The sequence below is a fragment of the Ischnura elegans genome, chromosome 2 (assembly GCF_921293095.1).
Source record: "Ischnura elegans chromosome 2, ioIscEleg1.1, whole genome shotgun sequence".
Lineage (NCBI taxonomy): Eukaryota > Metazoa > Arthropoda > Insecta > Odonata > Coenagrionidae > Ischnura > Ischnura elegans.
Genome location: NC_060247.1, coordinates 109,807,411 through 109,951,589, shown reverse-complemented (window position 1 = coordinate 109,951,589; position 144,179 = coordinate 109,807,411). Strand labels below are relative to the sequence as shown.

Below are 144,179 nucleotides of genomic sequence, written 5' to 3'. Positions count from 1 at the left end.
CATTCCCCAGGGGAGGACCAAGGGACATGTACCTAGGACAGATCAAAAAGGATTTGGGGAAGAATAGCCTCGTTGAGATTGAGAAATCTAGTTATGGATCGGAAAAGAATGCATGGCTTCAGTGTGCCAATTCTATGATTGTAATAGCAATGAAAAAATCAAAATAATATAATAAATTTACAAGTGTATTCCTTAAATTCCATAAAATAGTATTAGTAAAATTCAACCCAATTTCGTTTAATCACGGCCATACTGCTTCATGAGTAAATATAGTACTGACACTTAAACTTGTGGGACGGGCACTCAGAGAAGATATACTTTAATAAAAATATTTAACCGACTTAATAATTTAAACTTTTTAATTTCATTTGAGCCAATTATTATCAGCTCAACCTAATTTTTTATAACGCAATGGGTGATTATTATCTTTGATAAGCTGTTATAAAGACTTTACACTTTAATGTTACGGATACAATAAACTTTCTTCGCGGAAATGAATTGAAAAGGTATTGCTGTGATGTCGTTGAAGAAAAAATTACGTATACTACTTCATCCCTTGATAAAACAAAATGGGGTATCCTTAGCTTCACCAGTGAACGGTAGTTGGAATTACTAATGCCTTCATCAGAAACATCTATGGTGACAGCAGTGCTGCTATTTCATTGACCCGTATTCAAAATCAAATTTTTCGTAGACATTGAAATGTAAATAACAGTGACATGCCCTACTATATCATATAGGATAAATATTTTTTTTTTCAGGAAATACCTAGACTTCTTGACGTGCGCAGAGAAGGATACCGAAAAGTGCTCGCTGGAAATGAAAACCTCAGCCCAAATACTCATTAACAAATGGAGGAACACTGAACAATGCTCAAAGTATCTGTTGCAACTCGAGGAAAGCAGTTTTAATTTAACTTTAGCTTTAAATTATAGTGAACGTACACTCTGATGCATGTATGATAGCTTCAATTAATCTGAATTACTTTTGAAAATTTTATGTGTTGATGTAGTACTCATTTGAATATTAAAGTTTTACGATACTATTGTTCTTGTGTATGTGTGTTCATTTTATCTATAAATATTAATTTATTTACATTGCAAAGCAGTATTTTAAACTCCAATATGCATGTGACGGAAATGTCTCTGCTGATATAACCTGATTGATTTAACACTGATGGAACCAGTCGCAAAGAAATATCATTCGGAGACTCATCGAATGATACCCGTCCGCAAAGGGCGGGTGTCGTTCTCGGCAGCTAGGTGGGCATGGTCCACGAGGTGGTCAAATGCGAAACCCTTGCACAGAGTCATCAGCAGCAACAGCGTCCAAGAAATAGGAAGATAAGACCAAGGAGATGCTGTGAAAGTTTAGATGAATACATGAAGGTATTTTGGTGCAACAGTACGTGAGGAGGTTCAAGGTAATAAATACATGGCAGTGTCACTCAAATACGGCGATGAAGAAAGACCTAGCGACAGCGACAGCTTAGAAAAAGCGAATGTCCTTAACTCCATCTTTCAAGACGTCTTCATATCCTTACCTCTGAAAAAATACCGCTAACCCTCATATTTTGTATGCTAATCGAATGCAGTGTATTTATATTTCTTGTCTCGGGATAGAAAATTACCTTTAATCGACCCCAAAAAATCCCCTGGTACCGTTCGAAGTCCCACCGGAGTTCATGAATACCTAGGAACTGAAATAGCACCGTTCTTTATATAAATATTTTTAAAATATCTCGCGGAGTATCTAATCCCTCAATATTGTAAAATAGCGCAAGTTACCCTTATTTTTAATATTAAGTAATACAGAAGATCCTAGTAACTATGGACTAACTCCCTCATATCCATCTCATGCAAATACTAGAACACGGAGTCGTCAGCTTAAGAAGTAAATACATATATAGATAGCTAAAACATGTTAAGTCAAAATCTGCATGCCATGAAGTTGCCAGAAATGGAATGTGCAGAGAACCGCGCGAGAATAGATAGGGAATTGGCGATAAACCACCAAAAATTAACTAAGCCAGCCCATATCCGCAAACGCTAAGTAAAAGTAATTTTTATGTCCGCATATATTGCTGTAAAGTCGACTCGACTCGGAAAATTCTCATTTATAAAACTAAACACATGTTATTTGAAGTAACTAGAGAAAATAATAATGCGTGCGGGGTAGGTGAAAACTTTTGAGTTACTACTAGACTTCGCTTTCTCGCCTCGTTGAAAATATCAATCGTCTTTCAGATTTTATACGTTTCAACCTAGTCATGTATTCTCCGCGAGTCGTTCTCCTGAGACCTTGAGATCATGACGTCAATGGATGTAAGCCATTGCAAAACGTGCATTAAGGATAATTTTTAGAGTCTGAAGACGAGTAGTATTTATAACAAGTGATAGAGACAAATGTAACAGCAAATTTATGGAGCCCAAATAACCTTTCTGATACTTAAAAGATAAAATGTATTTTATAAACAATACGCAGCCATTCAGGTGAATAAATTCAAAAAGGCATTTCATCATTTTTGGAGAGAATACTATAAAACTAATTCTATATTTCTGCTTCTTTTGTGACCTCGAATGAAAATTTATTTGGGATTTTACGTTGATAAATTTAAAAATATTACCAAAACATATTTCCATCGAGTTAAAGAATACCGGTACGAGATGGCACGAGGTAATTCTGGATTAAACAGAAGGTACAGAAGCCCAACCCTAGTACCTACACACCAAAATACGAGGTAAACAATAGGCGGCATCCCAGATGAAAGGGCGCTGGACTAGTGCTATTGATTATAAATATAAATATTCATTAATAATTCATGTACTTACGAAGAATTTCACGTGTACAAGGATTAAAAGAATGATCTTGTTTACCATTTTATTACAATTATCGATTATGATAAAGTTATACAATAAAGAGACCGATATATTCTCCATTTTTGATTCGTCGCCTTTCTCCGGAGTTATTCGCGGCCAAAAATTAACCGGCCTTGACTCTTGCAGAAATAAGTGAATGACGTCAAGATTTCTTGCCGACCAGTTCACGGCTTATAATAAACAGCCACTCCTGACCTCGCACATGGGCCTCACATGGTTTTCATATTGTTCACGCTTTTGTGAGGGATTTCTTTCTTCAATGAAGGCAACTGCTGAAAATTCGCGAATTTTCAGGGGTAGACGTTCCTTTAAATTATAAATTTGGTAAATGAGAGAAGTAATGGCTAATCAATTGTGATGTGCGCAATTATTATTCTCCGTGACTGTCTTATGTACCAAAGCATAAAATACAAGTAAACATGATCGGAGACGGCTTGCCTACGTATGTGAACGTTTGTCCCGGCCTTTAAAAGACATTTCACGGGCGAGGATCATGTTCGTCACAAATCTTGGCTAATGAACTAATGTGAACGAGTAAATAATCTAGAACTGCAGTGGCACCATTTACTCGCGAAAAATGAGCAAAGACCTTTGCAAATTGTAGAGGTAAAAGTGACGACAAAATGGCTGATTGAAGAAAACTAATTTCGTCGTCACCTTTGTCTCCCTTCTATATATGTACACAATTCTTTCAAAGTATTGCGTTTTCAGCCAGAGTGAACGACCGCGTACTGAGATTTCATCACTTCCCTTGTGATTAATTTCATCGATGGTTAAGGACTCTCCCAGCCCAAGGACATGTATACTAGATGATTTGATCATCTAAGCTTAGTTGCCTACATCTCTTATTAGACCATTTGAAGCCCATTAAGTCATAATTTTCTCCTCACACGAGCAAATAAAATTTTTTTTAATCTTCTCAACGAAGGTTAGACCGCGATCGTTTTGATCAAAGTCATAGAAACCCATGCTATAATTATCTGGAGCTGATACCAAGACGGCAATCAAGAGTAGCCACTTGAATGACGCCTCATCAAGCGCAACCCGAACGTTGGTGTAATCGCAAGCCATAATTTTTCCCCGAGATTTCTAAATAATGTTTTATCTAGCGCTTCAATCAATTCAAACTCCATGAGCTTATGTAGCTGGCTAGCGTCTGAAATAATGCTGTCCTTTTCATTCAGCGTCAAGAGTCGTTTACCTCAAGTATTCTGTGTCTTCATCAGTTTACCATAAATAACTTTGCGCAATGATATAATGCCTAAATATGTGTAATTAATTACTTCTTAAGGAAATCTAATTATAAAGGGCTAATTCGATCACACGAGCAATGATTTCATGGCATCTGCAGCGCCAATCTTGATGTAAATGATGTCCGCTCTGTTTGCAGATACTTCAAGACTTGAAAAATCAAAGATAATATCACACTAGGAAGTTTAAGGCATGGTGGACAAGACTGTAGATAGTTTCCGAGAAGCAATGTACCCAAGATACGGTACCTATAAAAAGCAAGTGATTTATTTAGAAGCATTTTTTTACACCAATCAACCCCATTTTTACGGCACATGGAGAATATACCATCTTGCTGGCAAGATGATTATCCTGTTCATATTGGCTGTTGACGCGTTAGAGCTGATTAACTGATTTTAAATGTCTATTGGACGCTGTTTAACGGAAGTTAAATTCTATCAATAAATTAATTTCCACTCAAGTTAATCAGAAGGAACCTTTGCATAGTTTAAAGATAACTCATTATAGAAGTACCACGATACCTTTTTAAAATTTAAAATTTCCGCAGTAATATTTAAATTGGGGTTCCCAATTTAGTTCTAAATTTACTGTTACTATACAGCCACTCAAAGAGGCCTTTTTTACACTTCATCTAAGGTTTGAGCATTAATATCTCAAGTTCTTAGAAATTAAATGTGTAGCTAACCACGCGAGAACAGGAAAGACAATGGCAACAACATTAATACCTAAGAAATGAGAGAAGTCAGCACATCTCTTCACGTATCCGAAGAAGCTGTGAGAAGTTTTTTTCTACGTAGGTATATATAGTGTTAAGTAGTGAAAAACTGTCAGCTCGAAAATTTCCCACATCGTTTGTGAAGTAAATAGAAAAAAAATCATTCTTCTCTATAGATTAGATATTGTGAAAACTTTGATGTTATTACTGGACTTTGCTTCCTTGGCGAGTTGCTAATATCGACAGACTTAAGGATTTCAGTATTTTCAAAGCGAGGGCATGCATTCTTGGTGAGTCGTTAGCCAGACGCATTGAGATCATGACCTCAGAGGATGCGAGATATTGGATACACTTTCATTGAGGATCATTCCTAGCGAAAGCCTTGCAGCGGGAAGTACTTATAACGAGTTACAGCAAACCAGTCCAAATAGCGATTTATTTACTTAAAACATCAAGATATATTTTTTAAAAGGACCATAAGAAGTCATCCAGGAGGACGATGTCGAATAGACATTTCATCATTTTCGGTGAGATTACACCGACTTCTTCACATAATTTTAGATTTTTCTATGAATTAGGTCTCCTCAAGTGCCAATTTATTTGAAAAATCGTATTGATATATTAAAAAACTAATAAATATGTTCAATCATATGACAACAATGATTTATCAGTATGAAAAATTCTAATATTTGCCTTCGTTAAAGTTTATCTTTACATAATGCATGACCCAAAAAATAATAATTGCCGAAGCTGCTGTTTTATTAAAGGAATATGACATAACAAAGAGCTCCGCTTCACAGGATTTTTATGCCTCAGGCTAGAGACTCCGGATAAATTTGACAGCGTTACATGGCTTGATCAATTGAGAGCAGGCATTTTTCACTCAAAGAGCATCATTTTTAAAATGCACTTCATTAGTAGGTCCTACAGTAGCGATAGCATAAGAAAGGTATTTTTCCGGAAGGTTCGTTACAGGAATATTTCCATTCCACCTCTAACAATTTGTTAGGATGAAAGCCTATGCCTACTCAAAACTCTCACGTCGCGCTAATATACTTCTCGAGCAGATTAATTACTAATTTCTTAACATCTTCTGCCTCATTCTTGATGAGGTAATTGGCTACGTAGTCTAAGGATTCAGGTGAAATTATGGATATTTTCAGTTGATATAATGGTTAGATAGTGTGTGGGTACATGAATTACGGAAAGAATTATTACACCCGCACTCATCAAAGCGCACATGACATGGAATTTGCTCCATATTTAATCAGATTTTGACTTTATTTTCCTTTTAAAATTACATTTGGCTAGAGAAGCTTTAAAACCTGGAATGTATTTACTAATAAATTCTGGTTTGCTTTTATTCGTTAATTCTAAGTTACGTACATTACAGAATCATGGTGAGACAAGACACAGTACTATTCCACAAACTTTTATTTTAACAGTCTACTATTTTCAACGCTTACACCGTCATTATCAAGACTAACAAGAGTTATCAAGACGAACCAATGTTAGTCTTGATAATGACGGTGTAAACGTTGAAACTAGTAGACTGTTAAAATAAAAGTTTGTGGAATAGTACTGTGTTTGGTCTCACCATGATAATTTCATCGTTCCACCAAGTAACGCCGAAATCAGTTGATTTTATTTTAATAGAAATTCCATATCTTCTCATGTCATAAATTCATTCTTTGTTTCTTAAATTCTCCTCTATTTTTATATTCTGAACTGATTAGCATCCGTTTCTAATTATTATCCGAGAAATTTTAGTCATCTTTTGCTAATCTGAATGCCTTCGTTCAGGGGGGGATCCAGGATTTTTTTCTGGGGAGCCACAAGATTCTGACAGATCTACTCATATTCGAGATTAAAAATAACACACACCAATTACTGTAGAAACGTTCCCTTTAATTTGATGTGACAGTTCTTCTTCGTGGCGTCGCAGCGTAGTGTGGGCCTTGGCCTTCTGCACTACTGCTCCTCATTCTTTTCCATTGGCAGTTTTTTCCCGCAAACATTTCACTCCCTTCTTGTTCAGGTCACACGGTACTTGGTCCATACATCTGATCGTGGGTCCTCCCTGTCTTCTTCCTTAAATAGCCTCCCTTTGACCATCCGTTTTGTTATCTCATCTCCTGACATTCTCTTAACATGTTCCATCCATCATTTTCTCTGTGCCTTGATGAACATTACTCCGTTCTTTCCTAGTAGTTTCCTATTTCCTCATTATATCATACCCTCCAATCCCCTGGTCGTATACTGGGCCATACATCTACATCTACATAATACCCTGCGAGCCACCTCTAGGGTGTTTGGCAAGGGGTGATCAATCACCAGCATGCAGCATGCAATTGGACTCCCAGATGCACACCACACCGTCCAGAAAACGTCCTGTATACTAACAAATTATACTACTATATGCTGTTAGAAATAATAATTGAATTAAGAAACATGCATTAAGTTTTAAATAGATAAGTAGGCTACACTACAAGTCATGAAATCTATTTACAAGGTATATCGCTGCCCTTACAACCTCTTAGTGATCGTGGAAAAAAAGACATTCTGAATCTGTTTGCTCTACAATATATCTCTCTTATTTGATTGATATGATCTGATCTTCAGTAGTATGTTGGCGTCCTTAAGACATGGTTAACTTCGTTAGAAAAGACACTGCTCTTGAATTTATCTAAAAGGGTTAGTCTATTTTTCAATCTACGGTCCGACAGAGATTCCCATCCAAGTTTATCTAAGAGGTCAGTTACACTAACAAGATCATCGTAACGACCTTTCACATACCTGGCAGCTCTTATTTGCACACGTTCAAACTCTGTTATTAAGCCTTTTTCATGAGGTTCCCAAACACTGGTAGCGTATTCCAAATGTGGCCTAACGAGGGAAAAGTAGATAATTTCTCTCACTTTGTCGTCGCACTTTCCTAATATTCTTTTAACAAAACCCATTTTACGATTAGCTTGACCGGTTATTTCTCGAATATGTTTATTCCACGATAGATCATAATTGAGTCTTACTCCTAGATATTTCACGGATTCAACAGTCTCTAATTAGGTACCCCGAATTAAATAGCTACATTGTAGGGAGTTATTCTTCTTCCAGAAATTCATTATGACGCATTTTTTTTCAAATTGTCAAGCATAGCACCACGCTTGGATATCAGCAAGGTCATTCGTTAGTTCATCTATATCTTTGCTGGAACGGATTTCTTTGTAAACTACAGCGTCGTCAGCAAATAATCGTAACTTTCTGTGCACTACTTCGCAAACGTCGTTTAAATAAAGAAGGAATAGGAGTGGGCCTATGACACTACCATGAGGAACGCCAGAAGTGACTATAACCTCATTGGAGACTGCACCGTCTAATACTACTCTTTGGACGCGGTCGATCAAAAATTCTCTTATCCAGGAAATGACATCTTCGTCTAGGTCATAAGACTTCAGTTATATTATTAACTTTCCGTGGGGTACTTTATCAAATACCTTCTTGAAATCAAGAAAAATCGCGTCTACCGGAATGTTGTCTTCTCCGGAGCCTAAAATATCGAGGGCGAAAAGCGCTATTTGGGTTTCGAACGATCTGCTTTTCCTGAATTCATGTTGAGTTCCCATTGATAAGTTTTGTGCGTCTAGGTGTTTCATTACGGAGCTGACTACGATGTGTTCAAGGACCTTGCATGAGATGGACATTAAAGATATCAGCCTGTAATTAGGTGGCTGTTCCTTGTCTCTACTTTTGAATATTGGCGTTACATTAGCGATTTTCCAGCCATTAGGTATTTCGGGCCATATATTCAACGAAGGATATGTCTTTCGACGGTTATGAGTCTTTCTTCATCCGACGCTGTCATTGCCCAGGTCTTTATCAATATGCCGCCACTGGCCATACTAATGTCATAACGTTATGTTATTTTCTTTTTCAGATATCTACTCATTAATATGCTCCAAAATAAATTTAAATATGGCAGTTGTTAATTTTAATTAAATGGCTGAGGCTCCGTAATACACTAAATAAGTCGAACGTAATGATAACCGTATCAAAAATCTTGGCTATTTTTTAAACGTCAGGTGGCTAACGTGCCCCTGTATCCCACCATAAATCCGTCGATGTCTCCGTAAATTTTGCTTACATGGTACTTCTTTTCACCCAAATTATTCTTCGCCACATCTTCTGCACAAAGCTCCTATATCAAATGTGCAAACGCATTTCCAGTTTGAAATTTTATGTAATCTATTGGTACAAATGTATGCGTAAATGGTAGTTTAATCTAAGCATGAATCACAAATCAAGTGATGCATACTGAATTGGGAGATCTTGAAACAAATGAGATTTGGTCAGGAATGCATTACACATTGATATACAAATCTATTCAAATGCCATGTTTTTTACTGTCTATTAATAGTGAGGGCTCCAGGGGGTATACACAAGTATTCTGCAGGATATGCACATAACAGGAGGGGAGATGCAAGGCTTCTTCGCTGATTCCTTTCTATCAATTTTGCAGGAATTCTTACAGCATTATTAGCTGTAGCTTCCACTGATGAATCAACAGCTTCCGAGGATGAATTGCCGACTCATGCTGATCAGGACCCTGTGTTTGAGGAATGCAGAAAAATTGCTATGGTAATAGTCCGAACTTGAAATATCCATAGCTTACATACCGTCAACTGCTTTGAAGTACTTGAAATTATGCATGAACACAGTTGGCATTGAGGCAGCTGACACTTGACATGAAAACTTAATTGCGGCCTGTTAAGAAGCTGAGGAGCTCCGATATTTCCTTGATCAATCAATAATCCATTTTTCGTAAATTGTTCTTCTTTGCCGCGCATGAAGTCCTTATGACATCTTTAAGTAAAAATGAAATCTATGGGTAACAACAGTAGCTCTTCGATATGATTCTTATTCTCTGAATTATCAGCATTCTTGACATTCATTCTTGAAAAACTGTTGCCTACTGCAAAAGACTTAATAGCACTTATTTCATCACAAAACTCTTTGCCCGATAGAGGGATGATGATACCTCTGTGGAACGCTGCCAACTCTTTGTGTGGGGGAATGTTTTGAGAGGTTATGAATCAAGTGATCAGTACATATTGGCTTTCCGTAAATATCCGTGCTTCCCATTTTTAATTGATATTTTCCGGCTCTGAACTATGATAGGGTCCGTTGGATGGGGGCGGATAATGACTTTCGCAAACTAGAGTGATGATATTCAAAAACATTTAACAAGTATTCCAGGTTATATATGTGTGATTTTCCTTCCAGAACCATGTGGAAACCGTCAATTCGTGTGTTGAAAATTTGTTTTCTGATGAGAGCTTGAACGAGACGAGACGATTGCGCAGCGACACGACATGCCTCAAATGTTCGCACATGTGCAGGTGAGTAGTCTCTCTAGAATCACGCGAAATAAATCTATTTGGGGCACAATATGATACACTTCCATATCCTAAGGCCTTCCACTTCTTTTCTTACAAATAAGGCACTCGAAAACGGCCTAAAATCTTGAATGCAATGTTTTATATTTTACATATACTTTTTTATATCTTACATAAACATATGATTTTGATTAAGTATTACCATTGATGTAGAAAAGAGGTGATTGAAACACGTGTTTTCTCTCATTTTTTCCACAGGAAACAGGAAGAGATTAAGGACTGCTTGATGCAAAGTGAAAAGTACCTTGTGCCTCTTTCAAACAGGTCAAAAATAATGGTTCCTATAGTTCGGCAGTTTATGGAAGAAGGACTCACTTCACTGTGTGAAATAGAACCTTCCCTGAGTCATGGTAACGTATTTATGCGTAAACATGGCCCATCAGCCAATCATTCCCTAAATTATAACCCTTTCCTGGTTTTCGAATAGGTTTACCTAGGCAATTTTGAGAACTAATATTCTTGTGACATTTCAGTTATTGAACACAAGAACGACAGCGTCTGCTTAAGGCAAAATAAAAAATGCGCGTCCTTTATGCGCATTGTGAATGACGCTGAATACGTTGCCCTATGTGATTCATCCAATCCAAATTACAATTATACAGATGCCAGTGTCTTATGCCGGTAAGTTTCACACACATCTTTCGGGGTATTTTCCAGGATAACAAAACTATATTTTCTTACAATGGAACAAATAGTTTCTTTTTAATTCAAGTGCAACTTCATACAGTCATATTTGTTTCAACTGATTGTCTTGCTGATGTTACAATACTGGGGAAAGAATTTTTTAAATCACGCCTGAGGTGATATTTTAAAAATACTACCTACATTTCCATTTCATAATTCGAGTGTCTTCTTCTTGGGGCCTCCCAATTCTGTGCCAATGAAGTTATTTCATTCATTATGCCAATGACATAAGAACTCTTTTTCAAAAGCGTTCTTCATTAGCATCATTATCATTTTCTTCATTATAATGCTAGCTTATTGTTGGTAATTAAATGCATAGATTTATGAGAGAAGAATATAGTTTCTTGCTATGTAAAGTTATATTTAGTATCAAAGCCATTTCATCTATTTTCAATGCTTGGGGGAATAAAAAATCATTTGTGATACTCGAAGGCAGTATTATCTTGAATTTATTCTTTATGTTTATGGGCATAGCTTTTATATGTAAGGGGAGTTCAATAATTAATGCAAAATATTTTTTTTCTGAAACAGGGGTTGTTTTACACAGCATTCAAATACACCATGATATTCCCCAATCTTGGAGCTACATAGCACTATTTTTCAAGATAATATCCATTCAATGCTGCGGCCTGACGCCATCTTAAAGGGAAGGCTTGCATGCCTACATCGTACCATAGCAATGGTCAAACTTTAAGTATACCGGGACTAGCCACAGTGCTAACTTTTACAGGACTCACCCGCAATCCAAAAATTGTGCGAAAAATCCACAGAGAAAAAAAATCATTCGCCATGACCAGGTTTGGGGCCTCGGGAGCTTAATTGGCTAGAGCACTCGACCAGAAATCGCGGGATCCGGGTTCGTATCCCGGCCGAAGCGAATGATTTTTTTTTCTCTGCATTGGTCAATGTCGGAAACAACGTCGGACTGCTTCAATAACTACTTCATCATCCCCAGAAGCGATGACGAATCACGCATAGCCCAACGACTCACAGTGCTTTCGTCCACTTCTAGATCACTGTAGACTTTCTACAAGCGCCTATGATTATATGAGACACCTTGGTTTTCCGCAGTGATGTAATGGTGCAGGAACGCGCCGGAACGCTTTTCCTGAACTGGTCAACAAAAGATATCATCATCACCTGGTGTTCTGCCCATCGGCAGGTGATCCCTCCTGCCGACGCCGCGCCGTCTCCTTCCCCTCCTGTTGCCGGCCATCTCTTTGAACACTCTATCCTTTCCCATCTTTAAATTATCAATCAAGTTAAGCCTCTCCTTCCCCTTCTACTTATCCCATCCACCGTTCCCTCCAAGGCTACCTTAATATCCCATTACCTCTCATCACAAGTCCCATCCATTTACTCTTCCATTAATTTATTTTAGCCATCTATGTCCTTTCCTCATCTACCCTGTTCAACACTCGATCCGTCCACCGTATTCCCTCCTTCTTCCAGCAAACTCTCATCTCGAAAACCCCTATCCTGTCCCAGTCTCTCCTCCCTATCGTACAGTCTCAGATCCATACGTAAACACACTCCACACACGACACTTGACCAATCTCATCCTCAATTTAAGTCTTATCTCGTGTTACACAAATAACGTTTATTTTCATTCCATATTTTTCCATTCCTTCCTCCAACCCTGTCATCAATATCTATAGTGACTCTGTGTCATCGGCTCAAACCACCATATCATCAGCAAATCTGATGCATCTCATTTTTACTCCACCAATACTTATTCTATTTCTATCATCTAATGTCTCAATTATCATTTCTTCAACATACATATTGAGCAGAGTTGGTGACAGACAAAATCCTTGCCTAACCCCTCTACATAGCTCCACCCATTCAGCCATATTTTCATTCACATCCACTGCTGTCTATGGTCCCAAATACAATTCACTTATTAGTCTTTTTTCCTTCCAGTCTACTTTCTTTATCTTTATAATTTCCATCACTTTCTTCCAATTTACCCTGTCAAAAACCTCTTCTAAGTCTAAAAAACACACACTTATTCCTTCTCTTCTTTCCATTTATCTCTCTCCAACCATCCTCAGTAGTCCTATGGGGTCTCTCGTTCCTCTTTCTTGCCTGAAACCAAACTGCTCCTCACCAAAATTTTCTTCCAGTATACTTTTTAACCTTACATTTAACACTATTAACAGAATTTAAGCATAAGTGCATTCGAACTGATCGTTCTATAAACAGTAATTTTTTCCAATCTTTTTTGAAATTGGTATCTTCACAATCTTTAAGAAGTCTTCCGATCATTTCCCAGTATTATATATTTTGGTGCACAAATGCACTATTACATTCACTATCTTTTTTGTTAAACATTTGAAAAACTCTAATGGAAGCTCATCCACTCCAGTTGCCATCTAATATTTATTTTCCTTTATTGCATTCTGCACCTCACTCGTCTGTATTGACGATCCTTTAGTCCCATCCTCTCATTCCCATTCATTTTCCACATCCAATGCTTTAGATTTTCAACAGTTGCTTATATCTCCCCTGCATATTTTATCCATCTTGCTCCTACTTCCCTTTGTTCATATATTGTTTTAACTTCCTTATCTTCAAGCTTTCTAGTTCTTGCTCTTCCTCTCTTTGCAAAATCCTTCACCTTCCTCAACATGAAATCATGTTGGCCTATTCTCCCTAATTCCTCCAAAACTTCACATTCGATCCATAAAAAATTCTCCTTCGTCTTCTGTGTTTCCATTCTCAGCTCATTGTTTGATTTACTGTACATTGCCCAAGTACATTCTTCTGTCTTATTCTTATGTGTCCTCCTCTCTTTCCTCTGTTTCTAACATTCCTTCTAGCAAAAACAACAATATAGAGAAATAACGCTTTTATCAATTATGTTTACCCACAATACCTAATATATATTTATTCCAAATCAAAACAAAATATTTTGATATAACATGTAAATCATAATTTGTAATTTATAGAAAAACCTACAGAGTAATACTTCAGTTCTAAAAAAATGTTGAAGAAAGCACGTTCCAGCACTACTACATTTGCCATGACAACACTTGTTTTCTGCCGAAAGAAACTTAACCACTGCCGTTGTTTGGACACACCTCGTTTACAGACGTCAGTTTAACCGCTCCGTATACCGCGGTAACCTATCGGAAGTCAATGCATCGGTAAGAGACGAAGCGGGAATATTTGTAAATGTTCTGCAAGATATATCAAGTTATTTTTAACCAAAACTGGCCATGAAAAAAATGTGTTACGTTAACCTTGAACTCCCCAATCATATTATGAATTATGAGCGCCTAAATAAATAGACAGGATTTTGAAAACGGTTATCATCATTTGAGCTTTATTTTTTGCATTACTGAGCCTCAACCATTTAATTTGATATCAACAACTTTCATATCAAAATAAAAAGAATATTTCCTTAAGAAATTGCCGTAGTTTGTTTTTAATGTATCTAGAAGACATATCAGACCCATGTTCTAAAATTACCCCTCCAAGAAAAAAATCCTGGATCCGCCCCTGAGCAGCATAATTATTTTTTGCTTTGTTTATTACAATAGCCATTGTGAATGGGTAATTTCACTAATATACTTCCTCATTATAACCTTAGGGCCTTTAATGGATTCCTGGAATGTATTGAGAACAGCGCCGGAGACTGCTCCCAGGATGGAAAGAGTGCTGTAGCAAGTATAAAATCACAATTGAGAAACATGCCGTCCTGCTCCGAGTTTCTATCAAGCTCGGAAACATAGATCACCACCGTCAATTTTCAACAGCATTACATTATTAACATCATTCTTCAATAATTACTAATAAGCCTTCGAAAATGCTATCTTCTATCGAAACTTAAAACTTTGTAAATCATAAATAAAATATTTTATTGTGAATGGGAGTAATTTCATTTACACAGAAATATTATTGTTACATTATTGAATTAAATTTTAATGCAATAATAAAAATTGCATACCTATTCAAATAACCATATTACACAAATAAAATGGATTTAACCAATTAATTGGGAGAATATTTGCGAATTCAACCGCAATGTGCCGTTATATTATTGCATCTCAAGTACAGCTTTTTAGATTTAGTGAGAGTTTCTCCTCAGTCAAATACTCATTCAAAAATTAACATTACCATATTTTAATAATTTATCGACTTTCCTAGTTCATATTTTATCGGGATATTAGTAAGGGATGTACACCAAGACATCAGGAATTCGTGAAGTTTGGCTGAGTCAAATTAGTAAGGTAGGCATCACAATCCGTTGCAACCATTACTCATAGCTCACGATATAAATTGAGTTGTAATTTAAAAATTAGATGTGTAGCAAGTAATGATTTGGGATGAATAGATGGCCCCGATTTCAATTACCAATAAAGGAGTCACGAATTTTACTAAAAAGGATCCTCAAGTCTGCCTCTTAATGCGTTTTCACCTATCACGCAATTAAATGGGTTTACAAAAGTCGAACTCGTGTCCCTAACGAGCAAATTAATCCGAGTTTCACGGAGAAATGAGATATAATTAGGGGTTTTGGCCCAAATTTATGCACATAATAATGACATCTATCAAGTTTATTACTTTTCAATGCTATCCCTCGAAATTACAAACATCATAATGCAAAATATGGGAAAAAACTAAATCGCATCGCACTCGTCACCACGCCGCGGATATTTTTGAAAACTGATTTAAATGCGGCCAAAATGGCAACATTAATCAGCCTAATGTACTCTGCATTAGACGCTCGATTACATTTGCTCTTTCCTCTGGAGGAATTATCTCCATACCTAAAAAGTGGAGAGCCACCAAACGAGCCGAAGGGAACCACCGACTGTAAAAATAATCGAAGCATCATAATTGGCATGTGCAAATGTCATCTTCACGCCAATTTTCACAAGATAAAAAACTTTCTTAAATCAACTTCGAAACAACGTGCTTGTTCCCCACCAGTACCTAATGTCTCTATCGCCACATTTTATAATTATCGATTACTGCAAAACGTATTAATGCTTTCCACCCTCTTTGAAAAAGCGTTCCTTATAATTTTTCAAGTAAAAATTCCTCAATCGCTTTGTTGCTGCTGAATTAAAACTTTACCATATACCGAGCAACCGATATCGAAAAGCATTGTGGCGGGCGTGGAAGAGCTTAAGACGTGCTCAAGCACTCAGATAGGCTGTCGAAATTTTTCGTTAGTGCTATCGTGAAAATATCGCTAAGAATGCATAGAGAAAACCAATTGTCGTAAGCTAATATTATCGATAAGCTAACGACGTAGCAACGTCGATAAGATTTTTTATCGAGTTAAAGAAATCCCCTGTGTCATCCTATTTCATATCTCTTTCTTTGATCACATAACTGCAGTGGTGACTTTGTTACTTCATTGAAAGCTCAGGCTACTGCTTGCGTGTAAGTTGCTATATTGAAAATATTTCCTCCTTAGCGAATGAACATGAATGAACTCCAAGAGTATGTACGGATCAAATTCAGATAAGATCAATAATTGTAGTGCAATTCAGACAAGGTAGGTGGTTATGTTGTACTCACATATTGCCACACAATTAAATCGATGTAGTCTTTTGCTGTAAAGATAGTTTTTGGTATATCAAATGCCCTAACACATGCTGTTTCATCATTACTTGCGTGGTTTCGAGCATTCATACTTCGCTAGATAGCGAGTAAGCGAATGTGCTTCCTGCTATCTGTAAACATCCCAACTAAGATGTTTTCTGTGTGAACAAAATGTCCAATCTTTGGCAAGCATTTGTTAAAAACATTTTTGCAATCTATGTTAACATTTTGTGCACTTACATTCTACCATAAAATTAAATCGATGTAGTGTTTTACTAAAAAGTAAATTTTCAGTACATGAAATGCCCTCTCAGAAGCTCTTTCACTATTGTTTTCGGGTATTCATCATTCGCCAGATAGTGAGCAGGTGAATGTATTTCCTGCTGCCCGTTAACATCCCAACTAAGCTTTTTCTGGGTTATCAAAATATCCAATATCTTGTAAGATTTGTTAATAACATTTTTTTGCTCATCTTTCATGTAACTTGTGAACTGAATACTTTTCCACGAGTTTTTGACTCCTCTTTGCAGTTTTGGGTTCCATTTTATTGAGTACCAACTTCTCGCATACACATTTACAAGATTTTTAGCCCATTCCTCCAAAACCATTCAAGGTAAATTTGAAGCAATTTAGAGTCGTTAAATGCGGTTAGCAGTAGGAACCCATCTAGCATGATTTAGCGTTCCTGGATTTCTGTCTCCAAATCAAGGAGGCCACTTAACAGTTGAAAGCACTCAACAAATATCAAAGTTGATGCGAAAGAGTTTCATCATTTCTCATCATTACAGCTACATTTCTTGAGCGTGAAAAACATTTGAAGAAAGGAAGAATATTTTATTTCGCGACATAATTTATGATCATACAGAGGTTTTACGCCTTGAAGACCTACAGAGCTTATAATCACTCGTTCAAGATCAGGAAATTTTATTTATTTTTAGTAAAAATTTCTTCATTTTATCCAAACAGCATAAGCTGATAAAAATAATTATATCGCTATAATTTATGAGTCAAACATGCAATCTCGTGTGTGATGTCAATACTACTAATGGTCGCAAAACGCACGATATTCATCAAGAAAAGCAATGGACGGAACAGCTGGCCAGGAATGGGACGATGAGGAAAGATTGACGGGAGAGGCTGTCTTTAACATGGTTCCATAGATAACATTGGCCTAGATAATTGTAATTACGAACGGTAGTCGTTGACAGGGGGTCGGCTAGCAGAGAGTTGAGTTGACAGGGGGTTAGGCTACCAGGGGTTGGGTTTGAAGAAGGTGGGGGAGGATATGGACACGGCGCAGGGTTATTTATTTGTTGGAATGAGTCGATTCCACCTTTTTACGATTCCGAATCCAATAGCGATTCTTTGAAATCGATTTCCGATTATCGACTCCGATTCCATCGATTTTTATTAATACCAACACCTGGAAAATTGAGTTGAACGTGGAGTTGCTGTAATTCTTTTTTGAGTATTGAATGGAATATAAATACAAAGACAGCAAAGTGGCAAAAAATCTATATTTATTATAAATAGAAAATTAATATTACAATAACGTGCCCTCAGTTTTAGTAAAAAAATCAACTTTTTACCTATTTCGGTGATAAATTGTTCACTTACTAACGTACAGCACACAATGACTGCGGGGTGTGGCGGTCTTTATGCCACAAGCTTATCGTGAATTTTCAAAACATTTATGTTCTTGGAATCGACGGAATCGCAAATCATCATTTGAAATCGGCCTATCATCATCATTGGATGCCATCTATTCCGCATGGATACTACTTTTTTCATTATTAGTTCGAGCTCAAACTCAAAAGGTCACAACTTAGATAATAACGGGGCGACTTTTCCTCAAAGAGAATCAGTTTTATGAGTTAATGAGACGCGCAGGAAGTGCAATTGAGTCAGTTTGTAGAACACCGGAGTACGTCGCATAAATTTTCTTCTACCAATTATTCCATCACCCTTTCTTCTACATTGGATTGAGATTTGTCGACCGAAATGGCGTCTTCGATTCATCTGATCTTTATTGGTGAGTACTTACTTTTAAAATAATACCACGAACCGTAAATACAGATATCGAACGATAGAAGTTGAATACACTTGACGGATTTGCCTTAACGAAACTTGGAGCGATGAAAAATATCATAAGTGTTTTTCTGCTCTGTTTTATCGAAACTATCCAAGGAATATAACACCGAGAGGAAGTCTTATGCTCACCACGCACATATGACTTCACACAGCTTCCTGGTCCCTTTAGGAGAGGATTTAAACAAACTTTCTTGGTACTTAACGTTATAAGGTCTTTTATACACAATAAATGTAGCACTATAATAAAGTTTTTGTATTTAAAATTATTCATGCTCACCTATTCCGAAAATTGGTTACACGCATCTTTCAACTCAAATCTCCCATTAGAAAATCTTTTAATATCAACGTTAAGCTTCAGTTTTGAGTCTGCCGTCATCGGCTGAATTTATCGAGGCGTTATTGTGTTTCCTTACCTTTCCCTTGTCCTTCAAATAGTGAATTCATAAGATCATCATATCAGATGACGTCAACGATCCAGCACTCCCATCTAGGTTTCAAAATATTTCTCATCCCGCCTACTATCTTTGAGACTTAAATATTACTACACAGGGTACGTGGACGACTAAGGCGTAACATATCTGTATCGAATAGCAATATATATAAATAATTACGAAATATAAAGAGTAAGAGTTTTATAAAGAATTATACCCAGTGATATTTTAACTCTCAATTTTCTCAGCATATTTAAACGCTACTTATTTCAACCATTAACTTTCCACAGTAGTTCGCCGTAGCTATTTGTAAACAATTAAACACTAATTACTTATCTTCTAAGTCCTCGCAATAGTTCACCCTATCTATTTCTCAATGAACTGTTATCGACCATTGAAGAATAATAAACTAACTACCAGCACTCAAGCCTCTTCACTTTTGATAGAACAATAATGAATGTTATTCGCAAAGCAGAATTTATCCCCATTCGACGAATAAATATACGAATATTATATTTTCAAATGACTAGCTAAAGTGGACAAAACTTTGCTTTTTAATGCTCTGTTCGCCAAGTTTTCTGACTTAAGGAGGTGTAAAAATGATCGACTCTACCTATTTTGGTGATGATCACTATCTTATAATTGACATATTCACAAATGTACCAATATTGTACGTTCCACAAATGTTTTAATGGCCTGGCCTACCTATCTACACTATACGCCGTCTCCTTCGACACAGGTTTCAACACTTCATACAGTGTCATTCTACTTTGAGAATTATAAAGCGCACAGTGTCGCCTATTAGTGTACCAGTGATGATGTTTCGTGATGCAAAGAGTTTCAAATTTTAGCGATCTATCTAAAACAAAGAGAAATCGAGCAAGAGATATGCATCCCCAAGCTTTTCATAAATTTCATTTTTAACTTGTTCACATCTAATTGACTAAATTGACAATTCTTGCATTTACATCACCACAGGCACTATTTTAGTGATTCCAACTCTTATTATTGCAACCACAACTGAAGAACCGGACTTCGTGGATGCCGCATTCCAGCAATTAATAGAATGCGGCATAAGGTATAATGTAAGTTATTTTACAGCCATAATCATTTTTATATGTAAAGAGGACGAGGTTTTTGGCTGAGGGAGCGTTCAAGTATTACGTGAGTAAATTTTTGAACCCATCCCTCACTCTTATAAGCAAAAAATTAAGATTTGAGAAACCCCTCCACCACTCCCAATTGCTTGATATTTTCCGAATAATTATACATATTTAATATTTTGAACAACATACCATATTTTAAACTACTTTGGAAGATTCTTTTATCATTCTCACATGATACCATATAATTATTGGCATTAAATATTATGTATAGGTATATCACATAAATGAAAGATTTTGTTGAATCAATCACAATTAAACTACAATAAATTCCTTCTCTCTCCTAATTTTTTTCACAACTTTGTTCTACATAAAAATGATATTGAGAGCTTTGTCGTCCTCATTCAAATTTTTTTAAATGACTTTTACACTTGTATTGTAAGTGGGTATATAAAGCATTTATTTACTTAAACCCCCCACTGTGATGCATTGCATGAGTAATAAACAAGAACATAATGAAAACTTGTCTAAAATTTTATATCCATATTCAAAGTTAATACAGGGTTACTAAGAATAAATGTGTATTAAAAAAGACTATCACTGCTGAAAATAATGCAAATATGTTTTATCATAGGAAGAGGAAGAACTTTTTTATCAATGCACTTCAAAAGAATTCACAGAGGAAATGATCAATGCGACGATGGCACTTCATAACGAAACTAATTACATGAAATCCAAGCACATATGCAGGTAAGTAACATTGCATGATCAATTCAGCATTCATCTACTCATTACTAACGCCGTCATTTCCACTCACTGGGGTCAATGTATATTTAAGGTATTCTTTGAATCTGGTATACATTTTTGATGAATTGATGAATGAAACGTCCTTTTTATTTTTTGCTGTCCCTACGAAACCTGTTTCTTCTCCCTCACCTGTCTCCGAGTCGTCACTCACCCTATTTCAACTAAGGAACTCCTCACCACGAGATTAACTGTATTCATTTTAATGAAATAAATCTTTTAGTAAATCGTCCTCGGTGACAACTAATCAGGAGTGTGATTTATCTCTAATGGGTGGTCATTGCGGTCTTCATCCGGTCGACCCGCGGTGAATCATTGCATAATGGCGCCCAACGCGTGGCTTGTTTTATCAAGTTTGAGTCTCAGCGCCACCTAGCACCCATTCCCCTCCCTCTGCTTTCTCTTCCATTTTCCGATAACATTCCCATTAACTTTGCCCAGTTGGTATACCTTTGTGCGCCCTTTGTGCGATGTGAAGGCCGATTTGGGGTCTTCCAGTTCCAATACTGCCTTTTCTCGCAACTTCTCCGTTCACAGTTAAATTGCCAACGAATAACCTTTCCTTTTAACCGTGCATTGCCGACAAATCATCTTTCCTGATACGTTCTTTCATATTTCCCCATTGAAACGCCAACGTAACCATGAAATCCAAGTTCTAAGTTTCCCCCTCTCTGGGTACCAAACCTCCCAAGCAACGCCGGGAGGCCGGTTAGTGTGAAATAAATGCTCTACTTAGTAATCTTTAGAGTACCCGGCTCAGCTACGAGGAAGTTTATTCGAACAAATGGAAAGAACAAACTATGTATTCACCCACCAATGTCAACATCAGTTACCAAGAAACATATACGTCCTTACGAATCATCAGAACGTTGTGATTGAGAGAGGAATAAGGTAGGTGGAAGGAGTGGCAGGGTAAATCTCAAGGAGATGATATGGCGTTTTGATGCCTCGTTCACATTACGATTGTCCAAGCGAACGTCCTAACGATAGTTGGCCGAACTATCCGTGTGTATTACACACGGATAGTTCGGCCAACTGTGTATGCATGTCCTGACAATGGTTCACGTAGTTCCGAACATTGCCACTTCACGATGGTTGGGCGCTGGGAAATCGGGAACGGAGCGACAAGAGAAAGACGAAAACTTCGTGAAGCTGTCTTCACTCTATATTTTTTTCATGGATTTGTCCTAGGAAGGAAGAATTTGGGCGGAAGAAAAATTTATTCGATAAATTCACGTTGAAAACGGTAATATCTTGACCCTGCATACCTCAACAGCTTTGCTAACCGCAAAATTTCTCGTTCGCTTTAGATGTCAGCAGTAGAGGGCAGCAAAGGTTTTAACCATCGTCGTGTGAATGCACGATTGCTCCGACGGTTGCTGGAACTATCGTAATCTAAACGAGGCATGAGCGGGTGGTGAGAGTTGTAGAGGGCGGGGTGTGGAAGACCGTTGGCTGGGAGTTTCGGAGAGTTGTCGGTGACTATTGTTATGACGGGGGTGTCCGTAAGAGAAGGGGGAGGGGGAAGTTTTATGGGTTGCTGGTTTTTCCGTGAGAGTCAGAAAGGATTTTAGGAAGGGGAAATGTTTTCAAATAGATTGTCATTAAGTCGAGGACGTTTCTTGATGAGTTTTATAACCTCCAACTCTTCTTTCTTGTTCCTTCTTCTACCTTTTTCTACCTACTACCTTTCTATTTTAACTCGTTCTTAGTAAAGACATTCCCTCGGAGGAAGGCTAAAATTGAAGCTGGTAATTGGATGAAAGCACAGTTTTGTGGGTGACTTTGGTCAGGGGGCATCTATCAAATGCATGTCACGTGAAGGGGGGGAGGCAAGCCGATTCTCACCCTATATCAGATGAGAGAGAGTCGTGGCAAGTATCCCGTAATTTCTTCCGCAAGAAAGATTGCTAAAGTGGGATTTCAGTAATCTGAAATACATGTATTAATAAAACTTAAATAAAAATAATTTTAAAATTTGTTTTTTTTTAATAATCCAATGCAATAAAGCATACTAATATTTCCTATTTACTTTGAAAATCCATATTTTGAACAATTTCACGTGATATTAAACGGTCGGGGTCAATCCAAATCTCACGATATGTATCTAATGAGGGAGGAAAGTTTCCAAAAATTGCCAAAATCACCTAAAGTACTGGATACGTGTCGTTTTAACGCATAAGACAGAAAAATGAATTTTCTATCTTATTCCAGGAAACAGGAAGAGATCTTCCAATGCATTGGAAAAACTGTCAACGAATTTAAGTCAGTCTCCAATAAGTCTGGGACCATGGCCCCTTTCTTGGGTGGATTGGTGGAGGAGAGTATCCGTGCATTGTGTGATAACGACGCCGAATTACTGAGCTGTATGTACATGCATGTTCCTCGAATTGTGATTCATAACATAAAGTAAAGAAACAATTCATCAGATACCACTTATCTAGCATTTTTATCTATGGGTGCGATGTTTAAATGCTGACAGCAGCAAATATGTCAAGAGTGAAAGCATTTGAAATGTACAGCTACCTAAGAATGATGAAAGTAAGATGAAACGACTGAGCAAGTAATGAGATTGGGATAAAATAGAGGCCTTCTTACCTCTCGGGTAACCTCCATGGGCTAAAACGTTCATATTTATTAATGTCGTACGATCTATTGTTTTGGGATAGCAAAATGGCCAATGTAAGAAACTTGGTTTTCATAATATTTTCTACGGTCTGAATAGTACTACAAAGGTTTAACCTCGTTCCTAACTCCTGGGATTTATTCCGTATTTCTGGATTCGAGCTCAAATTTGGATAGATTTACATATTATGCCACGTATGGGCACCCTTCCTAAGTTCAATGAGCAAGCGCGTGATTTATAGACTACTTTAGTGGACTCATTTCTATGAAAGCGGTTCACTTATATCATATCATCGTGGTTGCCTCGAGCTTCACTTCACCATTTGAAAGATTCATTTTATTATGCAGCAGGTCTCCAAATTTACTAATTTTCACTTGTAAATACGGAATAACGTCCCATATTTCTGTTCCTTAAGTCTTATACATGTGTCTAAATCTTGACTCACTCTAATACATAGGAAGGAACGATCATAAATTAAAAATTAAGTTCAAAAAACAGAAAAAAGGTATTTTGAAAAAATTCTTCCTAATCGTAATACCTGAGGATTTAAAAAAAATGTTCATAAAAGTGAAGATACCAAAATCTTTAGGGATAATAGTTCATAGGTTCTTGGTTGATTACATTTTGGTTTATGATGCAGAGTTTGAAATTGGGTTATTTGGGTAAATCTTCATTTGCTGGCTGTATGATATTAGATTCAATGTATTTGTGGCGACACCGACTGATGTTATCATGTAATTGCTGTAAAGGAACGTTTATTACCACTTCATTTTACAAACTGATTTCGAAGTCGAGATGGCTTGGTTGAATATTGGCGGCGAAATCTCTCAAACGCCGCACCGGAAATTCCTCGAACATTCAAAAACTTTTCTGGAAAAGAAAAATAGGAAACTTTCCGGCCGGGATTTGAACGCGGGCCGTCCGATTGAAAGTTGAACACCTATCCATGTTATGGCGCCACACATTGTATATTTATTTTTGATGTATTGTCGGCTTCGTTGCTTTGTTATGATATGAGTTATATTTGTCATTAATGTATTTAAATCTAATTCTGCACCAGGAAATAACCTACTTGCAGTGGTACGTAATAGCTAAATAAATACCTATTCGTTTCTAGTGTTCATGAACGAAGGTCAGAACACCTGCTTCTCCAACGTGACGAGTGAATGTCGATCCCGATTGGATAGAGCGGATCACATACCCCTGATAGCCATCTGCGACTTCCCGATCCCAGAGATGGATGTCTTGGACCAAAACTACTTTTGCCAGTGAGTTAACGTGCAATCAGTGCATATTGGCCTCCTTTTAGTGAGGGACCGTTCAAGTGTAGCCCAAACACATTTTTGATCCCTCCTCCTCCCTCGCAAGCAAAATATGATATTTCTGAATCTCTCCTTTCCCTTACTCATTTGAGTACGATTTTATTATTATTTTTGGTTTAATCCGTCAAAAAAGGTAAGTATTTCATATAAAAAATTCCGGTATCATTGGAAAATGAAAATTCACAAGTGGGTCCAAAATTATGTACACACAGTAAGTGAAATTGGTTTTGATGGAATCTTATCGTTTCAGGAAGTACCTCGATTTCATGGAGTGCTCAGAAGAAAAGTTTGACAAGTGTTCAGAGGAGATGAAAAAAGCTATGACCAGGATCATATCGAAATGGAAACAAGAAACCTCTTGTTCCAAGTATCTCGAAAATATTCCCAAAAACTAGTATTTCAATGGACACGATGAATTGAGTGTCTAATGTGATTAATTGTAAAGCATACAATATAATTTTTACGAATTTATTCTTTATCAAGCGTTCTATATTTGCTTTAAAAATTGTCAACTTAATTTTTTATGACACAAAGCTGTAGTTTTTTGACACATTTAATTTAAATAAATAAGGTTAAACTGAATTTCAAATTCTTCACATTTATTGGTCTTACATAATTTCTGGAGCATCTGAGTCAATTTTCGCCAAAATGTATTTTTTAGCCAGCGTATTTCATATGTTTGAGCGGGAAATACGAAACAAATCGACAGTTTACGAGCTTGAATTACTTTTCTTATTGGGTTTTTATATTATGGGTTTTCCAAAAATGAAAAATTATGCAATAGGGTAGTTTCCTTCATCAAAGAAAACGAAAGGCATTGATTGCGATTCGTTACCCACCATTACTGTATTCATAATATACAAATTATTTCGTTTTAGAAATACCGGTTTAGACGAATGGCAATGGTCCATTTTTATCCTCATTTGAAAAGGGCCAGATTGGCTCCGATGCGATGCCACTCCACGTGACGTCACAGGGACCTAGTTTCTATACGAGTAGATAGGAGTTATACATCGTCTGAGGTTACCAATGCATGCATGAGGCACAGAGCTGAGGGAAACATGTCTTAATAATCACTTATTAAAACTGGCTAAGGTCGGAAAGTTTTCTTCATTTGATAAGGTATTAATAATCCTTATTTAAGCCAAGCGCTACCAGCCAGCAGGGTACTCAGCTACCCGCTAGCATCCTGCGTCGTATCAGCGCTCAACTCGCCTCAAGGTCACCTCACAGGGCGGCAGCTTGAACCAGAAATACGTCACACGGACAGATTTCCCGGCATTCATACTTACGCGTCGCGTTTTCGCGCGCTTGAAAATTTTCACATTTCATTTAATCGTTTTCATTTAATAGATATCGTCATTTAAAAATCTAAAAGCGTGAAATACGTACTCCAGGAGTAATAATCTTTCGATTTAGGCAATAAAAAATAATAGGAAAACACCCTATTGTGTAGGTAACTCAGACCGGAAATAAAAATGCCTTACAACTTCTTTCGATGGAAGATAAAGGAAAGAGAAATTGGAAGGGAACTAACCGTATACATCCGAGTTGTTTTAACTCCATAAGTTAACTATAGACTCTTACTTAGTTTTACATGTTAATCAATTTATTTATATGTATAATTCGATCGATTGAAATTGAAATCTTCCTATGGAGGTCTAAAAGTGCGTACAAACAGTGAATTAAATGGGTGTTGATTGAAACTTATCATTTCAGGAGTTACCTCGATTTCATGGAATAATCAGAGGCAAATTGAATTCCTATTGAATTCAAAAACTTCAGCGTTAATTGTGAGACGGATCTTCCAACTTCGACGGAACGGCCAACTTACGACAGAAATTAAAAGGTCGTTCTGGACGTGGATTTATTATCTAGCATTAGCTGCACAATTTATGTGGCATTAAGCATTGCGAATAACCCGGAAAGATTTCCCTTTAATGATGCTGTCATAAAAATACTGAGGGAGGTGGGGATGTTGTTCAAATTTCCCTCCCACTGGTACAATAGAAAATAACAAAACTCAAATTTCCAAACTGCGGCGAAAGTGGCGCCGGTACATTTGTTGCAATACTTTTGAATCCGACTATACCTACATTGCATATGGCAATGCACTACCTCAAAACGACGATTTTCGTCCTTGTGGTTTATTTTAAGTAAGAGGATAAATGTAAATATTTTCCTACATGAAAAGTTTAGAAAAAATTTATACACATATTGCATACGAAATTTTAATACTCGTTTTTTTTCTACACCTCGGATATTGAAATCAACATTTCACCCATTTTCAAAATCAAATAATGGATAAAATTTTATTTTAAAAAGCCATTTGCAATGCGAATATGTCGCTATCTCTATAAAAAATACATTGAAATATACCAATTAAATATTTTTCCCATGACGAGATGAAGGAAATGACCGTTTCGCCGTTCTAATTGTTTATCGTGTGTACTTTTTCACTCTTACTACCATAGAAGCTAAAATTTTACGTTTCACCAATGTATAATGATTAATTGATGTAAGCGTATAAACAATGAGTAAAATAACATACGATACGACCCTTTGGAGCTTCAGTATGATTTTACACAAATGCTTAACTTTCAGAGTTCTACCTTTTATTCGCCCATAATAGATGCTTTGTTAATATTTTAATATATCCTTAGTGTCACTGAGATTAGGGTTTCTAATATTTGTCTCAATTTTTTATTGCTACGCAGACACCAGAAGAGCTCTTCTGTGCCCTCGATCTTAAGTTTGAGCATGAATATACCATGTTCTAAGAAATTAAATGTGCAGAGAACCGTGCGAGAACAGAAAGGACTACGGCGATATATCACCGAAAAGTGAACCACGTCAGTATATTTCTTCGCAGTGGCGTAGCTAAAAATATGCTTAGGGAGGGATGAGATGGTCTGGGTGACTTGGGTCCGGGAAAATTTTTGAAAAATGGCATGCCTGGAAATACATTTTACATAATTTAGGCAGAAAAAAAATTAGCATTAATCCTTTAAGGTCCTTAAGGATTGCAACCATTAAATTGCATAAAAATTACGTTTTTATGCTAATATTGATTCGTAGATTCCAAAAACATTCAAATAAGAGTGATAGTTCTAATATTTTCTGAGATATAATCTGGGACAAATATGTTCTTATGGACGGTAAGGGTAAAATTCATTCAGAATAAGAAAATCATATGTGCTAATTATGGTTTGTTTTATTACTATCTACTGGGCCCATGAATACTTCCTAAGGGTGTATTTTAAATATTATATAAAATCTTAAAATTCAATGAATATGCTAACGTATGGCATGTCCATAAATTAATAAAAATAATAATTAAAGAAATATAACAGAAAAATTTTAAATTTTTTCAGAGCATCCATCAACGTCGGTAATATTAAAATTTACGGTACATTGTTCCAATTACAATTATTAAGAAACATACTTTATCCATAAACAATTAATAATAAACAATTATCTCAAAAATTCAAAATACAACATAAAGAACTTTTCGTGTAACTGAAATCCTACGAACGGTGATAACAGTGTGTACTCTTGGGAAACACAGATAAACCTGGTATGTTCCACACATATTAGTTGTTCAGTTTTCAATTTCATATTTTGCACATTCAACGCGTCTCTTTCATCCAGGCATTTTCAGTAACTTCTTTTCAGGCTATAGTGCTAGCATGCTATTCCTAATACTACGGACAGGATCAGCTAAAACATCTCTCTTCATATTGAAATAGTTTCCGATAAGGAACCTTGCTAAGATTTACTTGTATTGAAGAAGCGATAAGCCTTATGCTAAGAATTCACGTATTCATATAGCTTTGTACATAGATAGCACTATTTACAGCAATACCCAACATACCAAAAAAATTTGCAATTAGTAGCTATCTTTGCCTTATCAAATTTATATGAGATTTTTTTGGACTATTAGATTGACCCTACCCGTAAATTTTTTATAGCTATTATTATCTCTAGACAATGAATTTGGATCTTTTCTGCATTTTTTTTGTTTCCTCCTGAAAACAGGGTTCCACTGAAATCAGAGGCAGAACTTGGAAAGCTTGATCATAATCGAACAGACTTCTGGGAAGCTTTCTTTTATTATTTTCAAATCGCAAAGCGTTCCTGACGATTACAAAATACCTTCCAGTGATTATATTTTCAATTGTTGGCAATAATAGGCAATTGCTTGAAAGAATTAGAAGAACAATAGTTCCTAAAAATGAAAATCAAATGTGTTGATAACTCCTCACAAAATACTACTCGCAAAAATGCGTTCTATCATCGGCATTCTTCATAGTTGGCTGACCATTGAAACGAAGCAGCTGACAAGCGTGTTAGCACCAACACTCATTCTACCGCTTCTCATGAACTACATTTGAAATAAAGGGAATTCACTCATCTCGCTGCTCAAAGTACCAAACCACAGTTAAAAAAAGAGAATCTCTCAACCAGCAGAGGCAATTGCGTCGCATGGAGGTCTGCGCAGGAGTGAGTCAAAATACAACAAGGGGATGAATAAGAGTCGAGGACCCTGACCACCTCACACAAGTGGAAGGAGAGTTTTTATCACGGAAGGAAGGGATGGTCGGCGCCGTTAAAGCGATATGTTGTGCCTTTTCTTCATACCAAACCTATTTCGTTGTTTGAACATACGCATCTTTGCCGAAATACAGCACATCAAAGGTGAGTAAGAAGCATGTCATTCATAGCCTGCCTTCTATATGGAGACCATAGCCACAACCTTAAGGGTCTCTACCCCCCTAAACTCAGAAAATTTATTCAGGGATGTTTTTAGAAAAGCCTGCAGTTTGATGAACTGGTCACTCTTATCGTTCAACAATGTGAACATACACGAAAAAAATACAAAAAAATCTTTCCAAGCTACTGCCGAAGAGATTAGCATGTTTTTGGGGATAAATTTAGTGATGATTTATCATGTGGTTCCGAGTTTTAGGGACTGTTGATCCTGACATGCAAGTACTGTATATTGCCTATAATTGATAGTATAATATTTCTAAGGAGTTTTGAGATCATCAGGATCGCTATGCGTTTTGAAAATAATAAAGAAATACTTGTAGGGCTGTAGTGTTACGGAAGGATTGTACCACGGATAATAGTTGGGGTCAGCGGCGTCCAGGCAGTTTAGCTTATGTAAATTTTCCCCAGGGGCAGTGTCTAGTAAATCTATCTATACCAAGAGATAACACACGGCATACAAAACTTAAAGGAATTTTCCCTTATGCCAGGGAGCATGATGCCGAGAGCAGATTATAATACTTCATGCAAGCGTATGCCGATATACTGGAAACAATACCTCTTAGTTGGGACACAGCATGCAATATATTACTTCCAACCTTCCGTTTCCAGAACAGTCTTAAAGCAAAAATTGAAGCCCATCTCCATGAGGAGTAGGTATTGCTTTCAACCTCAGTTACCGTTTATGCGGTGCTAATATCGGTTGCCATTCAATTACGAGTCAATTTACGGGAAAGAATACCAATTATCGCTCCCTTATGGTCCACAGGGACATATTTGTCCCATAGCATAAAAACACTAATTTTGTCAAAATTGAAGCTTAACAGCGAAGATTTTTGTACAAAATCCATCGGCTAGATACAAATAAGGGACATCGAGTCTTGTTATAATTGACCTTCTCGTTGATTTGTTATAAAATATCAAATTCTCGCTTCGTAAACAGCATTTTAAGTGAAAGTTCTTAGCAATGTGTAATCAGCAATATCAAAAGGATAACGAAAAATAATTAAAAACAGGAAGCCAATAAGCCTATTCTTCAATAGAACCAATTCTTACAGTCATAGAACCTCTCATTCAATTTTGAGAAATTTACAAAAATTTTGGACATATATGTCCCTTGGAGTTAAGCAGTTGCAATTATTAAATGTCAAAACTAGACAATAGCTTTTAATATTTTTTATTTCTCTGTGGCTTTGGGGGAAGGATCTATCCCCTAACCGCCCATAGTTACGCCACTGATTCTTCGTGTATTCAAAGAATTTACGTGAACTTATTTTGACATTGCTATATACAGATATAAAGTAGACCAGTGGAGAATTTTCAGCTCCAAAATTTCCCACGTGGTTTACGAAGTAGGTAACTAGAAAAAAGAGCTTTTCAGCCAGATAGTACATATTGTAAAATCTTCTATGCTATCACTCGACTTTGCCTCCTCGGCGAGTTGCTTATATGGACCGACTTTAGGATTTTATATTTTTCAACCGAGGGCATGCATATTTGGCCAGCCGTTAGCCGGACGCCTTGAGATCATGACCTCAACGGTCGCGAGATATGGGAGAAATTTTCATCGAGGATCATTCCTAGTGAGTGTCTTGCAGCGGGAAGTTCTTATAACAAGTTACAGCGAAGGAGTTCACATAACGATTTCTTTACTTAACATATCGAGATATATTTTTGAAAAACACAATAAGAAGCCATCCTGGATGACGATGTTGAACAGACATTTCATCATTATCGGTGAGATTACACCGACTTCTTCTCATAATTATAGCTTTTTCTTTGGATTACGTCTCCAAAAATGACCATTTATCTGAAAAATCGATTTCATGCATTAAAAAACTGAGAGATATGTTCAATCATATGACAATAATCATTCATCAATATGGAAAATTGAAATATTTTGCCTCCGTTGAAGTTAATATTTTTATACTGCGTGACCCAAAAAAAAATTGCTGAAGATGCTGTTTCATTGTAGGAACTTGATGTAACAGAGAGCTGCACTTCACAGCATTTGAATGCCTTAGGCTAGAGACTCGGAGAAACATGACAGCGTAAGATGGGTTGAGCAATAAAGAACAGGTATTCCTCATAGGAACACATTATTACGTCTTACGGTTGTGATAGTGTAAGACAGGTGTTTTTCCGAACGATTCGTTGTAGAAATTCGTTTATTCCACTGGTAAAAAGGATTTACAAATATAAAAGGAAATAAAAACAACGCGCTTCTTATTATATTACATTACATTACATTACATTACATTACATTACATTACATTATATTACATTATATTACATTATATTATATTATATTATATTATATTATATTATATTATATTATATTATATTATATTATATTATATTATATTATATTATATTATATTATATTATATTATATTATATTATATTATATTATATTATATTATATTATATTATATTATATTATATTATATTATATTATATTATATTATATTATATTATATTATATTATATTATATTATATTATATTATATTATATTATATTATATAGGAAATAGAAAAAACTCGCGCTTATTTTCGAGGAGATAAATGACTTATTTCATAACATTTTCTACCTAATGCTCGATGAGGTAGCTGGCGACGTACTCCGAGGATTTTGGTGACATTATGGAAATTTTTATTCAATTTCATGGTTGCACAGAATGTGGGGACATGAATTGCGTGGTTCGTCAAAAACAGCTGCGGCCGTACAGACAGCGTTACGAAGATGTTAAACGAGTTAGGCCGGGAGCCGCTGGAAACTTGGAGGCTGCGCGCTAGGCTTACATTGTTTGAACTTTGAACAATTGAGAATGGATATCTTTAAGAGCTACGGAGAAAATAATACTACAGCTCCACTATATTTAGAGGTCCGACAGAAGCAATAAATTAAGAGAGATATTTTGCCGAAAGGATAGATATGCGAATTCCTTTTTCCCCCGAACATTAAAGGACTTTAATAAATGCCGGTCGTAATTTCGTTTGGGCGTCTCATTTTTATGTGCAAATGGCTACGGTGCTAACTCCCACTGCCACACGACTTTTAGGTAACGAACGAATGTATGCCTACATGGTGATTTTATCGGTAGCTGATTCATAAATCCAAAGATACATACCGATACTTCCACTAAATAAACGCTCAACAATCGCGTACCGAATCAAATCCGCTCATCTAGTACTACAAGGACTATCTTTATGAGCGGATTTGATTCGGTGAGCGATTGTTAAGCGATTATGCAGTGTAGGTATCAACACTGAAGTTGGAGATCTTGAAATATATGAGAATCGTTCAGGAATTCAATACAAATTTATAAACCAACCTTTTCAAATGTAATGAATGTAGTTTACTGTCTGGTGACAGCTCCAAGTGGCGAACACAAGCAGGGGCGGACCCAGGATTTCTTTATGGGGGGCGCAAGCAAGGCCGTATCCAAGATCTTCTTCTGGAGGGCACAACGATACCCCGTAATACATAACGAACGCAATGATAACGGGAACGTATTGAAAACATTGCATATTTTTTAAGGGTCTTGGGGGGGGGGGGTGCACGTGCCTCCTACCCTCCCACCCCTAGATCCGCCTATGAACATAAGTATTCTAGAGGATATGTATATAAAAAGATGGAGAGGTTGGAAGTATTCCATAACTCCTTTCTATCAATGTTGCAGGAATTTTTTCAGCATTATTTGCTGTCGCTGCCACTGATACATCTCCAACTCATGTCACTCAGGACCCTGCGTATAAGGAATGCAAACGAAATGCTAAGGTAATTTTCCGCGCTTAAAAAATCGTATACATATATACCCTCTACTGACTTAACGTGGTTTAAATTATGCATTAAGTAAATATTTATTTTAATGATTTTTATTATTATTTAATTTTTAGATAAATAAATTCATCTATAAGTAAAGCCATTAAATTCGATTAATAACCATAGGATAGCTTAACACAGTTGACAGTTAATATGAAATTTCAATTTTGCCATGTTAAGAACCTGTGGAGCTCCAATATTTGCTTGATCAATGAATTATTCATTGGTCGAATAGATTTGTTTCCGAGCATGAAGTCTTTATGAAATCTTCATTTAGAGAATCAAAACGATGGGTACCAATTGTAGCATTTATTCGCAAAATTATCAACAATGGTCACTGAAAAATCATTGGCTTTTGCTTACGCTGATTTCATCATAAAACTCTTCGCTCGAAAGAGGAATGCTGATTCCTCTGTGGAACGATGCTAACTCTCTACTGGGCGAATGTTTTGAGAAGGTATGAATCATATGATCAGTATATGTTGGCTTTCGGTAAATGCCAAACATGTGTTTCCCAATTTTAATTGATATTTTCCGACCCAGGAGATTTAAATTGTCATTATCTTGAAGCTCTACAGTTAATTCAATTTTTTCTCCAATAAATTCAGGAGTGTCAAAAACTGTTTTACTTTCATTTCAGCTCCAAAGTTGTCTCCACCTCCTCCTGCCTCCAATTCCAGTCCAAGGCCTCTACTATGGTTTCCTTGTAAATTCTTTTTAACCTCTTTGTGTCTGTCACCTTCAGCCTTCTTCTCCCTCTTCTCTTTTTCCACTTCCATTGTTCCTATGACTGCGGTATTAAAAATCCCCTCCTCTCTTAAAATATGCCCAATCCAATTCCCCTTTCCCTTAATCATAGTTATCAATAATATTCTTTACTCCCCAACTATTTTCAGAATCCTCACTTTATTCACTTCACTCTCTCCAGCCTTCTGCAAACCCACATCTCAAAAACGTTGATCCTATCCCAATCTCTTCTTCCCAAGGTCCACGTTCCGCATCCATGCAACGCAACACTCCATAGCGCTTCACCAGTCTCTTCCTCAGCTCTAGGTCCATACTGCAGCACAATTCCGTTATCATCTTATTAATAGCTTCCTTTTCAATAGCTATGCTTGTCTTGATCTCTGTCTCACTTCTTCACAACATTTATTTTCATTCCATAGACAATAATGCACCTTTTCCAGAAGTGGATTCTTGCCTCGAAATAATTTTCATTTTATTTAATTAATCCAGGCCAAAAACAGCACGAGGCCAATTACAGAGGACTCATATTAACAAATATCCTTTTCCTATATCTTCTATAAACATCTAGTTGATTAAAGGTGAACGTGGTGACCCTATGGCTGATCCACACTTTTGCTAATAGTACTTGCTTTAAAACTCGAAATAGTGCTGATAATCGCAGAGCTTAACGAGATTTATAAGTTCTGTCACAATATTAAGGAGGTTTTGGCTTTTTTTTACACTTCCTCAGCAATTTCCACTGATTTTCCTTTTGCAACGCCAAAATAAAGGCTCAATATGTCAAATAAAACTAACACACATTTCTTAGGGGTTTTCACCTTCTCTAATTGTGTGGCTGGCTCTATGGAGTTCTTCACACTGTAAGGACTAGTAACACAACACATTAGTTTAATGCTTGCTCAATTAATATTAATAAACAATTCTTTATTGATGCAACAAAATCATAATAGCATGAATTAACATTAGATTCTGTTAAAAAAGGCAGTTCTTTGTCATTTTATTCATTTTCTCATAGAGGTAAGTACTGCCTATATTCAAATCAATGGTTCCATATAATATCAGTACTGCACCTAAATTATATATCTACGTTAAACATCACATTTTCATTTCCACCTTGGTATTGTTATTGGCTAGATACTCTGAGATAACAAAATACTGCAAGCGATCTAAAAAAATGGCCTGTTAATTTTAAGTATACAAGCAGCAAAAAAAACCTCAATCTTACATCTACTATCTACCTGCTTACGTAATAGCTGGACCTACCAATGTGTTGCTCCAATAGCCATTACAAGCAATTAAGGCAACAACTTTGCGCACTTGTTCTCATTAATAGGTCTGTCTCTCGCTTAAATTTTCACTCATGCATATATACAGGATACTTCGGATAGATATGGAGCACATTGGCCGTATCCGAATTACCAGAATCTATTGTATTTCCTTTGCTATGTATAAGCTCGAAGCCACTTTTTCCTTCAGTATATAAATGCGATATCTAATAGATGCTGATTTTCGGAAAAAATCATGATCAAACTATGATACATGTTGGATAGGGGCGAATAATGGCTGTCGGAAACTATACTTGTGGTATTCAAAAACATTTAACAAGTTTTCCAGGTTATCTATATGTCATTTTTCCTTTCAGAATCATCTGGAAGCCGTCTATGTGTGTATGGACAATGTGTTTCTAAGCTTGAACGAGACCAGACGATTGCGCAACGACACGATATGTGTCAAATGTGCCCACACGTGCAGGTGAGTAGTGTCTCTAGATTCACGCAAATATAAGTCCTAAGGTCTCCGATTTCTTTTCTAACAAACAACTCTGTCGAAAATTATAAAACAATTGTTACTTCTCGATGCATTCTCCCTACAGACGCACACATTTTTATAACATTGTCGCCATGATTCTATGGCCGCGGCGATGCAATCTTTAGGAGTCAGTTTTGACCCCTTGGAAAATTGTTGAAGCAATGGCAGCACGGCTGATGAATGTTCGGTCACGGAGAGTCTTTCATTGTTGGGAACAGCAAAAGTCACAAGGATAACTCCATGAACACATGTCTCCTTCATCTGCCGATGAATTTCAATTGGTGTCACTCCCCGCAAAGGCAGAAAACGAACGATTGGGCGCTTTTCGTGCATGGAGAACGTCGTCATTTCAAGTGTCTAAAAAAGTTCTCATTCTCGATGTTACCGAATGAGTTCTATAAATCATACAGTGAAGCAATTTCTGTCACGTTTGACAAAGAGTGCACTTTAATTTGAAGACATTAGCCATGTTTCTATTTCCTTTTAATCTGGAGAAAGAAAATCCGAGGCCTTAAAACATAATTTTTGTGTTCTATCCTGTACATTTTAAAGACTTCTTAACTTATGATTTTGATGAAGACCTACCATTGATGCAGAAAAAGTTGACTCAAACAATTACTTTACAATTTTTTTTATCATTTTTTCCGCAGGAAACAGGATGAAATTAAGGACTGCATGATCCAAGGCGAAAAAAATCTTGTGCCTCTTTCAAACAGGTCAAAAATAGTGATTCCTATAATTAGACAGTTTTTGGAAGAAGGACTCACTGCACTGTGTGAAATAGAATCTTCCCTGAGCCATGGTAACGTATTTATACGTAAATATGGCCCAACAGCCAAATTTCTCTGTAACACCACCTTTTTCTAGTTTTCCAATAGTTTTACCTAGCCCATTCTGTGAACTATTATTTTTGTGACTTTTCAGTTTTTAGACACCAGAACGACAGCGTCTGCTTAAGGCAAAATAACCGATGCCTATCTCTTATGCGCATTGTAGATGACGATGAACACATCGTCCTATGTGATTCATCAAATCCGAAGTACAATTATACTGATACCAGTGTCCTATGCAGGTAAGTTTCATTCAGATCGTTCGGGGTATTTTCCAGGATAACAATACTGTATTTTCTGACGATGGAACCAAATAGTTTCTACTGAATCCGAATACAAATTGCCACAGACATATTTGTTTCACTTTATCACCTTGCGGGTATTATAATGCTAGGAAAACTATTTCTTAAAAATCACGCCAGAGGTGTTTTCTTTTAATACCTCCTAAATTTCCATTTCACGAATAGCAGTATCATTGTTATTTCTTCTATTTGCTATTCATGGGGGAAAAGGAAATAATTTGTGATTCCCGAAGGCAGAAATATCTTGAAATTTTCGTTTACGTTCATTGGGTATAGCTTTTATATACACGGGGAGTTCAACTATTAATGCAACACATTTTATTTCGGGAACAGTCGGTTTTTTTCGGGTTGTTTTATACAGCATTCAAATATACCATGATATTCCCCTATCTTTGATCTTGACAGGACTATTTTTCAACGTAATCTCCATCCAACAATGTGGTTTGACGCCACCTTTAGGAAGGGCCTGGATGCCTACACGGTACTAATGCAATGGTCAATGTCAGAAACAAGTTCGCACTGCTTCAATGACGTCTTTATGACCACCGAAGTGGCGAGGATGAAACATGCATTGTCTAACAACACAGCGTGCTTTCGTGCACTGCCAGATTACTGAAGACATTCTGCAAGCGCCTATGAATATGAGAGATACCGTAGTTTTCCGCAGTGGTATCATGGTGCCGGAACGCGCCGGATCGCTGTTTAACTAACAGCACTGGTTAACAGACGACATGATAGTGAAATAACACTTTTATCAATTTTGTAGACTCAAAATTTCGGATATTTACATTCGAAACCAAAACAAAACATTTTGTTATAAAATATAAAGCATAATTTGAAATAAAAAACATACAGAGTAATACTTCACTTCTAAAAAAATGTTGAAGAAAGTGCGTTCCGGCGATGCTAATTTTGCCATGACGCCACAGGTTTTCTGCCGAAAGAATTTCAAATCACTGCTCGTTGTTTGAAACGCACCTCCGTTACAGAAGTCATTTTAAAAGCACAGTATAGCGCGGTCACCAACCGGAATTCAACTGTACCTACGAGACAAAGCATGAATGTTTGAAAATGTTCCATAAGGAATACCAATTTTTTTTAACCAAAACTGGCCGTGAACAAAAATGTGTTGCGTTACTTTTGAACTCCCTATTATATTATGAGAAACATCATAGGTGACCTCCCAGGCGCTTTAAAAGAAGAAAAAAATTTAATACTGTTATCATCATGTCTGTTTAATTTGGTCATTACTAAGCCTCAATCATTTCATTTGTTATCAATACCTTTTATATCAAAATAATGAGAATATTTTCTACAGTAATTTTTGTAGTTAGTTTTTAATCTTAAATGTGAGGAGACCTATCTGACCCTTGTAGGTACTAAAAAAAAACACTCCCAGATAAAAATCCTGGATCCCCCCCTGAGTAGCATAATTATTTATTGCTATGTTTACTACAATTATCATTATGAATGGGTAATTTCATTAAAATACCTCCTCATTAATCGTAGGGGCTTTAATAGATTCCTGGAATGTGTTGAGAACAGCGCCGAAGACTGCTCCACGGATGGAAAGAGGGCTGTAGCAAGTATAAAATCACAATTGAGAAACATGCCATCCTGCTCTGAGTTTCTATCAAGAACGGATACATAGATCATCTCCGTCAATTTTCAGCAGCATTATATTACTACCATGATTCTTCAATATCTGCCAATAAGTCTTCGAAAATACAACCGACTATCGCAGCTTAAAACTTTGTAAATCATAAATAAAATATTTTCTTATTATTGGGGAGTAATTTCATTTACACCAGAAATTTTATTGTTGCATGATTGAATTAAATTTTATTGCAATACTAAAAATCGCATAACTATTTAACTAACCAGTTTACACTAAGAGAATACATATTACAAATAAACTGGGCGGCTATTTGCGAATTCAACAGCAATATATCAATGCATTTCACCCACGGCTTTTAAGATTTATGAGTTTCTCGTCAGTCAAATAATCATTTAAAGATTAATTTTTCCACGTGATAATGATGTAATCAAAAGTTCTATTTTATATTTTATCGGTATTATAGTAAGATATACGCACCACGGCATCAGGAATCGGCCAAGTCTCGCTGAGCCACATTACTAGGATAAATAACAAAATTCTTTTCAAACAATACAATAGCTCATATCTCTCGATATAATTTTAAATGTATTTAAAAAATTAGATGGGTAACAAGTCATGATTCTGGATTAATAATTCCAGGCCCAGGCCCAGTCCTCAATTACAAATAGAGGAGTCACGAGTATTACTGGAAAGAATCCTCAAGTCGGCCTCTTAATTTGTTTTCACCCACCGCGAAATCAATTGGGTTTACAAAAATCGCCACTCGTTTCGCTGACGGAAAAATTATTTTCATCCTGTTAACATATGGTTTATTTTATTATTATTATTATTCTAAGGGCGGTTTTTTTTAAAGGTATATATATTTCCGTCACCATCTAGTTTTATTCATCAATATCATCTTTATTCTTTCATTTTCATTCATTCATTTTCTTTCGTTCAACGTCTTCTTCATCGCCCTTCCACTCTCCGAGGGGAAGGGCAGCGCACAGGGGAGGTCCGCCGAAGGGGCTGGTTACCGCAACCTTGGACCCCATCCCTCCGCGCATGAGGCCCCCCCTCCGAGTGGCGATGCCCCAAGAAGGCTCCGCCCTTATTTCTGTGCTCCTTCTTCTATGGCTCCATCCTCACGTTCACTATCAGGTCTCCATCTTCCGTGTCTCCCACCTCACACAAGACGCCGCCCTGACACCGCATGTCAACGAAGGATTTCATATTACCTTTGAACTTGTGGTAATGATATTCCCTGGTGATCCTGCCTTTGATTCTTTTTTTGAAATACTCTGCATATTTCGAAGCCGTTCGTTCGTTCTTTTTGACTGCCGTAAAGCAGTGGTAGATGCTGGCCTTCGCTTCGGATATAATATAGTTGGCCAGCGAATCGCATGTGGTTATGTAACGGCGCGCAGTGGTCCCAAATCGAAAAAAGCTGGCCAAAAGTCGTTTTTTCGAAAATTTTCAAGGAATTTTTGAACCTTATTTTCGGATTCTACAGGATATGGTCTACAAAATACACTACTAAGTTAGTATTTTTGTTCATCAGAGCGGCTGCAGTGATCCGTCAAACATGGAGCATTCACCGTAAAAATCACGGTTGCGTGAAATCGGTCGATTTTGAGGAAGTTCAGCGTCATGCAGGACAACCTTTACGCGATATATTTGGCCAAAAACATTTTTAACTACAAATATAAACATTAATACATAGTAGGACATAAATTTTATTCGGATTTTACTATGTTTACTATTTTATATATATTTTGTAACTTTTAGTGTTTTTTACCCGAATTTTCAAATAAAATGTACAATATCGTTTAGAGAGGCACGTGAATGCACGGTGTCTTTTGCACCAATACAAAGGGAAAAGTATATGCAACGCAGTAGTGAAGAACATTTTTGCTACTAGTTGCTACTCCGACCTCAGCATTGATTTAACTGTAATGATGCAATGCGCTGACGCGGGCGGCGGCCTGGCTGGCGCGTGGTAGGGCTCGAGGAAATCCAGTATTTATGGGTGTTATTCAACATTGTTGGATATTTTATTTCTACAAAAAATATTTACCCTATGAATAAACATCTCTTGTCATACGTAGAACGTTTTATCATTAATAGTTTCCATTTGACCTTACCTTTTATTTACGCGTGCCCATGCTCTCATAAAAATTGCTTAAGGACTCGAGCGGAAGGATATATTTATGGAACGAAATTTCGCAGATGTGCTTATAGTATAGTAAGTAAAACATGAATGCATTCAAAACAAAAAAGAATCCCTCAAATGCTACTCCACCCTTTCCTTCCGTTAGACGGGTTAGTTTTCGCCCTCACGCGGCACATTGTCCCTCTGTCGCCTCCTTAGCGGCCTCCTCAACCACATGCAGGGCAAACGACGGCCGAAAAGGCCTAGGCTATTGATTGCGCCCATCGGGAAAACACAACCACCGCTCTCTATACACTTGTTATGAATTGCACTTTGGCCACCGGGGATGAACGGAGTAAGCCTTTTCACCTTTCAAATGTGATATTTCCTAGAAAATGGAGATAATAGCATCGCGAACCTCACACTGTGGAACCCCCAAATTACTTCTAGACATCGCTTGCCCGAAATTTTCTCGCCAAAACTCAGTTTTACTCAGATTTTGCCAAACGAAAGACGTGAAAGTTAGTTTCCTCAAGCGTGAAGATCGAGTCTTGAAAAAGTCGAGTATCCTCGAACTTTTTAAAGAACACTTGTGGGGTTTAAGAAGAGTGCCCATAGTGTTTTAGTTCGATAACTCTGAAAATTTTCACGCGTCTTGAGATGCATGAAAAATTTCTTGAAAGTGGAAAAGGGTCCGTATCGTTTAAAAACCAATACTTATTGGATTGCTGGAGCAACAAGTTAGAGTTAGATGAGGACGTTAATTCAAAAGTTATCCTAAAAAAATTGCGGAGAAGTGTTTTTTCTCTCAAATTATCTTCGCCGGTGGAAGGAAAGAAAAAGAAATGACAGGTTTTTTAGAAGAAAGTTCGCTGACTGCCTAAATGAGAAGTTGAAATTTCCTCCGCCTTTATTTAAACAATTTGAGAAGTCCAGTGAAAGGGCCTAGAGATGGAAAACGGAGGATCTTAGAGGTAGCACATCGCCAGTAGAGCATCCATGAGTTATCGAAGCAAAGGTGATGAGTTCGTGGCGAAAATAATAAATGAGGTGACAGCAACCACTCTCTCAAGAGCGCGGCGAGTGTTATCAAAATGGAGAGCCAAGGATGTGAGGCAAAGTAAAATCTCCCACGAAGAAGCCCTTTCCATGATCGTTTCTGGTAATTTCACGAAACATCAGTACTTGCTCCTCCGACGGACATCTAAAGAAGCTGCCCTTCCTATTGTCCACTTGTCCGAGGAGGCAATGGAGGCGAGGAATAAGGACATAAGAAGATTCAGGGAGCACCATGCAAGGAAATTTTTCTGGATAGCAACGAATGAAGACCTGTTTAAAAGATTACTCCTAACTTCAGATGCAATGATATCAAGTATTTCTAAGGCTCAAAGAAGGAAATTACTTCAATTACCAGTCGAGGTAAAGAGTTTATTAATCCTGGAAGAATTGAGTGGATGACGACTGTGATGAGGATTTGTCGGATAGTGATCATGAATGTACTTAATTTTTTTTCGTAACAATGACTGAGAAAGATAAGGAGAAATGTTAACTTATTTTTTTGATAATTAAAAAAGCCCAAATTAATGGAAAATCTCATTTAATTTTTCGTACCAAATCATGTGCTCGTTAAATTGATGCCTCACTTCGTAAAGAGCTTATTGCGAGCGTATCAATAAATTTGGCGTTTAACTTGAGTTATAGGAGTTATGAAATACTGTTTATAACATTTCAATGATTGTAATAATGCCTCCGTTGAAACTTGTGAAATACGGAACCCCGTTTAAAATTGCTACCAAATCCATTGGCACGTTACAAGGAACTATAAAATTGTCTACTTAATTAGAATTAGATATTATAATTTTTAAACAATTAATGCAGTACAATAATATTAATAATATACTTATAATATAAATTTCCAATTAGTATTAACTTATTTTTCGTATCAAATACGATCAAACATATGAGAAAGTAGAAAATGTTCTCTTGGTTCATTCAAAATAAGTTGTTCAAAATTTGTCCAAAAATAAACAATGCAGTCATTTTATATGCATTTATGTATGTTTTAAATAACTAATTCAGTTTTATGATATGCATAATTTTAATTTACTATCACCAGTATAATCTCAAATTCCAATGTTAAAAAAATTAATTGTTTAAACAAAATGTGAAATAGCTATAAAATTATTGCAAATACATAAAAAATAGTTATAAATTCAGAATAAGCGGGTCAAAAACAATAAGAATAGACCTTTAGGTCAAATATATACACAATAACAACGGCGTAATTAATTTTGGCCAGCTTTTTTCGATTTGGGACCACTGTGCGGCGGCCCAACTGATGGTTCCACGCGGTCATCAAGTACGGAAAAATCGCACGCTGATAGCAGTTGTAATGAAAAAAGAATCATATTCTTGAAAAAATGAAGCCACATAATCCAATAATAACATGTTTGAAGAAATCACATGCCATATTTTCATTAAAATCATTACTTATAGAGTCTACGGTAAATTTTAAATAATTTTGAGGAAATGCTGTAAGGCTAGTACCTACCTATTCTTGCGGAACGTTTTTTTTCCATTCTCGAAAACAAATGGAAATGAAATAAATTTACGGAAAAGCAAATAATCGCTTTAAGCGGATTAAAAAAATTGAATGCTGCTTTTCTTAATTTGAAGAATAAATAAATTGACAAATTAATTACCATCAAACTTGATTTGAACGAACGGGGAGAATTATCAGGATGTTAATATTACCGATTGTAGATGTACTTATTACGTGAATTATTTCCCGTAGTATTGCCGAAGTTTGGCTGTTTAGTAATAGCCTTACTCTTAGCTTCCTGTGTGGCCACTTTAGGGTCTCTTTTTTCACCTAGTCTTAGGCGTGACTATGAATATTTCATGAATTAAAAAGATCTTGCAAAATAACCTTATTCCTAATTCCACAGAAACCCTTATTCACTTAATGATGCGTTTTAATTCCTTCACATCATTTCCTAGCTCTTTTCTTCTGACCATTATAGAGTAATATTAATTTTATAGTAATTTGATAATGAGGTCTAAGCGTCGAAATGCGTCGTGTAGTAGATAGAGATTTTAAGGAACTTGCAAGATCTTTCCTTTATGATGGGTCGGTTCCCCCGAGTCTGACTTAAAATTTTCAAGTTTTCATTCATATTTCAAGTTGTTAGAGATAGAATGTGCAGAAAGCCGGGTGAGAATAGCATTAAAAATAATATCTCTAATGAAAACAAGAGCCGCAAAATACGATAATTGTCATACATTGAACAGCACATTAAAAAACAACCATAACCGGATAAGTAGGTTTTACCCATGTGGGATTCGAGCCCGCGACCTTCGCCGTGGTAGGCGACGACTAAACCCCATTGCCACCGAGGCCGGCAAACAGGAGGACAAATGGCGATTAACCTTTTAAAAATGCGCTAAGTAAGTTTAATTTAAGAATATCGGGACTATCCACGTTGATATCTTAACGGAGTCTCCCGCAATGCTCAAGTTGTACGAAAATTCCACATAGAAAGCATCATTCGAATTGACCAGAATTCGAAACCGGATCGCCTATTCACGCACTCGACTGAAAATCAGAGGATCCGGGTTTGAATCCCAGTTAAGGTGAATGATTTTTTCTGCTTGGAGTTCTCGCACAATTTTGACTAAGTAAGCATATCGCTACACTTATCCGAAGGAACTCATTAATTTATTTTCCTGTATATATAAATTAATGTAACATCGGCTAGTGAAAAATTATCATTTCGAAAATAAAGGCGTGTTTAATGGATAGAACTAGAGAAGCGACTTTAAGAATATAAACCATTCGTCGGTGGTGTGTAAGTATTGCGAAAACTTGTGCTATAATTGAACTTCGCTTTCTCAGCTCGTTAAAAGAGCGATCGCCTTTCGGATTTTATATTTTTAAACCGAGGGCATGTGTGCTCCATGAATCGTAAGTCTGATGCCTTGCGGTCATGACCTTGATGGGCACGAGAGATTGGAAAAAATTTCATTGAGGATCATTCTTAACGAGTGTCTTCCAACGAGAAGTAAGCAAGAAGACGAACTGACAAGTGGTACAGACATATTTTACAGTGATTTTTGCATAGGAGACCTAATAACGATTTCTACACTTAGGAGGTCAAGATATATTTTAAAACAATAAGCTCCTAACCAGGAGAACAATGTCGAACAAATATTTCATCATTTTTGGTAAGAAAACTGACTTATTCTCATAATTTTTGCTTCTTTCGCGATGTTTTGCGAATTTATTTGGGATAGCCCATTGCTATTATAAGTTAAATTATAAGTTCATTCACATCACCAATTATTAATATTCATCCCAATTGTAAGCATTCGCCACGAGAAAGTTTCTGCCTGTGAAAGTTTTTGCGGTTAATTACTTCGGTTTTCAAAAAAAAAATATTTGCCGGAATTACTGTTTCAGTATGTAGAGAAGCCGGATCAGTAAGCGTGGCGAAGGACTTGTATTGCTTGGGCTGAGAGCCGGTAAAAAATCGTAGACTACTTGATAGGCTAAGATTGATTGAGATATTGAAAGCGGGTGAACCCGCTGAAACGTCTGCTAGTTTTTGTGAGTGTCCCTTTTTTATGTGTTTCTGTGTTTTTTAACTATCAATTTTTGTCCGTTCTCTTCGATCGGGCATTTACATACATTATCGCTTACTGCGCTTTCGTCAAGATCTAAAGCCATATCAGCATGTAGTGAAAGCTAAGCCTAAATAGGATAGATGTCGCCATTTTGTGCGGAACCGTGAAAAAGGTTGCATAATCACAGAAAAGAGTTTATATGGTAAACAGATTTTACTGAACGATCCTGACTTCGGCGAACTATGTCATTATGAATATGGATTAAAACATGGCAGGAGTACGTATATCCATACATTCTTTGTTAGGCGGGGGAGATTGAGATATGTCCTTAGAAATTGAGGGTGGTAGCAAGAGTGATTCAGGATATTGCATTTACATCTTTCTCAGGGACTGAGAGCTGACGTATTTGGCCTGAAGTCGAGAGGACACGATAGACAAGAGGAAAGAGTGATAAGGTTCATTTATCAGACGTGCCTACTGACTTCACGCTCAGCACTTCAGTTTAAGCATATTTAATTTTAACTTAAAATTCATGTCATCTTCCGGGAAATTGTTTTTCTTTATTCTAAAATTCTGCTCTATTTAACACTTAACATATTTTTTATCCATTTATAATTATTTTATCTCTGTGATTACCCCTTTTTTCCTTGATTTGAATATCTCCGCGTTCTTTTATTTACACAAGGTTCCTAATTTCGAGCGAATTTTTTAATCCGCAAAAAATGCTACAAAAATCTCAAATTTCAGCGCAGAAGTTCCTTTATTTGAATTTTTGAACCGTATTTTTACGAATAATTACGTTTGAGGTGATTTTGTCTGAGGCTGAATAATAGATAAACAAATATTGATGCATACTCATCTCCCAAAAATCATGTGATAATAAATTAGGAAATCTTTGGACATTTATTTGACAACCTATTCTGGTTTGCTGTCTATTATTGGCATCTCATCATCAATTGTGACAGTGACAAAGAGTACAGAACTGTAAGTGGTGAAAACGTCAATCATGCTTGAGGGAGGTGAGAAGTTGTTCTCATTCCATTATTTCTTTCTCTTCAACTCACAGGCACATTAATGGCATTACTAGCCGCCGTTTCAAGCGACGAATCATCATCCGAATCTGATGAATCACCAACCCTTATCGCTCAGGACCCAGTGCTTGCGGCATGTCAGTCAAAAGCTGTGGTAACTACCCACAAAATTGTGAAAAATGGCATGCATGCATTTCTTCCGCTTACTATATGTGCATGAAATAATTATTTAAGTCTTTATAAAGTCTTATTTGGGCAGTCAACATATTTTCCTCTTCTTGAAGAAAAATATTAGTTTCCAATTATGTTAAACTCGCTCAGAACAATATTTCAGGGAAACATCGATCTATTTTTTTATAATCGGAATTTCGTTATATTCATAATAAAGGATGTTGCCCTCTTCATTTATAGATTCTTATCTTATAAGATACTTCTTATCCTTAAAAATATCCTTGAAAAATCCTTATAAGATCTTACTCAGGTCTTATAAGGATTTTGCCGGCTAATATTCTGTTAATCGTCCTTATTTAAGCAACAGATCCGTAACAATTAACCATCGTTCCACTCCTTCCATCAAACAACTGTAAAGGGACGGATTATGAGATCAAGATTAGAACTTCTTCTTTTTCCCTTGACCTCTTTGCCTCCAGCACCAGTCTCAACAGCCAACTACAAAGCCTCTCATTATGATACCCACTATTTTGTACATATTGCATTGGTTACACATCCTTGTCATTTATGATTTTATTTTATAATTGTTTTTATCATATTTACATAATTTATTACTAATTTTATAACCCAATGTAAAGGCCTCAGTGCTGTTTTTGGTGTTAAATAAATAAACTATGTGATAATGGCTACGCGTGAGAACAACTGATGATAAGTTTGGGAATTGTTAGGTAGCGAATATTGCCTTTATTTTCTATAGAAGAGGTTATAGTTCCCCTAGGGAACAAATAATACTTTAGCTGGGATTTCGTATCATCCGAATTCGTTACATGCGAGGAAGTTAACATTGGTGATCATAGGAAAGTCCAACGGACTACATAAAGTCACCTCGTTATTAGCGAGATTTTGTCACAAGCATGATCGTTATAAGCGAGTTTTACTGCACTTGATTAAACCTTGATCTATATTCCAGTATCCTTCCTACTGCCTCTATTAATGCTATGACTGAGTGTTATATTTTTCCATTGTAAGTTCTATATTTATTCGCACATGGAGTCGAAGTTCAAGTGTCATTAATGCATGAATGAGGTGGCTGTTTGATTAGAGCTCGGCGCCCAGTGCCCTGGGTACGACTCTGCCTGTAAAATTGTATTCGTATTCGGCAAAGGTTTAGATTATACGATTATCGTGGTTACACTGGGGAACATTTCTCAACACATTTGCGGTTGACTTCAATGTTTTAGCTGCTTCATACTAAAATAGACATACTGATTTCAAAATTGTTATTAGTTTTCTTCAAGCACGTCAAGTTTTTTCACAAAATATTGTGTAATAGGGTAGTTTCATTCATCAAAGAAAACGAAAGGCATTGATTGCGATTCGTTACCCACCATTAGTGTACTCATAATACACAAATTATTTGGTTTTTGAAATACCGGTTTAGACGAATGGCAAGGGTCAAATTTTATCCTCATTTGAAAAAGGCCAGATTGGCGCCCATGCGATTCCATTCCGCGTGACGTCACAGAGACCTAGTTTCTACACGAGAGGAGAGGAGTTATACATCGTCTGAGGTTACCAATGCAAGTATGAGGCGCAGAGATCAGGGAAACATGTTTTAATAATCACTTATTAAAACTGGCTAAGGTCGGAAAGTTTTCTTCATTTGATAAGGTATTAATAATCCTTATTTAAGCCAAGCGCTACCAGCCAGCCGGGTACTCAGCTACCCGCTAGCAGCCTGCGTCGTATCAGCGCTCAACTCGCCTCAAGGTTACCTCACAGGGTGGCAGCGGGAACCAGAAATACGTCAGACGGAGAGATTTCCCGGCATTCATACTTACGCGTCGCGTTTTCGCGCGCTTGAAATTTTTCACTTTTCATTTAATCGCGAAAAATAGATATCGTCATGTAAAAATTTAAAACCGTGAAATACGTACTCCAGGAGTAATAACCTTTCGATTAAGGCAATAAAAAAATAATAGGAAACCACCCTATTGTGACCACACACTGCTAGATTGAGCGTCGATCACAGGAGGCTCTCCAATTGGCTGACGTAAGTCCTATCAGACTGGTGCCCGGGGGCTGACGCTGAAATAGATTAGCGATAAGTGAATAGGAGTCTAATTATGCAGGAGATACTATAGTGAGACGATGGCACGCACTTTTACTTCCTGGGGGTTTTCGATGTTGAGGGGATTGCATGCACTGATTTTTTTCCCATTTCACGCGCATCGCTAAACCATTCGTTAAAATATCTTTACCTAAAAATTTCCTCTACGGACATTAGATAAGGTAAGATGTAACTTTACATTCCTCAATTTGAATTTTTTTATGACGTATGAGACAAAAAGAGCTTAAAAAGTTAACTTGATAGATAACAACTTTCATATTCAGAGGTAAAAAAAAGTCAGTCAAAAGCTAATCACCCATATAAGACAAGAAAGTGGCAGTTTCCCAGTGTCAATAATTTATTAATATCTTGTAACAGATTATTATTATGAAATTAATATGTCCATTAAAATAGTCCTTGGTTGAGATAAAATGATCAATGTCAAAAACGGCGGGAGTAGCTGTAACAAGTATTTCAAAATATCGTCAATCTATACGTATATTACGTTTCCTTTTCAGAGCCAAACTGAGGCCGTTAACAAGTGCATTGGAGATTTATTTTCAGAGGAGAGCATGAACGAAACGAGGCGATTGCACAGCGATACAAAGTGTGTCAAATGCCGAAACATGTGCAGGTGAGTGGGATTTAAGAAAACACACAAAATTAAAATGAAACGAAACTTTCTATGACAGAAATGATAATGCTAAAAATATAATGTGGAATTGATTCTGTTACGGGGCACCCATTAAGTATGTGAGGCGTTTTAACCCTTTAAGGTCCAAGTGCCTAATATGTTCTTCCTTCCATTTTCCCCAAAGGAGACGCGACGAGATTAATCACTGCATAGAAGCAGCCGCAGAAGAAGCTATGCTTCTTTCAAACAGGTCAAAAATAATGGTTCCTATTCTTATGCAGTTTACAAGGGAAGGACTCACTTCATTTTGTGAGATAGAGTCTACTCTGAGTTCTGGTAATGTATCTGCATCAGAATATGACTCATATGCTAAAATTCTAACGACTTTGTAAACTCATTTTGCTGTTTTTCATCATGTCCAGGTCAAATCTGTCCACTCAATTTCAAGTCACTTTCTGATTTCCTATCGAGCTGAAATTTACAGAATAACTCAGAACTAGATCGCAATGCGATATTAAAAAACTTTTATTGTGATTTTGAGGGTATCTCGATTTTATTCTGAATTCAATATGAATTATATTAAATTAAATAAATTAACAAGTTCAAAAAATGGCCACAAAAATTCGATGGCGGCGCTGCAATCATTTGAACGAAGGAGAATGATTACAACGAGAACGCATAACAGCAAATTTGTTTATTTCAATGCTATTGAACAAAAATTTACTGACAAAAGTTGCAATCTATTCAGTTCGCGATTAAGACGTAGTTCTTTATAAAAAACAATTAATGTTGTATTATTTTATTAAAAATAACCTCTTCGCTTACCTACCCTACTTTGTCAACTGATATTTTAACTTAATATTTCAGTTTTCGGAGACCAGGAAAGCAGTGCGTGCTTCCAGAAAAAACGGCGTGCCTGCATATCTTTTTTGAACTTCATTGATGACGCTGACGAAGCTGCCTTCTGTGACTCTTCAAACCCAAAATACAGTGCAATCGATGCAGGTGTCCTCTGCAGGTAAGTTTTTTGTGGGTCGTTCGAGGTATTTTACATAAAAATAAAACCATAGTTCAATATTTTCGCATCCGGAACTGAAAGGTTTCCTCATGACGACGTATTCATAAAGTAAAACTCATATTAAAAGCTAGCTCAAAGCTCATAAAATTTACTCCCGATGTAACTTTGATAAATATTTCTTTATTATGAATCAAGCATTTTCTTCTAATGATTCACAGCATTTAATTTTGATAAAAAAAATTCACATTTATGATGCCACTGACGTAAAAGTAGTTTTTCAAATGTGATATTTCATTTTCCACAGTTCCTATTAATTCGTTATATTCTATGACACTGTTTTTTGCAAGGCTTGAGAGTGCTATTTCTTACTATCTTATGGGTAAAAAAATGATGAAATAGTACTATCTTTAAATTGCTTGCTCATTGGCCCAGGGTAGCAAATTTTATGCTTCAAACATTTTATTTTACGTTAGGAAATCTGAGTTTTATGCTATGTAAATTGTAGCACCATAAATGTCATTTTCTTCCCTTTCTATACTTAGCAACGCAGAAAACATACGCTATGCTCAAAGGCAGCAAAAATTTTAAATTCATTTCATAGTTTTATTGGTTTCATTTCATAGGTTTATGTGGCGAGGATTTCCTCTCTTCAGATTCATATTTGGACTCACCGTGAACACGGAATGTGTCTGTGGCTCCGTAGCTGAGTAGGAATACTTCACGCGCAATGAAGTTATGGGGGGGGGGGGATTCGAATATGAACCAATTGTATTTTTTTATTTTGTGAAAGGTCAATTGATAACATCAACATAATATATATAGTTTACTCAATAAAAAAATTAACACCGAATTTTTTTAGTGACTAATTTTTTAACATGAATGACTAAATCTGCACACATTTATTTCAAAGAGCAAATTTATTCAAAGAGTGGAAATAAGCTGGGGAAGTGGCAGAGGTTGTAATTTGTCCTTGCTACTGTCAATTTTCCATTGATAAAAATCTCTTCTGATATCATGGACAATACTCAATAAATAGCCAGATACACTCGTTGTTGAAATCATATTGATAGCCGTAGATCATGATGTTTGCAACTCAATCGATAACGCTGATGAACCAAAAAATAGTTTCTCCATGTTTTTCGCCGATCATCTGGTATTTTTCGGGCTGATTCCGAAACTGGGCCCAGATGTTTTCTATCACGTTAAGTTTTTTTTAGGACAATCGAATTCAACGGGGATTCAAGGGAGTTTAAGTAAATAAATTGTTAGTTAAAATTATGTGAAAAATGGGTACTCACTCGCATTTTTCTCGCACATTTAGCTTCTGCCGTATCCCTTTTCAGTGTCCACTACTAATCTGATAAAATGTTGCTGAACTTTTGGTGCCATTCGTGTATCTGTAGAATATTCTGGTGAAAACACCTATCGTGTTGATCACTAACGGCGCCAAAGTTTGTAGGAAAAAAGTCCAGGTGTGAGCCAATGAAGTGATTTGTTTTGAATAAGTAGAGCAGCCCGTTTTTTGTGCTATTTAATTACATTAACCACCAGATTGTGGTGATATTTAGCTACTCTCTTTCCTGGAAAACCTTCAAATGCATTTTTGAATGCCTTCCACGCGATTTTTTTGTGGAACTCTTGTGGTCAAAATTCCGAATTCTTCAGCGCATCTTAAAAAAATTCTGTGGCCCAATGCAAAAACCTTCTATTATCTGTTTTTTTAGTGATTTTTAGGAAATTTGTTTCAAATAAGCAAAAACTGCACCATTTTTACACATATCTTTTACAAAATTTTCAAAAAGCCCTAATTTAATACTTAGAGGTGGCAAAATGATATTTTTAGGATCGTAAAAAAAGATGAAAGGACATTTTTGAATCCAGTAACGAGTGCTTACGAGTGCTTAGAGCCAATCTTTTTTCAAGTAATGATTTTTTCTGTCTCTGCTATCCCAATCGCAGAAGAAGCAATAATATTTCGTGCAGTCAAACTGTATGCCCAGTAAAAATGCAGCTACTTTCGATTCTCCACCAATTTTTCGTAATGAAAAATTTACTACATATTCTGGTAAGATTCTTTCAAGTCAATTCCATGAGCTAATGCTTTCGAGGGGAGTTCAATTCCATTATGTTAGAAAACAGCCTTTAAACTGTCGTTACAGGAATCAATGAACCTAATCATCTGTGTTGTATTCAAAACTAATAGTATCCATAACAGGGAGAACTTCATTGCAAAAATTAAGATTGTTTTCATGAGAAAAAATTATTTAAATTCGTCATTGATATAAATAATATAAATTTATGACCGGATGGATATCATCCATTTCTTCAACGGACAGTAGCAAGGACAAATTACAACGTCTGCCTCCTCCCCTGCTTATTTCCACTCTTTGAATAAATTTGCTTAGGAATAAATGTGTTAAGGCAGATTGAGTCATTGATTGAGGCGGATTGAGGATTTAAAAAAAAATTAGTCGCTGAAAAAATTCGGTGTTAATTTTTTTTATTGAGTCAACTATATCTATTATGTTGATGTTATCAGTTGACCTTTCACAAAATAAATAAAATACAATTGACTCAGATTCGAATCCCCCCCATAACTTCAGAGCATCAAATGCGCGTGAAGTAATCCTACTCAACAACGGAGCCATATAAACATTCCGTGTTCACGGTGAGTCCAAATTTGAATCTAAAGAGAGGAACAACCTCGCCAGGGAGCCCAAATGAAAAATCTCCATACTGCCAAAACGTGTGCGTGATCGTGAGTTTCCTCAGTGTATTCCATCCGCTTGGGCTATAGCGCTTGTAGTTTGACTCCTGTCTCGCTATCCCGATCGCCCCCGCGTCTGTCCTCGTCGGCTCTTGTCGGCGTACTGGTGAGAGATGCAGGCTTTCTCATGTGCCAACCTTCCAAGTTTTTACCGACCCTACCACATCATTTAAGTGGGGCTCGTGGGTGTCTACATACTTTTGAAAACGATAGCACATAGCCACCCTAGTTAGATGAGTGTTACGAAAATTGAAAACGTATGAGCCATGGGTGGCCACAGGTATTTTGGGCCCGGCGCCGAGATTCCTACTCATTTGGAAGATATTGAGAAATTTCCCTTCACAAATGACCATGACATTGTCAACTACTAAGCTGAATGCCGCACCGTTGGTGAAAGGCATTCTTAAAGACATGCAGGGAAAACGCGTGAGGTTTGGCATCGCAGCTCCACTAGCAGATACACGATATGAACATATTCAGCCCGAAGGTAAAAATTTTAACTTTGCCCAGACCCGAAAATTTTGCCGAGCGCAGTCTACCGTCATCTGTAGATGACGCTCGGAGCTGGGCAGAGTCCGGCGCGTCATCTATAGATGACGATCGGTCTCAAAGTGTTAACACGGCGAAGGTCTGATAGCGGCTGACTGAGGCCACGCCTAATTTTCCGAAATACTAGGCCACGCCTGCTGTCTGTTGATTGACAAAGAGAAAATCACGTGGCGAGAAAATTCCATCCCCGCTACCCCCACTTGCTTTAGCCACACCAGCTCACCCGCAAAGATAAAATGAAAACAGTTTTACTGTATTTAGCACTACATGTGTGTAACATCTTAACTATTTCACCTTTTAATCACCTCAGGGGATTCCATGGATTCCTGGAATGTACTGAGAGGGGTGCCGAATCCTGCTCCTCGGATGTTCAGAGAGCCGTAACAAGTCTTGTATCCCAATTCAGAAACTTGCCAACCTGCTCCGAGTTTGTATGAAGAAAAGATATGCAACACTTGCGGATCGCCCATTCAGCAGCATAATTTGACAAGCATAGTTCTTATGTTTCTAAGAATTAAACTGATATTTTTCCATCGCCAATGAAACAGATTTTCTGAACCAAATTACTTTTAAAATATAAATAAAATATTCTGTCTACTCAAATGGCATATATTCATTTACATCACAAATATAATTTATAAATGTGTAAACGAAACTTGATTGCATCACTTAAAATGTTTATATTTAATGTCACCTTGTAATTTTGTATTAAAACAAGTTTTACCAATATGGCAGCTCGGTGTTTGCGAATATCAAGTAATAAGCACTTATATATAAATGTACTTCAACGAGTGCCTTAATATGTAAAATAATATTAATGTATTCCAGATTTCATCACTTTCATATTTCCAGTAATTGAACAAATTTAATACTTCATCAAAATCAATAGCATTCGGTAAATAGAAGATAGTTTTTCTTAAAATCCTGAATTATTATTATAACCTTGATTTCCCCTTATTTCTTGCTTTTATTTGTTAATAAAATCGCCAAAAATAAAATTATCTCTTTTTCTCTGCAAAAAATATGTAGGGGAGACTGGGGCACAGTGGGACACGGGGTACAGTGGGATAATTGCTTTATTTAAACAATTTACTCGGTCAAAAGACAAATTCATTAAAATTAAGGAGGTCATATTACGAGGAATGTTACACAAAAATCTTATTTCATAATCTTATGTAGCTTCGCGTAAATGTTATAAAATATGTTTTTTGCTATGATTTTCGCAACTTTCATGTTGTGAAAATTAATGCAATTCTCCTAATTATAGCAAGTTTTATCCGGAAATACTTGGCGAATACATTATTTAGAGACTTTAAAATAATTTACTAAGCATATTATACGAAAGTAACACGTTTAAACATTTTTCTGAATAAAATAAGACTTCAGGACATGCGGGCCACATTGGGACAGCTGAAATTGGGGCACAGTGGGACAACTTGGATTGGGGTACAGTGGGACAACTCAGATTGGGGCACAGTTGGATGCCGACATACAGCCCAGGTGCTTCGAATTATCAATCTCTGTAACCTAAACGCACTCAAATTTCATATCATGCTTACTTTATAGTGTTTTGACTCCATATTGATTCCTTAGGATTTGAAGTACATTTCAATTCAACAATGTGAGCATAGGCGGATCCAGGGGGGGCACGGGGGCACGTGCCCCCCCCCAGAGCCTTAAAAATATGCTACATTTTTAATACGGTCCCATTATCATTTCGTTCGTTTTGTATGACGAGGTATCCTTGTGCCCCCCCCTGACCAAAATCCTGGATACGGCCTTGCTTGTGCCCCTCCCAGAAAGAAATCCTGGATCCGCCCCTGAATGTGAGGACAATACTACAAAATGCCAACAGCAATGAACATAAGAAAAGTAAAGCCGAAGTGAATAATTAGTGTGAACCCCGATCGTATGCGACAATTTGTCTACATTTCCTGAATCTCACATTTGTTTTATAGATGTGCACTTTGTACGGAACAGTTCAGTCTTGGCCAAAAGCGAGGTTGAGGTAGTGAGAAGAGAGAGTCTCATAAACATTAGTTGCTGCGACGTTTCTCCTTTCTATAGGCTTGCTCAGGGAACATTCAGTGATTAGCGTGAAAGGAAGGATAGTAGGCAATTAAAATTTAATTTTTAAAGAGAATTTTGAGACAAGAATATTTGTTTTATATTATCTACTTAATTCAAATTATTTATAAATTGAATTTTTTAGATTCATAGCTTATGAAGTAAATTACCACCAAAGTAAACTCTGACTTACAACTGCAGCACGACTGCACCACCGATTATCTCCTCTGCGCACGAAAAAATTAGCATATGAGTTTGCTCAGAGAAATGGAAAAAAATACCCGCCAACCTGCGATCAGAAATAAATCACTGACGATGGTTTGTTTTACGGTTTTATGAAGCGAAATCCTTCGATTAGTCAACGGAAACTAGAGGCAACCTCAATGGCAAGAGGCATTGGCTTCTATAGGACGGTTGTGAGTGCATTTTATTCCAATCCATCGGGTATTTATGTGAAACACGTATTTTCCGCTGGAAGTGTAATCATGATGAAAGTGGTTCCACTACCGTTCAACTCCAAGGAAAAGTTATAGCCCCCAAAGGTGAAAAACAAGTAGGTAAAGTTGTCTCCTCTGAAAGAGGTTCCTCAATGACATTATGCTATATTATAAATGTTCAGGTTAATACAATTCCTCCACTTTTTATGTTATCTAGAATGAAATTACTGTTTAAGTGACCCATGGGATCAGTAGATACCGCAAACCCTTCTGGATGGATGACTATCAGTTTATTTTTGCTGGTTTTAAAACATTTCATCATTCATGAAAAATGCTTTAAAGAAAATCCTGCATTGCTTATTTTACATAATCATGAATCGTACATTTCTGCCGATGCTATTGATTAAGTAAAAATGATTGGGTGGTACTTTTTACTTTTTCTCCTCACTGCAGTCACAAACCGCAGCAATTAGATAACTGTGTGTTCGGCCCATTGAAAAAACATAAAATGACCGTAAATGGCCAATAAACCACCCAGGAGAGAGAATAACAATTTGCAACTTGGCTGAGTTAGTGGGTAGAGCATATAAAAAAAACATTTACACCTAATAATATTATTTGTATGATTGGTTCAACTAGGATATGCCTTGTTAACCCAAGTATTTTAATGACAAAGACCTTGTCCAAGACACTGTCAAAGATCAGTTTGTTGCACCTTTAGACTTTAATTTAGAACCCGAGTAGAATCTCGAAAGCCCAAGATATCCCAGGTTGAAACCTTGTTTTAGAGGGCAAAGTTGTCACCCCCTGAGGAAATACGTCCAAAATCTATCAGGCTAATATCTAAAAATACTAGACAAAAGAAAAGATAAGAAATCTACGAATACACAAGTTAAAAAGAGACTGGAATATTAATATCATCTAAGGAAAGGGAGAAAAAACAGCCTCCTCATAAGAAAATGTTATAAAATGAGCGATAAAAATGTCAAGAAAATTTAAGATTTTCACATTAAAGGACTACAAAAAAGGATTGGAAATGGAAAAAATAGCTACAGTGTTAGAAAACAGTTTTAGAATACAGTGACTAAATTTACCACAAAGGACAGTTGACAGAACTTCAGCCATTAAACAAATTAAATTTTGAAGAAATAAATTGTGACTTAAGTTTATAATTATATGACTTGATATTTTTTATCAGCTCATGTATCTTGAATAAAACTTTCTTGATTAATAAGTTTGCTAGCATGTATATTTGACCTATTAGTGTTAATTTATTCATTTGTACCCTCAATTAATTTAAACTATATATTTTATTTATTAATGCGAGCCTGTCCCACTCTGCCCCGTGCACTGTCCCACTCTAACCCAGGCTGGGGCAGAGTGGGACACTTTTCTTCAAAGAAGAAACTTAAATATTTCAACTATTTTAAGTTAATTCTATTACTTGCAGATTTTTATATACGTTTTAGAATATACTCTCCAAGCAATGGCACCAGAATTTTCCATTTTCCAATGTGTGGGAATTCTGTGGGAAATAAAAATGAATTGCTAAAACTGTCCCACTGTGCCCCAGTCTCCCCTACCTTTTACCAATACTGATTTCTAATTAACTTAAATTCCCAACTCTCTGGTTCATGTATCACATATTCTAGCACGTTTATTCACAGTTAAAATTTAAGATAAATGGTAAAGATGAAAGGCCCTGGTCGCAGAGAAGATATTGCGGTTTGTTTTAAAGCTTTGCTATATTACTTGTGCTATTTTGAGACCATGGGCCTCAGTTTATCATTCTATTACCAAAAGGCATCAAATAGAAATTTTCGAGCATATTGACAATATTAATTGTTGCACTGCACCTTCTCAAGACACTGCAATGGGTGCTTTCAATCATGCGTCTCACGCGTTGACTTGTGTTGGCTCACGGGAACTGTTTATAACTCTCCAAATCCTGCGCGTAATCGTTTGTTGGCTTGTGTCACAAGAAATGGAACACGAAAACCGCGATGTAAGTCGATTTGTGTCAACGTGTGTCGTTGAATGGAAAGCACCCAATTAATACGAGCATAGAGTTTATATTACCATAGGAGCAAGGGCGTACCGAGGATCATAACTATGAGTGGAAGCCATTGTCTAGGGGGGGCAAGCAAAGTCTTGACATTTTACCTTGGAAAAGGTGAATGAAACCAACATTTTAAGAAAATTATGACATCGCTGTATTAGTTAGAGATCATTTCCTTGAAAAAATAGTTGCATTTTAGTTACATATCTTATACTAACACTTATATTTGTGGATTTAAAGAAAATTTGTTGAATACTTTCGTTTCAATTCAGTACTGATTTTGCTTAAAGACTTATGCAAGTTTTGCTTCTAGGGGGGGGGGAAGCTGCCCCCCCCCCTGCCCATCACTGGGTACGCCCATTCATAGTAGGCTCCACTAGGTACCAGTAGCAGTCCTAATGAGTAAAAGAAAAAGTATAAGGAAATTAGTAAATCAAGAATTCCTAAGACGAGAATCGACCTTGGAACTTGAGCATGGTATTCGATCACCGTAACCACTGCAACTCGGTATCAAGCACTCGTATTTCGTTTTGAGAGGAGTACGTTTCACTCAGAAATATTAAAATGCGTTTTTTTTATATACTATTGAATGTATAATTGAGCTCAATATTAATTCATTGAGCTTAACAAAATATACATCGAGCTTTTTTCAGCATTAAACGATTACCTTCCCCTCGTAGCGTATCTATTACAGGCTAATACAAAAGTTGACATGTATCCTAGCGAGGCGCTATATATTGCAATCGTTGCGAATCAATTGAATCGCGTGAGTGAAGAATCCTGAATGCAATATTTATGAATACGAGCCATAAAAGGGAAATCATACGAACAACTCGACCATATTTTCATGGGTTAACACTCTTAACGTTTTCAAACGTGTCCCTAGCGCCTAACTCCTGTACCTGGGGGCAACTCTTGGTACCGCACTGGATCTGATGCATTGGTAAATTTAATATCCCGCGTATGGATGTAAGCCATCGCTCACACCGAGGAAGACATAGAGCATTAACGACCACAGAATGTGGGGAAAGGAAAATCAATGGCGACTTAAAAACCAAAGAAAGGTGGAAACCAAAGTGGAATCACTGAAGCGAAAATTATAGGAAAAAGATATAGATCGCTTTCTCGCTTAATCTTATAATCGACAATGAGACATATACACCGACAAGAAGAGTAGAAGTTTTTTGATAAATCGAATAATTTTGACTTGGTAGAGATGAAAACTTAAGCGGTAAAATGGTAATTCAAACGTAAATGGTAGCAAATACAACCGAAATTCGGAAGAACTGGTTTCCGAAAATGGTCCAGTCCAAAGATAATACACATAAAATTTCCTATCCGTGAAATATATAAAATATACATCGTCGCATACACCGAAGCTAACTATGTCTGAAATCACTTTTACATGGAGAATTTTGAGTCATGAGGAGGTATTCTGTCGACTAGTAAAATGATAGAAAACATTTCCAATAAGGTCGACAATTCTATGCATCGCGCCATCTGCTAATAGAATGTTTTACAAAAGCCACTATTCTCAGAACAATACAAGTTATACAACATAACCTTAAGACAAGCCACATTTTTAACATCTCCTAAGCAAACAAAGCCTCTTATCTTTACTCTACATATTATACGTAAAAAAATTATTTTACATGCTACAATATGTTATATCTATTCGTTGAAAAAAAACAAAAACAATGCTCCAAACATTAACCACAAAGTAGACTTGAAAACTTTTCATATTTTATTACTGCCAGGTGGACTAGTACCGTTTTAGAAATTTTAGCTTCCATTCTTTTGTCAAAATAACACCATTAGTTTCCATCAAACACATTTCTTCATATTCAGGCGTATAATTTTCTCACCTTAACTGAAATTTAGCCATCTTTCAGGCTCGGAGCCAAGAGCTTTAGCCTCCATTCCCTCCTTTTACGACCCCCTCCCACGAATTTTTTCCCATGTCGCAACTACCTGTGGTACATCTGCTGAAGGGACCAATAGCCGAGGGACAACTATACTCTGGCACTCAATTTTTTATGTAAAAGTCGGGAGAAAAATTTGTCACGATATTATAACCCTGAATTAATTGATTCAAATCTGTACCAATATTACCGGTGATTCTTAGGTCGAAGAAACACCATTTTTAAACTACGGAAACTTTCAACCAAGTCCTCCTATTGGCCGCGAGTTTGCCCTGTTTCTGGATGCTCTGGAACACTCATGACTTCGAATTATTTACCTGCATTTGCCTTTCATTTCTTCATGGCTACCCTGCAGCAGGAAAACCTCGCGGCTGATCCGAGCGCTTAAAGTTTCCGTAGTTTTTTACCTAAACATCATTTGTAATTTTGTTTCCTACTGGCATAGGTTATTCAGGGTTAAAATTTCGTGACATAATTTTTCTCAAATTGTCGGAGAGGAAAAAGAACGACGAAGTGCTGGATATGGTTGGCGAGGAGAGGCATATTTTAGATGAGATACGGACGAGACAGAAGGTATGGGTGGGAGGAGTACTTAGCGGGGAGGGGATGTTGAAAATGGTGTTAGAGGGTAGAATGTTAGGGAAAGAGGGAGGGGAAGGAAAATAATTGGATTTTTTGATAGATTTAAATGTAGTAGGCCATACAGTGAATTGAAGAAGGCATTGCTAGAAGGAAAGGGAATCTCCCAGATCACTTCTTTAGTACTCCATGGAAACCTACCTTAATCGGTAGAATACTATAATAATAATAATAATAATTTTCTCCGCCCTTTGTAGTTATATTTCATTAAGCATGCCCAGCGGCGGATCCTGGATAGGGACAAGGGGGGCCTAAGTGGGGATAATCTCCCAGCAACAGTAGGGGTCCGAAAAAATTATCACCAGTCCATCTAGCGCAAATTGGATACCCAAGTGGCTATAGGCCTCCACATTGTTCATCCAATCTCTCTCTCTGCGTCTGCCACTGGATTGTAACATAACAAAAGCGTGTAAAATAGGCTCTAATTTCAGAGCTAATTTTCATTTCAATTTGTTAAAGTACGTAAATATATCGGAAAATATAACTGAATACTTCTGTACAAAGTAGCAACCTCCAAAAATGTCAATTTTATCAGGGCTATGTTTCAACCCAATGGGGGTGCTCCCCCATTAGTCCACTGAGTATGCCCATAAGAAACGAATTATTTTACTTTTAACTCTATGCACGCGAAAGATACTGCTGATTTATTGAAACCTATGGTTTTCCGGAACGTTCAGAATGACAAGGTGTCATTGAAGGTGCATTTACACTGTGTAACATGTTCTATAAACAAGTTACATATCACATGTTTTACGAAAACGTTACAAATCCGTGTAAGAAGTTACATGTAGGGTTGTGTTACAAAACAAACATTCATGTTTGTCTAACAAGTTTTTGGCTTTCCGCACGTGGGAAAATTTGTAACATGTTAAGGTGCGTTTACACTATGTAACATGTTATATAAACATGCTGCATGTAACAAGCTACTTCTAACATTTGTTTTATATAACATTTGTTTTATATAACATTTGTTTTATAACAAGGGTCTAGCGGAACCAATTATGTACAAATAACATGATACAGATTCAGTCGCATCCCACCCGTCAGCTGGCTATCCCCACCATGCGCCTCACCTCTTTTCTGTAACATTTTACACATTTTCCCACTTCATGCGGGAAACCAAAAACTTGTTATGTAACACGAATTCTTTTTTTGTTGCACAATATCACATGTAACGTCTTACACGGATTTATAACTTTTTCGTAAAACATGTTTCATGTAACTTGTATATGTAACATTTTACATAATGTAAACGCACCTTTAGAGAAAGGTGGTTTACCTTTTTCACCCATCCGTTCGCCAATGAGAGATATTAATTGTTCTAAATCCTGGGTGGTCATTCGAAGAAAGTTCTTAAAATGACCGTCCGTTCTTAGTTTCCGAATAAAAAATCTCGGTCGTCCCGCTGAAGATCATTCAATAGCTCACTGGCGCAATATTTTTTTCCGGGACGCTAAACTTGGCCGCACCCAATACCGCCTTTTAAAGCGCTCTTTCCCCGAGCCCATAATGGCAAACGCAGAGGCAGCAGCAAGCATAGTGTCATTGTCCGTAGTTGCCTTCTAGCGATTTGATCGATGGATTTTTCTTCCTTATAGGAAAACCCACTAAAATCGCTGGCACATTAATTGCGTAAGCTTGGTTTCACTAATAGTAGAGCCCTCTTCGCTTCTATAGTGTTGAGGTGTCGTTCCCTCGTCCCGTCCCTTCCTTCCCTTTCCCTTCCCAGAGGCTTCGAAGGGCTCCTATCGCGGCGGCGCCTCTTTCCTTTTCTCCTCCTTTCCTCCCCCTCCTCGGGTGTCTGGGCGTATAAGCCACGGGCTTGGTTCCCGGGCCCGGTGTGTTGTATCCTCGAAGGGCTCCCCTGATACCTCATTGGTTGTCCGTGGTTGCCGCTGCGATTGACTCTGTAATATGTTATTTGTGCATTTTTGGCACCGCTTCACTATAAAACAAAGGTTACCAGTAACTTGTTACATCTAACATGTTATACAGTGTAAACGCACCTTAAGGGACTTTCACTTACCACCCAATCTCCCATCCGAAGCAACATTCAGGCTACGTGCCTTCCTTGCCCCGGAATGATTTTTTCTACTCATATTTTTTCAGCAGTGAGATATGCGTTCACGATAAATTCTCCTAAGGTCTTGACATTTCGACCTCAGTGACTACGACTGCAGTGTTGGACGACAATATTTTCGCAGCAGACTGCTTATAACCAGTGCTCTGAGACGTGACATTGAGAAATTCGAATCAAGAGTTCCATTTACAATACAGAGTTAACAAAATTTTTTTGTGTTTTCCTTCTACAGTTTCTGAGAAAAGGCCAAATAACTATGGGAAGTATATCCTTCATTCTACCATGCATACTTGGTAAGAGTTTCAATTTTATTTTTTTCGATTATATTAAGAATTTCATTCAAAATCAGCCAGAAGAACTTGCTTTGTACTGAACTATTTCATGCCTTTCATGTATCTTTTATTTACATTTCCAACTAGCATTTATAAATTTAAACCGTGCATCATAAATTTTTATAAATTCTTTCTACGAGTGTTAAAATAGATTTTGGGAAAAAAAGATACAATTTCTAGCCATCGGGGTAGATGTGTTTCCCCGCCTTGCTTTTTATTGGGGCCTTTCCGACGAATGTATCGCTACTATATTTGAAATACCTTTAGTGTTTGCTTTTACTATTATTTAATGTGTAACGAATGCTTATCGTTCTAATAAGCATCCGTTCATAACCTAGTTGCATACTACACTATTAGCTGAGCTAGTTTTTAGTACTTTTTTTGAAATCTGTTTTGAAATCGGGCATCCGCCATCTAGCTTTGAAATCAAATATTCTATTTATCTCATAATATGGCAATTTTAAAGGTCGATCCGTTTGAAGAAATTATCAATAAATTATTCGCAGGGAGACCTTTGCGCGAAATTAATTATTAGGTGACCTTATTATCGCTCCGTGCGAATTAATGATGAAGCTATCAAATATTTTATCATCTTTCATTTGCAATTTCTTCATTGCCGCGGCGCTCACGGCTCGCGGGCCGTCTCAGGTAGGTGGTGGCCCCGTGCGCCAGCTACCTTAGTTGGTTCCATACAGTTTTTATGGTCGCTCCTTTCCTCCCTCATTATACAGACTCTAGGGTGGTGCACTGATTTGCCAGCTACCTGAGTCGGTCCGCGAGCGCCGGGGGAAGAAAGGACAGACCATAAAAACTATGGGACCGACTAAGGTAGCCGGCGGGACCGTGCGCCACCCCACGGCATTCAGACTGTATGGATGATTCGATTCCAATTTTTTCGATTCACATTCCACCGATACTTATTCAAACTAACAGGATATTGATTTGTCATTTGTATTGCGGTCATTAAAATAGAATCGAATAAAGTAATAAAAAACATTGAAGTGGTACAAAAAGTATATTCATTAGAGTAGTGAATTAAATTATTGTAATATATCCATGGCTTTAATTAAATAATAAACATTTCAACTGCTCCAGATATAAATTGTTAACTTAATAATGCACAGTTCTCAATGGCTCAGGTATATGGCGGCATTTATGCCCCAAACCTATAGTCTATGCACAAAATATTTATCTTCCTGGAATCGGAATCGACTCATCCCAAGTGTAAATACTTATATGTGAGTGTGTCTATTTCAATACCTTGAGAATTACATTATAGTGTCCAAAGCATGGTCAGTTGCGGTGTTGTACATTAAAATGTGGAAAATACTATTTGTGTTTGATATTTCATCACTGATGTATCGTTTTTCCACCACATCATGCCTGAAACGATTCTTTATCCGCTACATAGATTTCTGTTCACCCCTATTTTGCTGGAGTAATTAGAAACTCATTATCTCTCCACGAATCGCTACGTCATGTCACGAAAATAAACTAAATACGTCCGGCTATTCTAGCGGGATCGGTACATCCTTTCCCCTTCAAAAGCTTTACATTCTATTGTTTTCATCGATTACCTGCGCTTTGTATTGTCTTCATTCATGAACTGATTACTGTTTTCAATAAAATTATTGCTCCTCCACAATAAGGGTTGTTAAACTGTCTTTTGCAGGTTTCTGCATTTCTCTCTACGTTTATTTGCATTTTAGCATAATAAGATAAATATTGGACCACCTAAACCCCATAATTGGCTTGGCAGCTGGTGCCGCGTAATATCCTTCAAATACGATATCATTCCGTATTTGTGTTCAGATAACACGTATTATAGCACCTTTTTTAGTTTTAGAGGCATTAGAAAATTTACAATACTGAAAAATTAGAGAAATTAACAAAATAATGGTGACAAAAACAAGAACAAATTCTCACTTTCCTATGAAAAATGAGATCTTAGAAAATCTCTATAAAAATCAAGGTTGCACCAATAGCACCAGCGGTACGTCGTTACAAATCAAAATTGAATTTGTACTCTTTTATAAAGAATAAAACTTATTGTAAAAGATATTTTTTAGGCAGTATTGGCTCACTTACACCGCTAATAATTAAATCAATTTTACCTTTTCTAAATTGCCGATGACTCTGCTCTAGTTCTAGCAAGCATACTTAAGTAAATTTTTTGTCTTCACTTGACCTTCAACATTTGCATGTTTTCGTAATACTGGCTGAAGAAGAGGTAGCTGATGAAGATAAAATAATAGAATTGCAAAATATTTTTTTAACAATCGTTTTTGTCTGATTTTTATTTTACATTTCAAAATCTTTGCAGGCGCATTCTTTTTCGTAGCACTCTGCTATGCAACTCCAACGCCCACTCCAGACTTAGAATTTGAACGGTGCCGAAATTCTTCTGAGGTAAATATACTAGAATATTTGCTGTGGATACACGGCCGTCTTTTTTACAGTGCATAAAAAACGGCTTCACGCTAAAACAGCGACGTAAACTATAATTGATGATACTTTCGTCAGCTATTTGCCGTTCCTAACAGATTGAATTGTTGTGATAAAGAATGTAGTTAGTGTACAAAGTACACACTACAATAGCGAAAAAATTGTAGCATAACTTAAGTGAATGCAGAAATTATGCTGCATTTGTTCCATCTGAAGAGTGGTTAGATACAGCCCTAGCCAAATCTTGCGGCACTGAATGGTAGGCTGTTTTGAGTTTGGAAAAGTCTATCAGCTAAAATTAATAAGAACACTTCCAGAAGTCAGTATGACTTTCTTTTTTTAATGGCTCTGCGCAATTGGCTTAATGCTTAACAATGAGCAGATGCGTCGATCGTTGTCCCCATCTGCAAGTAATCTGACCTGTATGATCCAAAAAAAAAACGATACCATAAACTTTCAATTGTTGAAGGCTGGTCAGAATTTTCTTGATTACCTGGTTATTTGTTGGAGCATCGATTGATTTGATTGCTGCTTTGTTTCAGGAGTTATAGGGAGCCGCTAGGGACGCAAGAGGCTACTCGTGGAGAGCAACACATTAAAAACCCACTATATTACCAGTTCTGACTGAAATGATAAATTAAGAGAGATATTCTGCCGGACGGATAGGTCTGGGAATTCGTTTTCTCCCGAACAATAATAATATAAAGGAATAATTATAATGTTAGAAGGAACTTAGCGTCTTCCCTTTCATTTTTATTAACCGCTACTGTCCTAAACCCCTCCCCTCCCGCCACACGCTCATTGGAGCGGCTTGCGGGGTTGTGAGTAGATGTAGATAGTTAATCCGTCTCATCTACAGCCACTGTTGATTTTAAAACACTCATTTACCGGCATATAGGTCATGCTGAGCGCAAGTGAAAGCCATTCGCATAGTTTGCAGTTGTAGCACCGCATATCACATTTGGTAAGAGAATAAACTGAGGTGGCCTTTCTTATGAATCCGTTACTTAACTAACAACTTATGCTCGCAAATGACTGAACATGTACAGAGATCGCGAAGAGGTAACCTCTGCATGCGATACCCGCCAGTCGTTTGTATGGTGTTTACGGATAGCGATCAGAAGTTGAAAAAAAAACAGCCCTCCCTTAACAGAATATACATTATATACCTGGAATATGGCAGTACATTATGATTTTATGCTTTCCCAGCGAATAATGTGGGCAAACTTTTCTTGGAATTCCCACCGGGTTAATGTTTTTATAACGGCCGACGTTCAAGTACCGTCTCGGCACTCATCATCTGGGCTGAATATTGATTTATTTAATATTTGGTTGCTAAGTCTCATTGTTGTAATATATTTAGTTTAATAAAAACATATATAAAAAAATGATAATAATAATAAAACAAAGTACATGATTAAACCTTGATCTATATTCCAGTATCCTTCCTACTGCCTCTATTAATGCTATGACTGAGTGTTATATTTTTCCTATGTAAGTACTATATTTATTCGCACATGGAGTCGAAGTTCAAGTGTCATTAATGCATGAATGAGGTGGCTGTTTGATTACAGCACGGTGCCCAGCGCCCTGTGTACGACTCTGCCTGTAAAATTTAATTCGTATTCGGAAAAGGTTTAGATTATACGATTATCGTGGTTACACTGGGGAACATTTCTCATCACATTTACGGTCGACTTCCAATTTTGAGCTGCTTTATACTAAAATAGACATACTGATTTCAAAATTGTTATTAGTTTTCTTCTAGCACGTCAAGTGTTTTCACAAAACCTTGTGTCATTGTGACCACATACTGCTAGATTGAGCGTCGATCACAGGAGGCTCTCCAATTGCACGACATAAGCCCTATCAGACTTGTGACCGGTGGCTGACGCTGAAATAGACTAGCGATAAGTGCATAGGAGTCTAATTATGCAGGAGATACTATAGTGAGACGATGGCACGCACTTTTACTTCCTGGGGGTTTTCGATGTTGAGGGGATTGCATGCACTGATTTTTTTCCCATTTCACGCGCATCACTAAACCATTCGTTAAAATATCTTTACCTAAAAATTTCCTCTACGGACATTAGATAAGGTAAGATGTAACTTTACATTCCTTAATTTGAATTTTTTATGACGTATGAGACAAAAAGAGCTAAAAAAGTGACGTGACAGATAACAACTTTCATATTCAGAGGCCAAAAGAAAAGTCAGTCAAAAACAAATCACCGATAAAAGAAAAGAAAGTGGGTTTCCCAATGTCATTAATGTATTAATATCTTGTAACATATTAATCTGTCCATTAAATTAGTCCTTGGTTGAGATCTAATGATCACTGTCAAAAACGGCGGGAGTAGCGGTAACAAGTATTTCAAAATATCGTCAATCTATATATTACGTTTCCTTTTCAGAGCCAATTTGAGGCCGTTAACAAGTGCATTGAAGATTTATTTTCAGAGGAGAGCATGAACGAGACGAGGCGATTGCACAGCGATACAAAGTGTGTCAAATGCCGAAACATGTGCAGGTGAGTAGGATTTAAGAAAACACTCAAAATTAAAATGAAACGAACTTCCTTTGACAGAAATGATAATGCTAAATGTATAATGTGGAATTGATTATAATACGGGGCACCCATTAAATATGTGAGGCGTTTTAACCCTTTAAGGTCCAAATGACATGTGTGTACCAAATTTTTACATTCTCTCAAAATTAAATGAGTGGGTAGTAATAATTGTTTCTACTTATTGAAGAATAGGCTATTGGCTTCTAGTTTTAAATTCTTTTTGTGATATCGTATAGATATTGCAGTCACCACATTGTGACGAACTTTCACTTGAAATGCAGTTTACGAAGCGAGAATTATTTGATATTTTATAACAATTCAATGAGAAGGTCAATTATAACGAAACTTTCGGTGTCCCTTATTTGTATAGCCGATGGAGTTTGTGTGGAAAACTTCGCTGTTAAGATTTAATTTTGACAAAATTAGTGTTTTTTTATGGGTTAGTTATATTAGTTGTATTAGTTGGGTTAGTATAGTTTTATGGGTTGGGAATTAGTGTTATTTTAATTCTATGGGACAATTATGTCCCTATGGACCATAAAGGGGTGCGAATGGCATTGTATATTGACTCGTAATTGAGTGGCCACCGATATTAGCACCGTATAAACGGTTACTGAGGTTGAAAGCAATACCTACCCCCCATGGAGACGGGTTTTAATTTTTGCTTGGTGACTGTTCTAGAAATAGAAGGTTGGAAGAGGTATGTTGTTTGCTGTGTCCCAACTTAGAGGTATTGTTTCCAGTATTTCGGCTGTAGTGGAAATTATATAGTTTTTAACAAATCAATGAGAAGGTCAGTTGTAAAGGGACTTTCGGTTCATCCTTTACGTGTACCTTTCCTGTGGAGTTAGGACGAAAAACTCCACATTTGTGCTTTAATTTTCATGAAATTACTGTTTTTATGTCATGGACACATACGCTCTTATAAGGGAGCGAAAATTGGTATTTTTTCACGTCCCAGACTGTACATCAGAAACTATTAAAAGTATCGCTTTCATATAAATGTTTTTGGAATCCCCGCATTAAAAATTATCAGCCTAAAAACGTATTTTGCTATGCAATCTATTGGCCGCAATCTTTATGGACCTTAAAGATTTACGGGGGAGAGAGGGCCAAGCCGTTCCTCACCCAATCTAACGTGAGGGAGAGGGAGAGTCCAGCCAAGTAACACGTAATTTTTTGCCGCAGGAAACGGTGTGAAAATGCGAACTTACAATTAGTAATCTTAAATACTATTCTCAACTAACATTAAATGAAAATATTTTTTTCATTGTTTCTTTTCTAAATTGCTTTTATTTATTTAAAATTGAAGTTCCCAACTCTTCAAACTTCCCACCTCCTGACACAGATAGCTATATAAAAGAATTGAAATTCCCAACTCTTCAGAATCCCTTGAGAAAGCGACCATCATCGGTCGGGAAACGTGGGGGCCACCCAACAATTGACGCGGCGACATAGCCCAAAAGTTTTTAATTCATTATTTAAAATTGTTTTTTAATAAATCAAACGAAATGATGCATAGATTAACGTATGCACACGGAAAATGCGCATTTTGACCCAACGTGAGTTAAGTGGGAGGGGGTCGACCCAAATCTCGCGATATCTCACCAAGGGAGAAGGTCCGAAAATCGTCAAAATCACCTCACGTTTAATCAATGCACAGTATGATCTTTCCCTCAAGTTGACAATATTGTAATATTGGATGATACCCATACTTACGGCGGTCCTCACTGGGTGCATTAGTTTGAATTTTTATTCTTTTTTTATTTAATTCGTTTATAGATTCTGAAATTGCTAAAAGTGATGTTAAGTTTTTTCTCTCATGGACCAGGTGCTCACGAAAAATAAATGAAATTATTATTATTTCTAGCGATTGGTACGACGGCTTTCGTGGTGATTAAATGGATAAATGTCTGTCGTTTTCCAGTTCCCGTCTTCGGGTCTAAAGAGGTTCGATTCCTTGTATATAAAGTTCTCATTCTCCGAGACCGTAATAATTCCAAGCGTCAGAAATCATCGTCGGAAAAAAAATATTCACCTCGGCTGATAGAGGACCGTATAGAAATAGCTAATTATGGGAATAACTTCAATAAGGGGGGCGCCTATCCTCTCCCTTCATCCTTCAAACAGCTCTTCCGACAACCGTATCTAAAACGAGAAAATCGGCCCAACCCTGGCTACATGTGTACAGGGTGTTTCTGGATGAATACTTCAGGGTATCTGACCAGCCAGGGGACCCCGCCCCGGACTTTAACCCCGCCCTCCCCTGGCTGGTCAGATACCTATCCTCACAGGGAAAACTCTCGTCCCAAATCAAGGCTGCCCCTTTCCCCCTTACCCCCCCCCCCCCCCTCTCACTATTCTATTCCGTGTTTAACCCTCACCCCCACCCTTTCAACCAGTCCTTTTCCTTTCCGATAGATGTCCTCACTGCCACTTGTGTACTTTGTATATAAATGTATGATGAATGCAAGATCAGTCACCTACCGATGTATCCAAGTTACGAAACCCGGGTCGTGCCCATAATTAAATAATAGTGAACCTAACAAAGTTTTATTTCCTTACTTCCAGTATGGAGAGGTTTCACAAAGTAAAGCCTGAAGTTATTAGTTATAATTTGTATTATTGTTGGAAGGAAAATCTCCGAAACGGGAGAAAACAATAAATTAGCCGCTCACCAAGGATAAATTACTTGCATAGCAATAAAGTATTGAAAAATGAACCAGATTAGTGATGGAAACAGGTCGGTCAAAATTAATTCTTCTAACGACCGATTTTTAATCGAAATAGTAAACACCACTTTTCAACAAAAATCGAAATTTAAACCGGAAGATCGATTAATAAAAAAAATCGACGGTTCTTTTCTTTATGTATAGTTTTTTAAAAACATGTTTATTTTACATTCGAAAGACACTAAAAATACACATTAGAGATGTAAAAAAATCTCCTCGATCCTTGAAATTTAAAACAGGAAGTTCGATTTTAATCGAAACCGTTATTTTGCATCACCAAACCAGTTACCCTATCAACCTTAATCCTTACAGTCGTTAATCTTAGGAAAGCACAATCCAGTAAATAAAAATCACTAACTACTGTGAATTTTCCATTTATGGTCAGGTAGAAACGTTGGAGAACTTAAGCCTCTCGTTTTCTTCTCTTTTATCTCTATATTCTATCTCTTTTACATCCTTTATAAACTGTTCTCTGTAGCTCATTCGGGGACATCCCTTGCCTTCTTCCCTTTCACTTGTCTTTCTAAGATTTTTTTCATCAGGTCATCATGCCTCATATGTCATTATGTGGCCAACTAAGCTGTCCTACCTAAAGTAGCGGATATAGAAATAACTGAAGGGGGGGGGGGGCGCATAAGATATCTTGAGCTACCTTTACCTTTATCGTAATTTCAAAACATTAAATCACATGCAAAGTTTAACAAAATTTTATTTAAACTGATATTACGCCTATACATGACACTGCCATCTTACGGTAAAAAAGTTGTTATTGTGGTTCTGCAGTATTAGGGAATGCGGTAGGCCCCGCAAAGGGGGGCGCGCGCCCCCTGCGCCCCCCATATGTATCCGCCACTGTCCGCCTACTCCTTGAGGTTTTTGGAAGAGTTCTCTTTTCTCCCACTCTTCTTAATATTTCCTCATTACTCACTCGGTTGATCCATCTTATCTTCATCATACTTCGGTAGCAGCATATTTCAAATGCTTCCACTCGGAATATTTTCATGTACAAATAAATTCAATCACGTCGCTAACCAATTCGAATCTACCGTTCTAAATGATAACCAATCGAAATGCTTCCAATCAGTGCCAAGTATACACTCCGGGGTCACCTCTAACTTTGAGTATTTCTATTTTGTAGGCTTCCAAACCTATCAAATTTGATTAAAACCCAACTTTTTTTGTTGCAGAAAGTGTACCTAATGTGTTCTTCCTTCCATTATCCCCACAGGAGACGCGACGAGATTAATCATTGCATAGAAGCAGCCGCAGAAGAAGCTATGCTTCTTTCAAACAGGTCAAAAATAATGGTTCCTATTCTCATTCAGTTTACAAGGGATGGACTCACTTCATTTTGTGAGATAGAGTCTACTCTGAGTTCTGGTAATGTATCTACACCAAAATATGACTCATATGCTTATATTCTAACGACTTTATAAACTCATTTTGTTGTTTTTCATCATGTCCGGGTCAAATCTTGCCACTCAATTTCAAGTCACTTTCCGATTACCTATCGAGCTGAAATTTTCAGAATAACTAAGAACTAGATCGCAATGCGATATTTAAAAAACTTTTATTGTGGTTTTGAGGGAATTTCGATTTTGTTCTGAATTTAAAATGAAATATATTAAACCAGCTGACCCGGCGAACTTCGTACCGCCTAACATTCAATGAACTTATAGTTTAGTTGCACCATTCATAAATAAAGAGCGGCTGTATCGTTTTAATTATATTTGATTTATTATAAATTAAATGAGAAAATATTTATGACATAAAAATTATACGCATTCAGTTGTTGGCTATTTGTGTTATTAACCGTCAAAAAATGTTTTTAGGTCTAAGTCCGTAGCGTAAACTTGGCTCGTTCACGGGGCAGGTTAACGCAACGCTAAACCGACGCTTGGCTGATGCTCAAAATAGTGTAAGAAAAGCCCCTATGAAGCAGCATTCGTATCAAATGACTTTAGGCGCGCCATTTATAGTATCTCTGTTTGGAAAAAATGCACTGCGTAAACGTGCTGCATGCGTAAACGCACCACGGTGAGCCCTACACATTCGGGTTTAATGTCTTGCGTCAAGCGCCTTCTGATAAACAACAATTTTTGTTTTGTTATCAGGCGCAAGATAAAGCGAATGAAGCAAAATAAATATAGCGAAGCGAAGCAGGGACGCAGCGAGGGGGGGTTTTGGGGGTTAAAACCCCCCCAAAAGCTCAGAGAATCTTTTTATAAAACATTTGGTTATTAATATTAGGAGGACGGATGAGTCACAAAATATTTAACTGTTCACACAGCCGCAAAACCTACCATTTTGAACCTTTTATCCTAAAAAATGTCTGGGGAGGGCCCCCACACCTCTCGCTTACCTTGGCGAGTTTTCTATACCCTACAGACCCGCCAGTATTAGCTGCGCCTATCCTTAATTCCTAGCTGCGCCCTTGAAGCGAAGGAAGAAAAACAGCGGATGGTTTACCGACTCGTAAACATACCACATATTATTTACCATAAGAAAATCATGGGTTTTCACTAACACATGAGAACAAACAGAACAAAAACTGAAAGACTGACCATACGATTTGTTAATCGATATCACGAATGCAACACGAATTGGAAATTGAATACGTTTAAGCTCAAAAGGGCATATAAGTTGGGATCATGGAATCTTCGGATTGAGAACTTCCTCATCTTTGAATTTTCCTTTGAATATAGTGGCTTGAATCACTTTCATTGTCAGTTTTTTTAATAATCAAACACGTTCCGTTGGATAGTTTTGGTTGGTTTAGGTTTCGAAAGATCATGAACGCAGAGCCTACCTTTAGCTGTAAATCGTGCCGTGATAAGCCAGGTGCGTCCAAGGACTTTAAATATTCAGATAGATACTTGGTGACTTCGTCTTCGTTTATTACAAAGTCAAAAGGTTTGAATTCATGCAGAGTACACGGAAATTACTGATAATCAACAATTGCTTGGAGATTTGTTTACACACACGGTAGTTATGTGTTTTCTACACAGCAATACCCGAAAACCACCACCAACATAGATAAAAGAAGCTGTGAAAATCTTCAGACGAAAATAGTTATGTGTTTGTTGACAACTCAATTCGAGCTGAGCTTACCTCTAATTCAATTATTTTAATACTATTTTAATATTACTTTAATATTTTTAACATGTTAGAACATTTAAATTTGTTTAATATTGTTAAAATGATCAGTCAATACATTAGTAAAAAACGAAAAAAAAATCTTATTTTTTTGACCGTCTTAACAATCAATTCCTAAAAACATATCTCTAAGAAAAAGTTGAATTTTTTTGTGAACTTTTCCTATTTTTTAATGTCCTAAATGTTATCCGGGGCTGAGACGAATCCAAAGAGCCTAATGTCACGAAAACCGGTGCAGCCGTTCTCGAGTTTAAGTGTTCTAATGCCTCATTCACATTACGATCGTCGAAGCCGTCGTCCTAACGATAGTTGACCGAACTAGCCGTGTGAATGCAAGTTCTGACTATAGTTGACGTAGTTCCGAACGTTGCCACTTTACGATGGTTAGGCGCTGGGAGACCGGAAACGGAGCGACAAGAGAAAGACGAAATGCTCGTGAAGCTCTATTTTTTTCGTGGACATTTCATGGATTTGTCCTAAGAAGGAAGAATATGGGCGGAAGAAAAATTATTCGGTAAATACACGTTGAAGACAGTAATATCGTGTCCATGCATACCTCAACAGCTTTGCTAACCGTCAATTTCCCGTTCACTTTAGATGTCAGCACCAGAGGGCAGCACAGGTTTTAACCATCGTTGTGTGAATGCACGATAGTTCCGACGATGGCTCGGACGATCGTAATGTGAACGAGGAATAACTAACACGATTTTCGACTTTCTTTTATATATATAGATTAAATAAATTAACGACTTCAAAAAATGGCAACAAAAATCCGATGGCGGCGCTGCGATCATTTGAACGAAGGTGAATGATTACAACGAGAACGCATAACAACAAATTTGTTTATTTCAAAGTTAATTGAACAAACATTTACTGACAAAAGTTGTAATCTTTCCAGTTCGCGATTAAGACGTTGTTCTTTATTAAAAAAATTTAATGTTGATTTACTTTACTAAAAATAACCTCTTCGCTTACCTACCCTACTTTGTAAACTGATATTTTCACATAATATTTCAGTTTTCGGAGACCAGGAAAGCAGTGCGTGCTTCCAGAAAAAACGGCGTGCCTGCATATCTTTTTTGAACTTCATACGTGAGGCTGACGAAGCTGCCTTCTGTGACTCTTCAAACCCAAAATACAGTGCAATCGATGCAGGTGTCCTCTGCAGGTAAGTTTTTTGTGGGTCGTTCGAGGTATTTTACATAAAAATAAAACCATAGTTCAATATTTTCACATCCGGAACTCAAAGGTTTCCTCATGAAGACGTATTCATAAAGTAAAGCTCATAAAAATTACTCCCGATGCAACTTTGATAAATATTTCTTTATTTTGAATCAAACAATTTCTTCTAATGATTCACAGCATTTAATTTTGTTAAAAAAATTCACATTCATCATGCAACTGACGTAAAAAGTAGTTTTTCAAATGTGATATTTCATTTTTCATAGATCCTATTAATTCGTTATATTCTACGACACTATTTTTTGCAAGGCTTGAGAGTTCTATTTCTTACTTTCTTATGGGTAAAAAATGATGAAATAGCAACTATCTTTTTTATGCTTCAAACATTTTAATTCACGTTAGGAAATCTCAGTTTTATGCTATGTAAATTGTAGCACCATAAATGTAATTTCCTTCCCTTTCTATACTTAGCAACGCAGAAAACATACCCAATGATCAAAGGCAGCAAAAATTTAAAATTCATTTCATAGTTTTATTGGTTTCGGTGGCATTATGAGCAACACAACCATATCATGTACTGTTTTAATGTGTTCACATTATGCTTTCGCGTGGGCTAAAACACTCTGAGAGGGCTTCGCTTATGAGGGAAGGGTAGTACCGAGAGAGGGAGAGACCAGGAACGAACATGACGTTGCCAAATGTACATAGACACCCAAGTTAGTTCAGTGTTACGAAAAATAAAAACGCATGAGCCATGGGTGGCCACAGGTAGTTTGGGACCGGCGCCGAGGTACCTACTCATTTGGAAGATATTGAGATTATTCCCTTCACAAATGACCATGACATTGTCAACTACTAAGCTGAATACCGCACCGTTGGTGAAAGGCATATCTAAAGACATGCAGGGAAAACAAGTGAGGTTTGGCAACGCAGCTCCACTAGCAGATACACGATATGAACACTTTCAGCCCGAAGATAAAAATTTTAACTTTGCCCAGACCCGAAAATTTTGCCGATCACAGTCTGCCATCATCTGTAAATGACGCTCGGTACTGGGCAGAGACCGGCGCGTCATCTATAGATGACGGTCGGTCTCAAAGTGTTAACACGGCAAAGGTCTGAGAGCGGCTGACTGAGGCCACGCCTATGTTTCCGAAATATTAGGCCACGCCTGCTGTCTGTTGATTGACAAAGAGAAAATCACGTGGCGAGAAAATTCCACCCCACTTGCTTTAGCCACACCAGCTCACCCGCAAAGATAAAATGAACAGAGTTTTACTGTAATTAGCACTACATGTGTGTAAGATCTTAACTATTTCACCTTTTAATCGTCTCAGGGGATTCCATGGATTCCTGGAATGTACTGAGAGGGGTGCCGAATCCTGCTCCTCGGATGTTCAGAGTGCCGTAAGAAGTCTTGTATCCCAATTCAGAAACTTGCCAACCTGCTCCGAGTTTGTATGAAGAAAAGATATGCAACACTTGCGGATCGCCCATTCAGCAGCATAATTTGACAAGCATAGTTCTTATGTTTCTAAGAATTAAACTGATGTTTTGCCTTCGCCAATGAAACAGATTTTCTGAAGCAAATTACTTTTGAAATATAAATAAAATATTTTGTCTACTCAAATGGCGTGTATTCATTTACATCACAAATATAATCTTTAAATGTGTAATCAAAACTTGATTGCAGCACTTAAAATATTTATATTTAATGTCACCTTGTAATTTTGTATTAAAACAAGTTTTACCAATATGGCAGCTCGGTGTTTGCGAATATCAAGTAATAAGCACTTATATATAAATGTACTTCAACGAGTGCCTTAATATGTAAAATAATATAAATGTATTCCAGATTTCATCACTTACATATTTCCAGTAATTAAACAAATTTAATACTTTATAAAAATCAATAGCATTCGGAAACTAGAAAATAGTTTCTCTTAAAATCATGAATTATTATTATAACCTTTATTTTCCCCTTATTTCTTGCTTTTATTTGTTAATAAAATCGCCAAAAATAAAATTGTCTCATCCTCTCTGCGAAAAATATGTACCTTTTACCAGTACATATTTCTAATTAACTTTGAATTCCCAACTCGCTGGTTCGTCATAACTCTTAAACATATAAGTGCTAAAGAGCTGAAAGGAATTCACGGCTGGTAAATGCTCATGGATCACATATTGTAGCACGTTTATTCACTGATAAAATTTAAGATAAATGGCAAAGATGAAAGGCCCTGGTCGCAGAGAAGATATTGCGGTTTGTTTTAAAGCTTTGCTATATTACTTGTGCTATTTTGGGACCCAGGGTCTCAGTTTATCATTCTATTACCAAGAGGCGTCAAATAGAAATTTTCGAGCATATTGGCAATATTAATTGTTGCGCTGCACCTTCTCATGACACTGCAATGGGTGCTTTCAATTCATGCGTCTCACGCGTTGACTTGTGTCGGCTCACGGGAACTGTTTATAACTCTCCAAATCCTGCGCGTAATCGTTTGTTGGCTTGTGTCACAATAAATGGAACACGAAAACCGCGATGCAAGTCGATTTGTGTCAACGTGTGTCGTTGAATGGAAAGCACCCAATTAATATGAGCATAGAGTTTATAATACCATAGGAGCAAGGGCGTACTCAGGATCATAACTATGGGAGGGAAGCCATAGCCTAGGGGGGGCAAGCTAAGTCTTGACATATTACCTTGGAAAATGTGAATGAAACCAACATTTTAAGAAAACTATGACATCGCTGTATAATTGAGATTATTTCCTTGAAAAAATTGTTGCATTTTAGCTACATATCTAATACTAATACTTATATATGTGGATTTAAAGAAAATTTGTTGAATGCTTTCGTTTCAATTCAATACTGATTTTGCTTAAAGACTTTTGCGATTTTTGCTTCTAGGGGGGGGGGCAGCTGCCCCCGCTGCCCCTCGCTGGCTAAGCCCATGCATAGGAGGCTCCACTAGGTACAGTAGCAGTCCTAATGTGTGTAAAAGAAAAAGTGTAAGGAAATTACTAAATCAAGAATTCCTAAGACGAGAATCGACCTTGGAACTTGAGCATGGTATTCGATCACCGTGACCACTGGACCCCGGTATCAAGCCGATGCTTTTCGTTTTGAAAGGAGTACGTTTCACTGGTAAATATTCAAATGCGTTTTTTGTTCATACTATTGGGTGTATAATTGAGCTTAATATTAATTCATTGAGCTTAATAAAATATGCATCGAGCTTTTTTCAGCATTAAACGATTACCTTCCCCTCGTAGCGTATCTATTACAGGCTAATACAAATGTTGACATGTATTCTAGCGAGGCGCTATATATTGCAATCGCTTGGAATCAATTGAATCGCGTGAGTGAAGAATCCTGAATGCAATATTTATGAATACGAGCCATAAAAGGGAAATCATACGAACAACTCGACCATATTTTCTTGGGTTTACATTCTTCATAACGTTTTCAAACGTGTCCCTAGCGCCTATTTCCTGTACCTGGGGGCAACTCTTGGTCCCGCACTGGATCTGATGCATTGGTGTATTTAATATATCGCATATGGAGGTAAGCCATCGCTCACACCGAGGAAGACATAGAGCATTAACGACCACAGAATGTGGGGAAAGGAAAGAAAATGGAGACTTTAAAACCAAAGAATGGTGGAGACCAAAGTGGACTCACCGAAGCGAAAATTATAGGAAAAATATACAGAACACTTTCTCGCTTAAGCTTATTATCGACAATGAGACATATACACCGACACGAAAAGTACAAGTTTTTTGATAAATAGAATAATTTTGACCTGGTAATGATGAAAACTTAAGCGGTAAACTGGTAATTCAAACGTAAATGGTAGCAAATACTACCGAAATTCGGAAGAACCGGTTTTCTAAAATGGTCCAGTCCAAAGATATTACACATAAACTTTCCTATCCGCGAAATATATAAAATATACATCGTCGCATACACCAAAGCTAACTATGTCTGAAATCACTTTTACATGGAGAAGTTTGAGTCATGAAGATGTATTCTGTCGACTAGTAAGAGGATAGAAAGCATATCCAATAAGGCCGACAATTCTATGCATCGCGCCACATCCTAATAGAATGTTTTACAAAAGCCGCTAATCTCAGAATAATACAAGTAATACAACATAACCTTAAGACAAGCCACTTTTTTAACATCTCCTAAGCAAACAAAGCCTCTTATCTTTACTCTACATATTATACGTAAAAAAATTAATTTACATGCTACAATATGTTATATCTATTCATAGAAAAAAAACAAAACAATGCTCCAAACATTAACCACAAAGTTGACTTGAAAACTTTTCATATTTTATTACTGCCAGGTGGACTAGTACCGTTTCAGAAATTTTAGCTTCCACTCTTTAGTCAAAATAACACCATTAGTTTCCATCACACATATTTCTTCATATTCCGGCGCATAATTTCCTCACCTTGACTGAAATATAGCCTTCTTTCAGGCTCGGAGCCAAGAGCTTCAGCCTCCATTCCCTCCTTTTACGCCCCCTCCCACGAATTTTTTCCCATGTCGCAACTACCTGTGGTACATCTGCTGAAGAGACCAATAGCCGAGGGACAACTATACTCTGGCATTCAATTTTTTATGTAAAAGTCGGGAGAAAAAATTTGTCACGATATTTTAACCTTGAATTAATTGATTCAAATCTTTACCAATATTACCGGTGATTCTTAGGTCGAAGACGCGCCATTTTTAAACTACGGAAACATTCAACCAAGACCTCCTATTGGCCGCGAGTTTTCCCTGTTTCTGGATGCTGTGGAACACTCATGACTTCGAATCCTTTACCTGCATTTCCCTTTGATTTTTTCATGGCTACCCTGCAGCAGGAAAACCTCGCGGCCGATCCGTGCGCTGAATGTTTCCGTAGTTTTTTACCTAAACATCAATTGTAATTTTGTTTCCTACTGGAATCAGCTATTCAGGGTTAAAATTTCGTGACATAATTTTTCTCCAATTGACGGAGAGGAAAAATAACGACTAAGTGCTGGATATGGTTGGCGAGGAGAGGCAGATTTTAGATGAGATACGGACGAAACAGAAGGTATGGGTGGGAGGAGTACTTAGCGGGGAGGGGATGTTGAAAATGGTGTTAGAGGGTAGAATGTAAGGGAAACGAGGGAGGGGAAGGAAAAAAATTGGATTTTTAGATAGATTTTAAGGTAATAGGCCTTACAGTGAATTGAAGAAGGCAGTGCTAGAAGGAAAGGGAGGCTCCCAGATCACTTCTTTAGTACTCCATGGAAACCTACCTTAATCGGTAGAATACTATAATAATAATAATAATTTTCTCCACTCTGTGTAGTTATATTTCATTAAGCATGCCCAGCGGCGGATCCTGGATAGGGACAAGGGGGGCCTAAGTGGGGACAATCTCCCAGCAATAGTAGGGGTCAGAAAAAATTATCACCAGTCCATCTAGCGCAAATTGGATACCCAAGTGGCTATAGGCGGCCACATTGTTTATTCAATCTCTCTCTCTGCGTCTGCCACTGGATTGTAACATAACAAAAGCGTGTGAAATAGGCTCTAATTTCAGAACTAATTTGCATTTCAATTTGTAAAGTACGTAAATATATCGGAAAATATAACTGAATACTTCTGTACAAAGTGGCAACCTCCAAAAATGTCAATTTTATCAAGGGTATGTTTCAACCCAATGGGGGTGCTCCCCCATTGGTCCACTGAGTATGCCCATAAGCAACGAATTATTTAACTTTTAACTCTATGCACACGAAAGATACTGCTGATTTATTGAAATCTATGGTTTTCCGGAACGTTCAGAATGACAAGGTGTCATTGAAGGTGCGTTTACACTGTGTAACATGATATATTAACAAGTTACATATAACATATTTTAAGAAAACGTTACTAATCCGTGTAACAAGTTACAGTAATGCTGTGTAACAAAACAAACATTCTTGTTTGTATAACGAGTTTTTGGCTTCACGCGCGTGGGAAAATTTGTAACATGTTAAGGTGCGTTTACACTATGTAGCATGTTATATAAACATGCTGCATGTAACAAGCTAGTTCTAACATTTGTTTTATATAACATTTTTTTATAACAAGAGTCCAGCGGAGCCAAATATTTACAAATAACATGAAACAGATTCAGTCGCAGCCTAACCGTCAACTAGCTATCCCCACCATGCGCCTCACCTCTTTTCTATAACACGTAACAAATTTTACCTGTTCGTGCGAGAAACCAAAAACTTGTTATGTAACACGAATTCTTTTTTGTAACACAATACCACATGTAAATTGTCACACGGATTTATAACTTTTTCGTAAAACATATGTGTACATAATGTAAACGCACCTTCAGAGAAAGGTGGTTTACCTTTTTTTACCAATCCGTTTGCCAATAAGAGATATTAATAGTTCTAAATCCTGGTTCGTCATTCGAAGAAAGTTCTTAAAATGACCGTCCGTTCTTAGTTTTCCGAATAAAAAATCTCGGTCGTCCTGCTATCTCGGTCGTCCCGTCATTCAATAGGTCACTGGCGCAATATTTTTTTCCGAGAGCAAGCAAAGTGTCATTGTCCGTAGTTGCCTTCTAGCGATTTGATCGATGGATTTTTCTTCCTTATAGGAAAACCCACTAAAATCGCTAGCACATTAATTACGTAAGCTTGGTTTCGCTAATAGTAGACCCCTATTCGCTTCTATAACGTTGAGGTGTCGTTCCCTCGTCCCGTCCCTTCCTTCCCTTTCCTTTCCCAGAGGCGTCGAAGGGCTCCTATCGCGGCGGCGCCTCCTTCCTTTTCTCCTCCTTTCCTCCCCCTCCCCGGGTGTCTGGGCGTATAAGCCACGGGCTTGGTTCCCGGGCCCGGTATGTTGTATCCTCGAAGGGCTCCCCTGATACCTAATTTGTTGCCCGTGGTTGCCATTGCGATTCACTCTGTAATATGTTATTGGTGCATTTTTGGCACCGCTTCACTATAAAACAAATGTTACAAGTAACTTGTTACGTCTAACATGTTATACAGTGCAAACGCACCTTAAGGGACTTTCACTTACCACCCAATCTCCCATCCGAAGCAATATTCAGGCTACGTGCCTTCCTTGCCCCGGAATGATTTTTTCTACTCATATTTTTTCAGCAGTGAGATATGCGTTCACGATAAATTCTCCTAAGGTCTTGACATTTCGACCTCAGTGACTACGACTGCAGTGTTGGACGACAATATTTTCGCAGCAGACTGCTTATATCCAGTGCTCTGAGACGTGACATTGAGAAATTCGAATCAGGAGTTCCATCAACAATACAGAGCTAACAAAATTTGTTGTGTTTTCCTTGTACAGTTTCTGAGAAAAGGCCAAATCAACTATGGGAAGTGTATCCTTCATTCTACCATGCATACTTGGTAAGAGTTTCAATTTTATTTGTTTTCGATTATATTAAGAATTTCATTCAAAATCTGCCAGAAGAACTTGCTTTGTACCGAACTGTTTCATGCCTTTCATGTATCTTTTATTTAAATTTCCAAATAGCATTTATAACTTTAAAACCATGCATCATAATTTTTTTTTAATTCTTTCTACGAGTGTTAAAATAGATTTTGGGAAAAAAAGATACAATTTCTAGCCATCGGGGTAGATGTGTTTCCCCGCCTTGCTTTTAATTGGGGCCTTTCCGACGAATGTATCGCTACTATATTTCAAATACCTTTTGCGTTGGCTTTTACTATTATTTGATGTGTAACGAATGCTTCCCGTTCTAATTAGTATACGTTTATACCCTAGTTGCATACTACACTATTAGCTGAGCTAGTTTTTAGTACTTTTTTGAAATCTGTTTTGAAATCGGGCATCGGGCATCCGCCATCAAGCTTTGAGATCAAATGTTCTATTTATCTCGTAATACGGCAATTTTAAAGGTAGATTCGTTTGAAAAAATTATCAATAAATTATTCGGTAGGAGAACTTTGCGCGAAATTACTGTACCAATCGGTCATCGGCGGCGCGAACGGGAAAATTAATGCGAAATCTGGATTTAATTCACGTTCCATTTATGCAAAACGTAATGTGGGGTTCGGTTGTTATCCTCCTCCTCATGTTATCATGGCTCTGCTATACATTATAGTCTGCAAGCCGTAGGGTGGCGCACGGGCCAGCCGGCTACCTGAGTCGGTCCAATAGTTTTTATGGTCGGTCCCTTCCTCTCCCCGGCGCTCACGGCTCGCGGACCGTCTTAGGTAGGTGGTGGCCCCGTGCGCCAGCTACCTTAGTTGGTCCCATACAGTTTTTATGGTCGCTCCTGTCCTCCCTCATTATACAGACTCTAGGGTGGTGCACTGATTTGCCAGCTACCTGAGTCGGTCCGCGAGCGCCGGGGGAAGAAAGGACAGACCATAAAAACTATGGGACCGACTAAGGTAGCCGGCGGGACCGTGCGCCACCCCACGGGATACAGACTGTATGGATGATTTGATTCCAATTTTTTCGATTCCGATTCTTTCAAATCTATTCTCGATTCCGATTCCACCGATACTTATTCATATTAACAGGAGGGATATTGATTTGTCATTTGTATTGCGGTCATTAAAATAGAATCGAATTAAGTAATAAAAACATTGAAGTGGTCTAAAAAGTAAACTCATTAAAATAGTGGATTAAATTATTGTAATATATCCATGGCTTTAATAAAATAATAAACATTTCAACTGCTCCAGATATAAACTGTTAACTTAATAATGCACAGTTCTCAATGGCTCAGGTGTTTGGCGGCCTTTATGCCCCCCAACTTATTGTCTATGAACAAAATATTTATCTTCCTGGAATTGGAATCGACTTTAGCCGATCGATTTTCGACTCGGATTCCATACCCGAGAATGGGTGGAATCGAAAATAAGCATTTGGAATCGACTCATCCCAAGAATAAATATATGTGAGTGTGTCTATTTCAATTCCTTGAGAATTACATTATAGTGTCCAAAGCATGGTCAGTTGCGGTGTTGTACATTAAAATGTGGAAAATACTATTTGTGTTTGATATTTTATCACTGATATATCGTTTTTCCACCACATCATGCCTGAAACGATTCTTTATCCACTACATAGATTTCTGTTCACCCCTATTTTGCTGGAGTAATTAGAAACTCATTATCTCTCCACGAATCGCTACGTCATGTCACGAAAATAAACTAAATACGTCCGGCTATTCTAGCGGGATCGGTACATCCTTTCCCCTTCAAAAGCTTTACATTCTATTGTTTTCATCGATTACCTGCGCTTTGTATTGTCTTCATTCATGAACTGATTACTGTTTTCAATAAAATTATTGCTCCTCCACAATAAGGGTTGTTAAACTGTCTTTTGCAGGTTTCTGCATTTCTCTCTACGTTTATTTGCATTTTAGCATAATAAGATAAATATTGGACCACCTAAACCCCATAATTGGCTTGGCAGCTGGTGCCTCGTTATATCCTTCAAATACCATTCCTTATAGCATTATGTAGATAGCATTCCTTATTTGTGTTCAGAAAACACGTATTATAACACCTTTTTTAGTTTTAGAGACATTAGAAAATTTACAATACTGAAAAATTAGAGAAATTTACAAAATAATGGTGACAAAAACAAGAACAAATTCTCACTTTCCTATGAAAAATGAGATCTTAGAAAATCTCTATAAAAATCAAGGTTCCACGAATAGCACCAGCGGTACGTCGTTACAAATCAAAATTGAATTTGTACTCTTTTATTTAGAATAAAACTTATTGTAAAAGATATTTTTAGGCAATATTGGTTCACTTACACCGTTAATAATTAAATCAATTTTACCTTTCCTCAATTACCGATGACTATGCTCTAGTTCTAGCAAGCATACTTAAGTAAATTTTTTGTGTTCACTTGACCTTCAACATTTACACGTTTTCGTAATACTGGCTGAAGAAGAGGTAGCTGATGAAGACAAAATAAGAGAATTGCAAAATATTTTTTTAACAATCATTTTTTTCTGATTTTTATTTTGCGTTTCAAAATCTTTGCAGGCGCATTCTTTTTCGTAGCACTCTGCTATGCAACTCCAGCGCCCAGTCCAGACTTAGAATTTGAACGGTGCCGAAATTCTTCTGAGGTAAATATAATAGAATCTTTGCTGTTGATACACGGTCGTCTTTTTTACGGTGCATGCAAAATGGCTTCACGCTATAACTGCGACGTACATTATAATTGATGCTACTTTCGTCAGCTATTTGCCGTTCCTAACAGATTGAATTGTTGTGATAAAGAATGGAGTTAGTGTACACTGTACACTAGGCCGGCCCTTATTTTTCAGAATTGGGAAAAGTTATGTTTTCCTGGTCTTAAAATGATCCAAATGAGTTATATATTCACGTGTTAAAATTTGGTTACTTTAAAATAACGGCAACCCGTGCCCCAAGGGCCCTAAGTACTAAGGACCTTCAATTGAGTTTTTTGGGGTCAAAAAAGTGCTATTCCTATGTAAAACGTATAAGTAAAGCCCAAAAGGGCCAATTTTCTGTTTGTTTTGACCTATCTCTAAGCGTTTAGGAGATATCGCCCGTCGCAATGAAAATCCCCCCAGGGCGCCACCCCGCACCGCGGCACTGCTGAGGTACGTCCCGCACCACTTACTAGAGACTTCCCCTCAACCCCCTCCCCTCCCTCGGCAAAGACTGCTCCTGATGGCAAGATTTACATGCTAGTGGTGCAGTATTGAATAGGTTGTTCCTCTTGTATCATGATTAATGTTGTTAAAGCCTAGAATGTCAATTTTAACCCTTCAACGCCGACCCATGTACTGGGTACCAACCCATTAAACCTTGATTTTTTGCCGCCATACGGCCGCGAACCATTCCAGCAGGCTTTGTTCCAAAGTGCTCTTTATGTACAAAATATTATAAGCTTGTGATACAATTGTGTCTATGAATTATAAAGGAATGAAGGGAAAGCGCAGGGCATCCAGGGCTCCAACAGTAGATAGAAATATGCAAGGAAGACGAAACGAGGTAGCCAGTTCACGGATGTAGATGACTGTGGAGAAACAGTTACTGTGTATAGTGTGCAAAGGATGGAATGTGCTAAGTTTTTAGGATCTAAGGAAAAAATTGGTGAAATAAATACTTAATCATGAACGTGACGTTCATTTTAAGAATAAACCAACAAGGAATGGTATGTAATCAAGACTAAATCCAGGCATTGAACTGGTTGGAAAAGAAAGTGAAGAAATACTCGGCTCAAATTTACCTAGAGTGAGATAAGTATTGTGTGTTTTTTCTATCACCTAATGGGTTCGAAATTTGTAAGACCTAGTGCGAGAAAAACCGTGAGAAATGCGTCTCAATCAAGGTACAAAACTAGAATTCTTGTTATTATGATAAATAAGGCGATTGAAAAGTTAGAAAAATGACGCAAAGAATGGATGAACGTGCAACGACATAAAGAGAGCGCGAACTACAGTAGAGATGAAGAGAAGAGAATCTTTCGTAACAAAACTTGATTATTTGTTTGAAATTGCAAGGAGCATTATCATTGAATTTTTGACGCACGAGGAGGAAAGTGCAGTTAATCTCTCGGATAATTGAGCTAGGGCTGAAGAAATAAAATTCTTACGCAAATGAAGAGGAGAACGAAATGCAGTTATTGGTGGAATAGATTTCAATATGTTCAAGAGGCAAGTAAAAGGTGTGGTTCTCCGCTCCTAACAGTGTCAGAATAATTAGAAATACTATGAAAATGTATTTTATTTTGGTTAATGTACCGAAATTCATGGACAGAGTGAAAATAAATTGATCTCTTGGATTGGAAGTATTGTTATGGCAATTAAATTTTTTCTAAGGTAAGCACATTTCTTCAGAGGCTAGATCTTGGCAGTGCGAGCGAAGTCTTTGCCGAGGGCGGGGAGGGGGTTGAGGGGAAGTCTCTAGTAAGTGGTGCGGGACGTAAGTACCTCAGCGGTGCCGCGGTGCGGGGTGGCGCCCTGGGGAGATTTTCATTGCGACGGGCGATATCTCCTAAACGCTTAGAGATAGGTCAAAACAAACAGAAAATTGGCCCTTTTGGGCTTTACTTATACGTTTTACATAGGAATAGCACTTTTTTGACCCCAAAAAACTCAATTGAGGGTCCTTAGTACTTAGGGCCCTTGGGGCACGGGTTGCCGTTATTTTAAAGTAACCAAATTTTAACACGTGAATATATACCTCATTTGGATCATTTTAAGACCAGGAAAACATAACTTTTCCCAATTCTGAAAAATAAGGGCCGGCCTACTGTACACACTACAATAGCGAAAAAATTGTAGCATAACTTAAGTGAAGACAAAAATTATGCTGCATTTATTCCATCTGAAGAGTGGTTAGATACAGCCCTAGCCAAATCTTGCGGCACTGAATGGAAGGCTGTTTTGAGTTTGGAAAAGTCTATCAACTAAAATTAATAAGAACACTTCCAGAAGTCAGTATGACTTTCTTTTTTTTAATGGCTCTGCGCAATTGGCTTAATGCTTAACAATGAGCAGATGCGTCGATCGTTGTCCCCATCTGCAAGTAATCTGACCTGTATGATCCAAAAAAAAACGATATCATAAACTTTCAATTGTTGAAGGCTGGTCAGAATTTTCTTGATTACCTGGTTTTTTGTTGGAGCATCGATTGATTTGATTGCTGCTTCGTTTCAGGAGTTATAGGGAGCCGCTAGGGACGCAAGAGGCTACTCGCAGAGAGCAACACATTAAAAACCCACTATATTACCAGTTCCGACTGAAATGATAAATTAAGAGAGATATTTTGCCGGACGGATAGGAATGGGAATTTGTTTTCTCCCGAACAATAATAATATGAAGGAATAATTATAATGTTAGGAGGAACTTAGCGTATTCCCTTTTCTTTTTTATTTACGGCTAGTGTCCTAACCCCCTCCCCTCCCGCCACACGCTCATTGAGGCGGTTTGCGGGGGTTGTGAGTAGATGTAGATATTTAATCCGTCTCATCTACAGCCACTGTTGATTTTAAAACACTCATTTACCGGCATATAGGTCATGCTGAGCGCAAGTGAAAGTCATTCGCATAGTTTTGCAGTTGTAGCACCGCATATCACATTTGGTAAGAGAATAAACTGAGGTGGCCTTTCTTATGAATCCGTTACTTAACTAACAACTTATGCTCGCAAATGACTGAACATGTACAGAGATTGCGAAGAGGTACCTTCTGCATGCGATACCCGACAGTCGTTTGTATGGTGTTTATGGATAGCAATCAGAAGTTGAAAAAAAAACAGCCCTCCCTTAACAGGATATTCATTATATACCTGGAATATGGCAGTCCATTATGTTTTTATGCTTTCCCAGCGAATAATGTGGATAAACTTTTGTCGGGATTCCCACCGGGTTAATGTTTTTATAACGGCCAACGTTTCAAGTACCCTCTCGGCACTCATCATCTGGGTTGAATATTGATTTATTTAATATTTGGTTGCTAAGTCTAATTGTTGTAATATATTTAGTTAAATAAAAACATATATAAAAAATTAATAATAATAATAAAATAAAATACGATGCCAATTCTTTTATCGCACCTATATTATACAGTCTAATTTCCTTATGTTGCCTTTTTAAATAAATGAAGTTCTTTAACTGTAAATTCGAAATAATTTGGTCAACTGCATCAAGATTTGCTATCTCTGTGACTGTAGGTGGCTTAAAAACATTAACCCGGAGGGTATCCCGAGAAAAGTTTACCCACATGGCAGTCCATTGTTGAAAAAACGAACAGAATTGTTCGGGGAACGTTTGGATCTGCCAAAAAGTAACGTGATGATATACCTAATTTTTTTAACATGAAAGAGAAACACCTTCAAAAGTGTTAGCGAGCTATTGCAAAAATCGTTTGTCTTCGGTCGAAGGTTGGCATCGATGAGCTCTGGTACAAGATTTCTGAAGCCAAATTTGAAAATTTTTACACTATTTCAATACATTTAACGGCCTCCTAGCTATTCGTAGGTTTCTGTAATAAGTGTGGTCTTTCCCTTGACGTAGCTAGTGTAGGAACGGTGGAGAAGTAGTCGCAACATGCATAAAGCATTTACTACGAATCAATAGCCAAAACACCTTGAAAATCAACTTCTTTACTTGGATCTATGAGGTCAGTTCTTTCCGGCATCTGATCGTGCATTATAAACGCTTTAAAAACGACAATCTGGTTGCGGGCAATTGCGGGTCTTTCTAGTTCATTTTTGAGCTTAAGTTACCAGTGTTCGACGAGAAGCAGTGACATAAAAAACACTGCCTCAATTGATTCTACCGCTTTGTGCGAATTACGGAGCGACATCCACAAAACTCGAGTGTCTTCAGCTTGGAGCTTTAATGACTTTTGCTCTACTAAAATAGAAAAAGTTTTTCGATCCATTGTGACTGGAGATGATATAAAAAAGTTATCCTTCGTGACTGGAGATAGTTCATGAAATCAATATGACAACCTAATCAAACCAACGATCACGGGTGCACACAAATTAATCAAATCAATCAAGAAAATTCAAATAAGCCTTCAGCAATGGAAAGTTGTGGCTACAGCGTTTAGGGACAAAACATTTTTATTACTTGTGGAAGTCATAGAGCCGGGATCAATGATGAATGCAGTTGTTTAGTGTGAAAATTTAGCTATATAGCGCAGGGATATTCAAAACAAAGGAAGATACATGTAGACTTTTGGAATTGTTCAGATCCACGACAACGTCCGTTGTCGTGGATATGAATCGCCGTGCTTGTGAAGTCCAACTGCTCCTTGAGTAATTTCAATGGGAAATTTTCAACAATTCACCTTGTAATTGCCATGTATCGAATGGCTTCCATATTTCCGGTGAGATGAAGTTTGTCAGGGGAAACGCTGTAACAAAATTCTTGATATTTATATCCAATTTTTATCCCTTTAAATCCAATGCTGGGCATTTTTTCCTAATTTTAATTTTTTTATTTACTTCAGTTCATCGAAAGTTGATATAAAAATTGCCACATTTAAGATTCAACCATATCGCTTATTTTCTATGCATTAAATCGTCTAAAGAAATGCACTGAACTGGAATGCACTGAATACACTGCAGAAATGGTGTCTTTAAGTTCTACATTTTCGGTTACTACCGCATCGGTTGCTAAGCGAAGAGAACAGTTTCGCAGGAAATACTGCAACTGTCTTCAGGTCGAAGATGGAGGCTCACAATTTTCGCCCTCATTTTAGAGGGCCCCTTTGCCGCCAGTTCTAGCTGTAACTGTTCGCCAAGAACTGGCGGTAAGTGGGTTTTACATGGTGAGTGCGAAAATTGATAGAAACAGACGAAGACGTTGACAGTTGTGCCAGCGACACAGTTGTCTTCGCCACAGAAACGGATGCGGTAGTAATCGAAAATGAAGAAGTCAATCGCACACTGCCGAAGTCTCCGCTCTCATGACGTATTTTATTTGAAGGGGTAAGCATAATGAATTAACAGGACTGAATCTCTTCCAGATCGACGTGGAGGTGCTCATGTACTGCGTTCATAGCGAATTCCAAGAAGATAAATTGCTGGAGACGTATCGCATGTACAACACTACCAGATGCGTTCACTGCAGGAACTTTTGCAGGTAATCGAAGTGGTATCGCTCTATCCCGGCAGGACTTCGAAACTTTGGTTCCGCGATATGCACGTTGGTGGATATTTTAGGGAATTTGCCGATGCTCGCACCAGTTGATGTTTTCTGCAGCTACCAAAGTTTCGAACAATAGATTAGAATACAGTATATGTACCCCATTGGTTAATTTGAATTAGGAATACCGTATTGTGTTTGCTTAAGGAAGCAGCTGGTGCCGATTTATGTAATTATAGTAAATATCCAATAGCAGAAAAATAATTTAGACATTCAAATGTATAATGTGATGCACAAGGTTGGAACAAAGAAAAATTTATGATAATAAATTACAAGAATTCAAATAAAAAATAAATCATGAGTCCAAAGAAGAAGAGAGAAAAATAAGGTAAAACTTGAGAGAGTAAACTTCTAAAAAGGTTTCTGATCACTATTTATTTATTTATTTATTTCCATCGCCCCGAAAACAGCTCACAAGGCCTTTTACATCGGAGGGTATAACATGAAACAACAACTATCACACACAACCATGCCCTGGATAGGAGCAACCTACCCAGGCGGGACTCGAACCCGCGACCTTCGGTTTGGCAGGCGAGGACTTTACCCCGCCGCCACCGAGGCCGGCACTATGAAATGAACTGGTCTTTTCGGATAAGTAGTCCCCGGTATGTTTTATTTATTTATTTATTATCAACTTCCCCTTAAACAGCACATGACGGCCTTTTACAAAAAAGAGGGTATCCAATATTAACAAGTAGGTACAACACAAACATCCATGCCCTGGATAGGGATCACCTACCCAGGCGGGATTCGAACCCACGACCTACGGATTGGCAGGCGAGGACTTTACCCCACCGCCACCGAGGTCGCACCAAGGCATTTTCACGGCGTAGAGGCTATTGGGGTTTTCCACCGGGTCGTGATTAACATGGCTGTCCATGGAATGGTGATTGAAAACTTTTTGGACTATTTCGCCACGAAAATATTGGTGGGACGGAATTGGACGAAAATATTTTGATCACCACGACGACCACCCGCGAAACTTTCAATGGCAAATTAATTTTGACTTCCTACGTTTTGAAAACCGACTCCGCTCCAATCTACATGGTAGAATTGAGTCAGCCCCTGAAAATGGAAACCGACTAAATTACATTGGTAGCCATGCTAACGTGGATACTCTGGAAAACCCGAGCAGACTGCCATGATTCATTTCGGTTCTTTCGTCGCACGGAGCTCCGCTCACAGAGAGTCAGATAAATCAACTGACTTTATGAAAATAGTACAAAAATTGTCGATAGAGTCTGTAATGTATTCACTATCTCAGGTTAGCGATATAATTATCGAGTTTTGCTGACATTTTTACACTCTTTTTCTAAACTTGCTTCGTCTGTTTGTTTCATCGATGGAGTCTTGTGATTGATTTTTAATCCACTTTCCATCGTCGGATCGGCTTCAAATCTGGCACACTTGTTTGTTTCTGTTGACAAAGCGATATCCGATTATTAAAAAAATTGAAATTGTGTTCCATTGTGCTTCAATTACTTCACTAAATTCCCATTTGGAAAAACAGTTTTAAATTTTCTCAACACTTCACAATTTTACTACATTTTCTCAGCACCAACGCTTAATTCTCTGAGAGATTAAAAGCTAGTTTTTTTTACTTTTTGGTACATTTTATACTTTCTTATTTTATGTTTATATATTGTATTATCCTCGCGAGGCCTAGTGATTTTTGCTGAGGTTTACCCTACATAATCGTTAACAGGATCCTAAGATTGGTTTCACGTAGTGCACCTTTCAAATGTCTCGTTGGAAAATTCAGGATGTTTCAAATAGAATATACGTACTACAAAGTATTATTTTGAGGAAACTGTCGATCGTCACGACGGGGCAACCACTCACTGGAGCCGCCAAGTGCGTGAACATCTGAATGAAACTCTATCGAGCCGTCGGATTGGTCGTCAAGGAGCCGGCAACTTAGAGCATGTCTCAGTTGGGCTCCACAGTCACCGGATTTGACACCGTGTAACTTCTTCCTGTGGCGTTTCGTTAAAGACCACGCTTATGTACCGCCACTATCACAGAACCTGAAAGAGGTTAAGATCCGAATCCGTACTGCCATAACATCAGCGACGAAGGACATACTTACCCCAGGATGGGAGGAATTTGAACATCGATGTGATATTGTTCGTACAGCTGATGGGACACATTAAACATCCGTATTCTAAACTTGAGAAGTTCGTAAATACGGGTGTAAAGTTTCATATTCTCACGTCTTAAAGTTAAATAAATATATGCACTCGAAATACGTATATTCTTTTTGAAAAATCCTGCATGATATTATCTACATATTTATTCTACTTTGAATTTCTTACCCTCAGCGACTATAAAACCAAAATGAATGCCCTCGAACGATCTGATAGGCTGAGGCACCCCGCTGATAGTGATATTATTTCCTACTATCATGTTTCATAAATTTAATTGCCGTTATCCTTATGATACACGAATAAAATTATGTTACTCACAAAAGTACCATATCAAGTGTGACTATTTTATCGCAAATACATTTGCATTCAAGAGATTTCTTATGCCTCTATAGGTCTTCAGTAATATTGATGGTTGCTTCGGGAATAGGGTAGTTTCCTTCATCAAAGAAAACGAAAGGTATTGATTGCGATTCGTTACCCACCATTAGTGTATTCATAATACACAAATTATTTGGTTTTTGAAATACCGGTTTAGACGAATGGCAAGGGTCAAATTTTATCCTCATTTGAAAAAGGCCAGATTGGCGCCCATGCGATTCCACTCCACGTGACGTCACAGGGACCTAGTTTCTACACGAGAGGATAGGAGTTATACATCGTCTGAGGTTACCAATGCATGCATGAGGCACAGAGCTCAGGGAAACATGTCTTAATAATCACCTACTAAAACTGGCTAAGGTCGGAAAGTTTTCTTCGTTTGATAAGGTATTAATAAACCTTTTTTAAGCCAAGCGCTACCATTCAGCAAGGTACTCAGCTACCCGCTGGCAGCCTGCGACGTATCAGCGCTAAGCCTCGCCTCAAGGTCACCTCACCGGGCGGGAGGGGGAACCAGAAATACGACGTACGGAGATATTTCCCGGCATTCATACTTGAGCGTCGCGTTTTCGCGCGCTTGAAAATGTTCACTTTTCATTTAATCGCGAAAAATAGATATTGTCATTTAAAAATCTAAAAGCGTGAAATACGTACTCCAGGAGTAATAATCTTTCGATTAAGGCAATAAAAAAATAATAGGAAACCACCCTATTGATTCGTAGGTAACATTCTCTTACTCGGCGTTTCACTCCTATTGGGAGCGTTTTCAAGAGGATGAGAAGGTCTTCAGGAATGCTGGCGCAAGATTTTGTGTATATTTTTTTAATAAACGTGCTTAATTTTAAGCTGAATCCTGAAATACGATATTTAATAAGAAAATAAATAAAGAAAATAAATGTGTAGCATTCATCCTAAAAACTCCTAAGATGGCTCCACTGGTCATGTTCACGAATAAGTCTTACAAAAAGCCGCCGTGCTCATATGCGGTGAACATATTTACGGATTCCGAAGATTTTCCCGCAGTAGTAAAAATTTGATTTTCTTTTTATGAAAATTTTGAATGGATCACTTTTCTTCCGAAAATTTCGCTAGCTGCATTTTATTGAGTTTATTTATGATAAATTTCAAAATCAAAAATTGTGTTCATCATTTATACGTATTCATTTAAATTATTTTGATATTTAGCTTCTTGAAGTTTTTTCTCCATGAGATTAAACAGTTCACAATGGTGTTGCACCTTCGGCTTGTCAACATAAATAAAACGTCGTAGATTTAAAATGGACTGTATTTTAGTTTTTTATACCGTTGTTACGGCTGTTTTGGAATCGTTCGTACATTCGTGGAGTAGGCACCGTACACCCACGGTCGCTCTGTTGTGACTGTTGGTTGTCCCGCCGTCCCTTCCAGTCCCTTCACACACTATTGTCTCTTCTCCCTTCCCCTTCCGAAGCACCCTTAGCCCATAGATCTTTTATACAGCCTTGGCCCCCCGCCCGTGCTTGGCAATACAATCCCCCACACGGTACATCCCCTTCTGGGGTACCACTCAGTCACTCATGTCTCTCCAGGCATCTGTATGCCATCTTTTGCCCCTAAGACAAACTATTTCATTGCCGTAATAGGTGGCATGTATTGCGATATAATACCATAAAAAATAAATATCACATAAATAATGACTTCATGAATATTTACCTATGAATTTATTTTCTACAGGAAGCAAGAAACTTTCTTGAACTGCTTTCGAACCTTTACCGGCAACGTGAAGGACCTTTCTAACAAATCTAGGTTAATGGTACCATTTTTTGGACGTTTATTCGAAGAAGTTATCATAAAGTTCTGTGAGAATGAGTCGTTGATGTCAGCAGGTAAGTGTTTCCCTGTGTTATTTTCTGTTTGTGACATTTTGAAGAATCATAAGTGTAAAATGGAAACAAGATTATGTTCTAAAGTCTGGTTTACAGAGTTATAGAAAATTGTGGACTTTATAGATCAACCTTGTAAAATAGACGGCGTCCAGTTCGCATTTTTTACGCCCCAGATCCAATTAGCCAACATTTCATTAAGTGCTTAACTATTCGCTTACATTTCTATTAACCATCCATTTTCTAAATTAATATAAATGAGTCACCCAACATTTAAAAACGATGCAATTCACAGGATACAGCCATGGAGAAGACGGCCGTTGCTACAAGGAGAGTAGGAAATCCTGTGGATCCCATATAAGTCCATTCAATAATATGGAAGACCTTGCCTTTTGCGACAAAGAAAATACAGAGTATGGGGAAGACAACAGGAAGTTTACCTGTCAGTAAGTATGAAAATTTTAATATTCTAAGTTAAACATCATCTAAATCCAATATTTACAAGGTGGTTGATGATGTATTCCACAAAAAAACCTCTTGAAATGAAGAAATTAATAATTTGGAATACTCTGAAATAATAAGAATATTATTACACGTTTATAGATTTTATAGCTTTACCATTAGGGATATTTTCAGTTAAAAAATATCAAATTCCATGAATGATTAATTATAAAATGATAACGATTTCAAAAGAATTCACTGTCAACGATCAAGCTATAACTTTGTAAAAAACAACATCAATTCTAACTTTTACTTTTTATTAATTCTATAACTATGCATTACTGTATGTATATCCATTTACCTAGTTATACATATACATACATATTTGGCTATTTCATCAAAACAGGACACTTTTAGAGTACTTAAAATGCACAGAAACGGCTGCTGATTCCTGCTCTGACGCTGTCAAAAACACTCATGCCACTACCACCTCCCTGCTCTTAAATTCAGAAACATGCGGTGAATATCTCGCATAACCATCAGTCATCAACTTTTAAAAGGCTCTCTTTACTTCATCTAACCTTAAAAAGTATGAAAAACTTGAGTTATTCTGTCAAACTGAATTCATAAAATCCATTTGAACTCAAGAATGTACTTAACAAGTAATTTCTGAGTGTTATTTTTTCATTGTACACAATTAAAACGAAAATTGAAAAAGAACTTGCCGCTAATAATTGTATATATTATGTAAGTTCCATGCAATTTACGAATAAAAATTTGATTATTTCAAAGAAAAATTTGTCCATCAATCCGACCCGACCAACTTAAAACCTGTGAAATTTTTGTATGAGTAGAAAATTAAGTGGCATAACTTTCGCCAGAATGGAGGATAAATATGCTCCCAAAAATTCACAGAAACAAAAATTTCAGTTTAAACATGAAGTACTTTTTAAACCGAGATAAAGACCTAAAAGGAAGTGATTTCAACTTTACAAAGATATTTTTTAATTATTATACTGACATTCGTTTCCTTAAAAATTTCAATCCACTATGGTGCTATTAACGAAGCAGCTTTTTAAAAAATTTTAAATATTGAGTACAGCAATATTTCACGGGATCAAATTTTTGTATCAATAAGCAAAATTGCCAATTACCAGAATAGTAATTAGTCCTTAAAACACCGAGGGACAAATTACAGAATTTTTATTTGGCTTGCCGCACAAAATAAGAAACCCCTATAGAAATTTTCAACTATTTAATATTTTATTTCACTTTATATGGTATAGATACAGGTATTGCAAATACATTTGATGATTTTGATGGATGAAATTTAATTTTGGACTAGATAATTATGCAAAACTATCAACAAATATTGATAATTTATCTATGAAATAAAACCTTTCAGTTAAAATGCATCACTGATGTCGTTAAAAATTGGCATCTCCCAAGGCAAAAATAAAATTTAGAAGTTCAGCGAACCCTAAATTTGGTAAGTAGTATTGATCACGACACCTGGCCTAGATCATGAGGGTCCAGCAAAAATCAGGTTTTTCCTTCCAACTCCGATGAATTCACTATAAATCAAGGAAAATCAGTTAATAAATATATAATCCTTACTCCATTTTAGTGAATTTAAATTTCCTACCCCTCAGGCTTCGATCAAAATTAATGAATGACCCTCAAAGAGAAAATGATCCACATTATTACTAGCATCTCATCCTTAGAAATGAAATTCAATTTCTAGCTGTAAACATCTTAAATAACGCGATGAATACCCTGTAAAGAGGAGTTGAAAAGAATATAAGTCTCCGCAAAACAGTAAGAAACCATCTATGGTATCCTCTTCGCAACATACGAGTATAAAACATAAATATTATGTGAAGAGGGAAATTTACACATCAATGAACGCGGAGGGAAAAATTGAACACACGTTAAAATAAAATACAATGCATTAAAATATAATCAACTTTACGCAAATATCAAAGGTCAATGAGCTTCTATTGAATGATTTTTCTTGATTTCCTAATTCACAGAAATAGTTCACGATTCTCTAATCGTGAGCAAGTCACGTGACTCTATACGACGTTATCATTTAGACGCTCGAGGTATGTTGGGAACAAAGTAGTGACGTCACCTGCCATCTACCAATCTTTACTCAAAGATAATACACTAATTTTTTTGTCATTTTTTCTTGACCTCGATTTTTAACGCTGATTAGTGTCTAAGAGTGTAGGCATATAAGAATTTATTGCAAAACTTTTTGCCACATTTCGGTACATTTTTATACCTACCTTCATCGGGGCTTGTTTTTTTCAATGAATATGATTTGTTAAAAAAAACGTATTAAATCTACCGAAAATTTGGCCAAAAACTTCATATTTATTTCTCAAAGACCTACACTCCAAGGCACTAATTAACGATACACGGGCGGATTCATGATTTTTTTGTGGGTGGTGGGGCACAAGCGAAGGGTCTTTAAAATTTGGGAGTAAGAGCAATATATGTCAATTACTGTTGTAAATCTACTTTTTATTTTAATATAAAAGTTCTTAACGTAAAATATAAATAAGTTACATATATAAGTTACTTATATTTTATGTTTTCTGTAGACAGCTTATATTTTTCATTATTTACCCGCGATTAATCGGATATATCAGTTCGGATTATTTCCATATTTGCATGGCATGCTCTCTATCACCTTAATGGTTTTCTAACTTTCGCGTCATACCATCTCTGTTCGCTGCCATCTTTTTTATTTTACGAGGAAAATAACTTTTGACACGGGTATTTACGAGCGAAAGAAAAATTTTCAAATGCCCTCTCCATTTAACTCTATTTTTGATTACACAAAACAAATCGAACGTAATGATGACAGGAATGTATTAGAAATCATGCCAATCTCTTAAGACTCTGCGATTAAAAAAATATTACCAATATATTGTTGTTATTTTAACACTACTATAATTACTAACTTTGCATTATATAGTAGTGTTAGAATAATTCTACAATAAAATGTATGTGCATTTTATTGCTAAATTTGCAGTTAAAACACAGTAAAAATTCATACATTACGGCCGGTGCATGGAAAGCAATATCAATATTTATGAAGCATGGATTTTATAAAAATTGGGAAACGTATTGAGCGTAACAACATTTTAAGAAATCATAAATTAAACTTAAATTCAATCGATGTAAACTAGAAGAATAAAGCGTCCAGTCAAAGGCGGAGTAAATCTGATACGCACACTGTCGCGTCGGGTCAAAACATCGGTGGCAACGAAACAGCGGAATAATTTGAAAATCCAACTTTACTCAGCGGTACGAGAAATAATAGACTAGAGAAAAAATAAAAATTCTAACAGCGTTATTTTAAGTTTTTCTGGATACACACAATTACTTATACCACTTATTTTTTATCAGAGCGCGACCCGGGTTACAATGAATTATCATCATCTTCAAGCGCTTTTTAATTAGCGCCTGAAGATGATGATAATTCATTGATATCCGGGCTCTGATAAAAAATAAGTGGTATACGTAATTGTGTATATCCAGGAAAAACTTATAATGGAATAGCACAAAGTAAAACAAGAGTTAGTGGATTTTGGGCTTTATTTTATGTAAAAATCATCTCAGAAAATCCAGTCTGGTCAATATGTACTTTCGCGACCAATTAAGGGCTAAAAGTGCCCTCAAATACGACCTTGGCACCGATGTAACCCGATGCGAGACCCGGCTGAAGATCAAAGAAGATTAAATTATCTTTTTTTATCCTTACGAACTATTGCGCGTTAGTTTGCTTCGCTGGAATCCTATGGGTCGCGACCTGTATCATTGAGCCGTCGTTTGATATCGGTAGATAGACTATTTGCATAGAACGTCGGATAACGAGAAGAAAATAGTGTATGCTCACTGGGTCAAGACCTAAATCATAGCGTAGTTGAGTGTTATCGCTGAACAGATTACTCGTATTGAACGTCGTTGGACGAGAAGGAAATTGCGCCTGCTTAATTGGATCTATCCCCTATCTGCAAGACACATTTGAGGTGCACATTCTGTGACAATGCTACACCCACAAGGAAGGATGACGAAACTGAGTCTACTAGCCATTCTTGGTAAGTTATACCACGTCATCTATTACTCCTGTGGCCACGTAAACCAAAAAAAAAGGTTTTTCGTCTCGCCAACTGCTAATTATTATTATAGTATTCTACCGATTAAGGTAGGTTTCCATGGAGTACGCAAGAAGTGATCTGGGAGCCTCCCTTTCCTTCCAGCACTGCCTTCTTTAACTCACAGTAAGGCCTACTCTCTTTCAATCTATCTAAAAATCCTATTCTTTTCCTTCCCCTCCCTCGTTTCCCTAACATTCTACCCTCTAACACCATTTTCAACATCCCCTCACCGCTAAGCACTAACTCCATCCATACCTTCTGTCTCCTCCGTATCTCATCTAAAAGCTGTCTCTCCTCGCCAACCATATCCAGCACTTCGTCATTCCTTTTCCTCTCCGTCCATTTCACCCTCTCCATTCTTCTCCATACCCACATCTCGAATGCCTCCAATCTTCTCTCGTCTTCTTTCCTCAGTGTCCACGATTCCGCACCGTAGAACTGCTAATTAGGTTAAATAAAATCATCTCGAGTTTCCGCGCGGGCAATAAAATGTGAGATCACCCACGTTTCGGGTTCCGTCTCGTCACCAATTCTCAAGGCTACCCGGAAACCCAACCCGAAGAAAACAAGGAACTTGAAACGTTGCCAATCTTGTATTTTCTTACCCGAACGGAAACTCGATAAAAGTTCATCTATTCTGTCCGCCGGGAAAGTGATACATCATGCTATTTAGATTCATTGATTCCCTAGAATACCTTTGCCAAACCAATATTGTGTAGATGAATGCTTCACGGGAGCTATTCCCCCAGAGCTGACGTTTCAACTCCATGCCCTGAGGACGATGAGAGAGACATTGAAACGTCGCACAGTGGGCTAGAATCGAAAAAAGCTGACCAAACCCTCAAAAACGATTTTTTTCAGCTAGGAAGATGAAACGTCGCAAATATATTCTCAACTAAATTGTGCATTGCTTTCCAGATTATTTTTTTCCTGTGTTTTCACGTTAGCAATATATGTGAGGTCAAAGTTGAACAAATTTAGCGAAAAACGACCACCCTCGATTTTTTCTGAAAATTGCCAACTCTATCCTCGTGCAGTGATTTTATGAATAGTTTTATCGAAAAAAATGTTTCACCATCTTAATTTTCAAATCTTTTTCTTCTATTTGAAGGGTTTTTAAAGATTTTGTTTCATCAATAACCATAGATTTATAACAAAATGGCGGAGCCTGTTTTCAGCCCATTTTTTTACATAAACGTAGAGAAAAAGTAGATACTATCATCGACTTACACTAAGTAGTTTATATCATGTTGTTCTTTGAAGTTTCTATATTGTGAATCTAAAGTAAAACCTTGCACCAATTGGCAACCCCGAATGTTACATCGTTTTTTCCGTGCCGTCGACTCGGGTTCTGGCTGCCGCGGCGCGCCGGCGGCGGAGAGTACGACGACGCGGCAAGCATGTCGATGCAACATGGCCAAATTAAATTTCATATCTGGATGATCGTTATTAGAGTAATAGAAAATAGTCACCGGAAAATAAAATTAACAAAAATTGATGAGAATTACTCTTATTATAGAATCGCGGGGCGCTGCAAGAGGTATAGTGAAAGACTTCTTTCTTTGAGTACATTCCATTTTCTACTAAGGAAAATGGACTTAAATCGTGCACTAAACGTAGGGAAACGTGCTTCCAGTGTTGACAAACAAACTTTCTAGGCACGAGCCGTCAGCTGTGTCCCATGGCCTCCACTCCCCCACCCCATACCTATTTGAAGGACTGCCGAAAAGGGTCGTTTTATAGCACTGCGGTATCCAAATAAGACCAGAGACCAGGGAGTGAATTGAATTGGCTTTCATGGTTTTCTACTTTACAGGTGCTTGCATTACGTTCGCAGCGATTGTCATCTCTGATCCGATACCGGAACCTACAATGAGCCCGCAATCCATCAAATGCAGAACAGAGGCTGATGTGAGTTCTCCGAATGGGTTGATCCCACGCTCAGGGCCGGAACTAGGAGTTTTATCAGGGGAGGAAGATCCATATACTCCCCCTCCCTCACTCCTCCCACCACAATAATGAAATATATTAGGGGGATCGGGTTGTTGTGGTGGCTAGAGTGGTGGCTTCCCACCCGGCGTGATCGGGTTCAAATCCCGACGGTGGCAGAGAATTTTCAGACACTGACCGATCTCTGCTTGAATTCTACGTGGAAGACATTTCAAGATCAACACTCCGTCCGTCGGATGGGACGTTGAGCCGTGGTCCCATTGGCGCCTTTCGTTAACAATAGGCTGATGCCGACGCCGGATTTCTCTCCACCCTTCCTTACCTACCCCTTCCCTCATGGCGCAAATGACCTAAGCGGTCGGTCGCCTCCTCCAAATAACATTCCATACCACCAATTAATGCAATACCTCCGTAAACTATTTTCAGAGATACAGTGGTTGAAATCACACACCGCATGCATGCTATTAATAAGTTTTATTTATTAACCCCTTGCACTGTAATGACGAGTCTAGCTCGTCATGAACTTTCGACGCCAAACCGCGCAATGACGAGTGTATCTCGTCATCGGATTTTCATAATTTTAGCCCTATTTAGAGGAACCATATAATTATTTTAAAAACTTAACAATACTAAAACATTCATAGTATACATGATTAATTCATTTTTCATAAAACATGATTCATTGGAAGGATTAAAATGATTTTATTCGAGTAGAGATAGCTGTGTCCTCCATGTTTAAGAATCACATTTTATTTCCCGGTCTACTTTGATTACAAAATATCATTTCATTACAGATCAATAAAAGAGAACCACTGAAAAAATAAATAGAGAATAGGTGCACGATATTCAGAAAATTAATCTAAGTGGAAGCGGACACTTATTCATAACACTTATGCACTTCATCAACTGGTTTTCTGCCTTTCACTGCCAGGTCACAAACACCAAGGTCGTCTCATCCTTCTGTACAAGGCTCCCTCTTTGATTTCCTTCTCCAGACCCAGAACCAGATCCTTTCTAACCTCAATTCGTCCGTCATCTTTAGCCTTCTTCTTACTCTTCTCATTCTCCTTCCCAGTGGTGCAGCGAGGGGGGAGCTCAGAATGTTTTAAAAGTTAAATCCATTTTACTTAATTGGATTAATGTTACTTACAGAATAGTGTAAATGTAAATAAAATCCCTCCGAAAGCCGTGAAACTCACCATTTTGAACCATTTATCTTGAAAATTTTCTAAACTAGTACCACCGCACCTCCCGTTTTCCCTGGCGAGTATTCCACACCCCCAGACACCCCAGTATTAGTTGTGCCTAAACCCCCCAGCCCTAATTCCTTGCTGCGCCCCTGCTCCTTCCACTGTTCCCTCGTCTGCTGTACTTAAAATCCCCTTCCCTCCTAAAATATGCCCGATCCGATTCCCCTTTCTCTTCTATACAGTTCTCAATAATATTTATTTCCTTCCCAACTCGAACCTCACGTGGGGAACACAAATAAAGAATATTTGCGGCATAGCCCTGAAGAAATTAGGATTCGTCAAGCGTATTGTGGAAAGATTTTCGGATAAGAAAGTAAAAGAAAGATTGCAGAAAATTTTCTCGGGTTTTCCACCGGCTGATGTCGTCCATGTCTCCCATGTCAACCGGTGGAAAACCCGAGAAACTTTTCTGCAACTGATACGCCGGGAAAACCTAAGATCATATAAAAGAAAGGTGCTATTTCGCACTCGTCCGACCGCACCTTGAATATGCCGCGAGCGTATGTGATCCGGTGCAGAAAGATTTAATCCGCGAGCTGAATAAAATATGTACAAAGGAAGGCTGCGCGTATCGTCAAAAACTGCTACCGGTGTTAAGACAGTGTTACCCAGATGGTATGCGAATTAGGCTGGGAGCCGCTGGCGACTCGGAGGCTGCGCGCTAGGCTTAGATTGCTTGAACAATTAAGAATGGATATTTTCAAGAGCGACACGGAGAACATAATATTAGAGCCCCATTATATTTCCAGGTTCGACAGAAGCGATAAATTAAGAGAGATGTTTTGCCGAGCAAATATGCATGGGAATTTGTTTTTCCCCCGAACCATTAAGGACTCTAATAAACGCTAGTCCCAACTACGTTAGAGCACTTCATTTTTTAGCTGTAAACGGCTGGTGTCCTAACACCCCCTGCCACACGCCTTTTAGGCAGCTTGCGGGGTATTGTGTAGATGTAGATGCAGAACTCTTTCCAGCACCTCCTCATCCCTCACTCAACCCACCCACTTCACTCTCTCTAGTCTTCTACAATACACTGATACGTAGTACTACATGAATTACACTTACACAGAATAGTGCTTTTAGTAACGCAATACAATACACTTAAACATGACTAATTCAAATAATGTGTCTGTATTGTGACTCAATTGCAACTACGCAAATATTTTCTATGTATTTTGCCTCAAACTTGAATTCTTTGAGCATGTTTAGCTGCTTGTACTGATGATGTCGTCAAGTTGACAAAGAATGCTTGCTTACGTTCAGTTACCTATTATTGTCCTTAAATTAGATATTCACTATTATCCCACTGTACTCCTCGTGTAGTTTTTGATGATTTTGAGTTTTCTAAAACTTAGTCCTCCAGATGACACTGTAACTGGCAGCATTATAAATATTCTCAGTGCAGTAGTAATAATAGAGTAGCCTTTCTCTACTTAATTTTCATAAATAAGACAAAATATCTCTTGATGTGACGACCTTAAATTTTCGTCGACTGATAAAGCGTGGTGCTTGAAACTCTCAACTCAAATATAAACTCTTCAACTGTTGAGATCGGCAATTTAGAAGTTTGATCACTGATATTCGGAGTGCAGTCAAATATTAAGAATAAATATTTCGCGTCCAAAATGTATTTTATTATATTGTATTATGTTTTTGGCAATACTTTCTAGGAACTCGTCCAGTATTTATGGGATAAATAGGACATTTGCACATTCTTATGTCGAATAATGCAGAAAACGGCCTTGTATAGCTGCAATAACTTATTTTTAACCTGAATTTCAATGATAAAATACGTAAAAGAATCAAATATTTTAACTAAACGTTACTCCATGATATATTTCATATAAACTTGCGCGCGAATTTTCATTTGATATTTTTTTGTTATTTGGGCAAACTTTCAACATTTTCATACACATCTCTTCAAAATCTTTTCACGATGAAAATGAAAAAGCAGGAGCAATTTCCACAATTTTACATTTATTAAAACGACAGGTTTCGCTTTTCAGCATCATAGACCTGATGATGCTGAAAAGCGAAACCGGTCGTTTTAATAAATGTAATTTGTGGAAATTGCTCCTGCTTTTTCATTTTCATTATGTCACGTTTCCACTCCATCTCGCCTGAAACCTCAGACTATATTCTTTTCACGATATTTATCTGATGGATATAAGCATAATATGTAACAAGATTGACACGTTATTAATTTCACTTAAAGTCGCAAGTTAGCTTCAGTGCTTCCATCTGATGTTTGTATTTTTTCAGGTGAGGGGGGAAGCCGTTTACGAATGCATTCGTCGGGAGTACACGGAAGAACAAAGGAACGAGACCTTGAGCATGTTTCCCGATACCAAATGTCTCCCTTGCAAGCACTTGTGCAGGTAATGATAATTTTTTATCAATGTTGGTGGTTGTTTTCGGGAATTGCTGCGTAGGTAACATTTTCTTACTCGACGTTTCACTTTTTGTTGCATTGAAATTGATTGCCTCGTTTGGACAATACAGACTCCTCAAACTCGGGTGTCTTGCTTTTTTTACAGACAGTAGTATCTTTATCAATTGTTGCTATTATTAACATGCTTATTTGATTCCATCGTGAGAGGAACTTAAAGTGCATAAACAAAACTGCATTTTCCTTTTCGGGAATCAAATATAATTAAAAAAAAAGGTACATATAACCATCCCTGTAATCCGCCACTGGTTCCAAGAAGTTTTGTCTTTAAAGAAATCCGAGAATGAAAAACAATAAAATCAGTAAAATTTAATGAATAAAATATTTAAAATATAATAAATAAAAATACTATGATAGCCTAAATACTAAATAAAAATGCTTTATAAAAAATTGAAAACAAATATAATAATAAATTATTATTATTATTGTTCTCAAAAAATTTCTCGGTCTTGTACAAGTTAAATTATCACACTAATCAAGCTCACATTAAGTTGCAGCAGTCACAGGCTATTAATACACCAAAATATTGCATTTTTTCTAATTTATAACATAAAAAAACATTTTTCGTTACTCTTCCTTTAGCTTGCTATGCCACTGTTTGATTATACTTTGCCAGTTGGAGTACCTACCCTCCATAACGATATCTATGTATAATTTAATTACCTTTATCAGTTATTAGCATCATTAATATGCTCATACGATTCCATAGGATATTAACGTGATATGAACTTAAAATAGATCAAAACAATATAATCCTTTTCGGGAATAAATCATAATGAAAAAATTAAACATACCAATAACCAACGACAGAAAAATTAAACTAATTTAGTTTTTCTATAAACTTATCGCAATTTTTATGTCAATGTTATCAACTTTTGCTCCTTAATTTTGTCTATGAAAGGGAATGCTATCGTGTAGATCATACATAAAAAAAGAAAGTGAATGATTTTTGGCAACCTTACCACGTAAATACCAATATTGTCCTTTTTGCCAACAAATGAGCTATAAATTCCGTGGTAAGTAATACATCTATTTTAATAGCCATGAATTTAATCTATTTTAATCATTACTCATTAATAATCCGGTGATTACAATCGGGTATACCACTGACTGTAACTTTTATAAGTATTTTCATTTTTGTTGTAGCGGAGTCATGCCTTTGACATTTCCTCTATCTTCACAGAAAGCAAGATTTGCTCACTCAATGCATGAGGAACGGCGCCGAATCTTTACGGAACATCTCAAATAAATCAACAGAAATGGTTCCTCTCATAGCAGAGATGTTGGAAACCGCTTTGATCACACTATGTGAAAATGATGGTGATATGATGAATGGTAATATTTTATCCACTTCCATTGTTTTCATTGATAAGAAGATATCGAGAAATGTATTATGAATCCTGACCACTTTACCTTTTTTCTCTTGTTTAAAACTCAGTACAAGAAGACGAAGAGGACAAGGAATGCTTTAGGAGAATGTGGAAAAAATGTAAAACCAGCGTGTCATTCATGGACGATCTGGATACTGTGGCTTTGTGTGACTCGGAAGAAGAAGAAACTGATCCTTTCACCAAGGAATACGTGTGCCAGTAAGTGAAAAAACAGGAAACTCAGTATAACTTTCCCCGTTCTAAAAATGACGCGGTCGGTAGCATCAGTTCACCATTTAATACGGTAAAAATTCATGATGAAGATAGTCAAGTATTTTCTAGAGAAGAAAAAGTATTTAATACGACTAATATGTAATGGTTCCTTTTCTATTGCTTTATTTCAATTCAAGATACTTGATCTGATTAGCTTCTATCGCAATACAAGCTCACTTATTCTCATTGTTGTCCTCATGCCTTAATAATCATTTCCTGAACATCCCCGAATAAAAAAAATATTTTTTATAAATATTTTTTATTTTTTTAACTCATATAAATTTATGTTTATTATTTATGTATTTTATTGATACATGCACAGAGTTATTTATTTATCCCAAATTATTTTTTTAGGAATGTAGCTGAATTTTTCCAATGTTCAGAGGGAGAGGGAGAATCGTGTTCACCGAAAGTCAAGACTCGTGTGTCGAGGATGAAGTCCCGAATAAGCGGCTTGGATTCGTGTGCCAAATATTTTTGAAGAAGAAAGTATAAGACATTTTCCGAAAATTATACGACCCGATGAAGTGATACATCCGTACCCACCTGTATTTCTACCTTACTAATTGGGAACTTACTGAATGGTACTAACACGCATCATCAAAGCAGTAGAATATTTTAATTTTTTTGCAGATTTGGCGACATATGCAATATTCTAATCTGTGATGAAAAATATTTTTTCCTAAGAAAAACTCTATTCATTGCAGCTCTGTAAATTTAAAAACAAATAAATGAGATACTATGTAATTATTGGTCTATTTTTAAGTTTTAGTACCTTGAACACGTACAGAAGCTGAATAACATGTACAATAACATATCCTTCGAAATGATAGATTAAAAAATTAAAAATATATAAAAAGGTTGCACCTTTCTTGGCTGGCTTTGGAAGTAATGTATCTTAAGTTGTAAGCATTTTCATTCACCATTACTTATAGCCATCACCTTTAAAATATCATCGGAGCGAGGTAGCCTAGATGTGTAGAGCGCTTGGATGGAAATGAAAAGGATCTGGGTTCAAAGTGTTATGTGAAGCCTTTGGACAGCATCAATGATGAGCATGAGTTTTTGTCACCTCGAGACCTTAGGGTCAAGACCTAAATCAAAGTGCCGTCGAGTATTATCGATAAACAGATTACTCGTATAATAACGTCGTTGAACGAGAAGAAAATATTGTCTGCTTGCTTAGATCAAGTCCCTATCCGCAAAAAAAAAAAAAAAAAAAAATTTATGCTGCGTATCTCGTGACGATGCGACAGTTTACATCTGAGCAAACTGAGTCTACTAACCATTCTGCGTAAGTAATACCAGGACTTTACGCTACTTCATACACTCCTACATGCAAAACAAGTTGGTATTTAGCCTTCAAAACGACCAGCCTCCCCTCTTCTCTGTCTGCCGTCGTTTCTATCTCTGCTCAAAGTCTTTTTACCCCACCCATTACCCCACCCATTGGTCTCTCCAGCTCAGTCTAGGTCTTCCTCGAGGGGGTGTTCAACACTAGTCATATCGGTGATATTCCTTCTCAAGAGGCCCAACCACCTTAAATATCTGCTTTCTATTGTTTCAAATATCGTATATCCTGCTCACTGTTAAATATCTTTCAATTCTCCATTTAATCTAATCCCTCCCGCGTTGACATATTTTTATGAAATGGGAGTTATCAGCTAAAGCAGATCCTATCAAATTTAGCTGAAATGCTGGATAATGACAATAGGCTGAACGTTACCTATTTTCAAGAGAACGATAGGATATTGAGAGTTTCAGTGCCATCTAGACATAAAAATAGGGCGAAATATAATTATTATATAGATTATATAGCAAATGGGATCGGAACAGACTGTATATTACGATATTGCAGTGATTGTGCGAACGATAATTGAACAGTAGGGTGTTGCGCTCATGTAGCAGCAATAATGTATTATTTAACCAATGGCCGATACTAAGTTAAAATTGCAAGACCGGCCGAGATTTTATCTAAAATATTTTTGAAGGAAAATATTATAACATTATCAATGAAGATTCAGAGGAAGACGATTAAATTGTTCAGTGAAAATTCACAAAAAATCCATGTTTGAGCAGATATTGTTCGTATGTTTTTTTTGTTATTTGTACGCAAGCAGTAAAAAAAGTTAAAAACTTGAACATTTTGTACTTTTGACTTCAGCAGTTGCCTAACATTAACCTATGATAAAATCCCAAGGGTTAAGCGTAGGTCGGGTAGTCTAAATGATTTTTTTCAATTTGGTATAGCTGACTACTAGGTCCTAGAGGACGCTGAATAAATATCGTACACTTCCCAATCAATTCCCTTCTAAGTTTTGAAGGGTATGGAAGGGTTGGGTGTCTGGAATTTTTTTAATTTGAAAAAAGCATACTCAGGAGGACCAAATATGTGCAAGTGAGAGGACTAAATATGTGCAAGATAGTATGAAACGTGTGTTATGGGGGCAGAGGTCATTGAAAAAACATCAAAAAATGGCCAAAATCGCATATTTTATTTTTTTCGCGTTGTTCCACCACCTAAATATACTTTTTTCATTACATTAGCCGAAAGCTATTTAAATAATCCTTCGAAACTCATTTTTTTTCTTTCTGGCCTTCTCAAAAATATTTTATGAAAATTATCGTTTGAAATGTACGCATCGACGCTATTTCTCTTTATGCCACTAAATAAATGTTAAAAAATTATGCATCTGCTACTTTAAGAAAGCCTTCAAATGCCGCAAACCCCATTTAAAAATATGCTTTCTACCCCGAGATATTTTAAAAAGAGTGGAAATCGAATTTTCGAGCTAACCGACCCTGGTGTGCCTCTAGCGGGCTGGAAGTGTGGGGATGTTAGTCCTTTTTTGATCCCAAATCCTATGCCCCAAGTCCGGAAAAAATCCTGGAGGAGGGACTTTTCACCTTCTTATTCGGCTATGCCCTTTAATTGCACTTGCGGTAACCTATAACAATGATATTCAGGATAGACAAAACCAGTTCGTTACGTGATATATTTTAATTTTATGGAATTTATTGAAATAACAAATAGATAGAAGATAAGCCGTGACTGATAATTTAAAGTGCAAGCATTTTGCATGCTTACTTGAAAGGTTTTTCAATCGTCGATAAAATTCGTGGATGGTAAATTTTAAAATAAACTCTTACATTACCGGGACGATTTAATACTTATGTTGCTAAAGTGTAGGTTTATTAGAACTTACGAGCCACATCAAGTCACCATTTCCATACAAGTAGTGAGATTTCACTTCAACAGTAGCATTTATTTGAGGATTACAAAACTTAATACGATGGAGCATGCTTCTCTATGGGAGCGAGGCTTGGAAGATCTCAGGTGCAGAGAGGGCAAGAGTGGAAGCATTCAAAATGTGATGATACCGAAGAATGATTAAGGTAAAATGGGTCGGCCGAGTTAGTAATGAGGAAATGATATGAAAAGTAGGAGAAAAAATAAGTCTCATAAGAAGGAGAGGACGAGACAACTTAGTTGGCCAAATTATGAGGCATGATGGTCTGATGTAAACTATCATTTAAGGACAGGTGGCAGTGAAGAAGGGCAAGGATTGACACCGAATGAATTACTTAGGGCAGGTAATGAAGGATGCATAAGAGAATAAATACGCCATTATCACTATGAAATGGCTAACGGATAGGAGAGCAGAATGGAGCGCTGTGCTAAACCATTCTTAGGATTTTTTTTACTTAAGATGATAACATTCGTTTCATTTATCTCACAATTCTTGAGGTAAAACGCATTTAATATAAGTAATCTGTCACGGCCACATTTAAATTCTAGACGTAATCAAGGTGTTTTCATTAAATCAATCAGCATGCTTAAACCATTATTAATTAAACTATACAAGGAAATTATTTACCACGGCCGATACCTCCCGAATAACTTCTCGGAGCTCAATCATTCAAGCTAACCAGGCATTTTTACCACTTAGGAGTTTCGGCAAGGTAGACAAATCCGGCTAAAGACATTTGCTTCTCTTCTGTTTCATTTCATGACTGACGGCACACATGTGGAAGATGCCGTAAAGGCCCGTCGCTGGCTATTCCACGCACATTACCGTAAATAATACAGATAAATATCTTAAATTAATGCAATGACAATTTTCAACATGTCTCACAATAATAAAATACCTGAAAAACTCAAAGTTTTAAACTTTATATCCAGCTCTTTGGTGTACCAATTTTTCGAATAAATTTGCGCGTACAATTACATGTTTCATTCCACTTTCCTATGTTATTTGGGCAGTCTTTCATAACTACGATGCACACCTCGTCATATCATTATAAAAATACTAGCGCGACCGGGTTCCATGTTGCAAGGTATTTTCGGTGTTGTTCCATGCTGCAAGGTATTGCAAGGTATTACAGCCACACCTAAATGTGATCCCACATCTATCGTCTACATTTACATCGAAAGCAACACTGAACAAACTCAAGAACGTAGAGTGTGTACTCTTACAATAATCTTTATTTGATGGATATAATCAGTGGCGTAACTAGGAATATGCTTTGGGGGGATGGTATGACCTGGGGTGGCGCCCCCAGTTTGCTTTGCTCGAGACTTAAGGGCCGCGACCTAATTTATCGAGTCGACGAGTGTTATCGGTGAACAGGCTACTTGCATTGATCGTCGTAGAGCGAGAAACAAATTATTTCAGCTCACTTGCATTGAGTCGCTATCCACCACAAACGTGCGTATCCTGGGACAATGCCAAACCCACAAGGAAGGATGACGAAGATGAGTCTACTAACCATTCTCGGCAAGTAATACTACGTCTAACACTACTCCTTCGGCACACGCTGGTTTTAAGCCTCCAAAAAGACCCGCCTCAGTTCTTATCTATCGCCTGTCGTCTGTATTTATGCTCCAAGACTCAATACCCTTAGTACTTGGTATCTCCAACGCAGGCAAGATCATCCTCGCTCTCTTCTACGATCAGATCTATCATTAAAAATCTGTTCTATCATATTGTTGTTATTTCTTTTTAATATGTGGCCCAAGCTCCTTAAGCGTTTGCTTTTTATTGCAGTAATTACTTTCGCCATAGATCTCTTTCACAAGGGCACAAGGGTCTAACAGGCAAACTGTCTACTAAAATTTGGGAGTAAAGGCAACATATTATTATTACTGTAGTAAATACACTTTTTATTTAAATATAAAAGTTATCAATATAAAAATATAAGTTCCATATATAATAACGACAGTTATCTTCTATGTTTCCTGTAAACGGCTTATATTTGTTCATTATTAACTCGCGATTAATCGGATAAATCAGTTCGGATTATTTCCAACTTTGATTGGCATGCTCTCTGCCGTCTTAATGGTTTTCTGAATTTCGCGTCATACCATCTCGGTTCGCTGCCATTTCTTTATTTTACTGGGGAAATAACTCTTGAGATGGGTATTTACGAGTGAAAGAAAAGATTCTCAAATAACCTCTATATTTAACTCTATTACTGATTACACAAAACAAAACGAACGTTATTATAACAGGACTATATTAAAAACCTAGCCTATCTTCTAAAGGCATGGGAGTGAATATCCATGGGGAAAAAATTAGCATGCTAAGATTTGCCAATGACATAGCTGTTATAGCAGACGTTGACCCAGCAATACAAAATCATTAGTGAAATGTATACGACAGGTGAGAAACCAATGGACTTCGAGAGGAACATTATAATCCCTATTCCTAAGAAGAAAAGAGCGGAGAAGTGCGAAGATTATAGGACCATAAGCCTTACTACACATGCGTCGAAGATACTGACAAGGATCATCTATAGAAGAATAGAACGAAGAGCAGAAGAGTTCTTGGATGAGGACCAATTTGGATTCAGAAAAAACAAAGGCATAAGGGAAGCCATATTGGCCCTAAGACTGCTCGTAGAGAAGAGAATGGAAAAGAAAAAGCCAACGTTCGTTGCGTTCGTGGACTTAGAGAAGGTATTTGACAACGTGGATTCGAGCAAAATGCTTGGAATCCTAAAGGAAATTGGGGTTCTTTACAATGACAGAAGAATCATCCACAGTTTATGCAAATACCAAGTAGCGGTGATAAAATCAGGGCCCAGCTGTGAAGAAGCAAGAATAAGGAGAGGAGTGCGGAAAGGCTGTGCATTGTCACCCGTAATTTTCAACGTTAACATTGAGAAAGCCATTAATGAAATCAAAGAAAAGGAATTGGGAGTGAATATCCATGGAGAAAAAATTAGCATGCTAAGATTTGCTGATGACATAGTTGTTATAGCAGAAACAGAGAAGGATTTGAAAAATATTCTGGTTAATATGGTAAGGGTAATGAGCAAATATCAACTGAAAATAAGCACGAAGAAAACCAATATATTAGTATTTAACAGAAGAGAATAGATCAAGACTAACATTAAAATAGGGAAGCATAACCTGATAGAGGTGGATGAATTCAGTTATTTGGGAAGCAAGATAACTAGTGACGGGAGAAGCAAGAAAGAAATTATCAGCAGAATAGCTCAGGCAAAGAGAGCATTCCACCAAAAGAGAGACCTGCTTACAGCGGGAAACTTAAATATGGAAGTAAAGAAACAATTTATAAGAACCTTTATTTGGAGTATGCTCTATACGGAAGTGAGGCATGGACAATGACCGCGGCGGAGAAACTAAGGATAGAGGCCTTCGAAATGTGGTACTACAGAAGAATGATGAAGATCAAATGGATCGACCGAGTTTGTAACGAGGAAGTCCTAAGAAGAGTAGGAGAGAAGAGAAGCCTCATAAAAACCTTAACAAGAAGACGGAACAACCTTATAGGCCACATCTTGAGACATGATGGCCTGATGAAGACAATCGTCGAGGGACAAATGGAAGGCAAGAACGGTAAAGGAAGACCTCGAGCAAAACATATGGAACAAGTAAAGAAGGATGTAGAAGAGAAGAAATACGTGGGTGTGAAAATATTAGCTGATAGGAGAATTGAGTGGAGAGCTGCGTCAAACCAATCCTAGGATTGTTGACCAGTGATGATGATGATGATCTTTTAATCGTCTGGGGGGCGGGTGCTAGTGGGCTCGTGACCCCGTTCCTCTCCCTTATTTCCATCTATGCTACTGTGTTACCTTTTGATAATGACTATGTGTCTAAACTGGTTGGGTTAAATAAAAGTTTCGTGGAAAATTACAGGGCTCTTTACCTTCCCACTCGATCACTCGAAATACTTTTCCACTGATCCCTTCTTACCGATTTCAGATTCAGTCGTAAATGACTGAGTTTCTGTGGTAAAATGTGCGCTCACCTCGTAGAGCACGGCGGAGTGAACGTATGTGACATTATTAATAGTGCCCTCAAATAGGACATACGGTCTGTAAAAAAAGCAGGATACCCGAGTTTGAGGAGCTCTAGCGTCTAAACGAAGCCATCGATTTCAATGCAACAAAAAAAGTCATACGAAATGGAATTTATTTTTACGTTGTTTAAATTACTTTTAGAAACATTCGGCTCGATAGTATTTCCTGCACATATTTTTTCCTCAATAAAGTACCCGTTTTTTTGCGCGTAAAATCAAGTTGCCCAACTTTGAGCGCTAAGCATTCCCTTTGTTTTTGTTCCTGTAACTTGCAATTTTGATATAAGAAAGCCAAATCTGGTATAAACAGTTTGCCGAAAACAAATTTTTTATACAGGCGCCGATGCGAGACTCGACTGAAGATCAAAGAAGATTGAATTGTCTTTTTTTATCCTTGAGAACTATTGCGCGTTAATTTGCTTTCCTCGAGTCCTAAGGGCCGCGACCTGAATCATTTAGCCGTTGTTTGTTATCAGTCACATGCATGGAACGTCGGAGAACGAGAATAAAATAGTGTCTGCCCGCTGGGTCAAGTCCAAAATTATGGCGTAGTCGAGTGTTATCGCTGAATACTCGTATTGAACGTCGTTGAACGAGAAATAAATTGTGCCTGCTTTCTTGGATCCATCCCCTATCTGCAAGACACACTTGAGGTGCACATGCTGTGACAATGCTACACCCACAAGGAAGGATGACGAAACTGAGTCTACTAGCCATTCTCGGTAAGTAATACCACGGCTTCTATTACTCCTGTGGCCACGTAAACCAATGGTTTTTCGTCTCGCCAACTGCTAATTAGGTTATATAAATTTATCTCGAGTTTCCGCGCGGATAATAATGCGTGAGATCTCCCACGTTACGGGTTAGGTCTCGTCACCAATTCTCAAGGCTACCAGAAACCCAACCCGAAAAAACAAGGAACACGAAACGTCGTCGATCTTGCATTTTCTTACCCGAACGGAGACTCGTGAAAAGTTTATTTATTCTGTCCGCCGGGAAAGTGTTACATCATGTTATTTAGATTCGTTGATTCCATTGTATACCTTTGCAACAGCAATATTTTGTAGATGAATGCTTCACGGGATTCCTACCAGGGGGAGCTTGTTCCCACGGAGCTGATATTTCAACTCAACGCCCTGAGGACGATATCAGAGTTTGACATTGAAACGTCGGTTCAGGCACAACAGCTCATCTGGTGGCAATCCTATGAAGAATCCATCCTAATCGTGGGCCAGTAAAGGACCAAATGTAATGCTGTGTAATCTACCACCTATTATCAAAGAAGGCTATATTCGTCGGAAAAGCATCAGATCTTGCACCACCTATTATCCCTAAAATTATCGGAATTGCACCCTTCCTCTTCCCTTTTAGGGTCCGCATGTTTGTGAGAAAAAATTAATTCAAAAGCGTCACCATGATTTTGAAATTGGGGGGTGTCCCGGAGATTTCGGGGGCCTTCCGCGGTGTATGGAAAACACCCTAAGGTAAAGTGGGTGCGTGGATTTTTGGTGTAGGACATGTGAATTTTAATTCCCAACATGAATTTCTGCTAGCATTTATTAAAATAAAGTATATATTGATGCCATCTTACTCGTTTTTGGCGTATTTTTCAAAGACTCAATGTTGTAACCCGAAAAACCCTCTGTGACAAAGTCACTGTATTTATTAACTAGTTTTTCCTGACTAAACTGAAAATACTCACTCATTTAAAGAGATTATGGGTTCTCTCACTCTCACATCTAATGCCCAAAGAAAATATTTATCGGCACCATTTTTTATCTTCATTTGCACCAAAAAAAAATATTTGAAATTTGTCGTCTGTTTGAGTATAATTGAGACAGAAAAAACGAAAAGGCCCGAAAAGTCTATACTACAGGGCGATGGCTCATTATGTCGAAAAAATGGTCACTATTTTAGAAGTGTGTGGAAAAGAAGCCAGACCAACTGCGGAAAAAGTGAGATCATTTCTAACTAGCGAAGTTGGGAACTTATTCTTAGGCAAAAGCATGCAGTTTCTTCAGGTCTACTTGAAAAGAATTTACTCCGTCTTTCAACGTTTAAAACAACTTAAAATTTGATTATCCTAGATCTTAATTAATTCCAATCGGATACGCAAATACATTTTATATTTATCTCAACAGTTTCCATTTGCCAAGCAAAGGTTGTGAAGCAAGAAAATTTGTTCTTGGTGGTTGATTGTTTCCCTTCGATAACTTCAAATTTGCAGCGTCTGAAAATAGTAATTTAATCAGGGAAATAGTGAAGTTTGCTATCACGAGTGGAGCTTTTGAATGCTTGAGAAAAACGTATGCCATAGAAAAGCACTCCGGATAACACAAAATTGAAATAAAAAAAACCTGATGCAAAAAGGAGCAAAATCACTTTAAAGAGAATTGAAGTTGCTAAAGTATGCTACCCCATAATAAACTTGAATAGTTTAACTGAACATGTATTTACTTTTGAAATATTACGCATTAGTAAAGCACTAGCTCCTAATCGGCTTCAAGAGAGAATTAGAGAAGTGCGTAAATGTTCTCTCTAAAGGTTTATCTTCATTCACTTCTCATGTAAAATAAATATACTATTCACATTTACAAGTACTCCGGACTCAATTTTTGGCACATATAAATTTTCCCAGCATTAAATTTGCCTCAAAAAATTTCAACTCTTTTAGATATAAATGATACAAAAAACGACATTCAAACAAATTTTTCCGGCCTTCTTATAGTTTAACGAACGTTTTTTTTCCCTACCTGCGAATTCTAAAAAAAACTATTTCTTCCGTATTAAATACATGAATAAAATGATTTCTGTTTGAATAAACTCAGAAGTAAAATTTTCAAATTCAAAGTAAAGGAAAATGTTGATCACGGCCAACTTTTTATAGGATGAAAATTTCAAGTACTTAGGGTAGGTTATAATCAGAGTTGGCAATAGAAACGAAACGAAAATGTTTTGTTTCGACCCGGAGGGAAACGAAAATGCAAGGCCTAGGTTTAGTTTCGCTCCCGCACGAAATTGAAATCCCCAAGGAGTTTAGGATCGACCCCGGACGAAACTAAATTAATCGAAACCCCGCCGCTCATTACTAAGTTCCGATCCCAGAAGTTGAGTGGAGGGAGAAAAGAGGGAATAGTTTCGACCCATTACGTTTGACATGCGTGTAAAGAGGTTAAAACATTGAGCTTAAACATTAATGGCCATTTTGTGCTCACCGTTCTCCTATTAGTGGTGAAAATGTGAGTGCCCCTTGCATCTAATGGCGGCAGGCCAAACCTGTACTTCATTCAACCATGCTTCGTACTCGGTGTGTGGGTCGAAACAAAACCCTTCGATGGTGAAGAACGTGGTCGCTCCGGTGCGAAAATTGTCGGCGTTTCTTTTCGTCCCAGAGTTTTAGTTTAGTTTCAACCCGAAGTAGTTTTGACTCCGATTTCGTTTCGACCCTGAGTTTAGCTCCCTGGGTTTAAATCCAAATTCGTTTCTTTTCTAGATTCCGCTCCCTGTAACGACTTTAATTTCATTTCATTTGCCAATCGTGGTTATAAGCGAGTCATGCATCAGCAAAAAGATCGATGTAGTATAATGGGAGGTAAGTGCTCTGTTGAAATTTCTTTTCTTTTTAACCCACTTCTCACGCAAAACGACCATGCATTCGACACAAGCAAGTTCAATGAATTCAATATTTGGCTGGTAACATCTTCTATTAAATTAAATCTTACTATTGTATATGGAAATCGGATACTACCTTCTGACAAAACTTTTCTATTGTAGCCGCTCTGTATTGAAAAATTGCCTTTGTGCAACATTCTTGATCTAATTGTCAAGACTCTTTTTCGCCCCCATTTGCTTTCATTGTTTTTTACCTTACAGGTACTTGCATTACGTTTGCAGCTATTGTCATCTCTGATCCGATACCGGTACCTACAATGAGCCCACAACTCCTCAAATGCAAAATGGAGATTGATGTGAGTTCTCCGAATGGGTTGTTCCCATAGAGGTCCCATAGAGGTCCCCATAGTGGTTGTTCCCACACTCAGGGCCGGAAGTAGGAGTTTTGTCAGGGGAGGGGGATCCGTTTACTTCCCCTCTCTCACTCCTCCCACCACAAGAATGTAAAGTATTAGGGAGATCGGGTTGGTGTGGTGGCTAGAGTGTTTGCTTCCCACCCCGTGGGCTCGGGTTCAAATCCCGGCGGTGAAAGAGAATTTTCAGGGACTGCCCGATCCATGCTTGAATTATACGCGGAAGACTTTTCAAGCGCAACATTCCGTCCGTCGGATGGGACGTTAAGCCGTGGTCCTCTTGGCGCCTTTCGTAAAGAATAGGCTAACATTCTCAGTGCAGTAGTAATGTTAGAGTAGCCTTCGTCTAGTTTATTTTTATAAATAAGACTTAAATTTCCTCTTAGTGAGGCGTCCTCTAAATTTTCGCCGACTGATAAAGCGTGATGCGTTAAACTCTCGATCTCTACTATATACTGATCAACTGCTGAGATCGGCAATGTATAAGTTTGATCGCTAATATCCGGTGAAGAATCAACTTGAAATTATGAATGTGAACTTGTTTATTTTCGTTGCTATGTAATTTCATGGATATAAATTTGTTGATATAATCTTGCTATTAACAATAAAAATGGAACACTGAATCAATCGGTCAAAACTTTAAATCCCTCTGTCGGGTAGGCGAGTGGATTTTACATTTTTGGAGGTCCCATCGAGATTCAGTGATCAGAGCGTTTTTTCGTGATAAGTACCTGAAGTGGCCAATCGTCAACGTTCAAGTGTGCAGCCAGAGTGTGGGAGAATATACATACGATGAAGACGTTAAACATAAGGGTCACGCACCCCTTTGAGTGTCATTCACCGTGGTTAAATTCCCCATCTGAAATGGAGTGAACAGCAGCGTCATTCCAGTGTGGCTCCAGATATCAACGGATTATTATTGTGCGCCGTATAATTAAGTATCCCGGTCGCAAGAGTGCGCAGTTGCCGCTAAATAAATGTAGAAGCTTATTAGAGGAAGGAACGCGTTGAAGATACAGCTTACTAGGTTGATGACCGACATCGAGAAGCTCCTTGCCCTCAAGGATAAAGAACCTGATCATCTTGCCTTGGAAGTCGAGCTCACCCTGATGAACGACGTTGTGAGGGAATGGGAGGAGATATGCCACACCATCCTTAAGGAATTAGAGGAATCAGAAGCATCCGAAGAAGCCTTGGCAGATGAAATGCAAGTAGTAATGAATTTACGAAGACGATTCACCGTAGTTCAACGGAAGTGTGAGAGTATAATCAATCCTATCCAGCCTTCAGCAACGACCTTAACGGAAATGGACAACATTAGTAACGCAGGATCAGTTAGCAAAAGAAGCTTCAAACTCCCCAAGATTGAGCTCCAGAAGTTTGACGGGAAGTTGAAGTCATGGCTTGGATGGTGGTCTCATTTCCGAAATATTCATGACGACGAGCCACTCGCGGATTCAGATAAGGTGGAGTATCTATCACAGGCTATGGAGAAGGGGACAGAAACTACGGAGTTTAGGGAAAGATATCCAGCCGATACTAAAAACTACCCCAATGTCAGAAGGGCCTTAAAATAACGTTTCGGAAGGAAAGATTTGTTGCTACAAGTTTACATTCGAGAGCTCTTGAATTTGGTCATCACGAATACAAATGGAAAGGAAGAAATGACCCTTTCGTCATACTACTTCAAACTCAGTTCTCATCTGCGATCACTGGAAGCTTTGGAGTTAGGGAAAGTGAATCCGGAGACGTTTATCTTCCCACTAGTGGAGTCAGGCCTTAGTGAAGAAATTCTTCGTGCTTGGCATAGAAGCTCATTTAGCACAATTGAAGGCAACCAACTCAAGGCGCTAATGGAATTTATGAGAGTGGAGGTACGAAGTGTCCAGCAGACCGACCTGGCTAAAGCAGGATTCAACTCCAGTGAACCTGTTACCTCTCAATCTACGAAAGGAGGAAGGACAAAAAGGGAAACTGGAAGTCCAAGAAGGAAGATGATATTCCTACAGCAGCAGGTCTAGTAGCCAGTCCCGCTCCCCAACGACATTCTTGTGGATTCTGTGAAGCAGCACCATGGTGGGGTGGATTCTGGGAACGACTCATAAGGAGTGTCAAGGGCCTCCTGAAGAGGATGATCGGCAAGAGCAAGTTGTCATTTGATGAGTTCCGCACCTGTATCGCAAGCGTGGCTGCCACCATCAATGACCGTCCACTTACAACCATTACCGAAGATGGAAATGATCCTGTGTCTCTCTCTCTCTCTCTCTCTCTCTCTCTCTCTCTCTCTCTCTCTCTCTCTCTCTCTCCCTCTCTCTCTCTCTCTCTCTCTCTCTCTCTCTCTCCACTTGCAATGTCTTACAATGCCAGGAGGTTTCCCTGAAGGAAATTTTACCCAAGGACTGGAACAGAGCTACCGAAAAATGCAGAACCTTCAAACCCAGCTGAAGGATCATTTTCGAAAATAGTACCTGTCCCTTCTCATCCAGAAGAAGAAGAAAGTTAACATTCGACCCACTTCTGTGGGAGATGTGGTACTCGTTGGATGTGACAACAAGAAGAGGTTCGAGTGGCCTCTTGGGAAAATTGAGGAGCTCTACAGTGGAAAAGATGGGACCGTGAGGTCTGCAAAAATCAAGATTTATAGCGCTAAGGGGATTATCTACATCAATCGTCCCTTACAACGTCTGTACCCGCTGGAGATTTCTCAACATGAAGGTGCAGCAATGTCGACGACAACACTTATATTAGAAAAAACGTCGTCGACTTCAATGGAAAAGCCTGTCAAGAAGGCTGAGAACAAAGAGGAGTTCATCATTACACATGGTGGAAGAAAAGTGAAAAAGCCGAGTCGTTACTCTTCCTGGTTTGGAGGAATCATCACATGAACTTCTTATACACATATTTAATTCATTAAGCTATTCTTTTATGGATATAATTCCCAAATAATTGTAAATAAGGTTAGGAATTAGTGAGATGATGAAGAATCGACTTGAAATTATGATAGTGAACTTGTTTATTTTAGTTGCTATGTAATGCCAAAGATATAAATTTGTTGATTTAATCTTGCTATTAACAATAAAAAATCGAACACTGAATCAATCGGTCAAAACTTAAAATCCCTCTGTCGGGTTAGGCGAGTGGATTTTACATCCGGAGTGTAGTCATGTATTAAGGAAAAATATTTCCTGTCCAAATTGCCTTTTTTACATTTTCTTATGTTGCACGCAATAATTTATACGCACTCTACTTGTGTATTATGGGATAAATACGAAATTCGTATTCTTATGTCAAATAATGCAGAAAACGACCTTGTATTACTGCAATAAGGTATTTTTAGCCTTAATTTCAATGATGAAATACCTGAAAAATGAATTTTTTGAAATATACGTTGCTATATAATGTGCTACCTATTATAGTAAATCTGCGCGTGATTTCATTTTACATTTTCTTTGTTATTTGAGAAAACTTTCAAAATTTTCATGCACATCTCTTCATAATCTTTTCATAATGTTTATCTGATGGATATAAGTTTGATTTTTAACAAGATTGACACGTTACTAATTCCACTAAAAGTCGCAAATTAGCTTCACTGCTTCCATCTGATGTTTGTATTTTTTTCAGGTAAGGGCGAAAGCTGCTACCGAATGCTATCGACGGGAGAATACGGAAGAGCAAAGGAACGAGACCTTAAGAATGTTTCCCGATACCAAATGTCTCTCATGCAAGCACATGTGCAGGTTATGATTAATATTTCATTTACTCCAAGCAGGGGTGGGTAATGGTCCCTTATTTGAGTGCGTACTTTCCCTAACGCATTGGTGGTATGCAACAACTCTTCGCGATAATAGGCCTGAGTTTTGATGTGATATCACAAGTGTTTTTGGGGGGGTGGGTATCCAGCAATAATTTTTCCTTTAAGCTTGCTCAGCTGGTTAAATAATACCATTCATCGCAGACAACCATCTTTTCAATATTTCCAAAAACTATAGAGGGGGAAGCCGCCACTGGTTCTATTAGCCTCACGGCACACTGCCTACCACTGTCTGTAAAAAAAACAAGACACACGAGTTTGAGGAGCTCGACCCGAGGTTTCGAAGTTAGCAGACATTTGCGTTGTTTAATACAAATCCGTCAATTTTCGCGGTACAAACAATTTGTTTTCTGCAAATTGTCAATAATAGACCTCATCATCATCTTCATCATCACTGGTCAACAATCCTAGGATTGGTTTGACGCAGCTCTCCACTCAGTTCTCCTATCAGCTAATCTTTTCACACCTACGTAATTCTTCTCTTTCACATCTCTCTTTACTTGTTCCATATATTTTGTCCGAGGTCTTCCTTTTCCATTCTTGCCTTCCACTTGCCATTCGACGATTGTCTTCACCAGGCCATCATGTCTCAAGATGTGGCCTATAAGGTTGTTCCGTCTTCTTATTGAGGTTTTCATGAGGCTTCTCTTCTCTCCTAACCTTCTTAGGACTTCCTCGTTACTAACTCGGTCCATCCATTTGATTTTCATCATTCTTCTGTAGCACCACATTTGAAAGGTCTCTATCCTTGCTTTCTCCGCTGCGGTCATTGTCCATGCCTCACTTCCGTATAGGAGCATACTCCAGATGTAGGTTCTTATGAATTGTTTCTTTACTACCATATTTAAGTTTCCCGCTGTAAGCAGGTCTCTCTTTTGGTGGAATGCTCCCTTTGCCTGGGCTATTCTGCTGATAATTTCTTTCTTGCTTCTCCCGTCACTAGTTATCTTGCTTCCCAAATAACTGAATTCATCCACTTCTATCAGTTTTTGCCTCCCTATCTTAATGTTGGTCTTGACTTCTTCTCTTCTGCTGCATAATAAGATCTTATTTTTCTTCGTGCTTATTTTCAGTTGATATCTACTCATTACCCTACCCATATTAACCAGAATATTTTTCAAATCCTTCTCTGTTTCTGCTATAACGGCTATGTCATCGGAAAATCTTAGCATGCTAATTTTTTCTCCATGGATATTCACTCCCAATTCCTTTTCTTTGATTTCATTAATAGCTTTCTCAATGTAAACGTTGAAAATTACGGGTGACAATGTACAGCCTTGTCACACCCCTTTCTTAATTCTTGCTTCTTCACAGCTGGGCCCTGATTTTATCACGGCTACTTGGTTTTGTATAAACTGTAGATGATTCTTCTGTCATTATAAAGAACCCCATTTTCTTTTAGGATTCCAGGCATCGTGCTCCAATCCACGTTGTCAAATGCTTTCTCTAAGTCCACAAACGCAACGAATATTGGCTTGTTCATTTCCACTCTCTTCTCTATGAGCAGTCTTAGGGCCAATATTGGTTCCCTTATGCCTTTGTTTTTTCTGAATCCAAATTGGTCCTCATCCAAGAACTCTTCTGCTCTTCGTTCTATTCTTCTATAGATGATCCTTGTCAGTATCTTCGACGCATGTGTAGTAAGGCTTATGGTCCTAAAATCTTCGCACTTCTCCGCTCTTTTCTTCTTAGGAATAGGGATTATAATGTTCCTCTCGAAATCCTTTGGTATCTCACCTGTCGTATACATTTCACTAATGCTTTTTTTTGTATAGCTGGTTCAACGTCTTCTCTCCTGAATATTTAATTAGCTCTGCAGGAATGTCATCAATGCCAGACGCTTTATTTATCCTGAGGTCTCTTACAGCCGCATCAAATTCCGATCTTAAAATTGGGGCTACCATGTCATCGGTATCCACTTCCCTCTCGTTTTCGATAGCATTCGTTCTGAGGTGACTTCCTTTGTACAAATCTTCCAGATATTCCTTCCATCTCTTCTCTTTTTCTTCGTTTTCAATCAATAGTTCTCCGATTGTGTCCCTTAGGGTATTACATCTTACGCCCCTTTCCTTAAAGTGGTTCCTCACTATCCTATATGCGGCCTCTACTTTCCCATGTTTAAGATTGTTTTGCACGTCTTCGCAAATGCTTTTCATCCACGTTTATCTAGCCTTCCGCGCTTTACGACATATTTCGTTCCTTATCCTCTTGTAACGATTCTGTCCTTCCTCTGTTTTCGCAGCCATGTATTTTCTTCTTTCTTCAATGAGATCTAATACTTCCTGCGTGATACATGGTTTTTTCATAACGACTCTTCTTCTACTAAGAACTTCCTCAGCTGCCGCCTGCAGACCACTTCTAATAGTTTTCCAACTCTCTTCCATTGGTTTGTCGGTCGTATCCTCCCCTATTTTATTTTCTACAGCCTCTTTAAAAGCCAGTTGATCCTGAACCTCCCTCAATATTTCAACCTGCCATATGTTTTCCACGGCTTTCTTCAACTTTTTAAATTTAAGGTGGCATTTCATCATAACTAAATTATGGTCACTATCGATATGGCTTCTTATATCACAATTCCAAGTTATTGGAACGAAAACTTCCAAAAAGTTGGGGAACTTAATTATACGCGTAAAGACCGGGTACTTTTTTTAGAAATAATTAAGTACAGGAAATACTTTGAGAAGGAATTTTTTATTAGTTAATGATCCAAGGTAGAAATAAATTTTCTTTTGTATGCTTTTTGTTGCATTGAAATTGATTGCCTCGTTTGGACGATAGAGCTCCTCAAACTTGGGTGTCTGGCTTTTTTTACAGACATATATTTATTCTAGACATTTATCAATTGTTGCTATCACTAATATGCTTATTTGATTCCATCGTATAATGATGTGGGAACTTAAAGTACATAAAAAACGATATTATCCTTTTCGGGAATAAAATATAATAAAAAAGTGTACATGTAACCATGCCAGCTATAATCCACCACTGGTTCCAAGAAGTTCTGTCTTTAAAGAAGTCCAAGATTTAAAAACAATAAAAATAATAAAATTTAATAAATAAAAATATTTAAATTATAATAACCTAAATAATAATTAAAAATCATTCATAAAAAATTGAAAACAATAACAATAGGAGCATTATTATTATTATTACTGTTTTAAAAAAAACTCGGACTTTTACAAGTCAAATTATCGCTTTAATCAAGCTCGGTTGATGTTGCAGCTGTTACAAGCAATAATAAACCAAAATATCGCATTTTTGCTAATTTATAACATAAAAAAACACAATTTTCGTCACTCTTCCTTTCCTTTGCTATGTCACTGTTTAATCATACTTTGCCAGTTGGAATACCTACCTATCCTCCATAATGATATCTATGCATAATTTAATTACATTTACAAGTTATCAGTATCACTAAATTGCTTATACGATTCCATCGGATATTACCGTGATATAAACTTAAAATGAATCAAAACAATATCATCCCTTTCGGAAATAAATTATAATGAAAAAATCAAGCATACCTATAACCAACGAATGAAAAATTAAACGAAATTAGTTTTTCTATAAACTTATCGCATTTTTATGCCAATGTTTTCAACTTTGGCTCCTAAATTTTGTCTATGAAAGGGAGTTTTATAGAGTAGATGATACATCAAAAAAGAAAGTTAATTTTTTTTTAAGTTAAAGATTTTTCGCACTTTACCACATAAATACCAATATAATTATTCCTGCCTAAAAATGAGTAATAAATTCCGTGGTAAGTATTACATCCATTTTAATAGCCATAAATCTAATCTATTCTAATCAATACCCATTAATTATCCGGTGATTACAATCGGGCATACCACTGACTGTAACTTTTATAAGTATTTTCATTTTTGTTGTAGCGGAGTTATGCCTTTGACATTTCCTCTATCTTCACAGAAAGCAAGATTTGCTCACTCAATGCATGAGGAACGACGCCGAATCTTTACGGAACATCTCAAATAAATCAATAGATATGGTTCCTCTCATAGCAGAGATGTTGGAAACCACTTTGATCACACTATGTGAAAATGATGGTGATATGATGAATGGTAATATTTTGTCCACTTCCATTGTTTTCATTGATAAGAAGATATCGAGAAATGTTTTATGAATCCTAACCGCTTTACATTTCTTTTGTTTAAAACTCAGTACAAGAAGAGGACAAGGAATGTTTTAGGGGAATGTGGAAAAAATGTAAAACCAAACTGTCATTCATGGATGATCTGAATATTTTGGCTTTGTGTGACTCGGAAGAAGAAGAAAATGATCCTTTCACCAAGGATAACGTGTGCCAGTAAGTGAAAAAACAGAAAACTCAGTGTAACTTTCCCCGTTCTAAAAATGACGCAGTCGGTAGCATCAGTTCACCATTTAATATGGTAAAAATTTATGATGAAGATAGTCAAGTTTTTCTCTACAGCAAAAAAAGTATCTAATACGACTAATATGTAATGGTTCCTTTTCTACTGCTTTGTTTCAGTTGAAGATACTTGACCTAATTAGCTTCTATCGCAATAGAAGCTCATTTAATCTCATTGTTGTCCTAATGCCTTATTTATCATTTCCTGAATTTCCCCGAATAAAAAAAATATTATTATAAATATTAATTTTTTCGCTCATGTAAATTTATGTCTATTATTTATGTACTTTATTGATGCGTGCACATAGTTATTTATTCATCCCAAATTATTTTTTAGGAATGTAGCTGAATTTTTCCAATGTTCAGAGGGAGAGGGAGAATCGTGTTCACCGAAAGTCAAAACTCATGTGTCGAGGATGAAGTCCCAAATGAGCAGTTTGGATTCGTGTGACAAAAATTATTGAAGAAAAAAGTGAAAGACATTTTCCGAAAATTATACGACCCGATGAAGTGATACATCCGTACCAACCAGTATTCCTAACTTTCTTATGAGGAACTTACTGAATGGTACTAACATGCATCATCAAAGCTGTAGAATATTTTATTTTTTTACACATTTGGCGACATAAACAATATTCTAATCTTTGACGCAAAATACTTTTGTATTGCAGCTCTGTATTTTTTTAAACAAATAAATGAGATACTATGTAATTATCGGCCTATTTTTAAGTTTTAGTACCTTGAACGCGTACAAAACCTGAATACCAAATACAATAATATTTCCTTCGAAATGATAGATTAAAAAATAAAAAATTTATAGAAATGTGCATCTTTCTTGGTTGGCTTTGGAAGTAAATGTATCTTAAGTTGTTAGCATTTTCATCAGTTATTTCTTATAGCCATTGCATTTAAAATAACATCGGAGCATGGTAGCCTAGATGTGAAGAGCGCTTGGATGGAAATCAAAAGGATCTGGGTTCAAAATGTTTGGTGAAGCCTTTGGACAGCATCAATGATGAGCGTGAGCGTTATGTCACCTCGAGACCTTAGGGTCAAGACCTAAATTAAAGCGTCGTCGAGTATTATCGCTGAACAGATTACTCGTATATTAACGTCGTTGAAGGAAAATAAAATAGTGTCCGCTTGCTTAGATCTAGTCCCTATCCGCAAAAAAAATTATGCTGCGTATCTCGTGACGATGCGACAGTTTACATCTGAGCAAATTGAGTGTACTAACCATTCTGCGTAAGTAATACCAGAACTTTACGCTACTTCATACACTCCTACATGCAAAACCAAGTTGGTATGTAGAATTCCAAACGACCAGCCTCCCCTCTTCTCTGTCTACCGTCGTTTCTATCTCTGCTCAAAGTCTTCTTACACCACTCATTACTCTGTCTCTTCAGCTCAGTCTAGGTCTTTCTCGAGGACTTCTACAATTGGGTGTTCAACACTGGTCATATTGGTGACATTCCTTCTCAGGAGGCCCAACCACCTTAAATGTTTGCTTTTTATTGTTTCAAATATCTTATATCCGGCTCACTGATAAATATCTTTCATATCTCTATTAAATCTGATCCCGCCCGCGTCGACATATTTTTATGAAATGGGAGTTTTCAGCTAAGCCAGATCCTATCAAATTTAGCTGAAATTCTGGATAATGACAATAGGCTGAACGTTACCTATTTTCAAGATAACGATAGGATATTGAGAGTTTCAGTGCCATCTAGACATAAAAATAAGGCGAAATATAATTGTTATATAGAATATATAGCAAATGGGATCGGACCAGACAGTATATTACGATATTGCTGTGATTATGAAAACGGTAATCGAACTGTAGGGTGTTGCGCTCATGTAGCAGCAATAATTTATTATTTAACCAATGGGCGGTACTATTATTAGTATTGCACTAGTATTGCACAAGTATTGCTACTAGTATTGCAAGACCGGCCGAGATTTTATCTAGAATATTTTTGAAGGATCCAGCATTGTTTCGACCATGAATATTACAAAAAAGGAATCATAAGTCGGTCTATAGATATCCTTTCACCGACCGCGCATTCAAATGGCTTTTCCGAAAGTCGCCACTCGCGTACCTGGCGGGCAAAGCGATCCGAATTTCATGCGGAAATAAGTTATACTTAGTGGTGTAAACAGAAATTGACATTCGTGATAATGTTAATTATCAAATTTATCACTTTTGAATGCTATTCAACATTAGGAAGGAAAATATTATGACATTACCAATGAAGATTTAGAGGAAGACGAATATAATTGTTTAGTGAAAATTCACCAAAAATCCGTTTGAACAGATATTGTTCATAAGTTTTTTTGTTAATTGTATGCCAACTGCAAAAAAAAGTTGAAAACTTGAACATTTTGTACTTTTGACTTAAGCACTTGCCTAACATTAACCTATGATAAAATCCCAAGGGTTAAGCGTAGGTCGGGTAGTCTAAATGATTTTTTTCAATTTGGTATATCTGACTAGTAGGTCCACGTGGACGCTGAATAAATATTTATGTTTTGAAGGGTGTGGAAGGGGTTTGGGTGCCTGGAATTTTTTTATATTTGAAATAGCATACCCAGGAGGATTAAATATTTGCAAGTGAGAGGTATAAATATGTGCAAGATGGTATGAAACAGGAGTTATGGGGGAACAGGTCATGGAAAAAACAGCAAATAATTTCCAAAATCGCATATTTTATTTTTTTCGAATTGTTCCACCACCTAAATATACTTTTTTCATTACATTAGCCGAAAGCTATTTAAATAATCCTTCGAAACTCTTTTTTTTTCCTTTCTGGCCTTCTCAAAAATATTTTATGAAAACTAGCGTTTGAAATTTACAAATCGACGCAATTTCTCCTTATGCCACTGAAAAGTTGTTAAAAAATTATGCATCTGCTACATTAAGAAAGCAATTCAAATGCCGCACACTTCATTGAAAAATATGTTTTCTACCCCGAGATATTTAAAAAAGAGTGGAAATCAAATTTTCGAGCTAGCCGTCCCTGGTGGGCCTCTAGCGGGCTGGAAGTGTGGGGATGTTAGTCCTTTTTGATCCCAAATCCTATGCCCCAAGTCTGGGAAAAATCCTGGAGGAGGGACTTTTCACCCTCTTATTCGGCTATGCCCTTTAATTTCACTTGCAGTAACCTATAACAATGATATTCAGGATAGACAAAACCAGTTCGTAACGTGATATTTTGATTTTATGGAATTTATTGAAATAATTAATAGATAGAAGATAAGCCGTGACTGATGATTTTAAGCGAATGCTTTTTGCATGCTTACTTGAAAGGTTTTTCCATCGTCAATAAAATTCGTGGATGGTAAATTTTAAAATAAGCGCTTACATTACCGGGCTTAAACCATTATTAATTAAATTATACTAGGAAATTATTTACCATGGTCGATATCTCCCGAATAACTTCTCGGAGCTCAATCATTTAAGCTAACTAGGCATTTTTACCACTTAGGAGTTTCGGCAAGGTAGACAAATCCGGCTAAAGGCATTTGCTTCTCTTCTGTTTCATTTCATGACTTACGGCACACATGTGGAAGTTGCCGTAAAGGCCCGTCGCTGGCTATTCCACGTACATTACCGTAAATAATACAGATAAATGTCTTTAACTAATGCAATGACAAATTTTCAACCTGTCTCAAAATAATAAAATACCTGAAAAACTCAAAGTTTTAAACTTTATATACAGTTCTTTGATGTTCCACACTTTTCGAATAAATTTGCGCGTATAATTACATGTTTCATTCCACTTTCCTATGTTATTTGGGAAATCTTTCATAACTATGATGCACACCTCGTCATATCATTATAAAATTACTAGCGCGACTGGGTTCCATGTTGCAAGGTATTTTCGGTGTTGTTCCATGCTGCAAGGTATTGCAAGGTATTACAGCCACGCCTAAAAGTGATCCCACATCTAGCGTCTACATTTACGTCGAAAGCAACACTGAACAGACTCAAGAACGGCAAGCGTGCACTCTTACAATAATCTTTATTTGATGGATATAATCAGTGGCGTAACTAGGAATATGCTTTGGGGGGATGGTATGACCTGGGGTGGCGCCCCCAGTTTGCTTTGCTCGAGGCCTTAGGGTCGCGACCTAATTTATCGAGTCGACGAGTGTTATCGGTGCACAGACTACTTGCATTGATCGTCGTAGAGCGAGAAACAAATTATTTCAGCTCACTTGCATTGAGTCGCTATCCGCCACTAACGTGCGTATCCTAGGACAGTGCCAAACCCACAAGGAAGGATGACGAAGACGAGTCTACTAACCATTCTCGGTAAGTAATACTACGGCTAACACTACTCCTGCGGCACACGCTGGTTTTAAGCCTCCAAAAAGACCCGCCTCAGTTCTTATCTATCTCCTGTCGTCTCTATTTATGCTCCAAGACTCATTACCTTTAGTACTTGATATCTCCAATGTAGGCAAGATCATCCTCGCTGTCTTCTACGATCAAATCTATCATTAAAAATCTGTTCTATTATATTGGTGTTATTTCTTTTTAATATGTGGCCCAGGTACCTTAAGCGTTTGCTTTTTATTGCAGTAATTACTCTCGCCATAGATCTCTTTCAGTTCTCTATGTTTTCTGATTATCCAAACTCCTGCTTCGTAATTAGATCAAAGTTTTTCCTAAATATTTTGTTTTCAATAGTTATGACTTTCTTTCTTGAGAGTTTCCTAGAGAGCAAACTGTGGAGCCTTGGATTGTACGGTGTTATAGTTCCCGATTTTGGTTTCCTTACAGAGTTACTTGCCTCTCAGCAACTTGTTTCGGTCACAGTAGCTATTCAGTAGCATCCATCCACCGTTTCGATTGTGGAGTGGGGGGAAAGGGCTCTATTAGAAGTTTGTTCACTTACTTCCCATGCAAAATAACCATGATTTCAACACATTCAAGTGCTCCAAACTCAATTTTTTGCTTGTAAACTTTTTTATGGCAATTAATTTTCTATTTTATATGGAAATCAGGTACTTCTTTCTGACATAACCATTTTATTGCACTTCTTAACCGTTCTGTATTGAAATATCGCCTCTGAGTTTCATTCCTCATCTTAGTGACAAGATCTTTTTCGCCCTCATTGGCAATAATTGTCTTTTTTTACCTTACAGGTGCATGCACTATGTTTGCAGCGGTTGTCATCTCAAATCCGGTCCCAGAATTAGAAGTGAGCGAAGAATTCCTCGAATGCAAACGTGCGACTAATGTGAGTACTCGAAATGGTTTGTCCCCACGGTTTTCGCAATAACTTTCCTCCATTGCGTGCTCAAAATAGGGGAGGTGAAATATATGGGAGTGGTAAGAACAAGGAAAGTATAGTAAAGTGAGCTCCTGGCAGGCGCAATGGCCAACACAGTAATATAATAAAAGAGGATCCTCGAGTCTGCCTTTAAATGTGTAGTCAGCTACCGCGCATTTAAAAGCGCTTACAAATTCGCCACTCGTGTAGCTGACGGGCAAATTGATCCGAGTTTCAAGGGTAAATAAGGTTCAATTAGGGGTTTTAACCGAAACGTACAAACATGATGATGTGATCTATCAAATTCATTACCTTTCAGCGCTATTCCTCACAATAACAAACATTATATAGAAAAATATTGTAAAAAAGTGGATCGCATTGCACTCATCACCGCGCCGCAGTCATTTTTTAAAACTGATTGAAATGCAATCGAAATGGCAACACAAATCGGCCTTCTGTGGGATGGAATTGGGCCTATTCTATGCAGTCCCCTTGAGCCCACATTGCGTCTTACGATCGTAGAAAGAGAATTTATAATGGGTTAATTTGATTGTATTCCGTGTTCAAATTGACTGATAAGGAAGGAGGAGGAGAAAAAAGTGAAGGAGATTTTTTCCACAATTTTGCAGAATATTGGTTTTAATTGCTAGGAACATCATTGAAAAGTTGTCAATTTGATAGAATACATCAACTTGCATAAAAATATCGGTTAACACCCCTCATTATACCTTATCTCTCCGTGGAACTCGGATCACTTTGTCCGTCAGCGACGCGAGTGGCGACTTTAGTAAACCCATTTAAGTGCGCGGCGGGTGACAAAACGTATAGAGACTGTCTAGAAGATCCTGTTTTGAAATATTCGTGGAGGAGGAATTCCAGACTCTGACGTGAAGAAGAATGCAGGAGGTGAAGCAGACGGAGAGGAAAATAACGACCATGGGCCGGATATGGTGCGTGGGGGGAAGTATTTGGAGGAGTAGACCGACAGCTGAGGTCATTTGCGCAATGAGGGAAGGGTGTGGAAGGAAGGGTGGAGAGAAACCCGGCGTGGGCATCAGCCTGCTCTTAACGAAGGTCGTCAAGGGGAATACGGCTTAACGTCCCATCCGACGGACGGAGTGTTGATCTTGAAATGTCTTCCACGTAGAATTCAAGCAGAGATCTGGCAGTCTCTGAAAATTCTCTGCCACCGCCGGGATTTGAACCTCAGCCCACGGGATGGGATGCCGACACACTAGCCACCACACAAACCCGATCCCAACCAGCTGCTCCTATTTCAATGCACTATTTACACATTCTCACCTTCTCTCAATTCATCACTCTATTTTGCTTGACAATAACTTATATCTCAATTAATCATTATAGCATGAGTAAAATTACAAGGGTCATCAAAAGTATATTTTAATAGCATAACAAATACTGTAGGCATGTCAATTTATGATTTATAGGTTATTTTAATAGTATATCAGTGAAATCATATAACAATGGTCTGGAGCAGTTATCATATCATAGACTTGAATTTAAAGTCTGCCATTCCCCCATTTGGAATTTGGAAAAATTTGGAAAAGTCTGCCATTCCCCAAGGGAATTTCAAATGGGGGAGCCGGAACGCCGAGTGCGAGAACCTTGCAAAGGAAGGAAGTAAAGGAGGGAAACCCAGCATAAGCATTAGCCTGCTCTTAACGAAAGGCGCCAAGGGGACCACGGCTTTAAGGTCCATTAAGATTGCAGCCTTGAAATGGCATAACAAAATACGTTTTTAGGCTAATATTAATGCGAAGATTTCAAAATCATTTACCTTTTTCATTTAGTGCCATGAGATCTTTTCCTCGATCGCGGAAAAGTATCTCGAAAGGGTGAGAAGGTAAGGAAGCAAGGAATATGGCCAAGATCGAAGTTGGGACCAGTTGGGATCGCTGGTAGCTCATCCCACCTGCATAAATGTGCGCGTAATATGTTTTTATTTATTTTTATTCACATATTTGTATTCTCATCCATCAACACTGCCAATATAAAGCGGCGCGTAACAGTTAAACACAAAATGAAATTAAACATAACGTGTACATATGATCTATCGTGGAATAAACATATTCGGGAAATAACAGGCCAAGCTACTCGTAAAATGAGTTTTGTTAAAAGAATATTAGGAAAGTGCTATGACAAAGTGAGAGAAATTAGCTATTTCTCCCTCGTTAGACCCCATTTAGAACACGCTGCCAGTATTTGGGACCCTCTTGAAAAAGGCTCAATAACAGAGATAGAACGCGCTCAAATAACCGCTGCCAGGTACGTAAAAATTCGTTACGATAGTCTTGTTAGTGTAACTGACCTCTTAGATAACTCGGATGGGAATCTCTGTCAGACCGTAGATTGAAAAATAGACTAAACCTTTTAGCGATATCTCTAATAGTTTCTGAGATACAGTCTGGGACGTGAAACAATACCAATTCTCGCTCCCTTATTCTCCATAGGGACATGTGTGTCCAATGACTTATAACGCTAATATAAAACGCTAACTCCGTAAAAATTTAAGTACAAATGCTGAATTTTCGTACTAAGTCCACAGGCTAGATACACATGAAGGATGAACCGTTATTATTGACGATCTCGTTGATTTGTTATAAACTATCAAATTTCCACTTCGTAAACAGCATTTCAAGTGAAAATTCTTAACAATGTGGAAACTACGATATTTGTAGGATATCACTAAAATAATTAAAAACTAGAAGCCAATAGCCTATTCTTCAATTGAACCAATTCTTAGAATCATACATCTTCTCATTCAATTTTGAGAGAATTAAAAAAAATTGGGACACAGATGTCCCCTGGACAATAAGGGGTTATCGTCCCATTCAACATACAGAGTGCTGCGCTTGATATTTCCTCCACACCAGTGTCGCAGCGAGGGGGGGGTTTTGGTGGTTAAAAACTCCCCAAAGCTCACAGAAATGCTTAATTTTAATCCATTTTACTTATTTGGATTGATATTACTAATAGAATAGTGTAGGAATAATAAAAAATATCCCACAGAAAGCCGCAAAACTCACCATTTTGAACAATTTATCTTAAAATTCCGCAATTTATTAATATCGCACCTACCGCTTATCCTGGTGGGTATTCCACACACCCTGGTATTGGTTGCTTCTAAGCCCCCCCCCCCCCCCAGCCTTAATTCGTGGCTGCGCCCCTGCTCCATACAACAGTCAAGCAGAGATCGGAAAGTCATTGAAAATTATAGACCACCACCGACGTTTGAACCAAATCCCACGGGGTGGGAAGCCTACACTCTATCCACCACACCATTTCAATCCCCTTAGGGTGCGTAGAGAGAAGAAACTTTTTGCTGAGATGTGAGAGGGTGAAAGGCCAAGGAGTACTAGACATTATTTTTCTGAACGGAGTTAGATAAAGAAATGTATAACAGAAATATACAAAACATTGGTTGCCAAGGGATAGGAGTGAGTCTCTATTATGTGCTGACATCGAGTGGAATATAAAATGCAACACTAAAATGCAATACTAAATATCTAGTTGCTCTCGTTTGTTTTTAGACCACCACCGGGGTTTGCACCAAATCCCACGGGATGGGAAGCCTACACTCTATTCAGCACACCAATACGATCCCCATAGGTTACGTAGAGAGAAGAAACTTCTAGATGAGATATGAGAGGGTGAGAAGCCAAGGAGTAATAGACATTATTTTTCTAAACGGAGTTAGATACAGAAATGTATTAAAGAAGTATACTAAACGTTGGTTAGCAAGGGATACGAGTGATTCTCTGCTCTGTGCTGACATCGAGTGGAAACTTAAATGCAACACTAGATATCTAGTTGCTCTCGTTTGTTTTTTGACCAAATTTCTGCACCTAACTCTTTTAGGAAATTAAATCACTTTTACCCCTAAGCTTCTCACCGTCTCATGTAAAGGAGATATAGGGTTTGGATGGACTGAGACCTGAGCGGAGAGAGGATGCTGAAATGCGTGTTTGAGAGAAGGGTAAACGAGAGAGAGAAAGGAAGAGAACAGAATTTTTCGATTTAATTAAAAGGAGGTCTTATTGTGAATTGAAAATAAAATCCCAATTTGGAAAGGAGAGAGAGAGCGTGTTTATCTAAACAATACTCGATGCAAACCCACCTTAGCGGGAAGAATTCTTTGATAATAATGCGGTCGATTGCACTCACTGTGAAGCGGTAACCGACGCTAATTCGTAATCGCTCAGCCATTCCATCTAATAAGAGACATCACCTCCCCATATTGTACCGCGGAAATTAGCTTCCAAAATTAGAAAGAGAACATTCCACCAAGAGAGAGACTTGCTTACAGCGAGAAAATTGAATATGGAATTAAGGAAATAAATTATAAAGGCCGTTTTACATGGTACACGGAATTGCGCAATCTGACGTGCGTGCGAAGGCGCAATCAAAATTGCGTCGTGTAAAGCGGTGAATTGCTAGAACACATGCGAGAATGCGTGGATGCGAGACGTCAAAATAGCCCCTGTTCTAATTTCGTTCATGCATTCGCGCAATTCCGCGCCATTTTAGAAATTGATGCAGCTCTATCCTGCGCAATTCCGTGCCCCGTGTAAAACGGCTTTAAGAACCTACATTTGGAGTATGCTCCCATATGGAAGTTAGGCATGGACAATGACAGCAGCGGAGAAAGCAAAGATATATGCCTTCGAAATGTGGTGCTACAGAAGAAGGATGAGGATCAAATGGATCGACCGAGTTAGTAATGAGGAAGTCCTAAGAAGGGTAGGAGAGAAGAGAGGGCTCATGAAAATCCTAATAAGAAGACGGAACAACCTTATAGGCCTGATGAAGACAATCGTCGAGGGACAAGTGGAGGGCAAGAACAGAAAAGGAATACATTGAACAAAATATGTGGGACAGGAAAATAAAGATGTGAAAAAGAAGAAATACGTAGATGCGAAAAGATTAGCTGATAGGGGAATTGAAAGGAGAGCTGTGTCAAACCAATCATAGGATTGTTGAACAGTGATGATGACTTAATTCAAAAACCAAAACAGTCATTTTAAATTTCTATGACCAGAAAAATGAATAGATTTTGTTTATACTGTAAATTTTGATATTTTTTATTCTCGAGGTTTTACGTCAAAGGTGACGTTTAATGTTTTTCAAATTAACAGTCTTAAATTAGTTTCATTATTTCCATCTGATATTTGAATTCCTTTCCAGGAAAAAGGGGAGGCCATTTACGAGTGCATCCTTCAGGATTATACGGAAGACCAAATGAATGAGACCTTGAGCATGTTTCCCGATACTAATTGCCCCAAGTGCAGACACTTGTGCAGGTAATAAAAAATTTAATGTGACTCCACGCAGGGCCGGATAGTGGTCGCTGTAATGAGTGTGGCGAATTGTAACTTTTCCTAGCACCTTCGGGACACACAATACCTCTTCGCGACGGTACACCTGAGTTCTGATAGGTGTATACAAGTGACTTTTAGACATTTGAAATTTAGAAATTTTGCCAACTTAACTGCGTAAATACCAAGGTTCTCATTCTTGTTGACAAATGAGCAAAGCATTATTATTTGGTAAGAAATAAATTTATTTATAGTTATCGGGTATTAATTTTTATATTAATTATTATTTTAATTAATTATTATATTAATCGGGTAATTACATTCCATTTTTTGGTATTTCACTTCCCGCATGTTTTCTTCTTCCTTTCATTTTTGTTGTAGTGGAGTCACGCCACTGATATTGCTCATATTTCTACAGGAAGCAAGCTGTGCTCACTCATTGCCTGAGGAACGGCGCCGAATCTTTAAGGACCGTATCAAATAAATCATTAGAAATGGTTCCTTTCATAGCAGAGATGATGGAAGCAGCTTTGGTCACGCTCTGTGAAAACGATGGTGACATGGCGAATGGTAACATTTTTTTCCTCCTCAATTTTTTATTTGATAACATGCTAGTGAAACATATAATATGAATCCTATCTGGAATTCATTTTCTTTTAAATAGTACTAGAAGATGAGGAGGACAGTGAATGCTTTAGGAAGGTGTGGAGTAAATGTAGTCGACCCAGGCTGTCATTCATGGAAAATCTGGAAAGAGTGGCATTTTGTGATGCTGGGGATGAGGAAACTGATCCATTCACCAAGGGATATGTTTGTCAGTAAGTGAACAAACATATTAAACTCATTTTAACCTTTCCCTTTCAAACAATAGTTGATTAGGTCGCATTAAAACATTATTTAAAATCAATTAAGTGTTAATGACGAAGGTAGACAAGTTTTTCTCGAGACCAGAGAAATGTTAAAAAACGACAAACAAGTCATATTGCCTTTCATTACCACATTATTTGCTTGTGAGACCATATATCTTGAATTAATTTGGCTGATTATAGTGGCTAGTTTCATTATTATCTTAAATTCTAATTTGTCATTTCATGAGCACCCAAAAACACAGGAACAATGTTGTTTAAAAATATTTATTTCTTTAGTTTCTGAAAATTTATACTTATTTTGTATTTTATCGACTTACACACTTCTCTTTTCACCCGTAATTACTTTCAGGAAAGTAGTGGAATTTTTTGAATGTTCAGAAGCAGAAGCGGAAACATGTTCACCAACAATGAAAACCAATGTGTCGAAGATGAAGTCGCAAATAAGCAGCTTGGATTCGTGTGCCAAATATTTCTGAAGAATTAAGTCCAAGGATATTACCATAAAATCTCGGTGGACATTCGCGCCCAACTATTGGAAATGTTTGCTTTGACCGAGCCAACCGCACACCTACCACAGTAATTACTTACTCTCTTCAAGGTACTAACATGCATTATCAAAGCAATAATTTTTTTACTATTTTTTTACATATTCGGCTACATTGGCTCCTAAAGCAATATTCTATTCTTTTTAAAATGCTAGTTTTCCTTAATAACCCGTAATTACTGTATTGTAAGACAAATAAATGATATAAGGATGCATTAATTGGTCATGTTTTTTTTTCAATTATATTGAACGCTTAGACAATTGAATACCGAATATGATAAGCGTTCGATGTGATAGATTATGAAATTAAAAATAAAAATGGGTTACATGTTTCTTAGCTAGCTTATGAAGTAACTATATCTCTATAAAAAAGAGTTTTTACGTAGCTGAGTCAACAAGAATCGTTGCCCAATACCATATATGTGCTTTTCCTATACTGTTCACAATCCTGTGGCATTCATGACGAGCGTAGTGAGGGAGTATGGCCACAAATTACACCGCTTTCAAAAGATAACATTTAAGAAATCACTTTCTGAAATAAAGATACTTAAAAGCTAAGTTATAAGTGATGGTATTGCTTTCTCAGTTTTTTATTTTGTGAAAAAGAAGCTAAAACATCATGCTTTTTTAAGGGCATTTTTATTGGTCAAAAATAGCGCACAAAAAATATTTTCTTTCCTTAATTTGCTTCAATTACAATAAATGAAAAAATCCTCGATTTCGTCCTTCGGGATGATTTACTGGGATGACATAATCAAGGGACCTGTCAAATGGCTTGGATATCTCAAGGAATTGTGATTATAACGCCCTTGTATTCCGGCGTTGTAAGCTCCGGTTGCCCAGGTGTCACGTTTATGCCAAACGAGTTTAAAAAGGGACATAATGCAGCCCCTTCCGATGGTGGATGAATATGGTGGGTGGATGCTGGCCTAGTCTCAACCACGAGGCGATCAGGTTGGCGTCTCATAATATCTCCCTCGTTCGTGTCGGTACGTCTTGTAAGGCTCCGACCCTTCACTTCGCCGTCACCAGGTGGCTGTAGTGGTCCAGCGCTAGTCACCCCTAGGAGTGCGACTGCCGCCAAGCAACAAACTAGTACCATCTTCTCCATTCTGAAAATAGATGACAAATGAAAGATACGAAGCGATATGGCAAACCGAAACATTTCCTTGATTTTTTAACGCCACGCCATTTGGAAGATGTCTTCGAAAATTTAATCATTCAATTTTTTGTGTATATCCCTCCTTTGCGGAAACAATGAGAATAAATACTTTTTTCTTTCACATCAAGAGTTAATTAAACGGTTCAAGTGTGGTAAGGAATGATATCGGTATTATGTATTTTTTCAAAAATAAATTCAAAAACACAGAATTTTAAGAACGCAAAAATGTAATCATAATCCAGTTAGATGGTCTGCAAAAAGGAATTCATTCCCATGTTTTTCCATTCTGTGGCAACTGTATACTTTAACTATAGATACAGTGAAAAACTAATTACTCTGTCGTATAAAAAGTCCTAGGGCTCAGTAATTCTCACAGTAACGGTCCCCAGGACTTGCTGTGCTAAATTTCTGTTCGAGCTCCAACGACAACGGGCTCGTTTGCAAATCTCTATTCATTCTCAATTTCAATTAATTTATTATCGTGGGCCTTTTTGGCACTTGAGATAATTTACAAGAGCGAAACAATTCAGGAAAAGAATTTGACAGAGCTACAAAAAAAAAACAAGACAACAAGGCTCAGTAAATACAAAAAATGAAAAAAAAACGAAGGGGGACGGGGGGGAAACAAAATATAAAAGTTTATAAGCATATACATAAAATTCCATCCCGAATGCGGATGCCCAGGTATCTAGCCACACATTTCCAGACATTTTAATACATTGGAAACAATATCACTATTTATTCAAAGGAAAACGTTCAGGTCTAACAAAAAAACGTAGCACAAAAAGACAATTACACCATCAATGCAAAATATATTCTCTCCTCATCACATCAGTAATCAATCACGTCAGCCTGGCTAATTACGCTGGGAATTGCCATGAAATATCATGAAACAACTTATACACTATAGTCTTAAATACATCTATTGGTGGCAAATTTCTTAGTTCTACCGGTAGTGAGTTCCGCATTCTGGCAGCTATAACTATAAATGATCTATTGAGGTGAGATGTTCTATGGAGGAGGATATGGATGTAAAAGTTGTGTTTTCTGGTGGATATAAAATGAATATTTCTTTTCCAAATAAATAACTCCTACAGATAAGGTGGGTTACCGGAAGAAATTATTTTGAATGTAAAGCAGGTTATATGATAAAGGAGACGTTCGAATGTCATCCAGCTTAGGCGGGCATACGAGGTACCTACTTGTCCGATCCCATTTTTTGAGGTCAAAAATAATTCCTATTGATGAGTTCATTGTCACCTGTAGTTTGTTGCTATTTTCTTCATCTATATTTGTAGGCAACGATGACCAGTAATCCAGGTGTGGACGGTTTAATTTTTGTACAAGGATGGCGCGTATTTTGGGGGTTATAATATTCTTTGATCTATACAGCTGATGTAATATACCTAGGGTTTTCTGTTCGGTAGTTTATACTTGTTGCTTCTAAGTAAGATCTTCTACGAGCGATCAGAAAGAGTCTAACAGCAATCACATGAATCCAGTGCGCGCGCGCGGTGGGGCGCGCTACTGACTCGGAGTCTACGTGCAAGACTCATCATGCTTGCACATTAGAACAGATATATTTCAGAGCGACACGGTGAAAATCATCTGAGAATCTTACTGTGCCCCTAGGTATATCAGAAACGATAAAATAAGACACTTCTTCCGGACGGTTAGTTACACAAATTCCCCTTTTATTTTATGTATATTATATAAATTATAAATTATATAATTTATATAATATATATAAAATATAAATTATAAATTTTCCCCTTGTAATAAAGATCTTCGAGAAAACCTAAGTGACAACAATAGCAAGGAATCTCTCACGAACATCTCCGTTTCATTCCTTTTTTTTTAATGGCTCCTATCCGGATATTGCAACAGGTAGGTATATCCAGGAGATACACTCAAACGTGTTAATAAACATATATAAACTCTTCACGGGATACCGCGCGCGTAAGATCATGTAAGAGCGCCGACGTTTCGGGTACCGACTCGCTACCCATTCTCACGGCTGCTACTAGCAAGTAAGCAACAACAACTTCTACTAAACAACTAAAATAACTTCTTTTAATTCTTGGGTGGCGAGTTGGTACCCGAAACGTCGGCGCTCTTACATGATCTTACCCGCGCGGTATCCCGAGAAGAGTTTATACATGTCCGCCGTGAAAGTGTAAAACCTTACATATTAATTATCACCTCACAAGTCATGCTATGATTACTTTCAATTTCTCAATCACTATTTCTCATGTAAGTAAAATTTTACCTCAAAAGAAGAGGATTTTACGGTTTCTACGTTATTTCAATTTCAAAAATAATTACTCGCGGTAGCTAAATTTTGCAAAAAACGTAAGACTAAGACACTTTCTTACTCTTCCTATCCCTCCACCGCCAAGTGATCTAAAGAAATGTGTAATAATATTCATTCATATTATATATATATATATATATATATATTATAACCCCTATTTTACACAAAACTATCGCACGTTGAGCACTCTGCTGAATTGTTAACATAGTGCAAAATTGTTGAATAATTCTGTCCATGTCCAGACATTGAAAAGTCTAAGGAAAACCATTGGAAAATCTTCAATACTGACAATGAGATAAATTTCATGAGATAAAGGCTCTTTCATCGGACATAGGGAATGTCTTAAGTAGCCGTTAAAACATTGCAACTCTTAAGTACATAACCAGGGAATAGACAATAAATGACGCATGCATTATAATTTCACGCTGAAAACAGAAAAACAACTTATATATACTACATTGTAATGACACTGGTAATTATGACAGTAAATTAAATTTTCTAAAGTTCTTGGAGATAGGCCATAAATACAATGAGGTAATATTTGTTTAAATCAACGAATTCTCTCGCCAATTTTGTAAAATTATTTTTGTCATCATCAGGGCTTGAGAATAATACCTACCTAAGACATAAATGAAAAAATTCCTCTCTCCAACATACTTGAACTTCAAAATAATTATGAATCGATATTTCTCGATTTGTAGAAGTTCAACTTGGAAAAGGGATTAGACATTTCTCGATTACTTGTTAATTTACAAAACCTTTCAAGCTCCGGTGGTGCAAAAATAATTGGTTCGTTTAAAATTATGTATCCATATAACTCCGAATAACTCCGAGACATATGTTATACAGGGAGCCACTATCAAAGGTGAAATACCAGTTGCTTCATATATATTAGAAATGAGATTTATTGATTTACTGAAAATAATACTGTATTCACAGCTGATATTGCAGCACGAAATGAAAACCAAATAGGAACAAATAAAAGGAAAATCTGAATTAAATATGAATTGAAAAGTTTGGTAACTCTTCCGCCACATGGCTTACCTTTGTGCTTGAGAGAGGATGAATACCAAATAACAGTGACTCCAAAGCTCGTCGATGCTATAATGGCCAGAAGAGATCTTCAGTTAACTTTTATATACCAGTAAGGCTTTAAAACTTTCAACGGAAAACATAATTTTGAGAATTACTCAGAAAAGACATCGGCAGATGTATCTGTCTTCTTGGAGAGACGGGGCGATATAAAATGCTATCTTTTCAAACGAATACATAAGGATCTTAGTCTCACCCTTGACGTCATAAAAACTGAAAAAAGGGAAGTGAAGCTCCAAGCGCAGTATTTCCTCGAAATGACTTGGAAATTTAATTACTTGGATAATGGAAAAAATTAAGGGTTTTATTATTTTGTTCATTTGTCTAAAAGAAAAATTTCCTTATAGAATTTTCACCTTCGTTTTTCCCTGCACCGATGGCAAAGCCGAAGACAAGGGGAGGAGGTAATGGGATTCAAACCCCGTAAAATGTGCGTTTATCAAGATTTCATCATGAAATTAATACATCCAGGGGCGGTCTGGACAGGTCAGCTCGTAGGCGATCACTGAGGGCCCCCACAAATCTCGCGTCTATCGTGAAGAGTGCATGAAAGGTGTGATAAAGA

At 37.4% G+C, this 144,179-nt stretch overlaps 9 protein-coding genes and 1 long non-coding RNA gene across 14 annotated transcripts in view; 9 read left to right on the top strand and 1 right to left on the bottom strand.

The window, feature by feature from the left end:
• Window positions 1-1,047, top strand: part of LOC124154363 — an 11,689-nt gene extending 10,642 nt beyond the window's left edge. Inside the window, exon 6 of one of the 2 annotated variants that reach the window (XM_046528042.1) lies at window positions 762-1,047. In XM_046528042.1, coding sequence (XP_046383998.1) covers window positions 762-951 — 190 coding nt within the window. In that variant the 3' untranslated portion in view covers window positions 952-1,047. The remainder of the gene's footprint in view (window positions 1-761) is intronic. The other variant, XM_046528043.1, reaches the window with a different exon arrangement.
• A 4,089-nt stretch (window positions 1,048-5,136) lies between these two features.
• On the top strand, window positions 5,137-14,854 carry LOC124154366. Its single transcript, XM_046528049.1, has 6 exons — window positions 5,137-5,372; window positions 9,362-9,480; window positions 10,126-10,241; window positions 10,497-10,648; window positions 10,772-10,919; window positions 14,578-14,854. Exons 1-6 carry the CDS (start codon window positions 5,345-5,347, stop codon window positions 14,717-14,719), a joined length of 705 nt encoding a protein of 234 aa, XP_046384005.1. The 5' UTR covers window positions 5,137-5,344; the 3' UTR covers window positions 14,720-14,854.
• Window positions 14,855-18,360: 3,506 nt separating this feature from the next.
• Window positions 18,361-25,500, top strand: LOC124154370. The gene is made up of 6 exons (XM_046528053.1): window positions 18,361-18,573; window positions 20,042-20,148; window positions 20,801-20,916; window positions 23,185-23,336; window positions 24,714-24,864; window positions 25,169-25,500. Exons 1-6 carry the CDS (start codon window positions 18,543-18,545, stop codon window positions 25,311-25,313), a joined length of 702 nt encoding a protein of 233 aa, XP_046384009.1. The 5' UTR covers window positions 18,361-18,542; the 3' UTR covers window positions 25,314-25,500.
• Window positions 25,501-31,152: 5,652 nt separating this feature from the next.
• LOC124154361 lies at window positions 31,153-38,951 on the top strand. Its single transcript, XM_046528041.1, has 6 exons — window positions 31,153-31,425; window positions 33,372-33,469; window positions 35,904-36,013; window positions 36,721-36,872; window positions 36,995-37,142; window positions 38,712-38,951. Exons 1-6 carry the CDS (start codon window positions 31,218-31,220, stop codon window positions 38,851-38,853), a joined length of 858 nt encoding a protein of 285 aa, XP_046383997.1. The 5' UTR covers window positions 31,153-31,217; the 3' UTR covers window positions 38,854-38,951.
• A 6,021-nt stretch (window positions 38,952-44,972) lies between these two features.
• LOC124154360 lies at window positions 44,973-54,457 on the top strand. Its single transcript, XM_046528039.1, has 6 exons — window positions 44,973-45,175; window positions 46,641-46,759; window positions 49,405-49,520; window positions 49,705-49,856; window positions 50,388-50,538; window positions 54,165-54,457. The coding sequence occupies exons 1-6, from the start codon at window positions 45,148-45,150 to the stop codon at window positions 54,289-54,291; spliced, it is 693 nt and encodes a 230-aa protein (XP_046383995.1). The 5' UTR covers window positions 44,973-45,147; the 3' UTR covers window positions 54,292-54,457.
• An 8,700-nt stretch (window positions 54,458-63,157) lies between these two features.
• Window positions 63,158-77,104, top strand: LOC124154358. The gene is made up of 6 exons (XM_046528038.1): window positions 63,158-63,351; window positions 65,714-65,799; window positions 68,250-68,365; window positions 72,365-72,516; window positions 75,310-75,460; window positions 76,812-77,104. Exons 1-6 carry the CDS (start codon window positions 63,315-63,317, stop codon window positions 76,936-76,938), a joined length of 669 nt encoding a protein of 222 aa, XP_046383994.1. The 5' UTR covers window positions 63,158-63,314; the 3' UTR covers window positions 76,939-77,104.
• A 5,450-nt stretch (window positions 77,105-82,554) lies between these two features.
• LOC124154356 lies at window positions 82,555-96,700 on the top strand. The gene is made up of 6 exons (XM_046528037.1): window positions 82,555-82,892; window positions 85,521-85,606; window positions 90,991-91,106; window positions 95,408-95,559; window positions 95,852-96,002; window positions 96,404-96,700. Exons 1-6 carry the CDS (start codon window positions 82,856-82,858, stop codon window positions 96,531-96,533), a joined length of 672 nt encoding a protein of 223 aa, XP_046383993.1. The 5' UTR covers window positions 82,555-82,855; the 3' UTR covers window positions 96,534-96,700.
• A 3,155-nt stretch (window positions 96,701-99,855) lies between these two features.
• Window positions 99,856-108,208, top strand: LOC124154355. Its single transcript, XM_046528036.1, has 6 exons — window positions 99,856-100,109; window positions 101,986-102,080; window positions 105,632-105,747; window positions 107,002-107,153; window positions 107,257-107,407; window positions 107,816-108,208. Exons 1-6 carry the CDS (start codon window positions 100,058-100,060, stop codon window positions 107,940-107,942), a joined length of 693 nt encoding a protein of 230 aa, XP_046383992.1. The 5' UTR covers window positions 99,856-100,057; the 3' UTR covers window positions 107,943-108,208.
• Window positions 108,209-112,093: 3,885 nt separating this feature from the next.
• LOC124154354 lies at window positions 112,094-139,265 on the top strand. Of its 4 annotated transcripts, none has more exons than XM_046528034.1 (6): window positions 112,094-112,239; window positions 118,666-118,760; window positions 122,439-122,554; window positions 126,556-126,707; window positions 126,808-126,952; window positions 127,356-127,729. In XM_046528034.1, exons 1-6 carry the CDS (start codon window positions 112,188-112,190, stop codon window positions 127,480-127,482), a joined length of 687 nt encoding a protein of 228 aa, XP_046383990.1. In that variant the 5' UTR covers window positions 112,094-112,187; the 3' UTR covers window positions 127,483-127,729. The 4 variants fall into 4 exon arrangements, with proteins under 4 accessions (XP_046383990.1, XP_046383988.1, XP_046383989.1 ...); XM_046528032.1 differs by lacking the exons at window positions 118,666-118,760; window positions 122,439-122,554; window positions 126,556-126,707; window positions 126,808-126,952; window positions 127,356-127,729 and adding exons at window positions 132,170-132,264; window positions 137,503-137,618; window positions 138,052-138,203; window positions 138,298-138,451; window positions 138,852-139,265 and having other exon boundaries at window positions 112,137-112,239; XM_046528033.1 differs by lacking the exon at window positions 112,094-112,239 and adding an exon at window positions 115,327-115,514.
• Window positions 138,881-143,734, bottom strand: LOC124154359. The gene is made up of 2 exons (XR_006863886.1): window positions 143,567-143,734; window positions 138,881-140,158 (listed from the first exon to the last, which is right to left on the bottom strand). It is a non-coding gene; the product is annotated as an uncharacterized LOC124154359 (long non-coding RNA).
• Between the last annotated feature and the right edge of the window lie 445 nt (window positions 143,735-144,179).

Excerpts from the sequence above, each read along its gene's own strand:
- LOC124154370 (XM_046528053.1), top strand. The coding sequence starts at position 18,543 with ATGGCGTCTTCGATTCATCTGATCTTTATTG. Across the intron at positions 20,917-23,184 it reads AAATCCAAGCACATATGCAG|GAAACAGGAAGAGATCTTCC; the intron begins GTAAGTAACATT and ends ATCTTATTCCAG. Across the intron at positions 24,865-25,168 it reads GACCAAAACTACTTTTGCCA|GAAGTACCTCGATTTCATGG; the intron begins GTGAGTTAACGT and ends TTATCGTTTCAG.
- LOC124154355 (XM_046528036.1), top strand. The coding sequence starts at position 100,058 with ATGCTACACCCACAAGGAAGGATGACGAAACTGAGTCTACTAGCCATT. Across the intron at positions 105,748-107,001 it reads CCTTGCAAGCACTTGTGCAG|AAAGCAAGATTTGCTCACTC; the intron begins GTAATGATAATT and ends CTATCTTCACAG. Across the intron at positions 107,154-107,256 it reads TGATGGTGATATGATGAATG|TACAAGAAGACGAAGAGGAC; the intron begins GTAATATTTTAT and ends TTTAAAACTCAG.
- LOC124154356 (XM_046528037.1), top strand. The coding sequence starts at position 82,856 with ATGGGAAGTGTATCCTTCATTCTACCATGCATACTTG. Across the intron at positions 82,893-85,520 it reads CATTCTACCATGCATACTTG|GCGCATTCTTTTTCGTAGCA; the intron begins GTAAGAGTTTCA and ends AAATCTTTGCAG. Across the intron at positions 85,607-90,990 it reads GGTGCCGAAATTCTTCTGAG|ATCGACGTGGAGGTGCTCAT; the intron begins GTAAATATAATA and ends AATCTCTTCCAG.
- LOC124154366 (XM_046528049.1), top strand. The coding sequence starts at position 5,345 with ATGTCGAATAGACATTTCATCATTTTCG. Across the intron at positions 5,373-9,361 it reads TAGACATTTCATCATTTTCG|GAATTCTTACAGCATTATTA; the intron begins GTGAGATTACAC and ends TCAATTTTGCAG. Across the intron at positions 9,481-10,125 it reads AATGCAGAAAAATTGCTATG|AACCATGTGGAAACCGTCAA; the intron begins GTAATAGTCCGA and ends TTTTCCTTCCAG.
- LOC124154361 (XM_046528041.1), top strand. The coding sequence starts at position 31,218 with ATGACCTCAACGGTCGCGAGATATGGGAGAAATTTTCATCGAGGATCA. Across the intron at positions 31,426-33,371 it reads CAGACATTTCATCATTATCG|GAATTTTTTCAGCATTATTT; the intron begins GTGAGATTACAC and ends TCAATGTTGCAG. Across the intron at positions 36,873-36,994 it reads AGAATCTTCCCTGAGCCATG|TTTTTAGACACCAGAACGAC; the intron begins GTAACGTATTTA and ends GTGACTTTTCAG.
- LOC124154354 (XM_046528032.1), top strand. The coding sequence starts at position 112,188 with ATGCCAAACCCACAAGGAAGGATGACGAAGATGAGTCTACTAACCATT. Across the intron at positions 112,240-132,169 it reads GAGTCTACTAACCATTCTCG|GTGCATGCACTATGTTTGCA; the intron begins GCAAGTAATACT and ends TTTACCTTACAG. Across the intron at positions 138,452-138,851 it reads ACCAAGGGATATGTTTGTCA|GAAAGTAGTGGAATTTTTTG; the intron begins GTAAGTGAACAA and ends AATTACTTTCAG.
- LOC124154360 (XM_046528039.1), top strand. The coding sequence starts at position 45,148 with ATGTCGAACAAATATTTCATCATTTTTG. Across the intron at positions 45,176-46,640 it reads CAAATATTTCATCATTTTTG|GCACATTAATGGCATTACTA; the intron begins GTAAGAAAACTG and ends TTCAACTCACAG. Across the intron at positions 49,857-50,387 it reads AGAGTCTACTCTGAGTTCTG|TTTTCGGAGACCAGGAAAGC; the intron begins GTAATGTATCTG and ends TTAATATTTCAG.
- LOC124154358 (XM_046528038.1), top strand. The coding sequence starts at position 63,315 with ATGGGAAGTATATCCTTCATTCTACCATGCATACTTG. Across the intron at positions 65,800-68,249 it reads GGTGCCGAAATTCTTCTGAG|AGCCAATTTGAGGCCGTTAA; the intron begins GTAAATATACTA and ends TTTCCTTTTCAG. Across the intron at positions 72,517-75,309 it reads AGAGTCTACTCTGAGTTCTG|TTTTCGGAGACCAGGAAAGC; the intron begins GTAATGTATCTA and ends ATAATATTTCAG.